The sequence below is a fragment of the Pelodiscus sinensis genome, chromosome 2, assembly GCF_052426305.1.
Source record: "Pelodiscus sinensis isolate ZL-2025 chromosome 2, ASM5242630v1, whole genome shotgun sequence".
In the NCBI taxonomy this organism is placed as follows: Eukaryota; Metazoa; Chordata; order Testudines; family Trionychidae; genus Pelodiscus; species Pelodiscus sinensis.
The window spans coordinates 93,105,238-93,249,416 of record NC_143053.1 but is presented as its reverse complement, the minus strand read 5'-3'; the positions used below and the strand labels follow the sequence as shown (position 1 = coordinate 93,249,416).

At 40.5% G+C, this 144,179-nt stretch overlaps 1 protein-coding gene and 2 long non-coding RNA genes across 3 annotated transcripts; 2 read left to right on the top strand and 1 right to left on the bottom strand.

Moving 5' to 3' along the window:
- Positions 1–56,527: 56,527 nt before the first annotated feature.
- Positions 56,528–115,175, bottom strand: LOC142827130 (uncharacterized). The gene is made up of 3 exons (XR_012901573.2): positions 114,985–115,175; positions 64,418–64,542; positions 56,528–59,311 (listed from the first exon to the last, which is right to left on the bottom strand). It is a non-coding gene; the product is annotated as an uncharacterized LOC142827130 (long non-coding RNA).
- Positions 85,058–102,232, top strand: LOC142827131 (uncharacterized). The gene is made up of 2 exons (XR_012901575.1): positions 85,058–85,187; positions 102,037–102,232. It is a non-coding gene; the product is annotated as an uncharacterized LOC142827131 (long non-coding RNA).
- A 75-nt stretch (positions 115,176–115,250) lies between the features above and the next one.
- DSEL (dermatan sulfate epimerase like) lies at positions 115,251–130,434 on the top strand. Its single transcript, XM_006118124.5, has 2 exons — positions 115,251–115,773; positions 116,807–130,434. Exon 2 carries the CDS (start codon positions 117,768–117,770, stop codon positions 121,404–121,406), a length of 3,639 nt encoding a protein of 1,212 aa, XP_006118186.3. The 5' UTR covers positions 115,251–115,773; positions 116,807–117,767; the 3' UTR covers positions 121,407–130,434.
- Positions 130,435–144,179: the final 13,745 nt, after the last annotated feature.

Below are 144,179 nucleotides of genomic sequence, written 5' to 3'. Positions count from 1 at the left end.
TCATCAATGAATCAGAAAAGAACTCATCAGTATTCCTTCTTCACAGAAATTTTCTGTTTTTGTGAATTATAATTAATGTTCGAAAGTGATACAGAATGGAATTAAGTTGAAACTGTGTTATGTTTTTGAATCTCTCAAACAACTTTTAAATGACTGGAGGATAAGGTATTGTTAAATCTTTAATTTTAATTAGGCGCATGGATAGAAAATGATTTGATATTTTTTAATTTTTCAAGATATGGTAAGTTTTTTGTGAACTAGTGCAAAGGCATGAATTGATTTCATTCCCATGAAAATAAGAATTAAAGACTTAAATGGAAAGGAGAGTTAGTAAAGTCAACCTGATGTTCATTTGGTTTCCATGTGGCAGCTGTTTTGAAGCTTTTTTCTCTCCGTATCTGAATTTCTTCACTAGTGGATTTCTCCTCCCCCCCCCCCCCCGCTCCCAACACACACACCCCACACATGTTATTTATTAAACATTTGTAGAAGTGTGATTTTGATTATTATATAGTGAAGCACTTGCACAGAATAAAGAAGAAGAGAGAAAAATCTTGGGAGTGATTTGAACAAGAGTATGGTGAGGTTGTATGGTGGCAGTATAAGCTTGTATGTTGTTGAATTTCAACAAGGATTTAAATTCAGATAGGCTTGTAGAAGAAGGGTCATTGGAGACCCACACTGACTTGATATGAATTAAATTCAGATATAAGGTTCTGCAAACTGTTCACAACCATTCAGAAGAAATGTCTTCATTCTTTCCCTATGTGGGAAGGTTAGTGCAAAGTTTTATGTAATTCTAATTATGATGAAATCACACATTAGAGTTTGCTAGGTTCATAGTGCATTTCTGCAGTATTTGAAATGCTTTCTTCATTCTGTCATTTCCCTCAGCTTTATTTACAATTGTTGTGAAGATCTGTTTGAGATAACAGATACAGGATTATTTTTATCTTTTGATTGGTTTGCTTGTGTGAATTTACCAACTCTGTCTGCGGGACTTTGGGATATGGAATACAACATTAGGCTGTGATTTTGGTCAGATATCTTCTGCCATAATCAAGGTTCGAAAGACAAGAAAAGCCCTTTGAAAATTGATTCTATATCTTTATGCATAATTGTAAAATAAAACTGAGATGTTTATACATTACTTGCAAAGTGAAAATATAGAGTGAACTTGTTTGTCTAAATGGTTGGACGCCTCAGAAATCTGCTCTTTCCTTTCTTTTAATGTTAATAGCTATGGATAGGGACTGCAGATTAGTTAAATTAATTTAAGCAATTACCTGTTAGGGTCCTTAAACTTTATCTTCCCACTTTCAGGTTTTGTGACACTGGTAATTGAGTGAGAATGCTTTTGTTATTCACACATGTTTAACTCTCCACCCCAAAATGGCAAAAGCTTTGCTGTGGCAAGTACTAGTGTAAACTGTAAACAGGACCAATATCCCACATGAAGACAGATTACAAGCAATTAGAAACACTATCCCAGAGGACACCACTGCCAGTCTGACAGTAGACCTATGTAACTTTGTTCTCACCCACAATTATTTCCAGTTTGAGAACAACTTATACCTCCAGATCAGCGGCACAGCCATGGGTACACGGATGGCCCCACAGTACGCTAACATCTTTATGGCTGACTTAGAACAACGTCCCCATTTACGTTCCTCAGCTCCCGTCCCCATTTACCGCTTCTCTACTTACGCTACATTGATGACATATTTATGATCTGGACGCATGGCCAAGAAACATTGGAGACATTCCACAGAGATTTTAACAACCTACACCCCACCATCAATCTCAGCCTGGACCATTCTACACGAGAGAGCCATTTCCTGGACACCACAGTACAAATCAGCAATGGAAAATTAGACACCACTCTCTGCAGAAAACCCACCGACTCATACAGTTACTACATGCCTCCAGCTCCCATCCAGAAAACACCATACGATCCATCATCTATAGCCAAGCCCTTCGATACAACCTCATCTGCTCTAATCCCACTGACAGAGACCAGAAACTTCAGGATCTCTACCAAGAATTTATAAACCTCAACTACCCACCTGGAGAAATAAAAAAAACAATTGAAAGAGCCAGACGAATACCTAAAAACCATCTACTTCAAGACACACCCAAGAAAACCAACAATAGAACACCACTTGCCATCACCTACAGCCCCCAACTTAAACCTGTCCAACACATTGTCAATAAAGTACAACCTATACTGGAACAGGATACTAAACTCCTAGAGGCTCTGGGAGATGGACCCATAGTCTCCTGTAGACAACCACCTAACCTCAAGATGATTCTTACCAACAACCACAGGACATACCACAAAAACTAATACCAACCCTGGAACCTTCCCTTGCAACAAACCCCATTGCCAGCTTTGTCCACATATTCACTCTGCTGATACCCTCGGTTAGATCCAATAATGGTATGTCTAAACTACGAAGTTAATTCGAACTAACGGACGTTAGTTCGAATTAACTTTGATAGGCGCTACACTAGCGCTCTGCTAGTTCGAATTTAATTCGAACTAGCGGAGCGCTTAGTTCTAACAAGGTAAACCTCATTTTACGAGGACTAAGCCTAGTTCGAACTTACTAGTTCGAATTAAGGGGTGTGTACCCCCTTAATTCGAACTAGTGGGAGGCAAGCCCTCCCCAGCTTTCCCTGGTGGCCACTCTGGCCAACACCAGGGAAACTCTATTGCCCCCCTCCCCGGCCCCGGACCCCTTAAAGGGGCACGGGCTGGCTACGGTCCTGGCAGCTACGGTCCACGGCTCGAGCCAGCCACCCGATGCTCCCCCTCTTCCCGGGACCAGGCTGGCGGCTCCCGGGAGCTTGCCCAGGACCGCAAGAGGTGGGCACCCGCCTGGTCCAGTGCAGACATTGTGGACCTCGTCCACGACCTCCACACTAGGCACAGTAAAGCGGCCGTCTAGGGCAGGAGATCTGCCAGCCTGGCCACCCAGGAGCAGGTTTGCGTGAAAATCAAGGTGGTCCACTGAGACCCCCGATCCTGAGCTTAGAATGACCGTACTGGGTCAGACCAAAGGTCCATCCAGCCCAGTAGCCTGTCTGCCAACAGCGGCCAACCCTAGGGTACCCTGGAGGGGATGGACCGAAGACCGTGACCAAGCCATTTGTCTCGTGCCATCCCTCTCCAGCCTTCCACAAACTTCGGGCAGGGACACAACTCCTACCCCCTGGCTAATACCACTCCATGGACCCAACCTCCATCACTTTATCTCACTTCTCTTTAAACTCTGTTCTAGTTCTAGCCTTCACAGCCTCCTTCAGCAAGGAGTTCCACAGGTTGACTATTTGCTTTGTGAAGAAGAACTTTCTGTTACTAGTTTGAAGCCTGCTACCCATTCCTTTCCTTTGGTGTCCCCTAGTCCTTCTATTGTGGGAACTAATGAAGAACTTTTCTGTATGCACCCTCTCCACCCCACTCATGCTTTTATAGACCTCTATCATATCCCCCCTCCATCTCCTCTTTTCTAAGCTGAAAAGTCCCAATCTAACATGGCTACATTTCTATCACTAGTGTAAACAGTGTTTTTTCAGCAGGAGTACAAACACTTTATAGGGGGTGAAAGGTTTTTTTGTCAGCAAAAGTCTGGACAAACAGTATTTATTCTCCTATTTATTTTGAATTTTCAAATCCCCTACTCATAACTCCGGTCATCTGAGGAAGTGAGCTGTGCCCACGAAAGCTCATGATACCATCTACATATTTTGTTAGTTTATAAAGTGCTACAGACCATTTGTAGTATTTACACTGCCTAACTTTTAGCAACAGTGTTGACAGATCCATATTGCTAAAAACTGTGAAATGTAGACATCCCCAAGTCTGCAGCAGACCAAAAAGAAATAGAATTTGAGGAGCCTCAAGTAGTATAAATTGGCATAGATCCATTGGCTTTAGTGGAGTTATATCAACCCACATCAGTGGAAGATCTCAATTTAAGGTATAGTCTCTAGTGTGGAGAACAGGAGAGTAGGACCTTTTTTTTTTTTTTAGCTGGACTTTTTGGTTTGATTTTTGTTTTTATGTTTTCTCTGCAGTTCTGAAATCTGCTTTTTGGCCCCCTTGAGAGTTGAAAAGGAAGTTCCCATCAGTGTTATTAGTTTAGAAATAACATGTTCTAGGAATACCTTAATATGTGGGAGACTGAAAACTATAGATTTTTGAACAATAGCTTCTCTAGCACTATAAAACCTGGTGGGTAAATTTAATTTACGCTTCTTGTACCAGCAGACACAGACAAATTATTTTTTATCTCACAGTACTGTACCTGTATAATTATGAGAACTTATGAGAGGCACTTGCTGTCAAAAATGATATAATTTCACATGACCAGTTAGGAATAAAATAAAATGCATGTTCAGAAATTAATGGCGGTTAATATATAACTTTAATATGGCTTTTTGAATGTGTTAGATATGGTTTTGATACTTGCTACAGGAGAGCAATTCAGGCCCTCATGTAGTGATAGGACCCAAGCACAGAAAAAAAAATACCTCAGGCCAGTAAGGGGTTGTACCACAACCTCTCCTATCTTAATTTAGTGCTGCAATGGCCCAGATGCCTGATAATAGTAGCCTGCTCACAAGCATGAGGTCTAACCCTGTCTTTCACCAGCCTCTTTACTCCTCGCAGGCTCATCTCAACAGTCCTTCCAGTTTTGAGTCTCCCAAAACCATCATCCCTGAGTTGTTAAATACCTGACAAGATTATTCCCCTCTATTTTTGTTACCCCACAAAGTGTAAAACTCTCCTCTTAGTTAACTGTTCATGCTGGCACACATTTCACCCAGCAGAGACTTGATTGGCATAAAAACAAACAAAAGGTTTATTTGAAAGAAAAGACTCTGAGATCTCATAGTAGGAGAGAGCAAACACATACAAGTTACACAGAAAATAAATACAAAAATGCAATTCCAGTCTTTCCACTTCCATATTAGATCATTCCTTTTGCAATACAAGTTACTTATTGCCTTTGCATGGTTTCTCAGTTCACACCCTGAACTTTAGGGAGGTTCCATTATTCAGTCTCCCACCTTTTGTAAAATAAATTCTGAATGGAATTCACTTCAAAGCCCTCCCATTTTAATACGGTTTGCAGGGTTTTGTTTTGTTTTTCAGTCTCTACAGATGATAGAAGTGGGAGCAAGAAGCTCCCTCCTTTGTCAGTTTAAAAAGATTAAATGTCTTTTTAGTTTCTAGATGTTCCCATTTGTTTTGATGATGCCTCATCATTATTTCCTGGGCTGGACAATGCTGTGATGCTTGAAGAATATCTAGTTTGTGGAGATAGTCCTTTTCCCTGCCTTGAATATATGAAGACATGTTGTGAGGTACTCCTGACTAGTCACTTACATCCCTAGTAAGTGTGAGACTGGCTCTGTTCCCTCAGGCAGAGCAGAATATAGCATCGTGCTTGCTTACTGAATTGTTCTGATTGTTTTTAGTGAATTCCCACTGGAATATAAAAAAGATGAAAACATTTTAAAGCTTCTTTAGATTGCCAGACATGGCCTTCTAAAGGCGTGTGGTGTTTTAGAGATTAGAAGTGGTCTAAATTTTTGGACTAAAAAAATTTTCTATCAAAATGGGCTCCATGTGCACATTTTAGAGATGTTCAGTAGTCAGTATAAATTGTGAGTTTGAGTCCGCAGCCCATACTTGCTCTTCTGTTGCCTATGATGTATATATTTGCATGCATTTGTTGATTAAATCGAGAGTCAATACTAGCTACATTTCTATTACATTCTAGAGGGGTTTACTGATGTCCTCCAATGCTCCCCACTTCCATTCTCCATCCATTGTATTGTAGCTTTATACAAATTACCAAATAATTGCAAACAGTTTATTTATATTGCATTATTTTGGTAAAAATATGCAGAATTTTGCAGAATTTTAAAATAATTTGCACAGAATTTTTAATTTTTGGCACAGAATTCCCTCAGAGTATTTTGTTCTCCCCCTGGGGTGTCTGGATATAGATTGCCACAGTATCTCTATACAGCTGAAATAAAGTGAGCTGCTGGAACAGTACTACTGGGGCTCAAGAGTGCACGTGTAACCCATTGATGAGAGAGTATCTTACAAAATCCATCTCTGTGTGCACTGAAGAGAATGGGAGTATATGTTATGACACCATTTTTGAGTCAGAATGTTTTGGTTTTCAGGCCAAATATTTTGGAGGCTAGTGTGGAAGCAGGAAAAGGGAATAAGGGAATTTGTGTGCAGCCGTCTTGGTCTTGTTAACAAGAGAGCAAGAGTCAGGCTAAGTCTGTGGCCTGACAATGCGAGATCTGTAATTAGACGCTGTCTTTGCCTCTTGCCTCTATACGGAGATAAGGATAGAATGAGGACTCTGGCAGAGACCTTGAGATAAGGAGCATCTGGGTGGAACTAAATAACTGTTAGTCATTGGTGTTTGTAATGGGAAGGAGACTAATTGTTGTTGTTATATCTAATAGACAGTATATAAACTGCTTCATAATTGCTTGTATTCGAAGATCCCCCCCGTCCGAACCAGTTTTTCCCTTGCTGCAGCTCGTAATAAAACTGCCTCTGGCTACTTGTTGCTTACAAACTCAGAGTGAGGACAATGTTTTCTTTGGGTACGTCTAGACTACATGCCTCTGGTGACAGAGGCATGTAGATTAGGCTACCGGACATAGTAAAATGAAGCGGCGATTTAAATAATCGCCGCTTCATTTAAATTTACATGGCTGCCACACTGAGCCGACAAACAGCTGATCAGCTGTTTGTCGGCTCAGTGTGATAGTCTGGACGCTGCCTTCCACATAGGCAGAATGAATATTGTGATGATATATGTAACTCTTCTGTGGAAAATGTATATTTTTCCACAGAAAAAATATTTTGATGGAAAACTGGGTTTTCATTTAAAACCATTCTTGCTACATTATATCCCAGTTCTAGATAAGACAATTCCAATTAATATTAGGACTTATCCACAGCCCATTGGAGATAATGGAAAACTCTAATCAATATTAATAAGGTTTGAACCAGAGTCATAGTCGTCGGAAGAGCAGCTTTTAGATAATAAGGATCTTGTTCAATCACTACCCTGATGCGAAGCATATTTTTAGACAAGCCAGGAATTGAAACCATCAGGTTTGAAGGGCAAGACAGAAGCTTAGCAATCTGTGAGCTTATGACAAGTGCAGACATCTCATTAAACTGTTCTTCAGAAATTGGAAGCAAATAAACAATGTCATAACATGAGAGATAATATAATTATTCTTTATCTATGAAATGTCTAAACATAATTTTATAAAATAAACATCTTAAAATGATCATTAACATTGAGTTGAAGAAAATATGAACATATTTAAGATAGCTGGTGGAAATGTGGGAGTTTTGTTTGTTCATTTTTATTATGGTTTTTCTTTTTCACCCTCTAACAATCATTAAGGTGCAGAATTCCTATGAGGCAAAATTTCAGAGCTAAAACAGTATGGTCAGTAAAGACCTAATTAAAGACCACCCTAGAGAGGAATTCAGTTTGGATGAAAAGAAAATAGGACTTGATAATTGTTTCTTATATTGTTAATATCTCAAATATTTGTATTTACTTTGCCTACAGCACTCTGTGTCTCTTAGCTACTAAAGTTCATCTTCTGCCAACTTGAAGTCAGAACAGTAAAGTCATCTTCTAACAAATATCATAGTAAATGTAAACAGAAGATGCATTCAAATAGTGTGGAAAAATATAAATAGATGCCTGTATTCTGTAATATTGCACTACTGAAATAAATTATCTTTGCTTTGTACTTATATAATTTATTTGCTTATTTAAATGTTCTGTAGAAGATAAAAATGTAAATACAAACTGATAATCAAATGCAGCTAAACACAAGGGGATTCAAACTTACCAGGAGGTGGAGAAATTTACTACAGGTATTTCATCACTCACTATCTAGCCTTTGCCAATAATGCATTGTGAGCCATTCTTAACTGATATAAATAAGAATGGTTCCATATCAGACAAAGGAGCCATGCTGATTTACACTGTCTGAATGTAGCCTATATTTTTGACAACTTTTCTGAGTACCCCACTTCATATGGATTGTGTCAGCCAGTATTTAAGGGGTTGTGTTGTTCTACCAGGACAGGAAGGTTAATATGAACTTGACTACACAGAAAAAACTCAATTAACTAAATACAATATTTGGATTTAAAGTGGATTAGTTAAACTGCATTAAATCCCTGTATGGACATTCTCATTCAGAATTAAAATTGCCTTAATTCAGATTAAGATAAATCAAATCAAGGCCACTGTAATTATAAATGAGAATGTCTACTCAGGAATTTAATACAGTTTATCTAATTCACGTTAAACGGACACCTTTAGTTAATTGGATTAATTTTCCTTAGTGTTTCTATATAGACAAGCCCTGTATTTGTTTATTATAAAGCACATCGGGGGACAGAAGTACATAAACAAACTATGGTGTTAATTATTTTTATTGTTGTTTCTCCTTCAAGTCCCAGCCCTGAAAAAATTAATTTTATTCGTGTCTGAGCATACTTTCTTTGAAATAGTACATTTAGGCACTAGAGACATAGCTTTGTCTATGCCAATGAGACAGATACTATTGACTCTGTTGGATGAATGCAAGAAATAAGCAATTTAAAAGTTTGGAACCTTGCTAAGTCCTTTATACAAAGCATGGATACATTTTTATACCGATGTTATGTGGATTTCTGGTGGGGAGCAGAGAAGCAAAAATTGTTTATATAGCCTCGGGGAATAGAACAGTGAAAAAGAAACAACTGCCAAATGAGTTAGGGTATGTCTACACAGCAAAGTTATTTCACAATAATGACCGCTATTCCAAAATAACTTTGCGAGCATCTACACAGTCAAACCGCTATTTTGAAATTATTTTGAAATAGTGTACAGCTTATTTTGAGTTCTGTAAACCTCATTCTACAAGGAATAGCTATTTCGGAATAGGCGCTGTGTGCACAGGGAATAGGGACTAAATCAAAATAGGGGCCTCCAGCCCTTCCCAGGGTGCCCGGTGGCCGCTCTGGCTACACACTGGAAAATTCTATCCCCTGCCCTCCTCTGGAGCCCTTAAAGCTTCAGCCTCTGCAGGCAGGGTTTGTGGCTCGCAGCAGGCCTGACATTCCTGAGCCACCTGCAACTGTCGCTGACTGCATTTCGGCCTGAGATGAGCCAGACAGATGGTGTTAGCCAGCCCTTCACTGCTCCCTTGGAGCATTCAGCCAGCTCCCAGGAGCCTGCCAGGGGCTGCAAGCAACATGCACCTTCCTGATCTGGTGCAGAGGTCCTGGACTTTATTGAGGTTTGCAGGGATAAGACAAACCTCCAGGATCTCTGCACCAGACACAGGAATGCGGATGTCTATGGCTGCATGGCAGATAGCCTTGGGTGCAAAGGCCACATCCGCACCCAGGAACATGTACAGATTGAGGTCAAGGAGCTCTGCCAGGCTCTGGCCAGGGCCAAGGAAGGCAGCTCCCGATACAAGGCAGAGCCCCGGAGCTGGACCACATCCTAGGGGGTGGGGCAGTCCTTTCCTCCCAGTAGTTATAAACTCTGGAGTGTAGATGCCCACCATTGTCCTCGCCGGGGGCACAGATCACACAGCCACCTGTGCACGTGGGAGCATGTGTCATGCCACTGTCGGGGACTCGAACCCGGACGGCCTCTGTTCGTTGTCTGACTGCAAAGAGACAGGCAACACCAGCAAGATCCAATCACAAGCTCTTTATTGAATGGTGCACACAACAATAGAGAGTGGCCCGTCTCCAAAGAGAACCAGCCCCGATTTCATTAACAGGTAGGCTTATATAGACAGTTCCGTCGCGTCATAGACTATTCGCCCAAGCAACCAACCCCCCTTTATTAGTTAGAAACCTCTAATACCCATGCATACCTGGCCAACTATACATCATGGCCTTAAGCAATTCATAATGCATCAGCAATTTCTTATCAGCCCAAAAGACAGGTACTGGGCAATAAGGAGACAGTTCGTTATGGCCAAAGGAGAACATAAACAGGGAGTTTGGAACAAACGGGGAGAGCAGAAACAGGGAGTCTCCTTATCAGTTCTCAAAACAAACTGTTCCTCATCACAGCAGGTACAAAAATGCAGCTTCTTGCTTATCTCATTTTGCCAACTTGAGCAAGCGTGTAGGGTGCGTCCCTGCTTGAACCTATCTCCAGTTCTGCCCAGGGACTACCCAGAAACCTTTGTTACATTTGCTTTAGCATAACTGCACTAAGCCTATTTTTTTTCTAGGGCCTAACACCACTCATGGGCATGTGGCCATCTTTGTTCTGTACAACCAGACCAGCTGCAAGTGGAGGGCAGCCAGAACATCCTCCCACACCGGAGGCTTCCACAGGCATGCACATCCAGGGGATGAATACCAGTGACAGCACCTAGCGGCACTGCAATCCTTGGATAGTACCATCAACTGCTGGGTGGAGGAGGACTGGCAGCTACAGCGGGAGAGCTCACAGGAGCTGCTTACTCAGGGTTGCTCCCTGTGCAGTGATGTGCACAACCTGCTGCAGAGCGTGCTGCCTCCTCCCACTCTAGCCTCTGCTCCCTCTCCAGCTATTGCTGCTCCTCCCACTTCCTTTCCCTGCTTCTCCGTCACCACACCCCCCCACACCTCTCCATGGATGCCAAGGCCCTTGCACCTTTGGTGGTGGGGTCCAGAGAGGCTAGTGCCACTCCCAGCCCAAGCCCTGAGTCTCTCCTCCCCCCTCCCAGTTTCCTCTTCCCTCCTCTCAGATTCTCCACACACTCTTCTTCTACCTTCTCTCTTCCCCTTTCCCAGGCTCTTTCCCCTCTCTGTCCCCAGTTATATAAAATAAAGAAAGTTAAGTTTTGCCAAAAAAAAGGTGTGTTTATTTTTTCATCAGGAATAGGGGGAAGGGAGGGGAAAGTGGAGGGACAGCAGTGAGGAGTGAAGCACAAGTCCCGACTGTGGCAGACCAGGGAACAGTGTCACTGCTTCTTTGGGGAGAAGCTCTCCCTCAGGGATTCCAAGATGTGCACAGCCCCCTGATGAGCTTGCCGAATGGCATCCATGCACAGCTGCTTGTAGGCACTGCCTAAGCGATCTGTCTCCACCCTCCATTCTGGCAGGAAGGCCTCCCCCTTCCTTTCATACATGTTGTACAAGACACAGCATGCAGCCACCACGTTAGATGTTGTGCTCTCTGAGGTCCAGGCAGGTGAGGAAGCATCTAAAATGTGCCTTCAGGTGGCCAAAGGCACCCTTGGCCAACATGGAAGCTCCGCTCAGCCTGGCATTAAATGCCTTTCATGAGAAGTTGAGGTGGCCGGTGTATGGCTTCATGAGCCATGGCTGCAGGAGATAGGCCGCATCCCTAACCAGGCACACAGGCATGTCCATGTCCCTGACCCTGATGTGACAGTCAGGGAAGAAAGTCCCAACTTGTAGCTTCTGGCAGATACTAGAGTTCCTGAACACATGTGCATCATGTGCTTTCCCTGACCACCCAACATTTATGTCCATAAACTGGCCCCCTTGGTCAGTCACAGGACAATCAAAAAGTATCTCTTGCAGTTAATGTACATTGAGATCCAGTGGTCTGGGGCATGGATAGGGATGTGTGTCCCGTCGATAGCACCCCACCTCCCCCTCAGTTGGGGAAGCCCAGGGTGCCAAACCCCTCGATGATGGCATCCACATCTGCCAGGTGGATGACTCTGTGCATCAGGGTGCTGTTGATCATCCTGACCACCTGCAGAAGGAGACAAACTGAGAATCACAGGGGTGGCAGGGCACCTGAGAGTTCACTCTCCTCCCTCCTTTTAGTCCCCTCCCCTTGACGCACCAGGAACAAACCCCTGCAATCATGGCCATCCCAGGCAGGGCTTTGTGCAGGCAGGACAGAACAACCCCTACCTGTTTACCCCAGGAAGCCCAATCCCTCATTCCACACCTCTCTCCTGGGACAATAGACTGAGAATGCCATATCTGCATTAGCAGGGCCTCAACAGTCGATCTTCCCCATGCCGAACTGGTTCCTCACAGATCAGTAGCTGTCTAGCATGAAGAGTTTCCAGAGGCAATGGTGGCATGCTTCTGGAGGGCAATGGCGGGCCTCATGTGCATGTCATCTCAGGTTAGGGGCAAGCCACTCACACAGCTCGAGGAAGGTGCCCTTCTTAATTTGAAAATTCTGGAATCATTGTTGGTCTCTCCAGCACTCCAGAACGTTGTGGTCCCATCAGTCTGCACTGGTGTCCAGAAGCCAGATGCGGTGGGGCACAGCATCCAGACCATGGCAGGCAGCGTCCAGATCCTGTAGCTGCTCCCCCACATACATGAGGAGGGATTCCAAGAAGCCCTGGGGTTTGGGTTGCTGCAGAGCATGACTTTCAGCAAAAGCTCCAAGAGCTGAAGATTGCCTGGAGGCAGCTTCTGCTCCATAGCAGAGAGTGCTGTGGTGTCCTGAGTCAGGGCAACCAGATCAAGAAGAGAAAATGCTTTGCTGTCCCTCCAAGAGGCAGGCAAGCAAGCAGGAAAACCTGAGAAATAGCTGTCCCAGGGGGGTCCCTTTAAGGGGGATGTGATTCAGCATCCAATTAGCATGGACATGCTATTTCAAAATAGCTAAGTGCTATTTCAAAATGCATTTTATGTATAGACGTGTTATTTTGAAATAAATTATTCCAGAATATCTCTTCCAGAATAGCTTATTCTGAAATAATACTTCTGTGTAAACATAGCATAATGACCACAATGGGAACTTTTTTTGATGAGTTTGGAGTCTGAAGTGCAAGAGTGGGTAGTCAAGTACAGCATGCATAATGTATTTTATTCCTACATGTATAATATGGTTTAGGATATATTTTATATGTTTTGGTTAATTTTTTACAAGTGTTTAAATTATGTCAATGTTTAGCAAGAAGTACAATAACCTGCATGAAATTATATGACATTAAAAAAATAAAGACTCTTTTTTTCTAAATGGTAAGTACATGAGACAAAGAAACTTGTTCACAATTGAAAAAATTACCGACAGATCCAGAATCATCTGGATCATCTCATCTGAAGAGGTAGGTTTTTCCCATGACAGCTCATGATACTATACATATATTTTTGTTAGTCTCTAAGGCCATATGTACACAGGAAAGTATTACAAAATTACTAAATTTGACTTAAAAATTCAAACTAGCAATTTGAAATTAGTCCGAGGCAGGCTTTGTTAATGTGGATATACTACCTTGTACTTAGATCCCTAGGAAACTCTGGGGAGTAATTAGTTCAAATGACTCTGGGGAGTAATTATTTTGAAATAACAGCACAGGAGCATCCACACTACCATTATATCAAAATAACTATTTTGGAATTAGCATTACTACTGATGAAAAGCAGGAGTATGGATTTTAAATTCCACATCCCATTGTTTTGAAATAACGGGCTTGGTAGTGTAGAAACTCTGCTTACAAATTTGACCTTGGCATGGTTATTTTGAAATAAAGTCCTAGTGTAGACCAGGGCTAAAGTGCCACAGTACTACTTGGGTTTTTTTAAGTTGTTTTTAAAGTTACAGACTAACATGGCTACCCCTCTGAGACTTTTCATTATGATTCTATCAACCTAAGTACCAACTTACACTATAAAGTGAAAATGGTATTTTGGATAATATGGGGAATTGTACTGCAGAATGTGTGGAGTTCATCCATCTATAGGCTACAGTAACCATCTTGGACTTAGTGAGCGACCTAGATATGAGCTCTAAAGACTGTGTTTCAAAGCAGTATTTGAATAGCTTTGCTAAGATGAGGGAAATGCACGGTCTCTCTTCTACTTACTAAATCTTTTACATTATTGTAAAGTATAAAATTACATTATCCTTATGTTTAATATTATATTTTAATCCATCAAACTCAAATATTAAATATTCTACTTCAACTAGCTCAACTCAAATCCTAGTTGAAGTCCTTTAGTGATCCTTCTGGGTATAGGTTAGGTCATAAATCACCAGGCTCTTCTATGTTTTCCCCGATGAATCCTGTGAACTTGCTTGAACTGTGAAGAGAAAATTAACTGGTAAGTTTTAGAGCAACAGGTATAATAGTATTAAAATATGTATTATAATTCTGAATGTGCATTGAAATTACTGTTCTATTATACAAATTGGTTTATAACCATTTTATTGGAATGAGATGTGCTTAGAGACAAATTTAATGCTGACAGTAAAATGAAATATGTTCAATGAAGCACATCAAGGACAGTTAACTAGAAGACATACAAGTTTTATTACCACCAGAGGCGATATCTGCCTGACATTTTGATACTTATCCTACTAATTCCCAAGATAATTTTCCCAGAGAAGTTGACTATAGATTATTGTTATGAAGATATGACATACTTATTATTACACTAGCTTAGTTTTTTTAAATAATTGTTTAGATATATTCATTTTCTTTTTTATTGATTTAATGCAGACATTAGCTTTATTGTGTGCATGCATTTCCTTTTCATGATCAACAGTAGAAATGATGATGTCCAAGAAGCATTTAAATATATGTACTTCTATCTTCTGGGTATTGAACATTGAGAGAATTCTGAGGGTGCAACTCATAAATTCAATACCATTGGTCTTAACTAAATGGAAAAATTCATATTATGTTATATGCCATCTTACTGGATGTATATCATAGATCCTTGGTAAAGTTACAAAGAGTATAACCCATAAATGTGCAGGTTGGCTGAACTTATTAGAATGAACATGTAATTTATATGTCTTCCAATATTTATGAGAAAATTAGTCATTAAAAAAGTACTGTAGTTGCCAAATAAATTTAGATTAATCTAAAGAATGGATCTAATGGTGTTTACAGTCTAGCCAGGATCCCTTTTTCTCTTCTACCACTTTCATATTGTGAGTAAGGGCTAGCAAGAAATTCTAAGTATCACATCAAGGCTAAATGGGGCTAAAAGATCAGGTGTAGTGTTCTTATCACACAGGAGGGATTCACATGTGGCTCAGATTAGCAGAATACCCAAAGCTGGCAGTAGCCAGCATCATGTGTTTCTACTGATGGTGCACGTTCACACATGCTCTAGTGAACTGAACAAAATTTATTCTGCATTTAGATGGAAAAAAATTAGATGGTATACTAGTCAGGTCTTGGTCTCCAAAACAGGCCTGAATTTTGCCTGTGAGACTTCAGGTAGGTAACTTAAGTCTCTTTGTATCTCAATGTATTCATTTTCAAAATATATTGAGCACCTCCTATCTCACAGGAGGGTTCTAGGCGTAAACATTAATTTTTGCAAAGCATTATGAAATCTTCAAGTGAAAATTTCTGTTTAAATGCTAAGTATTTTTTTTTAAGTTGTAAAGGAAAGCTACTGTATTGTAACTGGCGTTCTTTGACATGGGTGGGCCCTGTCTGTATTGCAGTCTGAATACACAAGTGTTCCATATGCCTAAGACCAGAGAATCTTTGCAAGTGACATCCTTGTTTGCTTGTGTCCCATCCCTGTTCTCCTCTTGCTTCGCACTAACTAGGATGCAAGGAGTGGGACAGACAGAGGTTCTCTCCAGTTCTTTCTCTACTGTGAATCTAGTCCTGATACAAAGCAGAGGGGAAGTGCGTGGGTGGTAGAGTACAGATAGAGAGTACTCATCTTCAATTGCAATTAGGTGAGCAACTTTTCTTCTTCAAATGCTGGTCCTAATCTGCATTCCATTGTGGGTGCATGGAAATATTCAGAGAGCAAGAGCATGCAACGGTGCAGATGGCTCCAAGACTGGTGGAGTCCTGGACCACGGCATAATGCCTTGTTAAGGTGCATCTGAAGTTCCACATACCTGCACTGCAAATGGGTAACTGAGGTATCTCTTAAAAGTGAGGTTGTTTGGACCCTTGCAAAGTCAGCCCTTTCCCTGTGTAGAGATGGGATCTATGTCAACTGATAGCAGATTAGGATACAGCAACAGATCAACTTAGATACTTGTTTTCTTATGGCAATGGATGGTCTGGATGACATCCTGCTTGGTTTCGTTTTCTTTGGGTGGAGTGCTGAAGTTCACTGATGGTACGTCTACACCCCAGTGCTATTTCAGGATAATGTCTGTTATCCCAAAATAGCATTCTGCATATCTTAATAGCACGCCTGTTATTTTGAAATAAATTCAGACTAATGGGCTTCTTATTCTGGCTTCCTATAAACCTCGTTGCATGCTGGCATAGCGATTTATTTCAAAATTAGTGCTGTGTAGCTGAAATTGTGTAGCTTATTTTGAGATGCATGCTACTATGTAGTTGTACCCTGAGAGAAAAGGGAATGAAATCTTTACTCCTCACTACATGTGTGGGGCTTTGACCAGGTAAGTGAATTGACTGGTTTATATGAAATTAGGAATGACTTTTGGGTGTAGTTGTATAAAGACTTTATCCTTATGGAATATTGTTCATGGTGAATTGACCACAAAGACCTCACATTCATTTATTCATTTGATGGCAAAGAAGAAGGGAAACTTCTATACAAGGAGAAATTACAAAGATTGAGACTGTATAGCTTTAAAAAGAGATAACTAATGGAGGATGTGGAGCACTTAGACCAACAAGGAGTTTGGGGCAAGGTGAACTTTACTTCCATAGCCAGGACAAATTCTCACTTCTCTGCTCCCTTCAGGTATGTTTACACTAGCTCCCTAGTTCGAACTAGGGAGGCTAATGTAGGCATTCGAAGTTGCAAATGAAGCCCGGGATTTAAACTAACTGTCCGCGACTACACACAGCACTCAAACATTAATTCCAACTAAGGACGTGTAGAGATGCAGGTTACTGGTGAGTATCACACAGCCCTTGCCAGATCTAGTTTACTTGAGGTCTAACCAGAGTACTGCACATAAGTTGCAGCATGCTAAGAATCCTGGACACCCTTCAAGGAGGTTTGCAGTTCTTCTGTCACAGTTTGTAACAGCTCCTGGAATTGTTTATGATCATGAAAGATGGAGTATCTGGCATAAGCATCCCATTGAGTTGCAGACTTTCTATTGTAATCAGCAATACTATCTTCCCCTTACTTCATGGACTTAGGTGGTTCAAACTGACCCTTTGGAGGGTAGAGGAAAAAAGCATCCCTGATAAATGAACAGATTTGAGGTAATATGCCTAAAGGCCCCAGTACAGAGAATATGAAGTTGGGGTGTGATGGTCCTCAAGGCGTTGGATGCAACTGGTCCTGATGAGGAAGTTCCTGTCTATGTGGCCAAGGCTATTTCTAGCAGATTCTTGATTCCCTGGTCTGGGCTGAATTCCCTTGCTAAAGGGGAAGCTGGAGTGTTTCATTTTAGGTGCCACTGAAGTTGCTGGTATCAAAGTGTCCTATGAGTCTTTTGAATGTACCCATTAGACTTAGGAGAGCATAAATCTTGTGCTTTAGGGGTAAAGGCTCACCTAACTTGGACTGGTTTGGGGAGGAATCTCTTCTCTTAGAGCAGGCCTAGGCAAAATACCATCCGCGGGCCGAATACAGCCCGTCAAGCCACCGGATCTGGCCCACGGAGGAGGGGAGAGCCCTAGGCAGGCTCCCCAGCTTGCCCCACAGCCCCACATGCCATACAGAAGCATGGCTGCAGGGCTCCATTTCTGTTTTAAAACTGGAGGGGAGGGGAGACGTTTCAGGAGCCGCCCCACCTCCAGCACATTCCCATTGGCCGGGTTCTGGCAGAAATTCTGGCTTGTTGGAGTAAAAGTCCAGCCAAGTAGAATCACACCCCCTCTCTTGGGATCAGTTATTCATTAAGCACATGGCCTGGCAAGCAGGCAGGCAGGCTGGGAAACATTTTAAGCTCTGCAGGCAGGCAGGTTAGTTTGGCAGCTGACAAGTCAGTCTCTTGGCCACAGCCTGCTTCTTGCACCCCAGCCCTTTCCTGCCCCAACCCTCCGTTCTCCCCCCCACACACACACTCAACATACCCAAACTCTCTGTCCTCCTCTTACACCAACATTCCCTCCCAGATTTGGCACCCCAATTTCCTGTCCCAGATCATAATATCCTCCTACCCTACATCACATCCCAAACCCCTGCATGCTAGTCCCCTGCCCTAGGTCACAATCGCCTGCTTCATCCCAATTCCCTCTCAGACTCCAGTCTCCCTCCTGCACCCTAGTCCCTTATCTCAAGTTCCCTTCTGCCCCCAACCTCCATTACAGACCCCTCATCTCCTCCATTAATACCATGGAAGAGTACTGCCCTTGACGACTCCAAAATCTTGGAGTGGCCCCCTGTCAAAAATTATTGCCAACCCCTGTTTTAGAGTGTCCTGCAAGGGATCCATTGATGTTTGTGAGTGTGTCCCCTACTCTCATGATGGGGCCCTCTGCCCCTCTTCACTCCAGAGTCAGACTTCTTCCTGGGGTCACTCTCTTTGCTGACTCTGATCTATGTACAGGAAGGATTCTCCTCTGACTTGGACCTCATTGCCCACTCCATAAGGTGCTTGCAATGCTGAAGCTCTCAAATCTGCCATGTTCTGCTGGGGGGGGATGAAGGGGGAAGCAGTGCCACTGATCTTAGCACAGCCATCAGCCTCTCCAAAGTAGCAGAGGCAGCACTGGAATCATTGCTGACCAAAAAGGAGTCAAGGCAGTTTTTTGAAGCCCATTATCCTGGGCATAATATAAGTCCAAAGACAGGGAGGTTCCCAGTTGTGGGAACCCTAAGATCAACTAATTGAAATGATCAAAACACTCATTAGAAACACAAGGGGGAAAAAAAACTAAAATAATATATACATTGGAATATATTCAGAAAGAAGAGAAAGGATCAGCTCTGACCACAGGTATTTCAGCTCAAGCCATGCAGAGGTAAGAGAGAACTGGAGAAGCAATCAGTCATTCTCCTCCTCTTCCCCATACACACATTTTTGGTATGGCAAAGGAGAAGAGCAGGGTAATTGTACACTACTTGCAAGAATTTCTTCCTCAGGTGCATGGATTGGATTTGTAGCTGCAATGGACTGCACGGAGGGACCAGCACTTGAAGAATTAAAGTTTTTGTGCTTAAGTAATTCTGAAGTGCTATTTTAATATAAATGCACAGATGTGATAACTAGTACTAAACTATTTACTGAATTTCGGTATTAAATAAAGAAGGTAACTGACAATTTGATCTTCCACTGCTTTTTCATTTACAATCCCTGATGGTTCAGTAAGAGTTTCTGGGTACAAAACCAAGATGATTTAGGCCCTAAGTGCTACTCCTGCTTCATTCGTGTCAACAAGAGAGTCTCCATTTTATTAAATGAGAAGAGGATCAAGCCAACATTTAAAAAATTAAAATCATATTATTCTGACATTCCTTTTAAAGGATTCATAGCTCTATTTAAAGACAGGCCCATGGCAGACTAATATACCAGGGCAAACACAAGGAAAGAAGAGGTGTTAAATCAGTGATTTACTCAAGTTGTATGCTGCCTTTTATACCTACCTGCCTGCTTGCCAGAAGCCTTTTGCTGATTAGCTTTTCTATGGATGCTTATTCACTGTATCACTGAGACATTATGTTGTACACCGATTTTAAAAAAACAATATAGTTAAATTCTAAATGTAGCTATCTAAACTTAAACAGAATTTAGTTTTGCTTTTATATAGATTACAGGCAGTCCCCGGGTTACGTACAAGATAGGGACTATAGGTTTGTTCTTAAGTTGAATTTGTATGTAAGTCGGAACTGGCTCCAGATTCAGCCGCTGCTGCTGAAACTGACCAGGAGCTGACTACAGGAAGCTGGAGGCAGAATTGCTCCTGGAATCAGCCACTGATCGGTTTCAACAGCGGCTGAATCTCGAGCCTGGGACAGAACAGCTGGGCTGCCAGGTAGTTCCCTGCAGGACCAACCCAGCAGCACCCCAGCTGCTCTACCCCAGGGTCCACAACAAAAGCCTGGTCTGCTGGGGGGAGGGGGGGCGCAGCTAGTGTGCAAAGCCTCAGAGGTGCGGGACCCGCCGCCGCTGCGGCTTTGCTCCCGGTGCCTCTGGTCTGCTGGGGACCATCTCCAGCACACCGGGGACACCGGGAGCAAAGCCGCAGCAAAGCCTCAGAGGCGTGGGACCCCTCCGCCTCCCCAGCTTTGCTCCAGGTGTCCCTGGTCTGCTGGAGACGGTCTCCAGTAGACCAGGGGCACCCGGAGCAGTTTTTCTCGCCCCAGAGGTCGAGGTGGCGGGACCGCTGCACTCTGGGCAGTCCCGCTGCCTGCGAGCTCTGGGGCGAGAAAGCCCCATTCGTAAGTGTGGATCCAACATAAGTCGGATCCGCGTAACTCGGGGACTGCCTGTACAGTGCCTTAAAGTAAATTTATCCAGTCATAACTATATGCACTTGTAGCAATAATAAAAAGCAGAAATAAAAGTTTAAAAATTAAAAAAACAAGATAATGGTAATCAACATTATTTCCTTCTCATGCTACTTCATTAAATTATAAATCTTTGCCCTTTCTATTGCAAGTCCGTTTGCCCTGGTACCTTTACAGGGGGAAAAAAGGGGGCATTTTCAGTGTCTTATAAAGGATATAATTTTTAATTCTGTTTCAAAATTGAAAATAAGCCTGTCAAATATTCCATGCATACAACATATTCGAGTCATTAATTGTGTGATAGCATATGTACCTTGAAAAGCCATTTACACTGTACAGCCCAAATTACCTCTTAGAAATGATGAGTTTCAACCTTTTGACCATAATAAAAATAGGAATAAAAGCAGCTTTTATGGGTAATTGGCAAGTATATTTGGTTATCTCATTCCTCTGCCACCTATCAGTCTTTTTCTTCTGCAGACCAATTTAGAACAGTTAGGGTGATGGTTTCTTAGCACATCTTTTACTAGTTTCTAAGCCAATTGCAAAACATTTCTCAGAATAAAACTTAGTGTCTACAGTATGTGAAGCATCAAATAAATATAAAAGAAAAATCAAGATAGTCATTTTCTGAAATCTTTTAAGTTACCTATATTCACAAATTCTTATTTATTCCTTCCTAGTGCTTCTTAATGCATTTGTATCTCAGAAGCAACTTATAGTAATACACTTTAAAAATCATTATTTCATGATGTAGACTAATTAAATGCAGTATTTTAACAAAGTTAAAATGGGGAACATATTACAACTTACAATAATTCCTCCCCCTGAAAAACATCAGAATTTTTAAATAAAATAATGGCAAAATAGATCTCACATTTTATGGTCACTAATAGGGAAATACACGTGTGCAAAAGGTGAATACAAGTGTGCTCTACATAAGTCCTCCAAAATCAATCATAAGCAGGACTGAAGATGTATATTTGGGGCTTGTGTTGACCTTGTTCCTGGGGTAAATTTTACCTTAGAATCCTTATGTTCTAGTAGATGCATTTATTAATAAATTGATTAATCAGCTTAATTGATTAATATGTTGATTAATATTTTCAAAAATTTGGAAATTAATTTCAATCAAGTAGCCTGAATGGTTTAGGGGATTTGTACCAGGATGAGTATCTTACTCTGCAAAAGATCATCTCTTTTCTTACTTTTTCCTACTTTCCCTCTTCCCTTTGCTCCTGCATTACCTCCTTCATAACTGTGCCATTTCCTTTCATCTTTTTATATTTATGTGCAAGAATCTTTTTTTCTTCTTGTGCAATAAGTGACCTCCTTCTTTTTCAGATCACTTATTCTTCAAACTTCAACATCGTTCCTTGATGACCTCTTCAAGACTTCTTTCTTATGCTAACTCCTGATGTTGCATACACACGTCTAAACTAGATGGAAAGTTCTCTGGAGAAGGAAGCATAGTGGCTGTTTTATGACTGTTCAGCTTGCACAGACAATACAGTGTTGGAAAAAGTTATGTGGTTCAGGCAGCAGTTAAGAAGTTCACTTGGATAACAGATCACTTAGGACACAAATTTTCTTCATGCAATAGAAGGCAAGTCTGTAATGGTGCATTTGAAGAAATCTTTAATGATTTTCATAAAAAATAAAAGCCATAAAGGGCCTCCTTCTGTGAGTATAATTCCCATTTATATAAATGAGGAATTTCATGCATGGATTAAGGCCAGTATGTGGATCTAAAATGCCTGGTTGATAGTATAACTGGTCACGCAAATTAGTGTAAGCTATTAGTTGAACTTTATTACATATTTTATGCTAGATATATCCTTTGAGGACAGAGCATTCTTTTGTCACACACTGTTGCACATCTGAGATTCACATTAGTCAAGCAAAGTCATCTGCATGTGATCTCCTTAATAACTAGCTCTTACCTTTATATCTCAATTATTCAGTGAAGCTGAGTACAGGCAGTCCCCGGGTTACATGGATCCAACTTACATCGGATCCCTACTTACAAATGGGGTGAGGCAACCCCACACTTGCTGCTTCCCCCCAGCAGACCAGGGAGACATGGAGCGGCTTTTCTCAGCAGACACCTCAGCTTGAGAATAAAGGACTGAGGGAAGTGAGGTATGGGAGAATAAAACTGAGCTCTGGAGAAATGTTTGGCTAGAGTTTCCCCTATAATATGTACCAGTTCCGACTTTCATACAAATTCAACTTAAGAACAAACCTACAGTCCCTATCGTGTACGTAACCTGGGGACTGCCTGTATATATTGAAGAATGGGAGAGATTGAGCTCCATTGAGGAAAAAACTAAAATAGCTTTTGATAATAACAAGAGGTACAGAATTCCGGGTTTTAGCCAATACATATTTTAGGTGCAGTACATACCACACTAATAGGCATTGTGTGCAGAGAATTTAGAGAGATAGCATGTGAGTGTGCATATGTACACACATTAGGAAGTTATATTACAGTAAACTTCCGATAATCCAGCACCTTTAGGATCCGGGGGTGCCAGTTTATCAGATATGCCGGACTATCAGAAGGGGGGGCTATGAGGGGTCTGGGGTGGCGGGAGGGAATGCCATCCCAGACCCCTCATAGCCCCCCTTCCGACAGTCTGGCTCTGCCCCAGGCGTCCCCGATTCAGCCGCTGCTGGTCAGTTTCAGCAGCGGCTGAATCGGGACCCCTGGGCAGAGCAGCTGGGGTGCTGCCAGGTTGGTCCTGTAGTGCTGCTCCTCGGTGCTAAGGGACCAACCTGGCAGCACCCCAGCTGCTCTGTCCCAGGCATCCCCAAGTCAGCCGCTGCTGAAACTGATCAGCAGCTGACTCCAGGAAGCCCAGGGCAGAGCAGCTGGGTTGGTCCCAGGTTGGTCCCGTAGCGCCACCCCTCGGTGCTGCGGGACCAACCCGGCAGCACTCCAGGTGCTCTGCCCTAGGTGTCCCCAAGAGCAGCTGAGGTGCTGCCGGGTTGGTCCCACAGCCCTGAGGGGCAGCGCTACGGTACCAACCCGGTAGCACCCCAGCTTCTCTGCCCCCGGCTTCCCCGATTCAGCTGCTGAATTGGGGAAGCTGGATGCAGAGCAGCTCCAATTGTCTGGCTGCCCGGAGCACTTCTGGGTTCCCGATGGTGCCAGACCATCAGAAGTGCCAAAGCATTGGATGCCAGACCAATGGAGTTTTACTGTGATTGAATGTATTATGCTCTCGCTACATTCCATTCACCCATGTCAAGTATCTCACAATAGAAATTGCGACACCCATCCAAGACAAGACAGGTAAATGATGTACCCTAGTAAAGGTTGGGATGTATCTCTATGCCCAACTCGGTAGTGCCCAAGCAGAGATAAGAAAAATACAGAACAAAACAAGAAGCTATGGAGCTGTTACAAACTGATAGTTGGATTTTAGTAATCTGTAAAACAATATTATAAATACTTCTATCTGACATGCATATCTTCAAAATTCACCTTTCTATGCTAGGTAAATGTGCTGGGATAGGCTACTCAGAAGGGGGAGTTCTCCCTGTCTCTTTTTCTTAGTATACTGTTTTATCTTACAACAATAAATTTGCTTAGTTTATTGGGTCTCTTGAACATTTTTAGGAACAAAAAAGAAGCATAGTCAAACAATTGATTATTTGTTTCAGTCAATATGTGAGACGTACAAAGGAGAAGCATAGTTTCTTTTACAATCTTCTATCTATAGGAATGGGTCTCTGCCACATGATTTCTATATGCTAAGTTTTCTTCTTTGGGCATATTGTCAAACAAAGAACCCTGAACCTATTCTTTTTTTTCCAGTTGTAACTTACCCTCTCTCCCTTAATTTCAAACAAGTAAGATTTTCATAGGCTCTCTCAACACACACATACACACACATACAGGAAGGGAAAATCTGACATTATATATGTATATGAGAATTACAATAGGTGGAGAAACACAGAATAATTTGTTGCGAAAACCAAGGATAGTATTTTCTAATTTCAAAGGCAAAGACTTTTTTTAGTGGGAGATATCTCCTATGAGTCTCAGGAGTATTGCCAGTAATATTTGATGGCTTTGTCTCATGATCAAGGCGCTGAAGTAAGAACTGTGGCTATCTCAGCTGAAGCTGTCATGCTTAGGCATGACGGCCTTGAAAGGATCTACACGTTTCACACCTATGTGTGTACACCAACCCTTTTATCACTGAACAAAATCACTTTTGGGGACAGTATTGCTGGATTTTCATAAATAGAAATGCAGGTCTGGAAGGGACTCTGGGAATTAATCAAATTCAGCCCCCTGGCACTGAGGCGGGACCAAATAGACCTAGGCTATGCATCATAGGTGTATGTCTAGCATGATATTAAAAACTTCCCATGATTGGAATTCCATGCCATCCATTGGTAGCTTATTACAGTAGTTAACTGCCCTTACAGCTAGAATATTTTTCCCTTGTATTTAACCATGGGTGGTTGGTAATGTAGGCAAAGGAAAGCACAGCCTTCCCAAAACTGCTTACATGCCCGACTGCCTAAGCCTGGGGCCATCACCAGGGAAGGCTGGAACCGCGGTGTGGCAGCCCAGCTCCACCCAGTCCCCAGGGAATGCTGGGACCATGGCATGGCAACCCAGCTCTGCCTGGCCCCTGGGAAGGCCCAGCTCAGAAGTTCAGTCACCAGGGGTGTTGGGGCCACAAGGTGGCAGCCTGGCTTTCATCTGCCACTGGTGAGGGCCAGGACAGGGACACATCACACTGTCCTGGCTCTTCACGTGGCCAGGTAGGATCAGGCTGAGAGTGGGTGGGGCTTGACTTCAGGAGTGGGGCCTCCGGTGGAAGATGTGGGACTTGGCCTTCCCTAGCTGGGCTTTCACCTGGTGCCCATGTAGTTAACCTAAAGCTCCCATGCTGCAGATTAAGGCTATTACTGGTTCCCCTACCTTCAGTGTATTGATAACAGCCTATAGCATATTTGAAGGTTGCTTTCAGGTCCATCCTAACCCCAGTCTTTTCTCAAGACCAGTAATTTTAACTTTTCCTCACAGGTCAAGTTTTCTAATTTCTTTAATCCTTTTTCATTCTTCACTCTGGACTCCCTGCAATTTGTCTGCATCTTTCTTCAAATGTGACATACTCCAATTGGCACTGGTGAGGCCTCACCAGGGCCAATTAGAATAAAACTATTATCTTTCATCTCAAACATTCAACTCTTATTAATTATTAGGACATCAGTCTTTTTCACCAGTTCATCATATGATTAATTCATATTCAATTTATGTTCTATGGTAGCACCTATCTTCTATGTGTAAGATGGAATGAGATGATATTTACTCTGAATTTTAGTTGACCTTGGCAGAGGAATTAATAGTCATTAGCGTTATTCCTCCATGGGTCATTGGCTCTCAAATAAATTTCTTTGAACCTCTGCATGACCATTTTACATATAGTCTACAGGTTGATTTTGCAGCAAAACTTTGTATGCTACAGTAGGGCTTGCCAGCTATTGTTGTTAGTGAACAGATTTTTTCCCCCAGCCTGCTTTTATTAGAAAGCAGAGATTCAATAATCCAATACTGAAAAACTGCTATCTGAAACAATTCCCTAGCTGTGGATCACCTTAATAATAGTCATCAGAGACTCTTTCACTGCCAACCTGTCTCTGTCCTTAAAAGTGGGTTATTTTGCCCAACATTCCCAGGCCTTTATAGAAAGCATTTTAAGAGCTGCAGTGTTGAGTAAAGTCATGTTCAATGGTTAGCAGGGATGACTTGAGAAGCATCTCTCAGGTCTGTCCTTTGTAATTTTGACAGCATGCTTTAAATATATTAGGAAGAATTAAGTAAATACAGAAACTGGGGAACAGACAACAGGATTAGAATTATTTCTCAGCTTTTTGGTGACTTTTAGCATGGAAATATGTGGAACTCTGAGCGAGTTTTGCATCTGCAAAGGCTAATGAACATATCTCTTGTTACCACTGACACAGTTTGAGATGCATGTTGTGACCAGCAACGCTTCCTTCCACAGATTTTTTACTAAGATCAGGCATGAGTTATCATATTTTTCATCCTATTTATATTATGGACTGTTTGATGAATTTCTTGCTCTGACAGAACTTCCATATTCTTATACACGAGTTTATTGTGCATTTGAATTGTTTCCCCTATAACTTGCTCTAGAAAGACACTTTAGTATAGTAGTTGGGGAGCTGCTGTCTGCAAGATACCCTAACCTATCCTTCCTGATAAGACTGCTGGGATCTCTAGTATCTAATATCTCAGTCTACCTTTGTCACAGGGGCTGCAAAGACAACAATGCTCACTCATCTGGGAAGCTAATGTAAAACCTTCACAAGGCATGAGGCTAGATTTAATGATGGAGTTTCCTGTGGGAACTCCTAGGAACAGCACTTAAAAAATCAGACTAGAAATTTTTTTTCAGAAGTTTTGTTCTAAAGAAGTTAGAGTAACAGAAAGGATTGACGTTATACCTGTTGTTAATCCACAATTTAGGAAAAGACAATATAGAACTAGTAATCTAAGCCCCAATGAGTCTAAATAGGGAGAAGGCATCAAAATAGATTATTTTTAATGTTTGCTTAGAAATGCCAGTGCTTTCATTAAATAATGTGGCTGAGGCATGTCTTATGGATTTCCCTGCCTCTGCTGCAGTCTCCTCTAAATAAATAAGCAATTTTATTCCTAGAGACCTTTGGAGTTGAACAAGTGCTGTCATTACTCTGGTAAAGACCCTTGGAGCACTGCACACAGTAAATGCCATTCATCTGATAGATATAAAACTCTTCTCTGGGAGAATCTTAAAATTTCTTTTGTGACTTTCTTGCATGGAGACAGAAAGGAAAGGTTTGCATAGATCTGCTTTTTACTAGAAAGATGCTTAAATAGTTTTAGCCTCAAAGACCTATCTTTGCAAAAAATTTTGGACATCAAATTGATGTAGGTATTTTTTATTCATACCACTATTCTGACCATCAGTTGGCATGTGGGTTGCAAACACAGAAGCTTAACCAATAATCATATATGCTTCTATTCATCATCCCTCTTCCAGACCTCAGAGTGAAAGAGGGTTGATTTCCTCCTTTACAACATCAGAGGTTTGCCTATATTTGTGAAGGATAAATTGACAAATACACACTGTCTGGCATATATACATATATTAATAATGTGTATTATCTGTGCTATATATTAATGACAAATTGCAATAACCATAAATATTATAGCAGTTATATAGCCTAAGATAGTCTATGGGTTTTTTTATATAATCCTGCTCACTTATGCTAATTGTCTTATAACTCCTTGCATTCACTGATGGAGCTGTCAAAAACAGCGCAGGTGACTGCATTACCATAGCAGTAAATAAAAAGTTACTCTCATAGGCCAGTAGGAATGACCCATAGAAAAGGACAAGACAGATGATTGTTCTACCCTAATACAAACATAGGAAATGCCTTTGGGGCCTGGAATACATGTGTTTACAACAAGGAGATAAGGGATAGACCATGGTACCAGAAAAACAAATTAGAAAGCTAATTGGTTAAATCTAGTTTCAGATGATGTACACAGTAAAATTCATTTGTAAAGAGGTAGGGCTTCAAAATGCAGCTTTAAAAGGTATAACTCTGGGAGAATATCTTGTATGTAACATGAATTTAAGAATGATACATGAAAGGCTTCCCAGAAAGTAGTATTTTACAGGATCTATTTATTGCTGGCTCAGAGCAATAAACCTGACTGACATTGGTTACTTGGTCTCTTGAATGTATTTTATAATTATCCAGAAGGGTCAAGTAACTGACTATATAAATCAAGAAGAAAGAACCTTTGCATAGGCTTGGAATTGAAATATGCTGTCAATTCCTTCAGCACCTACTTCATGAATGAGGAGGGGTTCATCTTCTCCAGTTCTCTGCTCTTTAGACCAGACCATTAGCTGATATAAAGTACCATCAAATTAACTTCACTGATACACTGATTTACTTTAGCTGTTTATTTCAACATGCATGCTGTTGTCAGGGCCCAATTTGGGAAGGACTGAGAACTTCAGGTTGGAGATAACAGAAGATTAAATGGGGTACATGGGTTTAGATTTGTTAAGCCTTACCTTCATTACAAGATAAGGTCAAATATATTAAGGTTGATTTCTTGTCACCTGATTTTGCAAAGTCGAAGGTCCATGTCCCCACTGTGCACAAGAATTCAATGTCGTCAGAAGTCGCGTGTCCCCATTAAGGAGATTGTTGTCGACTTTGAGAATGATGCACTTTTGGGTATTTAAAAGGAAGGTTGAGGAGTTTACTAACAAGATTAGACCTCAGCGAGCACAACATTTCCTTTATGCTGGCACAAATTTTTTCGGGGCGTCTCCTAATAATCTGGAGAGCAAGTTCTGGTCAGAACAGGGCACTGTGGGATGCCTCTCAGAGGCCAAGAACCTCAACTTTCTCAATACTGGGTCTATATTACCATAAATTCAACTAAGAAAAACTGGATTTTTCATTATTCCCTATGAAAATCTGTAGTACCAAAATCTATTTCAGAGGCTCTTACAGCTGATGGAACAGCCTTGATAGTGTGGACTATTTAGAAAATCGACCTTATATCACTAAATTTGATCTAAACTACTAGTGTAACCCAAACCTTAGATTTGAAGGTAATACCCAAATAAACATACCCCTTCCAACATTCTGAGGTGGTGCACTCTACACTCAATGAACTAAGGTTCCAATCAGTAATATTAGTATATACGAGTTTGGTCTAATACTGTGCTTAAAAAGAGGTTTTTTTAAATTAATCCTGATGTTCTTTATTTTATTGACTTTTCTACCATAAGCTTCCTCACCTCATATAAATATGCTTGTGAATATTTATAGAAATGTATTTCAAAAATGGAATAAGTGGGCATTATTTCCCCAATTAGTACTTCATTGTGTCTTATTCAGCAACATTTTATAGTATTGATTAGGGAGACCACATTGGCAGGAGAAGTCAGAAGCTATTTTTATTAAATAGGAAATGGTGATGTAACTAAACCAGCACTCTATTATTTTTCCATTACACTTCAAGCATCTTTCATTTTCTCTTCTAGTTAGAGGGATCGTATGGCCATACATATGTGTACTTTTTAAAAAAATGCTATTTGAATGATTAAGTAATGAAGATGCAAAGCACTGAAAAATTTTGCTCTATTATACTTATTAAATATTTTTCAAAATCATGAGGCATCTATCCTAATGCAAAATGTTCAGAGCTCTGTAGATTTATTTGTGTGCTTTGATCCATAGAAGAATTTTGGACATGAAACCAACTAAATTCATTTTTCTGTATGCTGACTATCTTCACGAATGCACAAAACAATTGATACAATGAATTCATGGCATTTTTATTTGTAAATTAAAGTTCTATTATCCTATATTTCCTTTATTAAATTAAACTATATGAAAGATAATGTAATAAAAGTTGTTTTTCCTCTTATGTGGCATATTTTCTAAATATTTTTAAATTATTTATTTATGGTAGATTTTATTTTATTTATGGTAGATTTTATATACTCCATGTAATTATCTTAAGGAGTTTCTAATTTAAATGTTTAAAGAGAAAAGTGATAATCAGTTTTTATGAGTGCAGAATTGTTATTGCAGGAAAGATCTAAGTTTTGACATTGATATGTTTAGAAACTTTGCCAAGAAGAGAAAAAAAATGAGTAGTTTTCTACTAGCTACTACATTTGCATATAGATAAGCTTCTCCATTTTTGAATCACGGATATCAATCATTCATGTTCATCAGTATCTCATGAATATTCATTAGGACAAACTGTTGTGTGTGATTAAGCCTGTTATAAAGTGACAATATTGTATTTTGGCTTTGTGTCTGGATCTGTGTACTCAGAGTGCTCTAGGTTGTTTCCATCTGGCGATCTAACAACATTGTCTTGCTGATCTACAAAGAACCAAAGCTCCATTGGTGCTTGCACTGATGTACACTGCAGATCCCAACTATCTAACATGCTTTTAGTGGTTATGCAGGAATACCTGCATTTTTGTTCTGTTTTTTGTCCAGAAAGAGTTTGATAATAGTTGGAGATATGCTCCTTGTAAACACAAATTAATGAAAATTCAGCTGAATTAGTTAAAATTGTTTTGAAAATGAACTTTTTTATACTCTTTTTGGTTTGGTATTTTGTGTCTACCCACATTCGTTTTTAGATTAGGGATTGTAGCTTTGATGTACTAGATACTGTGCCAACATGTAGAAAAAGTCTTTCCCAGAGTTTACATTCTAGGGCTCAGGCCTGAAATTCATTGCAGGCTGTGCAGTAAACACTAATGGAGACCCACTGACCATACAAAGGGTAATCTACATGGCTAGGCCTGTGCATGGGTTAACCTACTTGAGCTAGCTTAAATCTAGCTAATGCTGTTAACCATGGAACCAAAGACAGCACAGCAGAAACTTCAGCACAGACCTAGGACATGTATTCAACTAACGTGCTCTGAAGCCCATGTTGCATTGTTTCACTGCTATTGTTGCTTGAACTAGATAGATTTAGGCTAGCTCAGGTACATTACCCCATGCATTGCTTTAGCTGTGTCAGCATATCCTTTGAGTCTGGAGAGGCATGACAAATAGCAGCACTGAAGATAAATTTCTAAAAAGAGATAGATATGGAATACCATTTGGAGTCAATCCTAAGAAAGTCACTTTCAAATGCAAAACCATGATCAAATCTTTTATTGCTTCTTCGCGAATATACAATTAATAATTTTGCACAAACATGTGCCATGATATTTAATGTTATCTAGTTTTCCTAAGAATATTGCAAACCCTAAAACTCATCAGTATTTGCCAAAACAAAAGTTTTCAACAAATGTATTGCCCAGCTCTAGTATTAACCTGTATTTAAACTTAGATAATAAGATAAAAAGGATGATAATGGTGTGTAAATACGAGTTTCCAATACAGTATTAAATTAGAATTCTCTATTTGTTAGATGGAAAACTATACATTTTAGTCTTCAGTGTTTCAGCTGGAAACATTCCCAAGAGCATACATTTCATCCTTCCTTGGAGCTGTTTAGGGCAAATATTCATGTTGTAAATGGAGGTGAAAACCAATCATTTATTATTTCATTAAAGTGAACAGAGAAAAGAGATGAATGAGATCCAAACTAAAACATGACTGACATTCCTTTGAGAGTTAAATGTACTTTGTGCATTATGCATGCTTATCAAGTAATGTCCATTAATCCTCTACCCAGTTTTCTGAGTGGTGATGGTGAATGCTTTTCCCTGCTTATTATTTTCCCTAGATCAAACGTTAACCTATTATTGTAGCATTAGAAATATAGACCATTACATTTTTCTGAAATTATAATACATGAAATTGACAGAAAACTGCAATGCAGAGAATAAAAATAGTGATAAATATTTAGATCAATTGCTTGACAATATGTGGTAAGTGATGTTCATGAACATTATTAAGAATTGTGGCAACAGTACATACTGTTTGCAGGTATATGTTTTTGGGGTAAAATATATTTAATTACTGTGAAAACATGCACAACAATAGTTAGGTACCTTAAATATCAGTTTAAAATAGTAGTAAAGTGGTACATGTTGTAAGTGCTGTAGAACATGGTTGCGGCTATAGCTGAGTTACTGTTCTTGGAGCTCTGATGTCAGCTTCATTAGCACAAAGTGCAGCATGTTAATGTAGCAGATAACCACAGTGTTACTCATAAGAGAAACCACAGATTCGGTTTGGTGGTCAAGCACTCAACCTGTTTTATTGATGACAAACCACGGTACTAGTGCCTCATCAGAGATACAGACACACTAACACCTGTATGCCCGTGACAATGTTGCCAGCTCAGACAGAACGCCGGGATGCTGTCCTCTCCTCTGGACAAAGATGCCCCTGCTATGACTTCTCCTTGTGTACACTGATACAGACAAGTAACATATTACACTCCAGACGTAATCAGTTACTACCTTTGCCCTTGTAACTGCTAGTTCAAACAAAACATCCCTGGTTATTATCCAGTCATCTCATTCTTTTCTTCAGGTAGCTCTTAAGATGCGTTTATGTAGTTACTTGAGAATTCTGCATTTTTCCTACATCATCCTCTCTAGTCAGTAATGTGCTTACTTGGCCAATTAGGTTAACCAATACCTAATGTGTTTTTATTTTGCTGAGACCAGGCCTACACTGCTTCACAGCCTTTGGTTCACTCTGCTAGTCATGCCTAGTGCTCCAGCAAGACTTACAGTGCAAAAATGTGTATCCGTAACATAATGGGTAGAGAATGAGAATGCTGCAGAGTGGAGAAAAACCATTAACTCCAACAATAACAAACATTAAAATATTAGATGTTGTTTTCCTTAAATCATTAGAGGAATACTATAGCTCCGTGCTTTCTAAGAAACTAGCCAATTAGCCTGTCATAAGACGGGATTTTCAGGTCTCTCTTCCATGTTGGTCTTCTCTCCTGAGCTTCCGGTCTCTCGCTCTCTTTCCTCTGTCTCCGTTGGGTATGCACTCTTGTCCAGGCCCCACGCCCTGGGTGTGTACATCACCTCCCCGCCTCCCTTCGCCTCCTGCCATGGTGCTCGGCTGACTTCTGTGCCGCTCAGCCAGGCTGCCGCGTAAGAGTAAGCAGCGCAAATGGCCTCTCTCTCCTCCTCATACTGCCTTGCCCTCTCTCTCTCTTAGCTCTTGTCCGTCTCCTGCCTCTCTCTCCGTCTCTCTCTCTTTCTCTTCTCCCCTTCCTGCCTCTCACTCTGTGTTTCTCTTCTCCTCTTCCTGTTGTGTCTCTCTCACTCTCTCTCTTTCACTGTCCTTTGCCTCCCCCATTCTCCTCTCTGTCTCCTCCATGTCCTCTGTGTCTGCTCTGCTCTCCTCCTTTTAAATCTGGCGCCCTTTCCTGATGTCAGAGATGCATGCTCATCCAAGCCCCACCCCCTGGATGTTCCCTCTGGGTGGTGCTGTTGCCTCCCTCTGTGGCACTTGGCTGACTTCTGCGCTGCTCAGCTGGGCGGCCACGTGGGAGCAAGCGGCACAAGTGGCCGTTTGGGCCCCGTGCTCCCCATGCAGCACCTCTGTGCTGCATGGGGAGTACAGACCCAAAATGGCTACTTGCTCCCACCTGGCAGCCTGGCTGAGTGGCTCAGAAGTGCATAAATTAGCGTGACAAGTTGCCAGATGAAAAATCTTTTGTCTTGGGCAAGATGTAACATCATGCCAACCCTGGGGATGGCCCTGAAGAAGTAAAGCCCTCCCACAGATCTGAAGGGTTCTCCAAGGACTTTCATCACCTTCATGGCCTGCCTCTGAAGAGCTGTCACCTGGCCAGTGTTCCAGCTACCTGTGAGATTGAAAGCGATCTATGCCTACAGCCTGCCTCTAACCTACCAGAACGAATGCAGTGTGTGTATGAGTGCTGTCTTACTATTAAGAATCTGTACTAACAAACAAAGTTCAGTGCTGCCCGAGTTCACCCTTTGTCTAAATTTATTCATTGGCTAGCCCAAGGGGAGTAACAGACAGTGCTTGGTCCTGCCATGAGGGCAGGGGATTGGACTTGATCTCTTGGGGTCCTTTCCATTTCCAATATTCTATGATTCTATGGACACACTTACCACAACTATTGTGTAGTAGTAGCTACATTAGAATAGCTCCACCACTCCCCCAAGTTTCTGTATGATCCCTTCTATCCAGAAAACCCTAAGGAACTCTTTTACACGTAACCTCTTTTCTTAGACACCAATATTCATCCCTCAGTGATTTTTACTTATTTTGTTGTGGTCCAGTCAAGCATGTTACATTGGGTTACAGCTGACTTGCTCAGAACTTTTCACTATAGCTTCATAGATAAATCATGAACATTGGTTGGCCACCAGGTCCAATGTTGATACATTTTAGTATTGTGCTTTCTCAGTCTTAATTAAAGCTTTAGGACCATGAATATGGGACAAATACTCCTAAGTTTCCTGTGATGATTAATTTATGCTTTGTTTACAGTGAAACAAATAGAGTTCATTGTGAAAGTTCAAGTTGGCTAAATGTTTTGTGGGGATGTAAGAGTCAAGATTGCAAAATATGTGGAGCTCAATGCAGTTTTTCAGTTATACGAAAAACTTAGGTTCTAATCAATTGCAGACATTAATATCCCCATCACACTTTTCATAAGGATACGGACATTAGCCTTGCTAAATGTCAATTGGATGATTACACTTATCCCCATGTTTGTGATATTATTCCTGTCCTAAAGTGATCAGTAATCTGTCCTACTTTCTCTCCTAAATTGCTGTGCAGTGTTGAATATATAGTGTTCAGAAAGTTATGTTTCAATTCAACTGCATTTCATTGATGGATTACCTGAATTCAATGAAAGAAACTACTTAAATGTAATGAGATCCTTTGGGAGGAATTGCACTATTCAAATGCATTATTACTATTTTTTACTTAATTGTTCTATCTCTTTTAATCCTTTGATTTTTTTCTCTAGCTCAAAGCTATAGCATCTGCAGACTTCACACCTCAACATCTATGGAACTTGACTATCTAGCTACTCTTCAGTGTCATATTTTTGAACAAAAGAAAGGAAAAGATCACCAACAAGGTTAACACAATATTACAATAACACTCTTATCCAGACCACACAAAATAAAATAAACCATGGCAACTGTTATGGTCTGCATGCCTATCATATCCCAATTGTCCAAAGGCTATTTCTTTTTGGGGGGTTATTTTGTCAGTGTTATTTTCAGGGATGAAAAAAACCACATTTTCAGCTGGCATGACTTGATTGGAAACTGAGCACAACTAGAGCTTTTCACACTATTTTATTAAAGCAAATAATTATAAACTGAAAACTAGAATTTCACTGTTAGTAAAATTTGGGGAATGATAGAAATGATGATGATGATTGGCAAGAATCAAACTGGCCACATTGAAGGAAATCAGCAGAAATTGCAAAGAAGCAGTAATGAGTGAAAATACAGTTAAACAAGCGTTCATTTTGGTGAATAGTCAAGCTGATCTAAAGTTGAAGGTCCAATGAGAATATGGTCTGGAGTCAAGAGATATTGGCTGCGTCTAGATTGGCATGATTTTCCAGAAATGCTTTTAACAGAAAAGTTTTCCGTTAAAAGCATTTTCGGAACAGAGTGTCTAGATTGGCATGGACGCTTTTCCACAGAAGCACTTTTTGTGGAAAAGCGTCCGTGCCAATCTAGATGCGCTTTTCTGCAAAAAAGCCCCGATCGCCATTTTTGCGATCGGGGCTATTTTGCACAAAACAAATCTGAGCTGTCTACACTGGCCCTTTTGCACAAAAGCTTTGCGCAAAAGGGACTTTTGCCTGAATGGGAGCAGAATAGTATTTCCGCAAGAAGCACTGATTTCTTACAGTAGGAAGTCAGTGCTTTTGCAGAAATTCAAGCGGCCAGTCTAGACAGCTGGCAAGTTTTTCCAGAAAAGCTGGCCAGCCTAGACACAGCCATTATGTATAGGGGAAGTAGAAAATACAGGAAATGTGGATGAATGGAGAAAAGGAGTAGGGGAAAAGAAAGGAGGAATGGTAAATCAAAGACCAGTATTGGCAAAATGGAGCTAGTGCTACTGAATCAGCTGACAAGATACCAGACAGTAGCAAGATTAGGCAGTAATCAATTAATAAGGGGTAGATAAGTAAAGCAATTTACTGAACAGACAATGGAGTGAGGTATAATCAGTTAGATAGGTGGAGAGTCAATTAGATAGTGAAACTCATTATGCAAGCAATGGAATAGAAGTTAGCGGATAAAGTTTAAAGATTAAAAATTAGCTGAGCAAATGAAATCAATAAACAGACAATCAACTGAGTAGTGACTCAATTCAGCAGGACAAATGCTAAGTTGCTAAACAAGTCCACAATGAACTAATAAATTAAATCAGTAGTCATGTGATTGGGCCAAGCATGACAAGCAGGGGGAGTGTGCAGCATGCAGAGAGTGAGAATAGCTAGCAGGACTTCTGGGTCACATCAGTCACTAATCTTAAAAATGGCTTCCTGTTTGAGACATCATATTTTGTGTATAGAAACCTATCTATACACATCAGAACCTGTTTTTTCAGTGACTAGCACTCGGGGAGTGGTTCTCAATACAGGGCACACAGGCGTCTGGGGCACCATGAGCAGGTTTCATGGAGTCTGCTGAAATAAGCTGAGCATCAGCCCCAGGCAGCAAGGCTCAGGCTTTGGCTTCAGGCCCACATGAGCTGACCAGATGTATCGGTTTTATAGGGGCAATCATAAAATTCGGGGATTTGTTCTTATGTAGATAACTTATGTCTCATCCCCATCCCAATTATTCACATTTGTGATCTATTCATCTTAGCCCAGCAACAAGTTTCACACTGAGGGTGTGTCTACACAGCTAAGTTATTTTGGAATAACGGCCTTTATTCCGAAATAATTATGCGAGCATCTACACAGCCATTCCGTTATTTTGAAATATTTTAGAAATAACAGATGGCTTTTTCCAAATTCCGTAAATCTCATTTTATGAAGAACACCTACTCCAAAATAGCTATTTCTAAATAAGGTGTGGAGATGCTCCACTACTTCTATTTTGAAATAGCCCGTCATCAAAGCCATTCTAAGTTGTTCCTCTAAATCGAGATAGCATGTCTACATTAGGGAAGCCTGCCTCAGACTAATTTTGAGGTTTCCCTGCAGTGTAGACGTGCTATTTTGAAATAAGCTATTTCGGAAGAACTGTTCTTGAATAGATTATTCCAAATAACTGTGCAGTATAGATGTAGCCTGAGATAGAAAAACTATAATATTCTGGCTATTCTTTTTAATTTTTGGTACATATAGTATCCTTTTCTTTTTTCTATATTATGTGTGAGTTTAAATGAATATCACAAAAAGTTGTGATACAATTGTGGGCGGTAGAGTTTCTATAGAATTTTGGAAGGGCCTCTAAAGAAAAGGGTATAAAACCCCTAACCTGGGCTATGGCATGGTCATATATTATATTTCAGTATGCACACATGATCATGAAATTACAGCATGGAGGTCCTGTTTAATAAATACAAACCATTAATGCTTTGTATTGCCTCCAAAATGTGGGCTAATATTACACCTGGAAGTTTATTAAAAACTCTACAACTCTAATTTTCCCCACACTATTATCTTCATAATCAGGGAATATGTTGATAAATGGCTGTTGATAGAAATATGTTATCAACATCCCCAATTAAGTTAAGACCTTAGGCACGGTCAGTCAGTTGTCCACATCAATTGTAAATTGGTTAAATCCTTAATGGCTTGAGTTGCTGAGGTGGCCATGGTTAGCATCTTTTTAAGCTAACTTTTTTTTTTTTAAATCAACACTACCCAAGCTATTGAGGCAAGATTTAAAAAAGATTTAAAAAAAATCCGTAAGTGAATGTTAGTGCTTATGATGGACCTAAATAGCACTAGCCTCACACAGCCTTAATGTGAGCAAATGTTGTATAAGCTTCCTCATACCGCTCTTCCAATGCACTTCCTGCCTTGACCTTCAGTACCCCCATCTTTCCAGTCTTGAGCAAAATCTGAAAAATGTACTGATGTGGATGGAGCATATTGTGATTTAATAACATACATAAAGCAGTGACTAGGATGAGACCATACAACTAATTTTCTCCTGGGAAATGGTTTAGGACTGACACTCCGATCTCCTGTGAGGAAAGGCTAGTATTTTAGTCTGTATTCTCACCTGTTTTTTTACATGCCTTTCTATATTTAAAAAAACCCAAACAACTAAAAATATCCCAATTTATTAAGCCAGAAGTGAAGTGAAGATCATAAATTAAGTGTAAAGAGTATTACAAGACTTCTCTAATTATCTCCAAAGCAATTATAAATCCAGGTAATTTAGAATTGAGGTTGAATTTAAAAGTTAGCCAAACACTTTAAAATATGAAAATGCATAGTGATAGGTAACAACATTAATTCTGCCCTAAGGTGGTGCTGTGAGAGGGGGGCAAAAATCTTTAAAATTTCATTAAATATATGAAACTGCAAACACTAAAATGCTTTAATCATTATGTATATATGATTTTTGTATGACCTCATTATAAAACTATCACAACTGTTAATTGGGCATCATAGAACAACCAGAATTCTAATGTGACTAGAGCTGGGTGAAATCTCTTCAGAAAAAAAAAAGTAAAATACTATTTGTTGAAAAATGCTGTTTTAGTGAATCCATACTTGTTTGTGAATTTGAATTGGGTTTGCCAAATAATTCCAAACAGAAAATTGAAATATTTTTCAATTAAATGAACCAGTTTCTTTCTACATTGGCAAAATATTTCTATTTGAGTGGGACTGAAATCACGGAACAGACAGAGGACGGATAGTGTTGCCATCTGATGACTTTTTGCTCAGTGGTTAGGGCACTCGGGGAATGAAAGATCTGGTTTCTATCTGAAGGGATTTCAATTTAGGCCTCCTATGTTTCAGGAGAATCCCCTGCGCATTCTGGTGTGAGGCTCTTTCAATCTTGACTACTGAAACTGTTTCATCTTTTAAGAAATTAAATAGTAATTGGAGCAAGGACTTGAACTTGGGTTTGCCAAACCCAGGTGAATACCCAACCTAAAGGACTACAAATCTTACATACCTCCTACAGATATTTTGTAAATCCAGTGCTTCTTTGTGTGTGTTGTAATTCCTGTAATCAAAACAAACAAAGAAACAAAAGAGAATTGTGTCAGATGAAATGTTACATTTAACCTGGCCTGAATTTTTTCATTTTGTTGTTGTTGTTTTAGGCTGTTTGCTTCAGTCCTAAAGACTTATATATTTTTAAAATTGTCAATAAACTAAACAATACATTTTTCATTCAGCTCTAAACCTCCCAAATTGTGAAGTGATGTAACAAATGTTGGACACGTTCCTTTGGAAAAGACGCTGAAATATAAACTCTCAAATCGTTGGTTGCTTTTCTCAATCTTGCTAGCACTGCATCAGTTAAATTTAGACATCTAGCCATCATTCAAGCGCCATTATCATCTGCAGATTCAGTGATTCAATCTATTGCGCCAGCCACATCAAATGTGGTGCAGAATTGATTAGCATCTATATATTATTGCAGAGGTTGATGATTGCACTATAGTTGGGAAAAGGAAGATCTATATGCAGAGGGTTCCCTTTTCATGGTGAATCTAAATAGTCCTGTGATGGACAGTCACCATGTGCTGGCCAGCGTTCCTCGGGTGTGTCTAGACTACAGTTTTTTTTTAAAAAAGTGGCCTTTTTTCAAAAAACTTCCCCTGCATCTAGACTGTTGCTGTGTTCTTTCAAAAGTAAATCAACTGCCTGGGTGCTCTCTTTCGAAAAAGCAGCTTGCTTTTTAGAAAGTTCTGATTGTCGTCTAGACCCTCTTTCGAAAGAGGCTTGCCATCTAGATGCAGCCCTCTTAAGGGGCTAAACTCATGTAATTAGCAAGGGTGTTAGCAGGTGGCCAGAAGAACCAACGAGGATTCAGTGTTGAAATCTGAATTGTATTTAGATACCTTGCTTACTCTCTTTGAAGGAGATCCTAAATTAAAGGCTGGAGGGAGCAGATGCAGTAATCAAAATTACCATGCCTACAAGAAATACTGGACATGGGAGTGTACTGGGTCTTGAAGTACAGATCGTCATGGATCATGAGTACAGGGAAAACTGTATCTAGTCGCAATGGGCAAATTTCTCTTTATTTTGGTTGTTTCATTTAAACTTCTCAGTGAGGATGTATCTGTACAGCAAAGCTATTTCGGAATAGCAGCTGTTATTCTGAAATACCTATGCGAGCATCTACACAGCCATTCCGTTATTTTGAACTAATTTCTAAATAATGGACAGCTTATTCTGACTTCTGTAAATGTCATTCTACAACGAATAATGCCTATTCCGAAATAGCTATTTTGAAATAAGGCATGTGTAGAAGCTCCACTTCTGCTATTTTGAAATAGCCCCTCACCAGGGTCATTCTAAGTTATACCTCCTGGGGCTCTAAATTGAGATAGTATGTATACATTAGGGAAACTTGCCTTGGACTCATTTTGAGGCTTCCCTGTAGTGTAGATGTGCTATTTCAAAATAAGCTATTTTGGATTAACTATTCTGGAATAGCTTATACTGAAATAATTGTGAAGTATAGATGCACCTTGTGAATCCATGCCTTTCTCCTCCCATTCATTATCAGAGGGTATGTCTAAACTACAGAATTTTGTCAGAAAAATGGTTGTTTTTCCAACAAAACCTGAGTTATGTCCACACTGCAGTCGTGTTCTTCTGAAAGTAAATCGAAAGAACAGAAGGTTTTTTTCTCAGAGCCAGTGAATCTGTGATTCTGGGGAGTTTTGTACGCAGAGTCTATAGAGGCAAGGTATTTAAAGTCTCTTGCAGGCCCCCATCTTCTGCACTTGGAGTGCCAGAGTGGGGAGCAGCCCTGACAAGTCCTAAATAGGATTATCTCTGGATCTCTTGGTTTTGGAATGACTCTTGTTCATCCTTGCAACGTTGTCTGGTGCTTATAGTAGAATGTATAGATATTTCCCTCACATAGGGAAATTCCATGGTTCTAATTAAGAACTCATAGAAATGCAGCCAAGATTTCCTACAAATTCTTATTGTTTTTATAACTTAATTAGCAGTCTACAGTATCTCTTACGTATGATGCACTCAAATTAAAGTAAATAAATCACTATGCATAGATCCAAATTAATCCTTAATTTTTCTTCTCCAGATAACTGGAAGCATGGATTGCTTGGTGGAGGGTGAGGGAGGGAAGCGGGAGTGAAGAAGGAATTATGGGGAGCAGAAGATGCTCCATATGGGTATCATAAGTCTGAATTGAATTAAATGCGTCTTTTTTCCCTCTTCTCCTCGATCCTTGTGAATCATTGCATTGTTTCTGTCAGACAGTTAATAGAATCTTCCAAATGATGTTTTAAACTTTCTCTCAAAATTTACAATGAATTGTTTTGTTTGTTTTGATTTCATTTATACTGTTTACACATATTCTGAAAGAGTGTTGGAAGCCGTTTTAAACAGAACCTCAAGAACATGCTGGGTAAGTACGCTTACTGGATCGCCTGTGGTAAATATTATTTTCATTGTTAGTATTGTTTGACTCTTCATTTTCATGATGAGACACATTTTCAAAATGTAGTCAGAGTCTCTGCTGTATCTTTTATGAACTTTACAGTCAACCCAGCCTTTTATTTCTCTCACCTTTTTAAGACCATTATCTTAATCCTCTGTCCTAGAAGCCAGGACCTGCTGTGTACACATGTCTAAAACTGCAGGATCATTTATTAAGAAAAAATTACAGGATTTTTTGTCTTAAAATGATGATTTCTTAGTAACAAAAAAAAGCATACTTGGTGAAGTATTATTCAGTTGCTAGGTGTTACAGAGCAACTGAAAAAATAAAGATTAAAATACAGATAATTGCTTCCCTGGGATCCAGTTTGGAAAGTTACGGTGTATCAGGGTAGTTCCATGTGCTCATTACAGAAAAGTCCAACAAACCCCAAAATAAAGAAAATAACCTGATTACACATAACTTAAAAAATTCCTGTTCTACTCACATATCTGTTGTTCCAAGGTTTAGTCCTCCTCTAGGCATGGATGTTGCTGGATCCTCCATGCCCTGATCCTTGGTTCAATTAATTATCTTCCAGTTCTCCTCTGGTTGCACAAGGACTAGCACAGGAAGATCACTGCTTCAAGTTCAAAACCCATACTCTCTTTTTATTGGCTCTCCCAGTTTCCTGCCAACTCACTTCCTAACCCCCTAGCATTACTAAAGACTCTCTATGTCCCACTGTTTATGGTTTTAACCCTTACAGGCAATTTAGTTAACTGAATGGCTGAAATATCCAGAAAAAGGTATTATCCATCACATTTATCACAGCTCTTTGTCAAATTCTTTTAATATTATTAAAAGAAAATTATCTAGTCTTGTGAATTTAAAACTATTTAAGTTTAATACATCCTATTTATCCTCCCTAGTTATTAATAGAATCAAAACTATTTTATTATTGCTGTAAAATATGAATATGCCACTCCGTTTCTTTCTGAAAACAGAACAGAAATATGTATTGAATATTTTTTTTCTGAATCATGATTGATAATTTTACCAGACCTACATAGCATTGCATTTCTACCTTTGCTAGGATTTTGTTTGTACCTGATATATTTTTTTAAATCCTTCTTATTTTCTTAACCCAACCGGCCAAAGATGCTTTTCACTATAACCTTTAATGTCTCCCATCAATTGTCTATATCTGTCCTAAATGCTAATTTGTACTCTTTGATATTTGCTTGACCTTTTTCATTTGTGTGTGTGTTGTGTAATATTTATATTTTATATTTTTTCATCTTCTTCTTTAACCAGGATTTTTAAGCAAAGAAGCCTTCTTTTGAGACTACAAAATTGTGTATATGCTTCTGAAATTTTGAGTTATTATGCATGTGTATATGTTTAAATATTTCCTCCCACTCAATTTTGCTCAGTTGTTCTAAGTTTTTGTCTATGTACGTGAAAAGGAAGAGTAAGTAATGGACCTAACAGTATAATATAGCATAGATCTAATTGTTTGTTAGGATTGTTGGTATCATAATATTTTCTCTCTTCCTCTGGCATCCCTTCATCTATATTACATATTACAATAGTAAGTGTTAACTAGTAAGTGGTGAAAGGGACATTTTGCATTAAGATTATCTATCTATCTATCTATCTATCTATCTATCTATCTATCTATCTATCTATCTATCTATCTATCTATCTATCTATCTATCTATCTGTAAAACTCATTTATCTCTAGTATTTTGGTCTTAATTCAGGACCAAACAAATTACATTCATGGAGGAGAAATCTGATTTATAATGCACTATCCACCAGCATTTTTGTGATTTATTTACTCTTTGAAACTATTCCTCAGAATTGACATTTTTTGCAACTTTGTTTTTAACAAAACCAGCATTTTCATCAGGGAAGTTTCAGCAAAACAATTCTGACCAGCTCAATCCTGAACTCCGTGTGTTAACTGCTATTTCCCTTTGCTCAGTGAGACTTAGAGCTTTACTTCTCTTTATAGTTTTGCTCTAATGAAGTCTCATAATATCACTACAGTGGAGATCTGCACTGGTGCTCAGGTAGGACTTCTTTAATGTAAATAAAAGAGAGCTGTTGGCAGGACATCCTTTTTCCAGGGCCCTTATTTTGAGAGCTCAGTGTCCCCCACTGAGCCAGAATTTGTTCCTCAACAGTCCTAGATGAGAGGAAGTAGATATATTTGTAGGAAACTCTTTGTTTACTCAGAGGAGGAGCAGCCTAGCACTTAAAATTGTATTTCAGAAATGTAGAGAATAAAATGAATGCACACAGGAATAAACTGAGATGTCTGAGAGCTGCAGGAGCAGTACTACATATAAGAACAATGGAGGAAGGCAGGATGCTTCCTGGGTATTTGAGGAGTTTGAGAGGGAAGACTGGTGAGTTTTAGAAAAGTGAAGATATTGTCATAACTATGTCCATGTCCCTCTCATTATGTACTTCGTCTGAGGCATGGGCTGCTGCCCACATAGCTGATTGTCCTTGACTCCCTTTGAATTCTTCAGATCCGCGTTGACTAATGGAAAGTACGACCTGGGGTTTGTTCCCCCTAACATACCTGCAGAGCAGACTTAATTTGGGCCATAGTTTATAAGGAACTTCAATGCCCAATGCAGTCACTATACAGTTATGTTGTGATATCAAACTAGACACCAAAAAAATGTTGTAGAGCTTATTGAAGTAGTTTGCATTCCAAGCCATGTAACTACCCCTGCTTTTAATTAATGAGGCTCCCCTTCAGAATTCTGAGAGAAACTTAGTAGATGGCCACTTAATTTATGACTGAGCAGTTATACTTTGTGCCTTTTCCAGCTTTGTTGGGCCCAAGATAATTTTTAATCTTTTACTGGGTACTGCATAATGCTATTTAATCAGGTCCCTTTTTTCCCCTCTTCTTGATCAAGGAGACTGATGTGCAGTTATAATTACTGCATCTTAATTATGAGGAAAAAGAGTTTTCACACTCAACTGTCTTTATTTTATATTGTAGTCCAGTGATTTGGACTCTGTCACAAAAGCCTCTTGTCTGAAATGGGCTACTGGACTGAATATTCTATTAACTCTGGATCGTCTGCTAATGTTGTAGTTATTGATTTGCAGGAGGCACTGTTGTGGAAAATCATTACATTACATTACACAACTTGGGGGGAATTAGTTAAAGTATCAGTGCTCAGAAATGTCATGGGTAGTAACACCAGAATTAATCATATCAACCCACATTAGTCTCTGTGAAGAACCACTTTTTTTTTGTGGCTGGTTGCAAAATAAAGAATTCTAAGGAATAAGTAAATAAAACCACAGTGCTAAAAATAGCATATTTAGGACCAGACTGTCATCTTCAGTGATTGATCCTCATTGAGAGTGATACTGGGCTGCAGAACTTGTGAAGATTCAGGAGGGATCAAACTCACGGACAAACAACTGCTTCCTGAGTAGTAGTAGATACTATAGACCAGACCTGTCGTCAGGGGGAGGCAAAAGAGGCAACTGCTCCAGGGCCCGATTAGTCTAAAAGACCCGGGGCTCCCAACTGCTGCCATTGCTACAGAAGTGGCTGGAGCTCCAGGCCCTTTAAATCACCACTTGAAAGCTTCACAGTATGCTCTGGTCAGCAAAAAGGACTGGGGTGTGGCATGGTGCACTACAGGCAGCACTGCCCCTTCCACTTGAGGACCTTCCCCTTGTGGGAGTGTGGAGACTCTAACCCCACTTACACTCATCTCAGGGGCCAAGCATGGCTGTTGGCTCCCCTACTATAGACTACCATGGTGGTAGAGAATTCCTATTTCCACCTCCTTCCAAGCAACATACAGTAAAACTCCAATAGTCCGGGATCCAATAGTCCGGCACTCCTGATAGTCCGGCATCAAAATGTCAAGAGCCTAGTGAGTGAGCTTCGGCAAAAAATGAGTCACAAGGTAACAGCAGCAAAAAGGGTAAAAAAGGCTTGAATTGCGCAAAAAGGGTAAAAAAGGTTTAAAAAAACGAAAACATTACAGTATACTGTATACAGTATGTACAATAAAAAGGGCTACTAACACTTTATATACAGTATATAATGTATACAGTATATATATATAACCAGTTTATAGTACCTCCTGATAGTCCGGCATATCTGATAATCCAGCACCATCTAGGTCCCATAGCTTCCGGATTATCAGAAGTCTACTGTAATTTCCATATTTCTTCTATGTGCAATTTTTTTTGTAAAAGCGGAGATCTATTACCTGATCACTCATATGGGTAAGTGCTGAGTCAAATAGCTGTCTGCTTGTGTAATTAACCATTGCACATGTGTGAATATACACACTTTTTTGTAGTTAGATTTATATTTTTGACAGTTTTTCATTTTGTCAGGGAAAACTTTTGGTTTTGCATCTGAAATCAGTAAAGGTAAGACAGTAATGAAAATATTAACCAGGAAAGAAAAGAGGAGAAAGCCGCAACAGGCAGTTGGGTATTTAGGCCCAATGTATGTTTCTTGGTGGGTTTTTTTAAGCAGTAAGCAAGACAACTACCATTAAAGTAATGGAAAATCATGCAGATGAAAGAACCCACACTGCTTTGAAAACACAGTTGCATGGGTTTTAATTGTGTAGATTGTGAAAATTCTGAGAGGCTAAGGAAGTGAAAGTATAAGAGGCTTATATCACCTCTTCTATTATTGTGGAATTGCCAAGGTCCACAGGGAACCGTGCCGTTAAAGAAAAGCATCTTAAAAAACAACATAATACAAGTGCTAAAAATCAGCCTGGAGAAGAGAATTCTACTGCTGAAAAATATCACCATCAATAATGCCCCATTATTATAGTACTACTCCTCCACCTTACTCATCTACTGAAAAGTTTGAGATAAAAAATTAAGAATTTGCAACAAGTACTACGACCTGTCCTCATTATATTTCAGTCTGGATAATGAATGTCTTGTGGAGAAGGACAAAGAATCATATACAATAGCAATTCAAAGCCAGCTGCAAAAAATGAAACTATTATTACTTTTCTTATGGCTATCTATGAAAGATTAATATTAGTAAGGTTGAAAAATAGAGTATTTATAGAACAAGACAAATTCTATATATATATATATATATATATATATATATATATATATATATATATTCTACTACAAGACTTACCTGGCATTGCCTGGGTCTTTCAGGGCAAGGAACTGAGGATGCAGGATTCAGGGCAGGTTTTTGGGGCTCAGGACAGGGGGTAGAGGAGTTAGGGGTTCAGGAATCAGAGTAAGGGGTTGAGGAGGGGCTCAGGACTGGGGACATGGAGGGAGGGTGCAAGAGTAAAAATTGGGGGAGGTGAGGAAGGCCCAAGGCAGCAGGTTCTTCCCTGGGGCAGAGCTAAAGTGGAGGAATCTCACGGTGGGGGGGGGGGCACACAGACTGGCTCTGGTGGCACTCTTCAGGCCTGGCTTGGAGAGTGAAGGAGGTGGGGGCTGTGCAGATCATCTCTGGAGGTGCTCTCTGGGCTCGACCTGGGGGAAAGTGGTGCGGCACGCAGGCCAGCTGGGAGAAAGGTACTCAGGGTGGCCCAACAGTATGGGGGAAAATGGGATGTGGCTACTCTGGGGGGTGGCGGAGATATTGGCCAGTAATGTTTTCTCTTCCCTCCCGCTCCAGTGCCGCAGCTATGGTGCAGCTATGGGTCGGAGGGAGGGGGATTGGGACTAGGGGACTACTTACTTGGTCTGGTGGCCAGCAAGATGCCAATCTCTGGCCCCAGCTGGCCACTTTCTTGGTGGTGTGGTTGCCCTAAGTAGTCACTTTGCAGTATAGCTCTCCTCAGCACCTTCTGCCACAGTGGTTACTCTGCAGTATCGCTGTCCCTCCAATCAGTCCCCTCCCTTTCCATGTTATGGAAAACAATTCCATTCCAGGCAGATCCTATTTTCCTGGCACAACCAAACCCCAACCTTGCTTTAAGTTAGGAGAAGAAGAAACTGCATACCTAATTTGATGAGCTGACTTCTTACCATTTAGGAGGAGTTCTTGAAGAAATGAACTCATAGGCAGAAAGATGGACAGACAGACAGATGCACATTTCTAAAATATATAGATAGATCTTGCACCAGATAAGTTCAAAACTTGGAATGTCAGTGAATCTTAACATCAAAGGTCTGATAGATACAAGTATATAATTTAAATATCCAGCAGCACTAAACTCAAATAAATATGTCTGATGATACAATTCTTGATATGTCACATACCAGTTTCTCTGCTTAGGGTGGCAGATGTGGGTAGGGAAGTAAGAGTAGACCTACTAAGAGATTTTTTTTGAAAAAATCTAAGCACTTTTTGGATACTTCTTCCAAGAAGTCATCACTGTTGATTCAACATAGTTTTTTTTAATATAAATGTCTATATCTCATGCATTCTGCAAGAAATTAATTCTGTTCCTGTCAAGAGCTTTATTTAATGGGCCCCTCTCATCAATCACAAAGTCTTGTATTGAATGTGAGATTTTTTTCCTCAATAGGGATTTCATTATCTGGTCCTATATTTATCATAAGTTTAATTTAAAAAGTTTGATATTACGTTTGAAATTACGTAAGAAAATGTATATAAACTATTACTAAAATGATCAAATGTCCTGGTTTTTCATGTGTTGTCCACCTTTTTTAGAACTTTTTCTTAGAATATCTGAAATGTCTTGGATGTTTATTTAATCAATCAGAATATTAGATTTGAGTTCCTTTAGAACTGTACAATGTTTACGTAAGGAAAACTAGTATGTCATGTAAAATTCACTCTGTATTTAATAGATTCTGGTGAAACAAGCATTCAGAATGATGAGCAGTGTTTGTGGTAGAGAGAGATGTAGTAAGTGGAGAGACTATCAAAGTTTTTTAATCAGTGTAAATATGTGTTAGTGCTTAAAGATAAACTTATTCAAACAGTTCAGTTAGAGGAGGAAAAATGCTTCAAGACAATGAAACACATTGTTGAGTCAGGAGTTTGGGCACAAGCTCCAAAATGTTAAGTGGGCTTTTGTCATTTATAAGACAACTTCACAAGTGTAAAAATGTCATCACACAGTATCCTAACTTTGACATTGGAGGTCGGGAGAAGTCACTCAAAAGATATAAATCTAATTACAAAATTTAAAATATAACAATAACTTTTTAAAAATATGCTATTGTATCAAAGCAGATATGTACTCAGTCCTAACAGAAGTCTTGCTCTGAAAATAATTGGCAATAAAGGAACCAGAGAGACCATTCCCTGCTCTGTCAGCCACGGAACATTAGCAGAGATTCCTGAAATAGCCAGACAACCTGCCATGAATTTAAACCAGTTACAGATACAGTGTGATAAATACAAGATGTATACATCCCTGTATGTGTACTTTCAGGGCTAAACTGTAATTAGTCCCACTACAGTTGCACATAGAGGAAGGAGAAGGTACCCATCCTTCCTCAATTTATTAAGCTCCCTATGGAGAGATCAACACTACAAGAAATCCTTGGAGTTTCTACCTGAAAAGGCAATCTCCCACTACTGCTAGCAACCCAGGGATGCCAGGCACATCTCTACTGGAGGAGGCAGAGTCATGCCCCTCTATTCCCTGCCTCAGCTTCCAGTAGAGATGTCATGCTGCCAATACAAAAATACACTCAACATTGCTAAATGTAATAATTACAATTTTCTAATTCAAGCACATTGCATACAATATGGAGGAATTTTATAGCTGACCTCATCTTGAATGTAAAGATCACAAAAAGAAATGTTCATTGTAACTTAGGTTCCAGTGATCATGTCTTGATCATATTTATAATGTACAAACATAATATAGTCCAAACCAATAATACTTGATCCTTTCAAAGGACCAATTTAACCAATCTAAAAACAGTTATGAGTCAGATCTGGGAGGAAGAACTGAATCAGAAAAATTAGTCATAATTCAATGGGACTTGTTTAAGATAATTTTACTAGCTACCCAAATAGTCCCATTTCATAATCAAGGAAGACGGCTGTACTTTTAAAAAAGACCCCAGGTTTAGAGGGTAAGTGAATGTAGCTTTACATGTGTGCCACATATATAAAGACAAGGCTCTAATTCTATTTAGAACAAAGAATGTAGGCCATGCTATAGAATGGGGGACTGCATCCAAGGAAGCCATGATTCTGAGAAACACTTGGAGTATGTCTAAATTACATGGCTCCATCGACAGAGCCATGTAGATGAGGCAGGATGACAAAGGGAAATGAAGCCGCGCTGCGCCGATCAACTGTTTGTCGGCACAGCACAGCAGCCTAGATGGGGATCTGCCAACCCCAGAACCCTTTGTCTGTAGATCCTGTAAGCCTCGTTTCATGAGGCATAAAGGATCTGCCAACAAAGGGTTCTGGGGTCGGCAGATCTCTGTCTAGACTGCCGCACTGTGCCGACAAACAGCTGATTGGCGCAGTGTGGTGGCCATTTTGATTTAAATGAAGCAGCAATTATTTAAATTGCTGTTTCATTTCCCTCTGTCGTCCTGCCTCATCTACATGGCTCCATCGACGGAACCATGTAGTTTAGACACATCCTTGGAGCTCACATGAACTCCTGGAACATCACTGTGGCCAAAAAGGCTACAATCATAAACAGAAAAATCTCAAGAAGGAGTAGAGAGAGTATTTACCTCTGGTCTGACTGCCGCTGGAATACTGCATCTAGTTTTAATGTCAAAAATCAGAAAGGATGTTAACAAAATCTGCAATGGTTCAAAGAAGATCCATAAAGAATTATTGCAGGTTTGGAAAATATGCCTTGCACTTATAGTCAAGGAGCCCAATTTAGTTAGCTTAACAAAGAGATGATTAAGAGATGACTTAGTTATCCTCTGAAACTGCCTATATGGGGAACAAATATTTGATAATGGTCTATTCAATCTAACAGAGAGAACAAGATCTTGTAACTGAAAGTTGAAGCTAAGCACATTCAGACAGTAGATAAGATATTTTTAATAGAAAGAGTAACCTTAACCATTGGATAATTTACAGGGAACATGGGGAATTCTCCATAACTGACAACTTTTAAATCTTCAGAGGGGTAGTCAAGTTAGTCTGTACAGGATAAACTTAAAAAACAACAAAAAGTATGGTAGATCTTTAAAGACTAAAAAACATGTAGATGATACCATCAGCTTTCTTGGGCACAGCCCACTTCTTCAGATGACTTGTCTTGTTTTTAAGTTTAACTTTTAAATCATGAGTGATTGTTTTCCTAAACCAGTAGCTCTTAATCAGAAGCACACATAACCTTGAGAGTACACAGAGTCTTCCAGGGGGTAGTTGTGACATTTCTATTTTTATGTATGATTTTTATAAGCAGGTAGGTTTTCAGTGGAAGTTAACATGGGGGCATGCAAGGCAAATGAGACTCCGGAAAGGTGTACAGTAGTTTGGATAGGTTGAGAACCACAGTTCTAAAAGATCTGCTCAGCAACTACTCTGGGGAAATTCTATGTGTTATGCAGGAAGTGAGATGGCGTGACCAGAAGTGAGATGGCGTGACTCCCTTCTCGCCTTGGAGTCTGGAAATTTATTAATAATTTTTTTAGCAGGGTGAGATAATAGGAGGGATGCCAATGCATCCTGAGGAATTGCAAGTTCAATTCAGCATTCCCAAGATCCTCTGGGGTGGGGCAGCTTCATGTTAGGTGTCTCAACCTCTTACCATTATCTTAATGGGCCTATTGACCTTAAATAACCTTATTTTATTTTAAGATCCCAGCTAAAAGAAGTAGAATCCCGCACAGATAGAAATGTCCACCTGTGGATGCAGATATCCATAGACAGACTTTGGGATCCACAGAGCTCTACTCCCAAGAGCCACTGCAACCAACAGAGAGGAGCTAGAGACAGCAGGAGGAGCTGCCAGCAATGGGTGCTGGCTCCCAGGAGCAATGGGACTAGGCTCCTCTCCGTTGGCCACAGTGGCTCTTGGAATTAGAGCTCTGTGGATCCCAATGTCTATCTGCAGATATCCGCACCATGGGTAGACATTTCTATCCACACAGGCTTCTGAAAAGAAGGTTAAATGCCTAATGTGAGAGTACACATATTTCACCCTACAAAATAGTTTCCCCCAGTTGACAGCAGTCACTTATTCCAACTAGGCATTGTTGATTATTTGGGTTTTACAACAGAAACAACTTACCTAGTCCTTTTCTCCTACTATATAACTCAATTGATTCAAAAACAAATGTTTTTTTCTGGAGCTTTAACACAGTATAATTTTCTTCACACTTTGAGGAGCATTATATTGTATTCATGTCATAAACACCTATGAAATGAAAACAAAAAACTTTTACTCCAAGCTGACACCTTACATCTCTGTTGTTCAGGCAGATGTAGCACATTCTTTCTCCAAACAACACCAACCCCCATACAAACTCTCATTCCTTTTATTCCTATAACGTTATAACAATTAATGTTTCCACTTAGGACATTTTAAACCTTTTAAAACCTTATTTCTCTGCTGAATCACTTAAATCCACCAAAGCATCTTTTTAGTTGGGTAGCTCACGTAATTTACATTGTATCTCCCTCCACAATTACACCATTTAAATTAAAATCATAGTTGCATTCACTGACAGCAGCCTCACATCTAATTCTAGATATCTGTTTCTTTCAGAGATTGTAATATATCTAGCTAATTAGCAACCAAAACACATTAAAGTCTGATAGACTTAATTATAAAGGTTACAAGTCCAGGTGTTAAAGCACAGGACAGAAAGAAAGTAAGAAAGAAAAATTAATATAATGAACAGGAATTTGGTTGCTGTACTTGCTAATATTACGATTTTTTTTAAACTTAAAGAACACAAACTTTTCCAACCTTTCAGATTTCCTTGCTTCATGTTGCAAGGACATTATGTCAGGGAAGAGGCCCTCAGCTGTTCCTGTTCAGTACATCTGATGTCCAAATGAGTCAGCTAGGCTGCCTGATGGACCACCCTGTCTGATTAGTTGAGGAAACCAGCAGGCTTTTTCTTAAACCAAGCAGCAGGAGTAAGAGCAAACTGTCTGCTTAATGCATATGCTCACAGGTGCTTTGCACCCCATGCTTGTCTTTCCAAGCCCTTCTTCTGAGTTGTTCTTCCACAGCTCCAGCCCACATCCTACCCTGCTTCCAGCCTTGCTCCCATCATCTTCCAGCTTGGCTCTGGTTTGTCCAGATAATTTTGAATTATGATCCTATCCTCCAAAGCAGTTGCAACCCCCCCAGCTTGGTATCATCTGCAAACTTGATAAGTGTACCCTCTAAACCAATATCTAAATCATTGATGAAGATATTGAACAGAACTGGTCCCAAAACAGACCCTAGTGGAGCCCCATTTGTTATGCCCTACCAGCATGATTGTGAACTGTTAATAACTAAAGCAAAATACAGGACTATGTAGCACTTTAAAGACTAACAAGATGGTTTATTAGATGATGAGCTTTCGTGGGCCAGACCCACTTCCTCAGATCAAATAGTGGAAGAAAATAGTCACAACCATATATACCAAAGGATACAATTAAAAAAAAAAGAACACATATGAAAAGGACAAATCAAATTTCAGAACAGAAGGGGGATGCGGGGGGGGGGGGGGGGAGAGAGGAAGGTAAATGTCTGTGAGCTAATGATATTAGAGGTGATAATTGGGGAAGCTATCTTTGTAATGGGTAAGATAACTAGAGTCTTTGTTGAGACCCCCGTGCAAAGTGTCGAATTTTAGCATGAATAACAGTTCAGAGGATTCCTTTTCAAGTGCAGTTTTAAAAGGCTTTTGAAGCAGGATGCAGGAAATTAAGTCGTTGAGACAATGTCCTTTCTGGTTGAAATTGCAAGAAACTATTTTTTCTTTGTGAAACTGTCTGATGTCTGTTTTGTGTGCATTAATTCTTTGGCGAAGTGTCTGAGACGTTTGTCCAATGTACATAGCAGACGGACACTTTCGGCACATGATTGCATAAATTATATTTCTGGATGCGCAGGAATATGTGTTCTTGATCTTATAACTCACTTGGTTAGGTCCAATAATGGTATCAGCAGAGTGAATATGTGGACAAAGCTGGCAACGGGGTTTGTTTCAAGGGAAGGTACCAGGGTTGGTATTAGTGTGGTATGTCCTATGATTGATGGTAAGAATCATCTTGAGGTTCGGTAGTTGTCTATAGGAGACTATGGGTCTGTCTCCCAGAGCCTCTTGGAGTTTGGTATCCTGTTCCAGTATAGGCTGTAGTTTATTGATAATGTGTGGGACAGGTTTAAGTTGGGGGTTGTAGGTGATGACAAGTGGTGTTCTATTGTTGGTTTTCTTGCCCACAAAACAGATATTAGACAGGATCACAAAGAAAAAACAGTTTCTTGCCATTTCAACCAGAAAGGACATTGTCTCAATGACTTAATTACCTGCATCCTGCTTCAAAAGCCTTTTAAAACTGCACTTGAAAAGGAATCCTCTGAACTGTTATTCATGCTAAAATTCAACACTTTGCGCGGGGGTCTCAACAAAGACTCTAGTTATCTTACCCATTACAAAGATATCTTCCCCAATTATCACCTCTAATATCATTAGCTCACAGACATTTACCTTCCTCTCCCCCCACTCTCCCCCCGCACATCCCCTTCTGTTCTGAAATTTGATTTGTCCTTTTAATATGTGGGGTTTTTTTTTTAATTGTATCTTTTGGTATATATGATTGTGACTATTTTCTTCCACTATATGATCTGAAGAAGTGCGTCTGGCCCACGAAAGCTCATCATCTAATAAACCATCTTGTTAGTCTTTAAAGTGCTACATAGTCCTGTATTTTGCTTCAGCTACACCAGACTAACACGGCTACTTTTCTAGCACTGTTAATAACTACTCTCTGAGAATGGTTATCCAGCCAGTTATGCACCCACTTTATAGTGGCCCCATCTAATTTGTATTTGCTTAGTTTATTGATAAGAAGATTGTGTGAGACTGTATCAAATGCCTTACTAAAGTTTAGGCATACCATGTCTACTGCTTCTTCCTTTTCCACAAGACACATTATCTTATCAAAGAAGGATATCAGATTGGTTTGACATGATTTGTTCTTTACAAATCCATGCTGGCTGTTACCTCTCCCCTTATTTTCTTCCAGATGTTTGCAGATGAATCCCTCAATTACTTGTTCCGTTATCTTTCCTGGTACAGAAGTTAAACTGACTGATCTGTAGTTTCCTCGGTTGTTCTTATATCCCTTTTTATAGAGGTGCACTGTATTTGCCCTATTCCAGTCTTCTGGAATCTCTCCCAACTTCAATGATTTTTCAAAGATGATAGTTAAAGGTCCAGATACCTCCTCTATCAGCTTGAGTATTCTAGGATGCATTTCATTAGGCCCTGGGGACTTGCAGACATCTAACTTTTGCTTCGTGGGTTTATGGACATTAAATGGAAATTGATTCACATTCCCAACGAGGAGGTGTTGAGATACTCCAAAAATATTGTGTGTGTGTGTGTGTGTGTGTGTATTGGCAGCAGGTGGGGGGAGGAGTAGTTGCTTAGTGTTTGTATTTTGCAGTCAGTGATAATTGTATTGCTGCCATTTATGAGAAGCACCATCAGGCCATTAAGGGGGCATCTACACTGTGCCTGTAGCGCAAAATAAGCTATGCAATTTGAGCTACCCAAATTGTGTAGCTTATTTTGAGTATATTTTGAAATAGCTTGTTTCAAAAGTTGGTGCTGTCTACATAGCACTAAATTTCAAAATAGACTGATATTCCGACAAGTCCCTGAATCTTCATGGAACGAGGTTTACCAGAACATTGGAATAGCAAACCAGTTATTTTAATTGCATTTTGAATAAAGGGCATGCTGTTAAGATGTGGAAAATACTATTTCGGGATACAGGATGTATCCCGAAATAGCGCCGCTGTCTAGATCTACTCTAGGATATCCTGCTGGGATCATTTTGAGTATATATGAGATTCATGGGAAACTATTTTTCCTTTTTTAACTGAAACTGTTTTATGAAACAAACAAAAATGTGTGTATCATATTACATAGCCATGGTCAGTTATCCTTATCCACTGTAGCTGAAATGGTTTTCTATCATGGGGATAAGATGGTAGGAAAAAGTGGTTAGTCTCATAGCTCTTCTCCAAAACAAATGACAAGCATGTTGAAACAGTATCCCCCAACATGGTGGTTTTCACAGGGAAGATAAACTTGGTCTTCATGCTTTCTCAGTGAGCACAGAGATGGCTGCAGTAATGATTCAGCTTCCACCTAGCAGAAGGTTTTATCATTCAGAGCACAGTGCGTGCTGTTTGTCATTGTATTTGAATCTGTACAGCACCTTCTCTATCCAATTTACTGATTAGAAAGGTACAATGGCAAGGGGAGTTTTCTTATAGCTGTGATATTCTTTTTATTAAAAGTTCTCTTAAACCTGCAGAGGAGGGATGCAGGGAAGGGCCAAATTCTGCTTTCATTTTTCTCAGCTGATGATGGTCAAATGAAGACCCTACTATTAAATGGAGGGTGTCAAACATTAAGGCTATGTCTAGACTTCCCCCTCTTATGCAAGAGAATATGCAAATGAGGCAAAGTGGTGAATATCACCATGCCTCATTTGCATAGTTAATGAGCCACCATTTTTTGTGCAAGAGGCTTTTGCACAAAAAGGAGCTATCTACACGGCTCCTTTTTCTGCAAAACCCCTCTTGCGCAATAGCCGTTCTGCCGCTTTTTTTCAGGAAGAACAACTCTTGCACCAGAGGGGTGTTTTGCACAAAAAGGAGCCGTGTAGATGGCTCCTTTTTGCGCAAAAGCCCGTTGCCAAAAATGGCAGCTAATTAAGTATGCAAACAAAGTGTGGCAATATTCACCTTTTTGCCTCATTTGCATATTCTCTTGCATATGTCTATACATAGCCTAAGTGGCCACTGAGAATAAAAGATTAAAACATCTTCCTTTATACAAGCTCTTTTACTTAAATTATGTATTGGCTATATTAATTGTGAAACTCTGGTTTTTAGTTAGGTTTTAATTTATAGCTGTAATACAATACAGTGCTGAAAATGAGATACATATGTTAGAATGTCATGTCTATCATGGTTTTTGTGATACAGTGAAGAAAATGATTTTGTCAAGAGTATAATGCATAGAATGTGTCCCCCGCCCCCCAGGGTGGAGACACATTGCTGACAGCCTTTGTCAGCAATGCATCATTTTCCTGGACTAGATGACAGATGAGTACATAGAAATACATTCTCTCTCTCACACACAATGATATAATCCCATTGACCTCAATGATTTGACTGGGAGTGCAATTTGATGTACTGTTCTTTTTTCTGGTTACCCCATTCAGTATCTCAGATCTGTTTTTTCACACCCTTAAGAAAGAAATAACATGAAACTCCTGATGTAAAGAGTATCTATCTCAAAACTCTAGGACCTAATGAAGTGGGGAGAGGAGATGGACGCTTGACTCAAGCGTGAATTGGTACTTGACTAAAGGATTTTCTATTGCAATCTGAATTGAGGAAAAAGAGCTTCATTATGACCAGTTAGAATAAGTAGATGTTGTCTACAAGTTGAACCTCCGGTCTTGCAACATCCATGGTCTGGTAGGACCAGAGAGTCCTGATGGCTGGGAGTCCAGTAGCTGTGAGGGGGTTGGGGGAACAGTTGAGAGCGGGTCTGGGGTGGCAGTGGTTGTCAGGGGAGCCAGGAGCTTGGGGCTAGCAGTGGAGCCGGCCTAGGACAGGGAGTCCTGCAGCCAGGCTGGACTGGCAGCAGAGCCCAGCAGCCTGGAAACAGGGTATCTGGCAGGAGAAACCAGTTGAGGGCCTGTAGCCTGGTGGTCAGGGCTGGGGCTGACAGTGGAACCCAGCCTAGTGCATGGAGCCCAACAGCTGGGACTGTCAGTGGAACCTGGCAAGTCACTGGGCCAGGTTTAGGAGACAGGTGGCTGGAGACAATGAGCCAGGGCCAGCAACAGAACCCAGACAAAGGCCAGGAGTGGAGACAGACCAGCAGTAGAACTGAGCAAAAGGCATGGAGTCCAGAGAGAAGCCCAGCCCGATCTGCCGATGGACCCCAAAAAAGCCCGGAGTCTGTCAGCAGAGGAGCCAGAATTGAACTCCCCTGGTCCAGAAAACTCCTTAATTTGAGACTGGTTAGGTCCTGAAAGTGCCAGTCCAGGGAGGTCCAACTTACATTTTGTTTGAGCCTTCATAATTGTTAGGTTGAGTCAATACAGTTTCTTCAAATCAGCTAACACACTATTGAAGAGTGTCAGAAATATAGTATTATCCTTTCTTAGAAATCCAAACTCTTTATTAATCATTAAAAGTTCTTAACACACTATGTAATTAATCTTCAAAACAGCCTCAAAGATTTTAAATATATTATCAAAATACACACAAGGAGCAAGAGGGAGAAAAGCATACTTAACTTACCCAAGTCTACAATGGGTGTTTTTTTCAAGACTTGCAAATTCAGACTTCTGTGACTAATCCTCCGTGTCACAGCTCTCTAAGGGTACGTCTAGACTGCAGCACTATTTTGGGATACTGGAGGTAACTCAAAATAGCTATTCCATGTCTTTTGAACTAGCTCATTATTTTGAAATAGATTTCAGAATAACGGACTCGCTATTCTGACATCCCTGTAACCCTCATTAAACGATGGCTAAGGAATGTTTTAGAATAGCGTTTTTTTTGAAAATTTGGTGCTGTTAGACCAAGCTATTTCAAAATTAGCTCGCACTGATTGAATTTGCATAGCTCAAATTGTTTATTTTGAGCTAGCTCCACTGTGTAGATGCACCCTCACTTTCCCTCCACTTCCACTGTCAAATTATTAGCAGTGAAAATATAGGTTGAACCTCTGTGGTCCCAGACACTGATTCATCAACATCTGTGGTCCAGTAGGACCACAGATGTTGATGGATCAAAAAGCCCCAGCAGCAGACATTGGCAGCAGTTGGGAGTGGAGCTCACCAACTGGCAGACAGCAGAGCCCATGCAGCAGCAAAGCTGGCAGGGCTGCCAGAGCCAGTGGGGCCGCAGACTCCACAAAGCAGCAAAGCTGGAGCCCATGGGGCAGTGAACAGGGAAGCTAGTGGAGCTGTTGGAGGACTACCACACTCAGCAGGGAAACAGAGCCCACAGAGCCAGAGCTGATGGGGCAGCAGAGCCCAGAGGCTAGGGAGAGGAGCCCAGCCATAAGGCTGTTTCCCACCCACACACACACCTCCCCTGATCCAGCAAACACCCTTGTCTGAGATGGGTCAATTCCTGAGGGTACCCCAGGGAGGTCCAACCTGTAGCAGAATATCTTAGAAACTTAATCAAGTCTAGTCTGTTTTTCTAAATGTCTTTAAATTATCCTGAAAAAAAATCTCTACACAGAAAAATTAAAGGCTACTCAACACACGGCCCATGGGCCACATGCGGCCCGTGGCCCATTTCTTTGCAGCCCGCAGTGCAGTTTGGGTTCACATGGAACTCAACACATAGCCCACGGGTGGGAGAAAAAACAAAAAAAATAGTCAATATGCTGGTCTTCTTTGGTGATGTCCCCATGGGTGCTCCACTTGAAGTGTTGGTCTCGTCCTGGCGCCACAGGTCAGAGAGTCGTCAGCTGTGGTCCAGCTGGACCACGCATGCGTGGGGCGTGTGCTGCTCGCGCTGATTGTTAGCTTGCTTTGAGTCCGGCTTCCCGCCATTTCCTCCTTACTGTTCAACAGTCGCAGGTGGAGCAACTCCCTTCTCCTCAACTGCTAAAACAAGAATTCTGTAAATAGTTAGTCAGCCATTAGTAATTAGGTATTAAGTTAGTTAGTTACAGTTCTCTGAATAGTTTCCCATTTAAAAAAAAACAACCAAAAAATCGCTTATCTTCAGTTTCAAAATGCCAGCTTCCTCTGCCTTCAAGAAATGCTCTGAGTGCCATGACTCCATGCCAGCATCTAATGGACACTCACTTTGTGTCAAATGCCTGGGTCATGTACCTCACAAATGCCCACATTGCTAAAAACTGACTGGCAGAGCCAGACGGGACCGCGAAATGCGGCTGAAGCTGCTCCTCTGCACCAGCGCGCTTCAGCCGCAGGATGGACAATCTCAATGAATTAAACCGGCCACCCCGACTGTCTCTTCTAAGAGCAGGGACCAGAAATCATCCGGGCACCACCATCAGGGACAGCGGCATGCAAAGAGCTGCAGTATTTCCGAGCCCAGCCCCACCTCTAGCAGGGGGACGGATTGGGCAACGATGGTGCCTCTGAGATCTGAATCGGCATCAGAACCTTCATGCTCCCTCGGCACCGAGTACTTCAGCCCAAGCGGTCCTGACATCGGCGCCAGCAGCAGTGGCACCGACTATCTCAATGTTGGCTCCTAGCACTTCCTAGTGGCTTCATCCACTTCCATGCTGGCTAATGTGGCACCGTCCATCCCGGTTCCAGAGACTATGGCACCAGTCACCTCGAGGCTGGCTGCTACGGTGCCAAGCATAGCACCGACGGTTTTGGGGCAGGCTCGGTACCCCTTCACTCCAGCACTGTCACCAGTGCTGAGTGCCTTCTCAGCAAGCTCTTCGCCGGTGCCGGCTCCAGTGCCTGAAACTGACAAGTGCCAGAACACTAGTGTCTCAACCCCTAGGGCTGTACTGTGCCGGCTCCCAGAGTACTCATGGGCACTGCAGCAACAGGGCTTCCCCCACAGCTCACATCAATTAGTGCTGCATGCAGACGCTGATCATTCAGCAGGCACAGGGTTTCAGTTTCCACCAAGCCCTGAGCAGTTAGTTCCTCATCCACAAAGATCACCTTCTTCTGCCTTCTCTGAGCCACACAGGCATGAGACTCATGAAGTTAATACCTCGAGAAGATGCTACCAACGATACTCACCATCACTGCATCACTACCACAGACATTCTGGATCACCTTCGTACACCAGATGCAGATCTCGTTCACCTAGGTCACCCACACGCTCATCTTCACCTCGATACCATCATGAGTTCAGACGAAGATGCTCACCTGCATATTCATCTTCTCGTTATCATCGTGATCATCATCGTCACCATAGAGATTACCATAAGGAGCGAGGGTACTCTTCTGGGCATTCTTCTTCCCGATCCCCACAACGTTATCGGTATCATTTCCACAACAGCTCCAGGGTTCCTACTCCATCAGCTGCTTCCACTCGATCCTCGACGCCGGCTGGAAATGTGCCTCGCCCTCAAGTGCACTTAGTCAGCACAACTAGTAACACCGGAACAGCATCAGCAGGAACAATCCCCAATGGACCATTCTGCTACTTCATCCTCTTCAGATGATGTGGTGTTCCCTAGAAATTCTTCTCCAGTAGATGACAATCACCAGTTTCAAGACTCTTTAAAAAGGTAGCAGAATCACAGGACCTGCATGTAGCAGAAGTCCAACAGAAACAACACAAGTTGTTGAAGAATCTTCAAAAATCCAAAAAGGCATTAGTCTTTGACGATGCGATCCTAGAAATTGCCAATGACATATGGCAGGCACCGGCGTCTGCTCAGCCCACTCATAAGAGGACGGACAAGAAATATTTCGTTCCCACGGAAGAGATGGAATTTCTCTTCATGCATCCTCAATCAAACTCATTTGTTGTGGACGCACCCCAGCAAAAATCTAAGACATCACAACATATGAATGCTGTGGCTGATAAGGAATCTAAACGCTTAGATCTTTTTGGACAGAAAGTTTATTCTTCAGCCGCACTTATACTGAGAATGGCAAACTATATGGCCGATCTCTCTAACCATACCTTCAATAATTATTCAAAGATGGTAGCAGTTTTAGAGAACTTGCCTGACGAGAAACAGCAGTGCTTAAAATCAGTTGTTCAGGAAGGCTATACGGCCTCAACAATGGCCTTACAAATTTCCCTGGATATTGCCGATGCAGCGGCACGTGCCATGGCAACATCAGTAGTTATGATACTCTCTTCGTGGCTACAAATGGCCTCCGTACCTAAAGACTTGCAATCTAAGGTAGAAGACCTGCCTTTTGAAAGGCAAAGTCTATTCGCAGAGAAAACAGACCAAGTTCTGCATTTGGGCAAGGACTCTAGGACTACCCTGAAAACGTTAGGGATGTATACACCTCCATATCGTCGCAGACGATATACTCCCTACTTCGGACAGAGACACTTCTCGTATGAAGTACCGAGGTTCGGACAACAACAGCAACAACAATGCTCCAGACCACGTCAACAAAAGCGAAGACTGCAAACCGGACGAAACCCTAATTCCCAGAACAACATACAGCAAGTTTGATGGTGTGATTGAGGGACTGAGAACCATTCCTTTAACGTACGACCCGGAAACACAGAAGTTATTCCATCATCGACTGAGACCGTACCAGCACAGATGGTTTATCATCACCACAGACCGTTGGGGCTGAGAGAGAGTAACATCAGGATATTCCAACCCTTTTCTTTCCCATCCCCCCAACATCCCTCCAACTCCATCCCTTTTCAGGGACCCATTTCACGTGAATCTCCTAATGCAGGAGGTTTTCTGTCTCATAGAGATTGGTGCGGTGGAGGCAGTATCCGATCAGTTTTGGGGCAGGGGATTCTACTCCCGCTATTTTCTCACCGAGAAGAAATTGGGAGGATGGAGACGGATACTGGACCTGCACAATCTCAATCGGTACTTCAGGAAGCAGAAATTCAGGATGGTGACTCTAACTTCTATATTTCCAACCCTGAACAAAGATGATTGGTTCACGTCCCTCATTCTACAAGATGTGTATTTCCATGTGACAATACACACAGCACACAGATGTTTTCTGAGGTTCATCGTGGGCACGCAACACTTTCAGTACAAAGTCCTCTCGTTTGGCCTTTTCTCCACACCCAGAGTGTTTTCAAAGACACTTGCGGTGGTGGCAGCATACCTTCATCGTCAAGGCATCATGATCTTCCCATACCTGGACGACTGCCTGATCGAGGCTCACTTGTTTGAGAGTGCACTTTCGGCCACTCAGGTTTCACAACACTTATTCACAGATCTGGGCCTTGTATTGAAAGTCTTCTCTCATACCACAAAAATCCCTCGTGTTCATTGGGGCACGATTAGCCTCTACGACCGCCAGGGCCTATCTTCCTACAGAAAGGTTTCACAATATTCAAAACCTCACAAAGTCACTGTCCATCAGCCCAAGAGTGTCAATACTTACTTGTCTCCAACTCTTGGGACACATGGCAGTGACAATATATGTAGTGCAATGCCAAACTACGCCTCAGGTGTCTGTAACATTGGCTGCTGTCCATATATCGTCTGGGCAATTGCAACATACACAGGCTAGTAACACTGTCACTGACAGTGAAATGATCCCTCGCGAGCTGGAATTCTCCGACCAACATGCTCTTGGGGGTTCCCTTCCACCATCTGCATCCCACTGTCTAAGTTACTTCAGACACCTCTCTCCTAGGATGGGGAGCCCACTGCGAGGGTGAATTCACTCAAGGCCAATGGAATGCTCAAGAAGCCCTGCAGCACATCAATCTTCTGGAACTCAGGGAGGTATTCAATGAATGCAAGATATTCTTTCCCAATATCTGTGGTCAGAGTGTCCAGGTCTTCTCCAACAACACCACCCCAGTGTACTACATCAATTGACAAGGAGGGGCCCGATCAAGGTCCTTGTGTGCAGAAACCAAGAAGTTATGGAACAGGTGTATCAACCACAAGATCACTCTCATGGCATCATACCTACCTGGCAAAGACAATTCCATTGCAGATGCCTTGAACAGTCACCTGTTTCTTCAACATGAGTGGTAACTCAATCACGAAGTGGTCCTTTCCATATTCCAGCGCTGGGGGTACCTCAGTATAGATTTGTTTGCCACACATCACAACACCAAATGTCCCAGATACTGTTCCAGAGCCAGTCTGAGCCCCGAATCTCTGGGGGATGCGTTCCTGATCAGCTGGGCTCACCACTATCTTCTTAATGCCTTCCCTCCTATTCCACTTCTCCCCAGTGTGCTGGAGAAGATAATCAACGACAGGGCCACGGTGATACTAATAGCGCCCTTCTGGCTCAGACAGACCTGGCTCCCTCTTCTTCTGCAAATGTCTCGCTGACCACCTTATCCGCTACCCAAATGGCCAGATCTGCTCATGCAACCAGGGATGTTCATCGACCAAATGCATCTCACGGCATAGTTCCTACTTGGTTCCATAGCGCAGAGGCACTTTGTTCACAAGAGGTGAAACATATATTATTTCACAGCAGGCGTGACTCCACATGAAAGACTTACCTTTATAAATGGCATCGGTTCCATTCCTGGTGTACAGACAACGGGTTCGATGCGATGTCCACCCCACTCCACTGCATTCTGGACTATGCCCTCCAACTGCACCTGTCTAAACTGGGTCTTTAATCCATTAAAGTCCATCTTTCAGCGATTTCCGCATTCAGACAATCAGTTGAAGGGTTTTCAATTATGTCTTACCCTATGACTAAACGTTTCCTGAAGGGATTAATGAACTTACAACCTCCACACAGAAAACCTTCTATTCTCTGGAATCTTGAGTTCGTTTTGGACACTCTCACGTATCCACCCTTCGAGTCTCTAGCCACATGTGACATTCAGACTCTCACCATGAAGGTGATATTCCTTCTAGCCATAACATTGGCCAGATGAGTCGGAGAATTGGCAGCTCTTTCAGCTGATCCTCCGTACATTCTCTTCACCAACCAAGGGATAATACTACGCTCGCACCCAAAATTTCTACCGAAGGTGAATTCACAATTTCATATTAATGAACCTATAATACTCTCGATTTTTTACCCCAAACCACATGCAACGATTCACGAAGCCCGTCTACATACCTTAGACGTCTGCAGGGCGCTCGCCTTTTATCTGGATCAGACTCGCCCCTTTCAACAATCCCAACAGCTCCTCCTGTGTGTCGATGGGAAATCCAAGGGCCAACAGTTGTCTTCACAGCAGATATCTAAAATAATTGTGAAATGTGCTATACTTTATGGAACAAGTCCATATCAACGCCTATTACGGCTCGTTCCACTAGAGCAATGTCTACTTCTCTACCTTTTCTCAAAGGAGTCCCAATCCAAGACATTTGCCGTATGGCAACATGGTCTTCAGACATGACATTTGCTAAGCACTATGCCATCAATAGAGTTGCTCGAGAATCAGCACTGTCCTCTGCGGTGCTGTCCACAGCAGACAGATCTTAATTCCGATCCCCCCTCCTCAGACGAGGCTACTGCTCTGTACTCACCTCAAGTGGCGCACCCACGGGGACATCACCAAAGAAGAAGACGAAGTTACTCATCCTGTACAGTAATGATGTTTCTTCGAGGTGTATGTCCCCATGGGTGCTCCACGACCCACCCTCCTCCCCTCATAGGAGTTTATGTTTTTCAGGAGTGATCAAGTTCGGAGGAACTGGCAGGAAGCCGGACTCGGCGCAAGCTAACAATCAGCGCGAGCAGCACGCGCTCCACACTTGCGCGGTCCAGCTGGACCATGGCTGACAACTCTCCAACCTGCAGCACCAGGACGAGCCCGACACCTCAAGTGGAGCACCCACGGGGACATACACCTCGAAGAAACATCGTTACTGCACAAGATAACTTCGTCTTCTGTTGATATGCGCTTTAGTAGTTAAATTCCTGGACTAGCATTGCTCATTAAAAGTGCTGTCATATGGATAGGATTTGGGTAAATATTGCACTGTATTAGTATCAGAGGACTGACTTAAATGGGACCTGTGTGTTGTGTAGTCTTGCCTTAATCTTTGTATTCATGTCTGTCAGTATGAAATAAGCTATTTGCATATATTTTCATGTATATGCAACCACACCTAAGTTGTGGCCCTCAGCATGTGCTGTGAGCTGGTATTGTGGCCTCTGGGGCTTCCAAAGTTGAATAGCCCTAATTTAAAGTATGCATAAAACAAAAATACATCTGCCACATATGGAGATAAAACAAAAAAAGCAGTCATGTAGCACTTTAAAGACTAACAAGATGTTTTATTAGGTGATGAGATTTCATGGGGCAGACCCACTTCTTCAGATCATATTCTGAAAGTGAATTGGCATGACCATTATATAAAAGAGGGATACAATCAAAAAAGTAAACAATTTACAAACTAACAAATCAGCTACATAGAACAGAAGGTGGGGGCGGAGGGACAAGGAGATATATTGCAATATATGGAGACATATTGCAGTCAGTCATAGACTTGAATTTTTAAGGTGTGTTTGTCATTCTAAAATTTCTTTTAATTCAAGGCCTGCAGCTTATCCGTTTTGACATGCAGGGACTCCAGTAGATCTCTAACAGATTCTCCATTAAACCTTTACCACTCTGGGCACTCAGAATGATGATGTTTGGCATAATATCTCTTAAACAGGAGGAATGGGCTCAAAGAAGTTATATTGCTATGACTAGCATGTCAAAAGAAACTCTCTGTCCTGTCAGTTATTGAAGCATTTTAAAAGATTTTCAAGTAGCATATGTGTCCAACAGTAAGAAAATAATAAATAATGCATTCTCCCAGAGATACTGTCCACTATCTTTGTCAACTGACAAGTCTCTTCCTCAGTGTCAGTTAATGCCCCGTGTCCTGAATGCTGATCTCCTTCTTTCTGTGCCCAGATGTTGAGGGGAGGGTAAAGCTATTTCCAGTACTACCCCCAATTCCCAAGACCCCACAAATCACTCTCTGTGATTCGCAACAAGGAGGTGGCTGAAATTTGGCAGGTTAGGTGCACACTGGTTGGCAGTAGAGAAATAAGTCATTTGTAACTGGAATTATTCCCCTTCGCACAACTACAGCTCACTCTGCATCTAAATACCAAAGTTCCTCAGTCTTGCATTGGTTGTGCTACCAATCATGCTTGATAGCTTAAACGTTCCCTGGGGTTAACCTTGAGGGAGCCTGAATCAAATCGGATTCAGTCATGTTGCTGCCCATTAGCATAGAGAAAACAAACAAAGCAATTAATCCTCCTAAGGAGGCTGTTCCACAATACATCAATCACTGAGAAAGTGTCATCTCTTACCTCCTGTCTAACCTCCATTACCCAAGGATCAAATATACTCTAAGCCGCCTACCTGCACAAAGAGCCTAGTGCACGCACCCATACACAGCTGGTCCCAATTCATTAGCCACTTTTAAATCAAGACTAATATGCATGAATGAGAAAACTGCCTGATGGATTAAGGAAAGAAGTACTCTCCCCTTCCCCCACCCCTTTGTAGCTCTTATTTATTTATTTATTTCCTTTGGCAGGTTTCAGAATTCAACAAAGAGGGAACAAAGCCTGGTGGGCTCAAAGCCCATTCTCCATTTTTTTCAAATAAGTTTTCCATTAGCTCTGTGTGTATGTGTGTGCGCGCGTGATTTTTTCATTTCACTTCATACTATTGTTTCTGTTACTTCTTTTGTTCAGTGGAGTTTCAGGCCATACAAATGCACAGGATTTCTTATTAGGGCAGAGCTTCTAGGCACTACCATTGTTAGAGCCCTAGCAGTGTTTCCATTCAAACATTCAAAGCTTAGACGTTTTAATTCTCACTGAAATAAAACTTGGCCTATGAGTTCAAAGCCCAGAGGTGGTTTTGGTTTCCAAATAATATTTCATTGACTTTGATTAAGCTGGTTTATTCTTTTTCTTTTTTCTATTTTCATCTGCAAAAGCCAAAACAAATATACATTATACCAGGATGGGCTCTGTATAGTGACAGGGAACATTGTAAGGAATATAGGAAAGAATTAGAAAGAAAGAGGATGTATAACTATGCTATTGAGCTATGGAAAAAATAGTGAAGAAATTTTGTGGTCATGTAAAAGGCAGTAAATTATACAGAGGAAGTTACATACTTTATTATTTACACCGATGTTTGTGGAGGGTTTTAACCAGTAGGCCTATTTTTTTCACTTTTATCAAGGAAAGTCCAGAATATCTCCAAGTATTCAGCTTCTCAGCTACACAGGTCTGATCACATGGAGTGACAGACATAAAAAAATATCCCTTCGTCTTAAATTGTGCACACAGATCTGCTTTTAAAGTCTCAACTTCTCATTCTGTGTTACAGCACATACAGTTACAAAATGCTGCTAATTACACTAATTTATGCAGAATCCTGGATGGATTTGCACCCCAAATATATAATTTTAATTATCCATGGAAGATTGGATCTTTTATATCAAAGCTGCAGATTGAAATCTAAGTAACAATAACATAGCAACTATAATATTTTCTAAGTAGCCAAGTTACCTATCTCTGTGTCAGTGAGATATCCTAGTGATAAAGATTGGGCTAGGCACTCAAATTCATGATTCTTGGTTATTTGAAGGAAGCTTTCAAGGAAAGGTCTTCAGTTTTGGAATGTGCTTCACTTCCCTGTGATCTTTCCCTGTGATTTTACAGCATTTTAATCTGTTGAACTTCAGAACAAATTGCAAGGTCCCATCTACTTTTGCAAACTTTGCCTCAGGCTCTTATGTCAGTGTTAAAAGAAGCAGACTGATCATTTGGATGAGGATGGTGGTGTAATAAGGGTTCTTATAGAATCATAGAACACTAGAACCGGAAGGGACCACAAGATGTCATCGAGTCCAGTCCCCTGCCCTCACGACAAGACCCAATAGTGTTTAGAACATCTCTGATAGATGTTGATCTAACCTGCTCTTAAATATCTCCAGAGGTGGAGATTCCATAACCTCCCTAGGCAATTTATTCCAGTGTTTAACCACCTTGACAGTTAGAAAGTTTTTCCTAATGTCCAACTTAATCCTCCCTTGCTGCAGTTTAAGCCCATTATTTCCTGTCCTATCCTTAGAGCCCAAGGAGAACAATTTTTCTCCCTCCTCATTGTGACACCATTTTAGATACCTGAAAACTGCAATCATGTCCCCTCTCATTCTTCTCTTTTCTAAACTAAATAATCCCAATTCTTCCTTCATAGGTCATGTTCTCTAGAGCTTTAATCATTCTTGTTGCTCTTCTCTGCACCTTCTCCAATTCTATAGGTCAACATGAATGAAATCTCAAATTTCTGTGGTATAAAGCATGTGCATGTTCATAAGGGATAAGTGTTGTTTAGCAAACTGGTGGAAAATAAATAAATAAATGTTAATGACATGTCTAAGGAAACACCAAAGGAAAAAATCAACAAAAAAACCAAGCCCAAATAATAAACAACAACCTTGCCCCCAGATATTAAAACTGTAGGCTGAAAACACATAGGCTGCGTCTAGACTGGCATGATTTTCCTCAAATGCTTTTAACGGAAAAGTTTTTCCATTAAAAGCATTTGCGGAAAAGAGTGTCTAGATTGGCATGGATGCTTTTGTGGAAAAAGTGCTTTTGCGCAAAAGCATCCATGCTAATCTAGACGCGGTTTTGTGCAAGAAAGCTCCGGTGGCCATTTTCGCCATCGGGCTTTTTTGCGCAAAACAGTTTTTACCTGTCTACACTGGCCCTCTTGTACAAAACCATTTGCACAAGAGGGCTTTTTCCCAAGCGGGAGCGTCAGTGTATTTGCGCAAGAACACTGACAATCATACATTAGATTGTCAGCATTCTTGTGGAAATTCAAGTGACCAGTGTAGACAGCTAGCAAGTTTTTGCGCAAAAGCGGCCGCTTTTGTGCATTAACTTGCCAGTCTAAGCGCACCCACAGTAAATACCTGCTTACCTCATAATCTTAAAATATATCAGAAATACCTTTCCTGTTCTCCGTTTTAGCCAGCTCAATAATGTATTTTTATGTACTCTTTTGTATTTGCTGTAACAAGACAGAACAAAGGAGAATAACACACACAACATGAACGGTTTCTAAATGTTTCCAAGCTTCACAAATTCAAGCTGTCAAAGCTGAGTATAAACATCATGGCTGTTTATGAACTTACCCCTGCCTGCTCAAAAAGCTTTCAAATGAAAACACTGCATTGATTTTGTGACTTTTTTTCAGTACTGGGAAAACATTGCTTTATAAAAAACTTGCTCTTTTCCTGCTTATAACAAAGTCGTCTTGTATCTGGATCACAATGTATCATTGGAAAAATACATATTTTAAATAACTGTTAAGTTAGGACGTTAGTTAAAAGACAACAAAACTTGTAAGCATATTTTACTTCCTTTGGGGACTATTCAACTGAATTATTTTGTGAAACCTATAAGGAATTTAAGAAACCATAAGAATAAGCCAGCACATGACAGACATCAACAAAGTCTTAGCCTGTCCTAACTAGAGCACTTCTATACACGTCACAGAATACTGGAGAAGCAACAAAAGCAATCATAAAAATGAAAAATCCATTTCAAGTAAGAGATAAAAGAATATCTTTCACATATACAGAGCATAAAATATATCAAAGTGCATTAAATGCCACCAGCACAATGTTTTCAGATAGTTCATACAGTGGCCTAACATCTCCCCTAAAACAGCATGGTCATTGCAAGCCAAAGTAAAGCTAAATAAATAAATAAAAATTATTCCATAAAAAGGATTATTCTCCAACCTACTTGAACAAACAAAGACCTCAAAAAAAAAAAAATAGAAACAGTGGCCCAGTAAGCCCTGGGGCAAAAGGGAACAACATCAAGAAAGAGCATGCTTGGGTTTAGGGAAAAGATTGCAACAAATAATTCTGTTTTATCACCTTTACTTGCTCTAAGCCCTGGCACCCCTATCAAGCTGATTCCTTGGCTATTCTTTGTTTTCTTCTCTCCTGACTCTCACTTAGCTTTTTTTTCTGAACTGAGAAGTCATTAGCAGAATAGTGAAAGTCAATAAGGAGAGATATTGGTGAGCTCTTCCTCCATAGTCACAGGAATAAGACTTACAGGTGGCAGATCAAAAGTGCAGGGCAAAAATATTTTCCCTTCCCCATCTTCTCAGTTCCTGAGAGAGACTTTTCTACCTTACTTTTTGTGAGAAAGGTTGGGAAACACTGCTGGTAAGTAGACTAAGGAAACTGAGAGGCAAAAAAAACCCACCACACACAACAATGAACAGCATATAAGGGCTCCACCACCTATTACAGTGCACTTATTTTAAAATTATGCAAACTTCTGCATTCATAATCACCATTCCATCCAATAATAATGGAAAACAAAATGTGAAATAAACATCATGGAACATGTTGACCCAATTTACCATCACTATGTTTCAGAGTTAACGCTAGATAAACAGAGTAGACTTTGCCCTTCAGGAATATCAGCCTAGCTGTAACACACATTTCCCAGAGAACAACTCTGCCTCAAGAGTTGACTTGTATCAGGGTATGTCTATACTACAGTTTTGTTGGAAAACGGCCTTTTTTCCAACAAAAGCTTAGTTACATCCACATTGCAATCATAGTCTTCCAAAAGTAAATCAAAAGAACAGAGGGTTTTTTCCAGCATTGGTAATCCTCTTTCTATGAGGAAGAAGCCTTTTCCCAAAAGAGCTCTTTCAGAAAAGGCATGAGTGGACGGGGAAGAGGGAGTTCTTTCGAAAGAAGAGGAAAAAGCATAGGTGCCCTGGTGGCCACTCCATCCATAGTAATCACAGCTTAAATGCGAGATAGAGTCCATTCAGTGCGGACGCTATCTTTTGAAAAAGCAGATCACGTTTTCGTTGCACTTTTGTGTGTGGACACTGTCTTTCAGAAGACTTTTTTGGACGATCTCTTCTGAGAAAAGGTTCTTCCAAAAGAAGCCTACAGTCTAGACATAGCCTCAGAGATCAGAGCAGAAAGAGGGAAACTTTCAGCTCATACAGCTGCCTCTCAAAAGAACACTAAGTTTTAATAAACTAAACGACCAACACAGAACGTCTTTTCAAGACTAAACATTTGTTTTCACATTAAAAATAATTTAAGAGAATATGTTACAGCATCACCTGGTAACAAATTGACAATTAATCCTAAAATCTAATACTTTTCACATTGTGAAAGAATTCAAGGTACAGATTAGAACTTGTATTCCTCAGAACAGAAACGAGGGCAGTTTAGACAATGACAGCATTTAATTAAAATAGTAATTAGCCATAGGAATAAGTTTGAAATAGTTAAATTATGGGAGGAACAATAATTTAGGTAATTTGGGCTAAACATAAATTCACAAAAAATGTTATAGATGGATTGTTTGTTCAATGTAAGGAAGGGGTTCCAAAGTACCTTGAAACCAGACTTGTGGGCACTTTGGGACCAAATAATATATAATTAGGACAGCAAACCTTCCAAACGGGAGCATCTGCCTGTTTCACAAGTACAAACCTTTTCTATTCTTCCCTGACTAGGTTTACATTACAGTAGAACCTCAACGATATGGACACCAGAGTTATGGACTGATCGGTCAACCAGATATCATGTCAGGCCAGAAGTAACCAGAGCAAAAAAAAAAAAAAAAAAAAAAAAAGCAAATCCTGTACTATATTGCATCTTAAAGATAGGCACATCTGAGCAGCCTGTCCCATCCTCGTCTTCCATGAATATGGAAACCATATACAAGAAGTTTAAAATGGAATGAAGAAGGAAATTCCAGCTAAAGCCCCCCAAATCCACAGTCATTCAACCATTGTCCTTTTAATTTGTGCATCCATAAATTTGCCATTCCTTTGCAAGCTCCTTTGTGACCACACTTTTACATTCTTATCTACTTAAGTAAAGATTAATATCTACCTCTTCAAATTTAGAGCATGCCCTGCTGTCTTGTCAGCCCTCTCATTTCCAATTATTCTCATATGTATAGGAATACATTCTATTGTTGTATGGTGTATGCTCAGAAATAATACTATTCTCCATATTCATGATACAAAAATCAACATAGCCTATTTTTATAGTGTTAGCAGGACATAGTGCTGTAAATTATAAGTAAATAAAGATGGGTGGTATAATGTTTGTAGACACCCCCCCCCCCCCCAAAAAAAAGAAAAACTTGTTGATCATGTTCCCTGGTGCTCTGGGCAATAGTGCAAAAGAAGCCTTCCTGTGTTTCCTTAAGGATACTAAAATGAAGTGTTATATATATATATATATTGAAAATAGAATGAAGAAGGTTATTACAGTTAGAATACTGAAAATCCACAGAGATCTGCTTTATATCTATGGGAATCCACCTTTGTAATATGAATGCTAATATCAGCAGTTCATCTTTGCAGATACAGATGCAGATACACATTTTGTATCTGGAACACTGCATATTTGCAGATACCTGCTTTATCTACATGGCTATCCACATCCACAGATGTGGATATGGATATCCACAGATCATTTTTGCAGATGCAGATACACATTTTGTATTTGGGTAGGGCTTTAATTATAGACTGGTGTCAATTATGTCCTGCTGTACCAAAAAAAAACAACAACAAAGGAGGAGGCTTCAGGGAGGAGCTTTTGAAACACCCCTTATAACCATGGCCCCTGTTTGAACCACAGAAACCATGGAGCCAGGGCTGGGGCCAGGGCTATGATGGTTGGGGTGAACAGTTGACAGAACAAGAGGTCCAAGGCGGGGGCCAAAGCTGAGGGAAGGATAGAGCTGGGACCCAACTCACAGCTGGGCCACGGTGGTGGCTGGTATCCAGTCCTCTGGCCAAGTGTGGAGCTGCACTGAGGCTGGGAGTGGAGCCAGATGTGGGGCCAGAAGCCAGGACCATAGCTGGAGGCAGAACTAGACTAGGGTTATGACTGGAACACTTGGTTGAAAAAGCACCCTGGGCAGTTAAAAGTTTGCTTAGCAGTGCTGAGGGGCTAAAGTTGGCTAGTTCCTACTTGTACTGAATCTGTGCAGTAGCCCAGAAACAGCTAGCAGGTTCCAGGCAATGGGGTCAGGGAATCTACACATTGCTCCTACTCTGAGCGCTAGTTCTGATCTCCCATTGGCCAGGAACTGTGGCCAATGGAAGATATGGAGGCAGTGCCTGCTAGTAAATTCAGTGCACAGAACTCCCTTGTCCCCCTCATTCTAGGCGATGGACCAGCTGGCCACTTCCAGGGCATGGTGCAGAGACAGAACAGTCAAGGAGCCTGCCTTAGTCCTGCACTGCTGACTGGGAGCTTCCTAAAGTAAGCCCATATCCCAGCCCTGAGTCTTCCCCCCAATCCACAGCTCCCTTTTACACTCCAAACCCTTCCTCCAAGCCACCCCCCCCTCAGAGTCTGCATCCCAGTTTGAATCCTGATCCCTTGCCTTGGCCTGAATCCCTGTCCTATACCCTGTCCAAATTAGTGAGGGTATGGTGGAGTGATCCACTGAGGGAGTGAACGTGGGTCCTCTGTGAGGGTGGAGCAGAAGGTGGGACCTCAGGGAAAGATCAGGGCTAAGGTGTTGATTTCCATGCATGCAGAAAGTTGACAACCCTAGGCCAGAGCAGAGCTGGGGTTGGTGCAGAGGTGGACAGCACTCCATAGGGGTTGATGCAGGCCTGATGTACCCCCCAATATTCTGGGGAGCACACCTCACCATTTGGGGGCCTCTGCACTAGAGCAAAATGGAGGTGGCTAGGGATGAGGAGAAGTTCTAGTAGTGCTGGACTCTTTCCCTGGGTAGAGTCAGGTGAGAAATCAAGAGGGGTGAAATTGCATCTGGGGTCAATTAAGTTTGGCCAAGAGTTGGGGCAGGTGTTAGATAAGTGAGGTAGGAAGTAGCCCAGGGAAACAAAAATAGGGTCCAAAATTGAATAGACTCTGGCTTCCAGTCCTGGGCTGGAATCCTGAGTAGTGGGCAGGGCCAGGTTCCCTTATCAGTCATTGGGGAAATGACACTGGACTGGTCTTCGACATGGCATATGGACAGCTTGTGCAATAGGATTTTGATACCTCTGAAGCAGAGGACTAAACTGTGACTTGAGTGGAAGACCCAGTCACAAAGAGGGAGCACCTCAAGTCCCAAACAAAGACAGATCATAGTGCAAGCTGCTGCCTGGTAGAAGAGCCACACTGTGTGAGAGCTAAAGTTTTTATTTTTATTTTTGGATTAATAATGTAGCAATGTAAGGTAACATATTATCATTTAATATTTTATTAAATTAAGCCCGTTAGTAAGATATAGATATATTCCTTTGTTTTAAAATTTAGTGAGTTTAGTAAGTGAAGAAATACAGTTTTGGTATTGTGTCTGTTAACAAGACTAGAGAAATGTTGAAGGTTGAAACCTTAATTGTTTGATTTACAAGGCCTTTTTGCTTTGCCCATGTGGGATACTCTTGTATTATGCTTTTCTTTGAAAGTCCTTGTAAAAGATTGTTTGTGTGTGAAAGTGGTATGTATGTGTCGAGATAAAGGTGCGAACCAGATGTCCAGAGGAAGGAGGGACAAAGCGTGGGTGAAAACAGACTGATCAGCATCAGAGAAACCATCAGTAACCACCAGTGTGAACACATGGTCAAAGAGTGATCGGATTGGCAGATTGACGGTTTTAAAGTGAAGCAAGCACCCCTAAAAGATGATTGATTACAGGATGAGCTTTGGAGATGTTTTGGGAATGATTGACATCAACAAGATAACACACCAGACACAGACTTACACAGCAGAATCCATAGACTTCAACAGAGAAACGGATTATAAAAGCACGGTGCTTTGCTTAGGAACTTTGGGTTCGTCTTGCCACCAATTCCATATGAGAATCGGATCGTGACCGAAAGTCCCTGCTTTCCCTCAGTGATTGATATAACTGGCCACTAGATTGATACAGACTCTGGACTAGTAACTATAACATCGTCTGGTGGGACTGTATGTGTGTATGGTGTTTGTGTGTGAGTGATTGAAAAGCATATGCAACTGTTGTATTCTCAATAAATGTGGCGTACTGCCTTTTCCCCTATAAAAGATCTTGTGTGCTTCGTTTAAGCACAACATTTATTGAGAATACAATCCCAACACTAATGCCCACAGATGATTTAAAGGGTCAATGGTGGTAGGTGATTTTACTTTTGCTTGAGGGTTGTATAAATCTATTCTTATGTGAAAAACACCAATTACGGACTATTGCAAAATTTCATTTTTAAGGGGAATTTGACTCTTAGAACTAGTCACAAAAGAATCTATAATTATCAACTTCTATAATTAAAAATGGCCAGCCAATCTTAATTCTAATTAAAAATAATGTAACTCAGGATGAGATATTTAAATAGTTCATTGTATCAGGCAATTCACACAATGTTAAAATGAAATCGACAGGCATGATGGTCTTCAGATTAGTGTTCTACACTGGGCATTAGCCAATATGGATTCAATGCTCTTGTAGCTTCCCTGTGTAAGAATATGGAGAAGTCACTTAATTTTGTGTGTCAATTCCTCATCTATAAAATGGAATAATAATTAGAGCCAGTCAGGAAATCATGTTAGTTCCCTCAAAAATTGGGTAACATTATTTTTCAAATGTATTGGGTCATTGATCGAAACAATAAAAACTCTAAATCCAGTTCACTTCCCTCCCCCTTCTTGGCAAATGAAAAGCTTTTCTGGTGAGCTTTTATTCATTCACAGTTCATTAATTAAAAAGTTGCACTATTCCATGCACTCTTATTGTATCTGCTAAAAATATTTGTAAGCCTTTTTATTAGAGCCACCCAGGCTTTGAGTTTGAGTGACAATTCATTTGGTAGCCTTCCTGTGCTCGATATCAAGCCTTTGTTTATAGAAATTAGTTGTGTGTTGTGCTTCTGTTTTGACAAACAAAATTGTATGTGCTTCAAAACCTCTTCCCTCAATGATAAGATTCCTGTAATAGATGAGGCAGTGAAAACTATTCCCCTCACTCTGTCATCATTGCAACATTTGGCCAGTCATTTCTGAAGATTAAAAAAAGAAAAGAATAAACATGAACGCGCATACACACACGCACACACACAGGAAATTTAGTACTGAAGGAATTTTCCATATTAAAAAAGCTGTAGGGAGAAAAATAGTACAACAATTTCATTTTAAATCCACATTTTCCTTCTCATTATACAATGGCGTAGAGGTGGATTTATGCTTGATTTGTTTAGACAAATCACAAGCAGCCTGATCGATGTTAGTTAAACTCTGTTTTAAAAGTTAGTGAATGAAGGGCAAGTATACACATCCAGACTTCAAAATCATATAGTTTTTAAATTTTAAATTATGAGAAAGCTAAAATAGGGATATGGAAGAAAAAAATGTAATGTCAGCCTTAATTAAAGCATTTCTGCTCATTACACTGAAGTTTGTCCCTTAATCCACACAATCCAGGTAAATGGGCTTCCTGGGACATCATATACATTTTCGTTGTTGTTATTTTTCACCTGAGTAGTTTCGCTCCTTCCCCCTTTAATTAATTCTCATTTTGAAGTAAGAATCAACTTTAAACAGCCTTTTAGTTTGTTTTCCTCCATTCTGCATGCATGGCAATACAGTGCTTATCATGGGGACTGCGGTCCTAGTGTTTTAGCTGTTCACAGACATGACCCTTCTGTATATTGTTCCTAGTCCAACAAAATATCAAACTTTCAGTTTGTGCAAGAGCAGTGTTTCCTGCAGTCCTTTGTCTAGCATTCTTAAAAGCTAGCCTTTTTAAAATGCCAAGAAAAAGAGCTAGCATTAGAACTGATCTCTACTGTTGCCATGCTAGAGCCACGTGTGGTCCTAAATGAGAAAATGATGGCAACCTCCGCTCTGTGAACACTATTCAGTTATGTGCACACACAGCCTAAAACTGTCTGTGGAGCTGTGGAGCCTGTAGTGCTCTTCCCCCCCCCCCCCCCCCCCCCGCTGTGCCTCATGCTCATGAGTCATAGATGATAAAAGACATTTAGTATTTTTGACTGCCAGTCCTAGAGTTGAATATTGATAAAAGAAAATAGTTCCATTCCTGGCACAGTTCACTCTGTTAAAAATACATTATGGCACTGAAACAAGTGACCATTAACTTTTGACTGCAGCAGTCAACAATTATAAGGAGATATTTTTATACTTTTAAAATATACGAAATATGAATTGATAGGCTGATAATAGTATAGGGGAAAGTGAAATCTCTTCTTATATAATCAAAGCTTAGGCTAAGCAATAGCAGATCAAGACTTGACTTTGGGCTTCTCATGGGAAACAAAACATTTCCAGAGAAAGAGGGCAGCTGTCCCAGGCACTAAATGAAAGGTGTACTTAGCAGCAAGTCAATGCACCATAAAACCCCAGTACAAGAAAACATTTTTCAAGGTTCCCTGGATGTGAGGTACTTTGAAACAAAGTGTAAATATTTATTTCTTTTCTCCCGTATTACTAGCTTTCCTTAGTCTCCTTTTTTTCTGTCACATTTTTACTTATTTCTACCTGCCTTTTCTTTTCCCAGCTGTTTTCTCCTCACTGCTCTTAACCTATAGTCAGAATATTATGGGCTAAATTGTTTCCTTGTTGGAGGGAAGTAGAAGAATCAGTTTGGATCTGTGGCCATTATTTTTCAGGGAGTTGCATCCAAAAACCACACATGAAAAATATGATAAATTACATGAGATTCACACAGTCTTTCATATTGCACCATTACCGGTCATGGCATATTTGATTTTGGTCGTCACAGGATCAGGGTCCTCACCCACTAGTGTAATCTAGTGTTTCTTAGTGCTTAACATCAGATATGGGCCCTCATATTAAGTTTGTACTAAGTCCAAGCTTGAAAGATGTTGGAAATGTCAGCTTCTTATTGCTAGTAGAAGGTAAGAGACCCCTTTCCTCTTAAAAAGCTCATCGCTCATTAGAGGAAGCATTCGCTAGTGGGGGCTTCTGAATTCTTTGTAAGTTGCAGTTGTAGATTGTAGATCATTTTTTGTAGTGAAAAATATGCACTGAGTTTTGTAGCATTTAGCAGAGGTCTTTTCTTACAGGATTTTGCTTTATTTGTTGGGGCAGGCTTCAAGCAGAGCCTGATTTGACTATTTCTTACCACAGAAGAAATGGACAATGTTCAGTTTCAGTTGGATTAAAGCAATTACCCTTTTATAATTAAACTCAGTGTTAGAGACATTTTTTCTGTACTTTCCTTTGCACTGGATATATTGCAAAGGAAATAAATTGTTATGGTGTTTCCAGAGTTGCTAGCATTCCTTCTTGTGGTAACTAAGATATTTTTCCATTGGTATTTCCTCTTCAACAAACCACAAAAATGTTGATGTGTTTTTTAAGGGAGGGATAGTAATAAGACACAGTGTGAAAAGACAGACACACACTACCTAGTAAAATGGGTTTGCATTCCTACCATTCAGACCTTTGGCTTTAAGGGAACTCTGCTTTATGTCTTGGGTTTGAGCCCATTGCTTTGTTCAAACTCGTTGTATTGAAAATACCATTTTGTTTAATAATTTCCATTTTATAACAGAGGAGATGTATTTTATTCCTTGTGAGGTTTCCCTGAAATCAAATTACTGCTGATTCTAGCTTATTCAACCACAACTGGAGCTGTTTGAGAACCAGATTCCAAGGCTTATGTATGGGAGGAAAGAGAGCAGCAGTCTGGATTCTGGAATGCGTGGTCTATGGCCAAGTCTTTGGAATTAATACCAATTTTTTTTCAGTGTCCTAGATCACTACTTATGTACACCCTCACCTGAATTCTCTCCTTCCACCCCCACACTTCTCCACACCAAACTCTCTGCCATTTCACTGAAAATTAACCATTGCAGCTGAAAAGGAATTCTTCTCAATTTCCAAACATTCAACTTGAATTTTAGATGGAAGCAGGCTTTTTTCTTTGTTCTTGCCTCTCTTTCCTCCTAGTACAAAAGAGTTCTAGTAGGCAGATCACCCTGAGATCAGCATAGCTTTTTAGTATTTCTATTTTCTTTCAATTATAGTCATATATTGTAAGAATAAAAAGTTACAAAGGATGAGAAGCCTCTTAATATTACACTGTTCACATATTTCCAAAGAAAGGTTAGATTAGTGCTGACACACTAAGATTTTCCATTATACTAATCTATTATAACTTTCTCAGCTATGTTTAACATTTCATTAATCTTAGCCAATTATTTTTTTTTACTTCATCTGGATTTCATTTTCACTTTCTATTGGTAAGGGAGATCTTTCCAGCAGACACAAATGACTGAATAAAATTTAATTAGACTTCTCCAAGCAAGACTCATTCTACAACCATAGCTAAAGACGACTATCTTCTTTCATCCTACAGTGGTTTGGTAAGGGTCTAATGAAGCTTTTGTGAGTTGTGGCGTGGGAGGAGGAGGTGGAAGAGGAAGAGAGAATGAATCCAAATATTATCTTGAAATTGATCAGCTATCTTGCTCATTTTTTAGCACTGAAGCATGAGTCACACTTAACATTTTAGAAAGTCTGTTTAGAGTCAACAGACCAACTTCAGACATTCAGCGAATGGATGTGTTATGTTGTGATATATTCACCCATCCAAGGAGTTATTTCAGACTTGGTTCAGGAATAGCTTGTTGCTCTGAGGAAAATAGGAGAAGGGAAAAGTAGCAAGGATTTCTACTGTAGCATCACTCTCTAGAGAATCTCTGTCTCATAATTTAAACATAATTGGTAGGACCCATCTGGCAAGCTTTGAGGATCAGCTGGTTCTTTTGAACTGTGTTCTATATGGAAAAAGGGGTATTTTTTTCAAACCTGTATTTCTTATTTCATTGTGTATTTGTTTTTTTTTAATCTTAATAATACAGCCATTTGAAATGTACTTTCATATTAGTCTTTGACTAGGAAGGATCAAAAGCCAAAGCAGTGACAAAAAAGATTCCTTTTGATGTATGATTTATGTTTCAGGAAAGAATGTGAAGCGGAATAGATTACTTACTGAACAGTGCTAATCTCTGATAGACTGTCCTCTTCAATAATGGTCAGGCAACCAGTTTAACACAAAAGATGATTCACAAAGAGTTTTGCTGTCGTAATATGCCATCCAAATGCCAATAGACATCGTTAACAGGCTCTGAACAAATGCCAGTTGGCAGTATTTTGCAAACTGGTTTTTAAATATTGAATGTAGATAGCCTAAGGCACCTGGAATTCCTGTTGTTGTTTTTTAAAAAAATCACAAAACAGATGAATATTTTTTCAAAAAAGAACAAGAAAATTGAAGCGTATGTGGAACATTCTAACAGCAGCAATGGGTACTCCATGGAATGCTTTTTTTAAAACTTTAGTTTGGAATCAGCCAAACCAATATACTTGATTTTTCTCTTCCTATTCAGTCTCTGGTTTTTCTATCTTTTCTTTCACCCTTTCAAGTAAATAAATAGGCATAGAACAGATTTCCAAAACTGCATATAGTGGAATTCCCCCAACATGAAGAGAAATAAAAATTTAACCAAACAGATTTAGTGAATTTTTAGAAAATATACTCAAATACCAGATGGCTATAGCTGTGATGTGAGAGACACAGTAGAGGAGACTGGAAGAGCCTCTGCCTATTCTCTTTTGACTTGTGTACTGCATGAACATTACCTTTTGGAATTAATGTTTACATATGCATTTGGTACATTCACTCTCACCTGTCACAGCATGCACTGTCCTCCTACATTTCATTTGAAACTAAATATGGTCAGCTGTTGATTGCAAGAACAAAATAGATTTCATTTTTCTATTTGACAGTCTCAGTCTAGTTCTTATTGAGGCGGTATCTGAATAACAAAAAGACTGCGACATTAGCTGGTTTGTGTGTAGTGTTGGTAAGTTTCTTATCAGGAAGGCCAAGGACTGAACAAATATGAAAACAGAACTACCAGGAGGAAATAAACTACAGCACAGTGTGCCTCAAAAGAAAGGAATGAACTGGCATGGTGTTTGGGTCCTCATCATACAAAGTCTTAACCACCCAAGGTGATACTTTTAGAAGAGTTCAGCTCCTATTTAGGCACCTAACTGAAATGGATAGATTTTCAGGAGATTTTTAGCTCCCATTGTTCTTGGTGATTGCTGCTGAATATTGAACCCTTCTCAAAATCTGGCCACATATTTAAGCCTGTCTATAAACACTTATGAACTCAGTAGACTACATAGATGCTTAAGGTTATCCCTGGGAGGGGAGAATGTAGGATTGAAGGTCTCTGTGACAGGGCACCCACCCTGCACTGGCCCTTTAAGGTCAAAACTCAGGCTCAGAGCAGGGGCTGAAAGTAAAGACTCAGCTGAGGCCATTAGGGCTAATGAGAGCCCAGCTGGGGGCTATATAAAGAAGAACAGTTGGGTTGGGGGAGGGGAGGGAAGGGTGGAGAGCAGTGAAGAGCTGGCAGCGGAGGAAGCAGGAGGCTCCCAGGAGGGAGAACAGTAATGGGGTGGCCAGGAAGGGCTAGCGGAGTGCTGGCTAAGGTGCTCCTTGGCTGTAGGGCCTGAGGCAAGGCTTGGAGGGTGGTAGCAATGCAGCCCATGTAAGTGGGGCAGCAGAGATACACCCAGTGCTGGTGATGAGCAGCCTGTACAGACTGCAGCTTGTCCTGAGATGGGCTAGATGAAGGCAATCGGTGGGTAACTGAGGCAAAGTGGGGAGTACACACCCTAACAGTCTCCAATGCTTAAGAATAGTATCTAGCTGTTATAATGATTTTTCATCAATAGACTGTAAAGCACTTTACAACTACTGTTGTCCCCAGTTTACAGATTACAAAGCTGAGTTATAGAGAGGGGAGGGGACTTGCCCAAGGTCTCCCACCATGCCAAAGGCAGAGCTGGGAATCAAACTCATATCTCCTCAGCTGCAGTCTAGTGCTCTATTTACATCATACTGCCTCCCCCACCTCCAATAAAATGAAAGTTGATCTCTTTGGCCAATGGGGGAAATGTTACTTAGGCACATAAGTATCTATAAGATCAGGACACCAGTCTGGTGATATTTGAATGTCTATTTTCTGTGCTTTCACTTTTCTGTTGTAAACTCCCTTATTTAGAAGAATTATGGCCAGAGCTATCAAATGTTCATTTGCAATAATGAGTTCAAATTATTTTTTAAAGCATACAAGCACAAGGTGACTTTAATCAGAAGCTTCTCCTGAACATATGTTGTAATTCATTTTTAGAGAATCCTTCTGCTTATATGTAATACAGCAATTACACAAATTTGGTATGATACAATGATATTTTTTCTAAATACACCAAGGCTGCGTCTAGATTGGCATGATTTTCCGGAAATGCTTTTAATGGAAAAGTTTTCCGGTAAAAGCATTTTCGGAACAGAGCGTCTAGATTGGCATGGACGTTTTTCCGCAAAAGCACTTTTTGCAGAAAAGCTTCTGTGCCAATCTAGATGCGCTTTTCCGCAAAAAAGCCCCGATCGCCATTTTCGCGATCGGGGCTTTTTTGCGGAAAACAAATCTGAGCTGTTTACACTGGCCCTTTTGCGCAAAAGCTTTGCGCAAAAGGGACTTTTGCCTGAATGGAAGCAGAATAGTATTTCCGCAAGAAGCACTGATTTCTTATAGTAGGAAGTCAGTGCTTTTGCGGAAATTCAAGTGGCCAGTATAGACAGCTGGTAAGTTTTTCCGGAAAAGCGGCTGATTTTCCAGAAAAACTGGCCAGTCTAGACACAGCCCAACTCTTTTGCTTCACTCAGACCTACTTGGAAAATTAGTTTAAATAGTCAAATTGGAAGAGGAAAGTTGTCATTGTCGCATGCTTTCCTACAAAGATTAAAGAGAGAAAAAATCAGTCTTGACTGAAATATTTTAATTTGCTTATTTTCTTTGTTTCTGTTAACAAAGGACTGTATTATGGGTTTCAATAAAAATAGAATGAACACTTTGACAATGTTATCTATGTGATGAAAATGCTTATTTACTTTAAATGTTTCCTTTCTTTTAAAATACACATAGGCCATAGTCTGACCTTCGTACAATGTCATGCCCACTGGGTGCCAGTCAATGGTCCCAAGGGTTCATGTAGGAGGATCCACTGGTAAAAATTGGGTGATAACCTGTATAATTACACACATAGTATGTACCTAGCATATGGGAAGCAGATTGTGCTCTATTGCTCAAGCCATTCCCCACATTGAAACTTCTGTAGAGTGGTCATTGGCTGAAGTACAACTTTTAGCCATTTGACACTGCAGTTCCTTTTTTTACGGAGTGTGCTACATCGTGTAATATATGCTGTTTTAATACTTTACAGTATGGTTGTGCAAATTCCATGGAGCCCTACAAAGCAGTCAGTGTAGAAGAGCATCACCCCTGGAGGAGAACCAAGAGAAAGGGTTCTCCAGAAACTATGATTTCTCATGGTTTTTTGCTGCATATGGAGTGTATTCTGTGTGTGCCCTTCATTAGAATGGTACAAACTTTTATCATGGTATGTTGTCTGGGTCTAGATGGAGGGGAGAGGATAATGGCTATGCTTTCTCTTTAACCCCGTAGCCCTGATCTTATTTCGAAAGGGGAATCCATACTACCAAGCCTGTTATTTCAGAATAATAACTCCTGCTTTCCATGAGGAATAAAGCTTATTTGAAAATTATTTCAAAATAGTATGAGTGTGGATGCTCAGCTGCTTCTATTTCAAAATAATTGGCCTCCTGTGGCCACTTTGGCCACATCTGATATCTCCACTGCTCCCCTTCTTCTGCGGAGCCTTTAAAGCAACCGGCTGAAGGAAAAAGGCATATGGCACACACTGCCAGCCCCGTGCTACACCACAAAATACCAGGAGTCATGGCCAACCCCAGTGCTCCTTCTGAGCCCCTCACAGCTGCCAGCACTCCTGCAGTACCCTTGGCTGCCCCCTGGCCAGGGATGCAGAAGAACATTGGCTTGGACTGGTGCAGAGATCCTGGATCTCATCAATGTCTGGGGTGAAAAGACCAGTCTCCAGGGTCTTCGTACCAGAAGGTACAATGCAAATGTCTACAGCCAGATGGCTGCCAACCTGGCTGAGAAGGGACACACACAGACCCTCAACCAGGTCTACATGAAAATTAAAGAGCTGCCCTCCCCAAAGTGCTTTCGGAAGCTTTAAATCTGAGGCAGGGTCCAATCAGTGTGGACACGCTATTTCGAAATAATTCTGAGCTATTTCAATGCTGCATTGTAGCATGGACACACTGTTTCAATTTTGTTATTTTGGGAGTTATTTCGATTTTACTTATTTTGAAATGATTTCCTTGTGTAGATATGCCCTTAGAAGCCATTCTAGCTATAGGTAAACTAGACAGCCACCAGATTTCTAGATGCTAGATTTCTGGGGATGACTAGGCCAAATCTGAGCAAGCGGTGTTGCAAGCTAGTACACTCAAGGGCAGTGTGTGTGTTTGTAGTGGAGAAGGCAGGGCAGTACACTGAAGTTTTACCTAAGACAGAATATTAAGTGGCCTTGGCTAACCTTCCCCATCCTTTTTGTAACAGTTTGTTCACCAATGAGTACACGTATTAATCAGTCTCTTCTCAAGTAGAGCTCAAGTATGCCCCCTTTCTCATGGCCTATATATAAAGGTTTATGATTTAGATTTAAAGATCCCATGGTCAATTCCCACAAATGACTCTTTTGCCCTTATATGGGCTTTGTGTGGTTGATCACATCTTTCCCTAATGTTTCTCCTGCGTGCAGATATGTGGAAGACAGGATCCTTCAGCAGTGACACACATATACGGAAACTGAAGTTGTTGTGTGGAAAGAAAAGATTCTATGGGAGTTCCATGATGGTGGTAGTTCTGACTGTGTTGCCAGGAACTATGGTAATAACTTCAATATCCTTATACTATGCCACCACGCTTAACTAGAAAAGATAGGGTGAAAGAGAAAACTAAAACTTGAGAAAATAACTAGGCTAAGTTTAGTTGGTCTATATAATAGGCAGGGCTATGTATTGTATTTAAATGTATTTCTGCAGCTACAACAAAAATTGGAAATTAAACAAAAATTTATAAATAAGTGCCTAGCTTGTGATGTTTCATTGCTTAAAACACATGTGAGGACAGACACAAGCTATATTTCAGTATGGATGCCATTAGGCTCCTAAATCTATATAAAGATGCCTATATAAATGGCCTGATTTTAAAAAGTGTAGGACATCCACAGATTCTATTGAAGTTGATGGCAATTCTGTTCTGGGGAAAAAGAAAAAAAAGTCCCAGTTTTGTGTATACAGCACAGCATCTCTGTATTCTAAATAGTACTATGTTGCCTGTTGAGAAGCATATGTTCAACATGGTACAGATCTTTCATTAGTGCACTACGAATGTCAGCGATTTGGCCGTTTACCAGAAAAAACACATGGCTTTGTCTGGAGTCTGTATATTTAATATAGCATCTCTGCACTCTATGATTTTAAGTGATTAGAGTGAGGAAGCTGCCACAAATCTTTTCCCCCAGCCTCTCAACAATTAGGAAAAATCAGCTATTGTGCACATCTGGTACAAGCGTGTTTATTCTTTTAAACAGACTACTGTGGAGTATGGAATTGTGAAGTTAAATTGCAAGCTCAGATTCCCAAGTGTTGGCAGTCAGGTGATTTGTGTTCTGTTACTGCTACCTACAGCCACATGCATGTGTGTGTATGTAGATTTCATTATCTCATCCACCCCTCCCCCTTTGTTTAATAGTATGTTGCTACAACTGTGGTTTCTAATATATTTGGAGTCTATATTCCCCCCCTCCCAATATTAAAACATTAGCTAAACATAGGAGAGACATTATGTCTGTCTCTTTTGACATGTGCTCCTCATTTTATTTATATATGTCAAATCATTTTCTGTTTCTTCTTTTATGCATAGCTAAGTAATGCTGTCATATATGGACTTTCGCCTAATTACTCTCAAGAGCTTATGCAAGAAATATTCTGATTCTCAACTACTTTTCCAAGCCAGCAACCATAAGCTTCATAGAGATGAAGTATGTTTTTCTCAGCTTCCTAATGAGGGGCTCTGACCCTGGTTGCAATGTTTATGAATATTCACTGACAGTAAACTGTAGACTAAGATAAACATAATACTTTTGACCTCATTTTTTGTCAGTCATTTTGGCTGTTAAAGTATCGCTTTGGAGCCCTTATTCTTATGCATCAAAAACCCAGCCCCAGTGAGTTGTCTCATAGTAGCAATAACATCTATTTTAACTGGAACTAGCTTTCATTTTAATAAAATATACCATTTTACAATTATAGGCTGATCGAGGGGTAGGAAATAACTTTTGATAGAGGGCCACTCCAAGAATGTGATAAATGATCAAGGGCTGCATTCTTCCATTATATTAATGGAGGATATGTGGGGGTTTGGGAAGGTGGCTGAGTGCAAAAGGGAGCTTGGGGTAAGGGATTGGAGTGTGGGATCTGGGAGGGAGTTTGAGTGAAGGAAGGGATTGTGATTTGGGGTAAGGAGAGGGTACAGGGTCTGGGAGGGAAGTATAACCTGAGATATGGATGCATGAGTTTGGATTGTGACCTGGGACAGGGGATTGGGGTGCAGGGTCTGGGAGGGGGCTGGATGCAGGAGAGGATTCTGGCCTGGGGGAAGGGGAGAAGGAGGAGGGAATGCAGGGCTGGGAGTGGGGCAGAAGAGCAGGAGGGGGTGCAGGAATTTGGGTTATGCCAGGGACAGCAGAATGGAGTGCAAGGTCTGAGAGAGGGTTGTGACCTGAAGAAGGGTGTAGGAGGGGATGCAGTCTCTAAGAAGGTGTATGGGGGCTGGGACAGGGGTACAGAAGATTTAGGTTACATGGGGCAAGGGGCAGAGGTTTGGGGGAGGGAGAGGCTTGGGTGCCAGAGACGGGCTCTGGCTGAGAGACCTTACCTGGGTGGCTCCTAGCCAGCAGCCAGCAGGTTCCTTAGCCAGGGTTCCTGCCTTCCTCACCCCTTTACTGCTCAGGGGAGCTGCAGGAGCTATTTTTACTGCTCTAAATTGAATATTGTAAGATGGAGGATGAAGTGGGAGGGGCAAACAGGCAGCTACTATTGGCTGAAAACCCCTCTCCCCTTCCTCCAGGCTCTCAACATTCAGAAACACAAACGTGGTACTGCAGCCGACTTTGCTGAGTGCTGAGCAGGGGCAGGGCATGCAGGGAGCCAGTTGAGGCTCTTGCAGGCCAGATCCAACCCACAGATCATATCTTGCCCAGTACTGGGCTAATAGATTAATATAATTATATATAGTGGCAACAGCACAAGGCAAACATGAAAACAATGTATTTGCTTCAATGTGCTTACTATTTAAACATTAGGGGGAACGAACAGTACCCTCTGTATGAAGGTTGTCTAACACTTCCCTATATAAAAGATTATTTTAAAAACTTTTTTTTTCTGAGAAGCTAGATACAGCTCTTGTTTACAATAAGCTCTTGAGATGCAGTGGGAAGAAACTCTTTGGGTTAGCAAAGGGATTTTTCTTTGTCCCATGAAATTCTGTTCAGGTTTTGCTGAGAGAGAAACTGCCACATCCCTTCTCGCTTCCCAAAATTTCACGAAATGCAAATTGAAAAGTGCCTGCACGTACATGTTCTAAGGCCAGGATCACACTGCAATTAGAATATCATTAATACTCACTACAATGCAGACATCTGGAAATTCCTGTGTCGGAGGGCCAGACTGGGCTTTCCTGGACCCCGCAGATGGCTCGCAGCCTTATTCTGATGGCAGTTAATGTGGTTAGTCCTATTGTTTATATGGCAAAGATCTGTGTTGAAAGTTCAAGATTCAAAACCTACCAATGATTTATAATGGAATTCAAAACCTACTCATGATTTATGATTGTTCTAGTTTGGAACCGCAATACAAAATATAGGAAATTACTTTTTAAACTCCACGTTAAAAGATCAGGATTTAGGTTGTAAAGTCAAAAAATTAGAAAATATCAGATTTAAGGTTGCAACTAAGAACTTAATTCCACCTTCTTGATACATATGCACTAGGATACAGTCATCTTATATATTATTTTTCTACAGTCCCCTGCATCTTTGTGCCCAAAGTGGATGCATAAAGAGGCACAAATAAAATTGTACTGGCAATCTAGACTCTAGAGTATCATGACTTTTGATGGTTTACCTTTTCAAATTAAATTATGTTTTTACCTAATTTATAAATATCCTCAGTAGATGAAGGCTGGAAGAAGAGATGCAAAAAGTTGTCATAGGGAAATTAAGTGTATGTTCTCTTAGGTACATAATTTGTGTCTAATATTTTTATGAGAGATTTTTTCAGCAGTGCATTTTGCTTTTTTATATTTTTAAGGGAGATTGAGCAGCTGAAGATTTGGGGGGAAAGTGAGGTTTAATGAGGGACTTTAAGCAAGAGGGAGTCGATGGAGTACTTGTAAGGAAGAATGAGTTCAAATCCTTAAATAAGACCTGATATGGTAATGGGGGATGGGAAGAAAATATATATTATGGTATTTTTAGCTTACTTCAGAATATCCTGAGTGAGGGAGAAGGGACATGAAAACAAGGGCTACATCTATACTACAAGCTAGGGTAGAGATACCCATCTCACACACTCGTACTCATGCAAGCTCGATGAGAGGTAGCATGATTATACACTGTAGCAATGTGAGCTAGCACAAGTATCAATAGTAATGTTGTTGTGGTAGCGGTGGCAGCATGAGCAGCAGCAGCAGCAAGACTTAGATGTGCTGAGTGCTTATCCCTGGGATGCGTGAAGGTCTGTATTCAGAACAGCTCCGCTATGCTGCTGCTCCTGCTACCACAACAACATTACTATTGACACTTGTGCTAGCTCACATTGAGCGAGTGCGAATAAGTGTACATAAGCTGGCAATCTTGCCCCTAGTTTATACTGTTGATGTATGTCACTTCCTATGAAGGCTGGATGTGGGAATGGGATCTAGCTACCTCCCTATAAAGAGATCTAGGGTGCATCTTCACTGCACCATTATTTCGAGATAACTAGTGTTATTTTGAATCATTGAATCATAGAACACTAGAACTGGAAGGGACCTTAAGAGGTCATCGAGTCCAGTCCCCTGCCCTCAGAGCAGGACACAGTACCATCTAGACCAGGGGTGGCCAACCCATGACTCTTCTTCCTCAAAAATGCAGCTGGTGAAGCCACTTCTGCACCCCACCAAATGGCCCCTGCCCCTGGCTCCCCTATGCTCACTGAGGTGGCTATTCAAAATGGTGTCCAAGATGGTGGCTGTTGATGGAAGCCTGATATGGCCAAAAAGCCTAAGCTTGTTTGGTAAAAGGGCAGCCTCCTTTTTTTTTTTTATTGACAATCCTGGTGTGGCTCTTAGCATTTTTTCCACTGCTGTTATGGCTCTCTTTGTTAAATGGATTGGCCACCCCTGGTCTAGACTATTCCTGATAGATGTCAATCTAACCTGTTGCTAAATATCTCCAGAGTTGGAGATTCCACAACCTTCCAAGACAACTTATTCCAGTGTTTAACTACCCTGACAGTTAGGAAGTTTTTCCTGATGTCTAACCTAAACCTCCGTTGCTGCTGTTTAAGCCCATTGCTTCTTGTCCTATCCTCAGAGGCCAAGGTGAACAATTTTTTTCTCTCCTCCTTTTGACGCCCTTTTAGATACCTGAAAACCACTATCATGTCCCTCCTCAATCTTCTCTTTTCCAAACTAAACAATCCCAGTTCTTTCAGTCTTCCTTCATAGGTCATATTCTCTAGACCTTTAATCATTCATGTTGCTTTTCTCTGGACCTTCTCCAATTTCTCCACAACTTTCTTGAAATATGGTGCTCAGAGCTGGACACACTACTCCAGTTGAGACCTGGTCAGCGCAGAGTAGAGCGGAAGAATGATTTCTCGTGTCTTGCTCACAACACTCCTGTTAATGCATCCCAAAATCATGTTTGTTTTTTTTGCAACAGCGTCACACTGTTGACTCATATTTAGCTTGTGGTCCACTATGACCCGTACATCTCTTTCTGCATTACTCCTTCCTAGACAGTCGCTTTCCATTCTGTATGTATGAAATTTATTGTTCCTTCCTAAGTGGAATACTTTGCATTTGTCCTTATTAAACTTCATCCTATTTGAATTATTACCCTATCTCCCAAAGCCGTTGCAACCCCTCCTAGTTTGGTATAATCTGCAAACGTACTCTCTATGGGTATGTCTACACTACCCCGCTAGTTCGAACTAGCAGGGGTAATGTAGTCATCCGCAGTTGCAAATGAAGCCCGGGATTTGAATTTCCCGGGCTTCATTTGCATGAAGCTGGCCGGCGCCATTTTTAAATGCCGGCTAGTTCGAACCCCGTGTCGCACGGCTACACGCGGCATGGAGTAGCTAGTTCGGATTAGGCTTCCACGAGGAGTACAGCTAGTTCGGATTAGAAGCCTAATCCGAACTAGCTACTCCGTGCCGCGTGTAGCCGCGCGGCATGGGGTTCGAACTAACCGGCATTTAAAAATGGCGCCGGCCGGCTTCATGCAAATGAAGCCCGGGAAATTCAAATCCCGGGCTTCATTTGCAACTACGGATGACTACATTACCCCCGCTAGTTCGAACTAGGGGGGTAGTGTAGACATACCCTATGACAATATCTAAATCATTGGAATAACAGTACAAGCATCTACACAGCCATTCTATTATTTTGAAATAATTTCAAAATAACAGATGACTTATTCTGAAATCTGTAAACCCCATTCTACTAATGCCTATTCTGAAATAGCTATTTTGACATAAGGTATGTATAGACACTCCACTTCTCCTATTTTGAAATAACCTTCACCAGGCCATTCTAAGTTTTTTTTCTCCCCAGTGCCTCCTGGAGCTCTACATCGAGATAGCATGTCTGCAATAGGGAAACCTGCCTCGGACTAATTTTTAGGCTTACCCACAGTGTTAGATGTGCTATTTGAAATAAGCTATTTCACAATAACTATTCCAGAATAGCTTATTTTGAAAATAGCATGCAGTTTAGACATATTCCTAGAGAGCAAAAGGAAGTGCCTTTCATCTCATGAAAGGAAAAAGTGAGGCCTTTGTCCCATCACCTACACAGATGATCTGTGGATGGGCCTTCAAAGCGCTAACAGGGAGGACTGAGTGCAACTGTCCCACCTCATCAGACCTTGAAATTACTGAAGTGAGAAATTTGTCTTCTGGGTCAAAAGGACAGCTGGCATAGAATTAGACCACATTCACAAAAAGACAGTATCAGTTCACGGGGATGAGGTATTTACTTAAGGACAAGAACTGAGTGATGATGGGAGTTCTTAGGAAGCCCTTCTAAAAATTCTGAAAAGCTCAAAAGACGCATACTAGCTTTCAGATTTTTGACTGCACTTAATCATAACTTGAATGTTTGGAATTTCACCCAGTGCTGGTTTCCTTCAGCACATTGTTATAACCACAAAAATAAATTAAAATTAAATTTTGATGTATTTTTCACTTTAGCCTGAGGGAGGAAGGAGGGAAACATTCTGGAGATAGTTTAAAGTACCCTAAGAACTGGCCCAGAAGAAGACAAAGAGTGGAGAAACAGATCTGTGTTTATAGTGCTAAGTAGGAAATACATCTGTAGGCTTTTTCTGAAATTCTGGTTTTAAAAATTCCTCTAGAATATGTACTGAGCACTGACAAAATGCAGGAAGGAAACTGTAATGATTTGTTTGCACCTAAAAGATTATTTGTTTAGATCTCGACAGCTTCTCTCAGCTTATCAGTGTATAACAGGAATATATAGAAATGTGACCTTTCCTCCAAAGAGACTTTGAATCATGAGGTGGTAAACTCACATAGAAAGCAGAAGTGAAGAGAGAATCAGCAAATCTGTGAAACCCTTAAGCCTCAATGCTATTGCTATTTTAATTTAGCTTCTGACTTCAAAGAGCCTTGACTTGCTTATTAGAAGTAACTTTTGGAAGCCAGACCAATTCTATCTTAGTGGAAGCTTTTACAAAATCTTAATATGCTCTTGTTCTTTCTTTTTAGCTGTAGATTTTAAGGAAGCTATGGAAGCACAAAAAGAAAATTAACCCTATTTATCTCTAAAAGACATATAAGTAGGTATAAAACAAGGTAACTTTACTACAGTGCTTTACCAGAGTGCCTCAGTATTGACCTCAAGTGATCACTTTGGTAGGTGAAAGGAATAATTCAGTCTTTTTTACTTTTATGTCTCAGCCCCTTGGCTGAGAATATCCACTAGCTGATCAATTTCCTGATATGGAAAATGAATCTAAACTTTAGTTTCTCGTAAAAATTACCATTTGATTATTGAATATAACCAGTAATATGAAAGTCAAAAGATCTCCTTACCAGGCAGGTTCCCAAAAATACAGGAAAAGGGAGAATGTGTCAAAGGTAGCTGGGACTGAAACCACATGGAACTATAGACTAAAACTAACTATTCTCTCCCACAAATGAAATACAAAGCAAAACAGTCCCTGTAGAAAAGTTAAACTTCCTGGCTCACAAATCATTACCAGCTTTAAGACTTCTGCAGCTGGAATTTTGCTAATGTAGGATGTGAAAGGCAAACATGAGGAACTATTTAATAACAGATGTAATTCTTGCATAAGCACTTTTCTAACTCTTAAAATATTGTCTGTCACACCAACAGTATTGTTTACAGATCATGTTGTGCTCCTGAAAAAGCATAACAAGGTGGGGTTTATTATTATTATTTATTTTTGTTCAAGTGGGCTATGAATGACCTTGGCTCAGGAAGATTTCCTAGTGAATTAATAACCAGCTGGGGTAAATGGCACTTGGAAAAGCCTTAGGCCATCAACTCTCCCAGCTGGTCATTAATCCCTAAGAAATGCCATGGGTCTTGATCATTATTGCTTAATTAATGTGCTCATATGATGTGCAAATGCTAAACTGCATTCACTTGTATGTATTATCAACCTTTGCAGCAAGCTTTAGGAATGTAATGTCAGAGAGATGCAGCTTTGTTTGTTTCATTTAGATTAAACAAAACAATATAATAAACCATGGAAAGCATTTCATGTATTTGCACATTTCAAATATTTGAGAGCTGTTGATTGTACATGAAGGGCAGTGCCATGAATACAATTGAATTATCATAGAAATACTCATTGAATAAAGGTGCAATAGACAAAATGCTGTGCTATGTGTGAATACAGGATAGCACTCAAATGCTGGAGTGATATGGGACATGCAATTAACATAATCAGATGTTTGCCAGACTTCGATATGCATAGTAGTCTACTTAACACTTAAAGGTGGTCAAGAGCTGGCCATTCACGTAAAGCTATCTAACCTCCTTGTTTCTTGATGCTAATTTGTATTAAAATTCATCATCAATATGTTAAAATATTTTGTAATATTATCCCATGGAAGTAGCTGCTGTGATGCTACTGAATTATGTGTTTGTGAATGGGATGGGAATACATCTGTATTTTAGGCCAGACTCAATGAGCTAATTGTCACTGCTGGCCTTAAAATTCATGTACCATGAATGGTCAGATATCTGCAAGATAATGGATGTGGTGATCATGAAAAAAAGTTTGTTAGAACCTTGACTTAGATTAAACAGGTAAATTATTTATCTATCTAACAGATGGTAACAACTTTTGCATTCTAAGTGTAACCCACACACCTAGTGTGGTTCCTGAGTAATGCAAGTGGCACCTAGACCACTGCAACAGTTAAGATCAAGAGACCTCTACAGCATGGGCTAGGATCCAGCTGGCTTTTAGGTACTAGGTTCAAATCCGCCTTGGTGGTGATTACATAAGGACTTGTAAAGGTTGAACCTCTCTAGTCCAGCATCCTCAGGACCTGATCCATGCCAAACCACAGGAGGTCAATATTGTCTAGAAGCATTATCAACACTTCCACTGCTTACTGGACTCTTAGAAGACATTTAGGGATAAATTAGAGCAAAATAACCACACAGAACACTGAGAGCCAGGAGTAGTGGCTATAAACAAACTTTGTGGCACTGTAGGAAACTTGGCCACATTCATGAAAAGTGGACATCTGGGTACCTAAAATCATGCTGGACCACAGAAATTGCCAGACCAGAGAGTACCAAACTAGAGAGGTTCAGCTTGTGCATTTAGATAAATTGAGGGTGAAAATTGCACCAGTCACTGATAATAGATTCTTTAGTCAGCAGATATGTAACATTATTACAGTTACACTGATGAATCAACAATAAGAACTTGACAGCTTTACTTAAAATCCAAATCCAAGTCTATTTATGGAAAAACAGATTTATATACGAAAACACCTGTCTATTTATTTATTTATATGTTACCTGCCCCAATGTTAACGTATTTCCAACCCTATGCATATTTACAACCTCGTGGAGACTGGTAACAGCAAAGATGGAAAAGAGGGTAATTAGAGAGCAGCATGGAGAAGGCTTGTTTGTACTCAGATTTCTGCCATATGGTGGTCTCTGATGTCCCAACTAGGAGTTGATATGACCATCTTTTATACCCTTTAAGTTTCTGTCCCCTGTCCATATTTGTCATTCCAGGGCACCATAATTAAAGGTTCCAATTGCTACATTGTACAATGGCTTCACTATGCAAATGCAATTATGTTTCCAGTTATGCCAAAAATTCCCTACAAATCCATTATTTCAAATTTAAACTTCTCCTTTTGTGGTTTATTTCTTTAACTCTAGATGCCTATTGTTAAACCTGGGCCAGGCACCTTAGACTTTCTGTTAATTCAGCAGGCTATATGCTAGGCGGTTAAGTCCCATACTTATTGCAACACTTATTTAAAAATGCTTTATTTTTATTTCCCCCATTAGCATCATTACAGCTTTAACTGCATAGATTACCACTTTCAAAACCACTGTAGCATGCTTTAGAATATATAGTTAATCTTGCATAACAATCTACCTTATCATCTACATGGGGGTCACAGGTCAACAGACATCTTCACTACGGGGAGTTATGTTAAATCAAGCCAAGTTAAATATGTATTTGTAGTCAGTGTTGCTAACATATTTAACATATCAGATGATCATGTATGGTTAACTTTATTGAAAGTACAAGGTTAGTCAGAGATTTTTAAAGGTGACTAAAGGATTCAGCCATACAACTTTTAATGAGGTATGTGGCTAAATCCCTTAACGGGTTTTGGAAAATTTCTTCCTTAGGCTTGATTTAACCCATCAACTTAGAGGTGAACAGGTTCGACTTTTTATTTAATCAGTCTGTGAGCTAGTACATCTGTTATGAAATCAGTATTCTTAATCTACCCTTCCCACCTCCCCAAATAACTTAACGGTCTAAAGTTTTAAACTGAATAATGGGTCTACAGTTAGAACATCTATCTACCTGTCAATATGTAAACACATACCTTCAAAAATTGATGTGATATTTCACTTAAATATAGAATAATCTACACCATATCATATTAATATTAACTAAGAGCCTCCTTTTCATAAAGAATTAATGACTTTACCTCGCTGGGCATAAATTCTGTGCCCTAGCTCATTCTATTCATATCAAGTACAAAACTACAAGATAATTCCCAAATATGCTAGGGGGAAAAGCTTTGGAGTATACTGAGCATGACTAGGAGTTCAATTCATACTCCTTTTCCTTCCTTTCTCTTTTATCATTTTAGGCCTCTTTTTGAAGGAGATTGGGGGTGGGTGAGAGGAAATACTTAAAAGTGCTATTTTGGCAGAGATTTATTTACTTATAGAATCATAGAACTGGAAGGGACCTTGAGAGGTCATCAAGTCCAGTCCCCTACCCTCACACCAGGGCCAAGCATGATCTGGATTATCCCTGACAGGTGTGTGAGGATAAAACCTTGGTATAGCAGAATATCAGCACGACACTAGTACACCAGGGGTTAACCCTTTTCTGTTAGGTAAGGGTTCCCCCCAGGGAAACTTTGTGGGGAAATGGTGCTAGAAATTGGAAAAGGCTTGGCATGTTTCAGCCAGATCACTATAGAACTGGTTGGATCCTGATTGAGGGTAATGCCAGTCACTTTTTATTTATTCTTGTTTCTATTATTGTAATTTGTATATCACCATGTGTCCAGGCCTCAGAGTGTACTGTTTAGGCTTAGCGATAACCTAACTAGTGGTGGGACAATGGCAGACAAGAATTTAAAAAATGTTGCATCTACTTTGTATAATTCAGAATGTGGGGCTAGGAGCAGGATCCAGGAGGTATGAGTTGGAACAGGACTGGAGAGAGGTAGAAGGGGCAGGAATCATGAAGGTAGGACTGGGAAGGATAAAAGCAGAAGGTCCCAGCAGCAGGAGCCAAAGAAGGGGGATTGCAGGAAAGAGAGGAACAGGGGTAAGAGCTTAATAGCCTTTCCAACAGTGAAAGTTCTGTGAGACTGATGCCATGAAGCTGAAAAGCAGTTAAGGTTTTCATCACTGATACCTGGCTGCTAATCAGACCTGGATCTATGTCCTATTCTTATGGCATGAAGGAATGCTTTATAGGCATTTTTGGGGGGGACAGGGAAGGAGATTAGGTAGGTAAATAGGATGCCTGATGACTACATTGACTATGAGGTCATCACTGGTGATGTTGAAATGCCAGCAATGATTCTGGTGAATCCAATCTATTCCTGGCTCATGAAGCTTTATACTGGTCACTGCAACATTACCAAGGAAAGATTCAACAGGCAACTCACCAGGTCCAGAATGACAGTCAAATGCGCTTTGGGTCAATTGAAGGGATGCAGACAGTGTTTACTCACTAGCTGGGATCTTAGGAGGGAAAAAAAAAGTCCCAAGGGTTGTAGCTGCTTGTTGTTTCTTGCATAAATGTCTGTCAGGAAGAGGAGTTAAAAGCTGCTGCCAGAGAGGAGGAGGAATGGCTGTCTACTGATATTGAACAGCCAGACACAGGGCTATTAGAAGAACCCAGTGTGGAGCTATGTGCTTGAAGGAGGCTTGGTAAGGGTACATTTCTGCATATGGCTTGGTGTTATCCTGAAGTCATGATTTGTATGCTGCTTGGTATGCATTGTAAGTATTCTTTGTTTTCTTGGGTACACTGTGACACTATACTTTGTGCCTTATTTGTTGTGAAATAATAAAGACAACTTGAGTCTCCACAGACAGAATGCTCTTGAGTGTGTGTGTGGGTGGAGGGGAGAACCTGCAGAAAATCAATATGCAAAAAATCCTCCACATATAACATTAACATAGTTAAAGGAGTGAAAATATAAAAATGAAGTAAACATCTAGGTCTATTTGTGTAAACACATCAGTTGTGGCTACACACATACCATTTATGGTTCTTAAAAATATATGAAGCAATGAATTTCCTTGATGTCCCCAAGCATGGAGCAGCAATGCCAGGATATGGCATGTTGTGTTCAGAGCAGTGACTGTGGAGTTCTCTGTGGATTGCAAAGGGACTTCAAGGATAGCAAAGGATGAAGTTACCTCTAGGTCCACCAGAGTCTGCAGAATTTGGATTTGCTGCCTGTGAAGATCCATTATGCATTTTCTACCCCTTGTCCTGCTGGGACCACCTCCCAGACCTCTTCCTTGGACGTTTTCCATGCTACTTGTCATATTAGCCCTCAAAACCCTTTGGTTATAGTCTGATGCATGGAGAGATTTCAGGACCTCACAAAATGTGTCCTCCCAACCCTCTACTTTCTCCTTTTCATCAAGGTCAGGCATTCTGCATGAGTGGATAGTGAACCCCACAAGCTCACCATGAAAGAAGCTGCGATAAGAAACAGACAGCTATACCATTAGATTTACAGTCATGAGGGTTCCTTCTCTTATTTCCACAAATATTTTTATTAAGAAATACTTGACATTCAGCCATGTGGTGCCCAGCATATCAACAATTCCAGATCCTCCAGCTCTGGTGACAGACTGGATAGGGAAAGCATTTTTTTATGTTTTTGTTCTTTAATTGTATTAGATGGCAACCTGTGAATGAATTCTGAAAGAGGTAAAGAAATATAAAGAGCATGTACATTTCAGTAACTTTGCAGTTGGCAGAGTAAAGATGTTTTTGTACACAGGCCACACTGGGGCATTAGTAAAAGAGGGAAGAGTAAAGCTTGCATGGGAAGCCTTAACTTTGTATTTCCTGGTTTTCAGACATTTGAATTTTACTTAACTCAATTTTCTGCAAGGAGACGACATAACATCAAACAATCTTAGCTTTGAGTTATCTTAACTCAGGTTTTTTCCACATCAACCCACTAGCCTTGTATGTTTATCACTTACCTAGATCCCTGGCTTTCCTTACCTACTCTCAAAAATCCAAATCAAACAAAAAAAAATTGCAAACACCACACACTTTCCATGGGCTTTGAATCTAAATGCATAATATTTTAAAATGAAGCATTTTAGTTAACTCTCTGCTACTTTTTTTTCCTTTTTGCTTGTTAATGCCATTGTTTGTTCTTATGTTTGTTTTTGTTTGAGTGCAGTACTTAATTGGTATATTCACTGAGGTGCTTTCTCCCAAGGGTTTAGTATTATGGAGAACTGTTCACTGTATCTCTAATCAAATGTCTTTTAAAGAAAGGTTGAACAAAGAGCTTGGCATCTTTGAAATAGATTGGGAAATTTCTACTCAAGTGCATAATATTAAAGGGGTGGGGGTAGAGAATCAGACTGAAAGCTATCTGCAAAAATAAAAATACACAAATCCTCTTTGCAGTGTTTTATATTTTCTGATCCTAGAGTGTTCCAATATTTCGTTAACTGCATTTCTACAATTGTTTGTTCCACGGTGTTGTTTGTTTATTTATTCATTTATTTAATTTTTTTTATCCCCCCCTCTATATTTAAAATATTTGAGGTGTCTTAAAAAGTTTTAAAACACAATATTTTAAAACTGCTCTGGAGGATAGGGTCATAATTCAAAATGATCTGGACAAATTGGAGAAATGGTCTGAGGTAAACAGGATGAAGTTTAATAAAGACAAATGCAAAGAGCTCAACGTAGGAAGGAACAATCAGTTTCACACATACAGAATGGGAAGCGACTGTCTGGGAAGGAGTACGACAGAAAGGGATCTAGGGGTTATAGTGGACCACGAGCTGAATATGAGTCAGCAGTGTGATGCTGTTGTAAAGAAAGCAAACATGATTCTAGGATGCATTAACAGGTGTGTTGTGAGCAAGACACGAGAAGTCATTCTTCCGCTCTACTCTGCGCTGGTTAGGCCTTAATTGGAGTATAGTGTCCAGTTCTGGGCACCACATTTCAAGAAAAATGTGGAGATATTGGAGAGGGTCCAGAGAAGAGCTACAAGAATGATTAAAGGTCTAGAGAACATGACCTATGAAGGAAGGCTGAAAGAATTGGGTTTGTTTATTTTAGAAAAGAGAAGATTGAGGGGAGACATGATAGCAATTTTCAGGTATCTAAAAGGATGTCATAAGGAGGAGGGAGAAAACTTGTTCATCTTGGCCTCTGAGGATAGAACAAGAAGCAATGGGCTTAAACTGCAGCAGGGGAGATTTAGGTTGGACATTAGGAAAAAGTTCCTAACTGTCAGGGTAGTTAAACACTGGAATAAATTGCACAGGGAGGTTGTGGAATCCCTACCTCTGGAGATATTTAAGAGTAGGTTAGATAAATATCTATCAGGGATGGTTTAGGCAGTATTTGGTCCTGCCATGAGGGCAGGGGACTGGACTTGATGACCTCTCGAGGTCCCTTCCAGTCCTATGCTTCTATGCTTCTATGATATTTAAAAATGTAGAATAAAAGACCCTAAGAGAGGTAGTTGCATTTTAAAACCAGTGCTGTGTCTGACCCCAGAGCAACAGGGCACATTTTGGGGAGGAAGGGGAGGGATAAAAGAAAGAGGACATGTGAGAATTTCTGAGGACTGGAACCTCTTATGGAAAGATATTCAGTACTGAATATTCCCCAATGTTCTCTGTTACTGTTTTTGACAGTGAATGTAGTGAAGTATTATAGCACAAGGAAATAAGTAGCTAAAGCAGGAATGGGGAACCTTTTTAAGGTCAGGGGCTACTGACCCACAGAAAAATCAGTTGGGGACTCCAAACAAGTGAGAAACCAATAAACCCACCCCTCACCAGTTTGGGCTCGCCAATGCTGGGGGGAGCCCAGGCCTCCGGGGCTGGATCCAGGCAAGCCAGAGGCTGCATCTGGCCCCTGGGCTTTAGGTTTCCCACCCATGAGCTAAAGCATAAAAAACATGCTTTCACTTAGTGTCATAGCCAATATTTCCACTGCTTGCTGGGTTCTTAGAAGACACTTAAGAATAATTAAAGCTACATAACAGTGCAGGACACTGAGGCTGTGTCTACATTGGTGCGATGTTGCGCAAAAGCAATTGATTTTGTGCCAAAACTTGCTACCTGGCTACACTGGCGGGGAGCTCTTGCGCAAGAACACTGACGTTCTAATGTATGAAATCAGTGCTTCTTGCGCAAGAACTATGATGCTCCCACTCAGGAATAAGCCATCTTGCGCAACTGTTCTTGCGCAAGAGGCCAGTGTAGACAGGCCACATGAATTTATTGCACACGAATGCCCTATGGTTAAGATGGCCATCAGAGCTTTCTTGTGCAAGAGAGTGTCTACACTGCCATGGATGCTCTTGTGCAAAAGCACATCTCTTGCGCAAAGGCATATGCCAGTGTAGACACTCTCTTCTGGAAGAGTTTTTGCACAAGAACTCTTCCGCAAAAGAGTTCTTGCGCAAAATCATGCCAGTGTAAACGTAGCCTGAGAGCCAGAACTGGCAACTGTAAACAAACTTTATGGTACCACAGAAAACTGTGTCACATCCATGATAATCGGACATTCAGCTAACTAACATTATGGATGTTGGATGTTGCCGGACCAGGGAGTGTCAGACTACATGGGTTCAACCTTTACTTTACTATAAATAGCTGAATAACCAAGTATATGAGCTGGTTTAGGAGAGTGTAAAATTTTCACATCTAATATGCAGATATTTTTAAAGTGTATATAGTATTTGTATAAAATTATGGTAGTATTAGTGAAATTACTTTAATTATATGTCTATTAATTTTAATTACATGTGTGTTGTTGTTTCACTAAAAAAGGATGTGATCCATTGTCCTCTAAAGTTAATGGAAAGATTCCTAATTACTTCAATTGATACTGGATTAGGCTCAAAAGATCCAGATCTATAAATAGGAATATAGGCTAAGTTGTGCATATAAGCAATTCCATAGTATATCCAAGGTTAAAAAATATAACAAGCATTGTGTTCTTGCTGCCCAACAGCAGCTCCTGGGTTTTATCTTTTCTTCAGGAGTCCCTAAATTCTTTGTGGACTGCTGCATCTGAAAGCATCATTTTGGGCACTGGCTTCTTCCCCAAGTTGTTGTGAATCATTACAGCTGAGTGAAATTCAAAATTCCTATTCCATGGGAAATTCTGAAATAATATCAATAAGTTTTGATTTACATCAAAAATTATAAATGTCAAATTTCTTGGACAGTATTCTTTAAAAAAAACCACCAAAATTTGGAAATGGTTTGTGCTTTCAACATGAAACGTTTCAAATTTGATCTTTTAATTAAAAACTAATGTTTTTTAAAATGTTATATTCTGCTTGTATTTTTTTCAATTTCATTTTTATTTTTAAAATAATTTAAAACAGCTTCTATTTAGCACTGAGTGAGCATCCTGTCTCATTTCCTTGTTCTCCAGGCTGCTGAGGAGCTGTGTGTGTGTCTACTGGGCCAATTGCTGAAACTGGAAACCTGGAGCTTGGCTCTATGGCAAACTGCTTAGGCCAGGCTGATGCCAGTGCCTGAGAGCCCGGTTCCTCTGGAATCCTGTGAGGTGGACTGCTGCAGAGTAAGGAAGCTGGAAGTCATGGGAATCTGAAAGGCACATATGTATGGTGTGTTTGATCCTCTCAAATGTGTGTTCACTGATGGAAAATTGTTTTGTTGAAAAAATTGTGACCACATAATTTCCTGTAGTAGCAATGAAATATTTGATACAACTGCAGTAAGCACTGATCTGAAATAGCTTGGTGGTGGTGCTCTTCCTCTTATGTTGCAAAAGCCCCACAATGCTCTGAGAGAAAACTGACGAAGAGTTCCTGAAGGGCTACAAAGAGGTGATGTTGTTGCCATATTGGCTGGCTGAGTTAATTGATTATTGATTATTATTTTATTACTGATGTGTAACCATCATTTTTATTGTAAGTGTAACTCTGAAGGGGTCCATATGTGGCAGGTTTGCCCTAGAGTGCCACCTAAAGCTGGGGTATCACTGAGACCTCTGACCCACCAGTCTCAGCTCCCTCTTACACTGTGCTGCTGTGACAAGCGGCAGATCTGCTCCCTGGCCTGCACTTCCACCAGCAGTCACACAGCTGGGGCACACCTGCCTGCAGTTACCTGAACCAACGGTAACTATAGCTAAAATAATCACGGGCTTCCTAGTCTAGGTCCTCAGAGCTATACAGTCTTGCCCTGGTCAAAATCTTGAACAGTTTGAATTTATTATCCAGTTTGACTCCCCCTCAATGTGGAGAGGAAATATTACAGCCTTTACCCCTTGAGCAAAATTTCATTTCAGACTTATTGGTTTTGATTAAAACATAAAATAGGCATATTAATGGTAAAAGATAGGTGTTAAGCCATTATAAGGGAGAGCAAACAAATTAACGCAGATTACCTAGCAAATAAACACAGAAGCAAACTAGCCATAACTTACTACTGTAGATACATTGGACTTAAATGTGCAGTCTCACACACTAATTGATGATGATAAAAGCAAGCTTTCAGATTTTTAAGGAGAAAGCTGCATTTGTGTGCAACTTGGAATCCCCGCCTGCACTCCAAGTCCTTTTCTTTAGGACCTTCTCTGAGGTGTTCAGTTGTGGAAGGAGTGAGGAACAATAGAGGATGTCACTCCCTGCCTTATGCAGATTTAGTATATGGCATGAACCCTTTGTTTTAAACTTGGTTCCTAGACCAGTTTGTTAGGAAACAACTGACATTCCAAAATGGAGTCCTGAGTCATGTGGCCTGGTCACATGCCCTTGCATACATTGCTGAGCCATTACTTACAGATGAGGAATAAAGTCCTACTAAGTCCTATTGTTTTTTCCTAATGGTCCATTACCTCGAGTAGGCCCTTCTCAGTTATCTATCTAGACTGTCAGCATCTTGCCTACTGGGTGTTGCCCTGCTGTAATTACATTTGAATACAAATACTTGGTCAATATGCATAACTTCTCATACCAAAATGAACATGAATACAAATAAAAGGGCCATATTCAGCAAGTTATAACTTTTCCAATGACAATTTAAGTGCCCCATCTTATACATAATGCAGAGTAATTATGCCATAATCATATCATAATAACATTAGTAGGAAGAATATAGTTTGCAGTGTCACACATACCTATGGGGAAATTGTTTTTATTGTTGAAAATGAGTAAAATTATGGGTATTTCAAACTGATAGTACATGCCTGTTGCTTAGTGAGGCCTATAAATGATTGTTTGAAAATGGGCAAACTCTAAGAATTATTTGAAGCACTCATGATGGCATCTGCTAATCCTAGGCATTTCTCACCAATAGAATAATACCATCCCATACTAGGCATGCATAGCATCCCTCCTACTTCTGTTTTTGAATTCTGTTGGTTAGAGCACACATTTGAATGACTGTAACATTTCATCTCTATGACTAGAAATATAATGTTTACAGCATCTGAAGCTATTCCACTATAGTATTTATCCTGTGAACATATGACTAACTTTAAAAGCCTTCAAAAAGAAAACAAAGCCTTTTGTTTCATTCATGTATTGCTGGCATAATCACTGAACTGCTGCAGCATGGACTGTTACAGGTGGCCTTGTCATAGGATAGCACAGGTAGGAATCGGGATTACTGCCTTAAAGGAATGATTAATAATTGATGCAGTTATATTAGTATCAAGGATTACAGTATCAATTACCATGAACAAAACAAAAAACCCGGTTTACATACCTTTATAAACAGCTATTGCATTTTCCCAGGTTTCAAAACAAATGAATGCCATGAAAGGATTGCTACTTTAATAAAAAATTAGATCTTAAGGTCCTTGAATTTCTCCCATTATTTCCTTCATTTAGGACAATAATTTATAGAAGAACTAGAGCATATATTTTAGGAAGACATTCAATTAAAAAGCACTCTGTTGAGAGATGTTTGTGATACAATCTTCTGATACAGTAGTTAATTGCTCTTATTATTAAAAATTTACACCTTATATCAAGTTTGAATTGTTTTAGCTTCAACTTGGTCCTGTTATACCTTTCCTTTCTTGCTTAAAGACCAAGCTAAAATCAGTTATGTTCTCTTTGTAGGTACTTACACACTGATCAAGTTGCCTCCTAACTTTCTCTTTCACCTATATATATTTTAGAGTGCATCTGTAGGCCAGTTTGTTTAAGAGCCCCTCCTAAATGGTAAGAAGTAGGGCCACCAAATTTGGTATGTAGTTTCCTCTTACTCTTACATAAAGCAAGGTCAGGATTTGGTTGTTCCAGAAAACAGGAAGTGCGGGAATGGGACTGTTTCCAGAACATGGAAAGGGAGAGGACTGCTATTCAGAGGAACATGATACGGCAGAGTGACCACTCGGGGCAGCTTCTCAACCAAAACAGTGGAAAGTTGGGGCTGGAACTTGCTATCTTGCCTGCCACCAGACTGGGTAAGTAGCCCTCCTGCCCCAAACCCTTCCCCCACCTTGGCCTTTGGCTGCAGTGCCAGAGGGAGAGGGGGGAGAAAGCAGGAGGGAAAGAAGAGGTCCCTGCTGATTGGGAAGAAATTGGGGGTGGAGGGGGGGCACAGACATGGGGAAGGGGTAAAGAAAAGGTCCCTGCTGTCCTAGAGGGGATGAGGGAAAAGAAAAGGCCCCTGCCAGCCCAGGGGGACTGAGGAGAGAAATCCCTGCTGGACGGGACCACCCCCCCGGTCCCTCCCTCATCCCCAAACCTCACTTTCACATGCCCCCAGACGCCTGTCCTGCCCTCTCAAACATCCCCAAACCCTAACTCCTGCACACACACACATCATCAGCCCACTGCCCTGAAGAACCCAAGCAACACTAGGTATGTTCTGTAGTAACCTAAATAGATCAATCACCTTCAGTCGCCCATTGCAAGACATGTTTTTAAGAGCGCAAGTCCTTCATTTTTAAATATTAATCACTGTAAACAAAACAAACAGATGGTAAGAATTCTCTGGCAGTATTTGAAAGGCAAAGGAGACAGAAGTTGCTAGTACCCTTCTGCAGGACAGAGTACAAACAGAGAAGATTCCCGAATAGATATTAAATGCAATCTGCAGTTCTAAACATTCCAGAAAACCTTATAAACTCTTAGTCTTTTTAAATCAAACAGAAAAGGCAGACTATTTGTTAAAAATAGGATTGTCACCGGCTCCAGTCTGTTTTCTACTGAACAGCTTGACTGTATCCAAATTCTGATTTGTTCATAAACTGGTTATTTTAATGCTTGGAGTTGACCTGAAGTCTCTTGACAAAATCATGCATCTAAATCAAGTAGAGACTAATCAATACAATGATTCATTGAAGGCCATGTTTTCAAAAGAGCTGTATTTTGTCTGTATACCAACACACATTGGCAGAGAGACATCAGATTGTTAGAACTTCAATAATAAAATTTATAGACACAGATATGAGTTTTGCATACCACAGTTTGAGGAACCTCAAAAACATAAACTTCAGCGTAATGCAGAGATGACTGGAGATTACTTTTGTGGTTTATAAGCCATGTAAGCCCCCCCCCCCCCTTGATTTTCAACAGATTAGCATGTCACAGCTAGCCACTATTTACATTTTGGGCAGGGACAACAGTAAGTTTCTAGTTGTCTTCCTGGCAAAGAGAGCCTTGAAATCATAAAGGAATCATTATTTTTAAAATGTACCACCAGTTTTCCCTAGAGAGTACTGGTGATGCATGGTTTCTTCCCTCTAACATGGGGATGTTTTGGGGGATCTGTGATACATAATCACAAGTAATTCAGTTTGTAGGATGAACCCAGAGAAATGTGTCACTACAAGGGCTGTGTAGATTAAACTCTTGGGGTGTGTCTAAACTACATCCCTCTGTCGACAGAGGGGTGTAGTTTAGACACACCCTTGATGTTGACCCAAGGCCACCAAAACTCCTGGCAGCCAGCCACAATGAGCCCACAAGACTAAAGAGCAGTTGTCATAACCAGGAGAGCTGACCAGCACCTGGGGACTAAGGAGTTAATTAATGTCTTCAGCATTAGTTGAGGTATCGGGTGGTCAGCCAATAACAATGCAGGTAGGAATTTCAAACTGGGACAGAGGAGATTTGTTATCTTCCCTTCCATTGTCTGAAAAGCAGAGCAGTTTCTTCCAGGTATTAATGGACTTCTTACAAGTTTAGCTAGTCCATCCCCAAATTGTCCTAGGAGTGTCTTTGGGTGAAATCTTTGTGAAATGAAAGAATTAGAATTCTTCTTCTCTAGCTTGTTTGTATTTCAGTTAAGTTCAATTAAATTAATCTAGTATTAATAAAATCGTTGGAGTTATTTAGTTGGTCTTTGGTAGTAAAAAGAATTAAAAGAAGGCATCAGATTTTCTGCTCTGTTCTACATATTCCACAGTAATTACACTTTTCCTTCTTTTCCTTGGGCCATACTTTTCCTTGGTACTTGACACTAGAAAAAAATCTATCTCTGACATCAATGTTCTATATTCTGCATATTTTTCTTTCTTTCTTTTTTTTTGTTAAACACTAGAGAGAGCTGGAATTTATCAGCAATACTGATAATTAATTGACCAAAAAAAAAAGCCATATCATGGTTAATAGGGTAATTCTTTTCTTTCTTTTACACGTTGTTCTTCTATTGCCCCTATAGAAATCAGAAAATGTCTGATTGCTTTGTTTGTCTTCCATACCCATGTACGAAGCATGTAGCATATATGAAGTCAATACTTTTTCATAATTTATGAACATATTTTTAAATCTGTCTTTGACAATGGCAAAAACATTGTTGCCAGCTGATTCTTAGCCTCCTCTTCACTTCCACATGTTAGCATTTGGCCTTTACTAGTGCAGGATAACACCATTAGCAGACTGAAGATTTTTCAGTGGTTGATTTTGGTATCAGTGCTGTGCACTATCTATAATGGTCACCCATTATTTCTTATGTTAAAACACTAAAATGATGGCAAGGGCAATCTTCTGTTTCAGTCAAATCTCATTTTCTCAGGAGATACATTGTGTTTTACAAACTATTTCCTGCTGGCAGCCATAAAGCAGCTCACTTTTTAGCCTGTACCAAGTCATGAGGAATATTTAAAATGCCACAGTACAACACAATTCATTGACAGTTCCAGCCTTCTTCTTTAAATAGGTCTCAGAAAGGAAGATTGTTAATAATTATTGATTCTGAAAATGACCTGTACTTTTACTGACCCAACTAAGAGCAACAGAGTGGCTTCACCGTTATTAAGATTGTTTAAGGACTAGTTTGGTGAATTCTTTAATCTGACTCCTCTGAAATTTGATTCGCCGCCAATATATTTGACCCTCCCTCCCCCCATTAATATAAATGGGAAACTATTAATGTGAAAGTAACCTGATGCCAATTCTTCATTTATTATGATGTTTCAGAACAGATAGTTTTTAAAGTTCTTCCTCTTAAATATATATTTCACCAAGTGGTCACCACTTTCTGGAAATTCTTCACTCAACTTTATTCATGAGCTGTCAAAGAGCCTGATTAGACTCTCAAGAACAATAATGTTTCCATTTATTTCAGTGAAAGCTGGACTAACCTTCAGACATATACTTAGATTGTTATATCTACACCTAATTTGAAACCTGACCAGCTTACACGAGTGTACCTGGTGAGAAAGTTCAAGAACCTTGCTTGTCTGTTTGGCTAGTCCTGGTAATCAGGGACATAAAGCAGCTCTTCTCATATGGGATCCAAACATCTCAAAAGTGGTGGGGATACTGATCTGGAGTGTAGCCAATGAAGTGTCATGTGGCACTAGGCATGTGGAATGAGGTGCTTGAGGAATTCAGTCTTCACTACTGGGACAATAGTTTCCAGTGCAAAATCCTCAATTAGATAGCTAGATAGATCCTCCAGTAGTGCAGCTTTGTAACAACTTCAAGATATGCTATGTTTAAAAAGAAAAAATGAGCTCTTGATGACCATGTTTGGCCAGTCAACAATGTCTTTTAAGAAATCACGCTTCTGAACACACCTCATGTTGCATAGTTCAATGTGTATGTAATCAGCAGGCCACAAATCCCCTTGAACCTACTGTATGTAACAGGGAGGGGAATTTGGGCCATTGATCCCCTCAACTTTTGTCCTACTGCAAGTTCACTCCCCTCCTCAGCCCCCAGTGTGCTCATACTTCTGCAAGATTTCTCTTTTTGGATATCAAGGCGCTTAGCTGGTTGTTAGAAGGGGATGGTGCGCGTGTGAAGCTGGTGCAAAGACATTCCTTATAGCATCATTCTAATGCAGACAGGGACTCCCCTGTATAAAATCACACTGGCCCAATTGTCATTAACTAATGGAAGCTGCACTTCTCTGACTTGAAAATCCTGTTGAATGAGAGCAGAGGTATAATAGGGAAGAAGGTGGGTACAGCTATGCTTATATGGGAATAGTGGATATGGGGAATATTCCAATGGGTTTTGACTTCAATTTACAAGATCAAGCTTGCAAGAAAGCTCTACATTCTGTGGGATTTCCCTGTAGCACTGAAGACATCTGCTGGATTGGAGGACTAGGGTTCATGCCTGCTTCCTATGGAGCCAAAGCCTGACCCTACTTATGTTCCTCCAATAGTACATTCTAAAATATCGAAGTTACATAACTTTCAGCCTATCTGTGCCCATTGTGTAGATGTTTCTGAGAAGAAGACACAATCCAACCCTTAATCAGATTGCTTGTCTTTTAAAGCCATGTCAAGACAGTGTCCCCTGGAGAATTGGCTGACTCCAGATCATGGCATGAAAAGCGCATTTTTTGAGTTTTAGGTTGATGTCCACATTGGGATTTTGGGGGGCTCTCTTTCGATATATATACTGTAATTAGTAATGTATATTCAATACATTGCTCATTATAGCTAAGGAAAAATGTCTTTCTAAAGTTCCCAGTGTGTTTTAATGTTGATCCAAATTGCACAAGAACCTTTACCATGTGCCGGTAGGGTCTACACCAGGGAGGGGGGGAACCTAAGACCCTGGCTTGCCTGATTCTGGCCCCTGAGGCTCAGGGTGCCCCCCAGCATTGGGCAGCCTGTGCTGGTGCTCCAGTACTTCTGCTTCTCACTTGTATGTGGCCCCTGACTGATTTTTCTGCAGGTCAGTGTCCCCCCAACCCAAAAAAGGTTCCCCACCCCAGTCTACACAGACCAAACAATGTACAACACATTAGAGCTCTTTGGAGATCACCCCATCATAGTCCACATTACTGATTTATGTAGACAAGCCCTTCGCTATAAGTAACCAATTTCAGTTTTGAGTGGATACTTTCTCCTTCTCCCCACCCCCCAAAAAAACCGGCACTTTTATCTGTGTACATTGGTTAAAACCAGAAAACAGAAGCCTTAAAATAGTGTACTTCATTTCATGTTCTCTCCAGAATGCAGGCCAAGTAACATTATCTATTCATCTATTCTACTCAAGATTAGATGGTTATGCAATTAAGTGCCCTTTGTTTTAAAATGTAATGCTTGAGAAATATTCATGCATAAAACTGCATTGACTAAAATACCAAGGGGTAATAGAAAAGTGAAGGAGGAATTAGGCTATGCCTGGGACAAGGTGGTGACTCATGTGCTCAATTTGATTAAAATACTCACCCTCTGAGATACAGTGTATGAATATAGTGATTAGTAACATTTCAAAAAAATCTCACTCCTCTTAATTTCCTGTTAAGCACTTAAAATCAAAGGGAGAGCTTTTTATTAATCTATGCAATTATAAATATGCACGTTAGTGTTCTAACTTAACCAAACCTTATGTGAGACCTTATGTGCAAACATTTTGTGGGACCTGATTATAATTCTGTTACTGCCCAATGGACCACAGTACTTTACTGGGAGTCAGAATGTCTCTTTCAGACATTAATAGGCTCAGGCTGGGCACACAGAAATATCCATTACCTCTAATGTATGAGAGACCATGAATGAATTGCAGAGCAGACACTTTCCACTTCAGCATGTAAGAATATAAGAACACACATACTCGGTCAGACCAATGGTCTATGAGTCCCGTATTCTGTCTTCTGAACGGAATAGGCATTCATCAAGTGATCCACCCCTGTTGCCCACTCCTAGCATCTAGCAAACAGAGTCTAGGGACATCATTCATGTCCATCCTGGCTAATAGCCAGTGGTGGACCTACCCTCCATGAATGTATCTAACTCTCTTTTGAATCCCATTTTAGTCTTGGCCTTCACAACAGCCTCTGGAAAGTTGTTCCACAGATTGGCTGTACATTGTGTGAAGAAGTGTTTCCTTTTTAAAAACCTGCTACATATTAATTTCATTTGGTGACCCCTAATTCTTGTGCTATGGATTTATACAGAGATAATAAGATATTGTTTGTCTTATTTTCTATCCCTTTCTGCATGATTCCCAACTAGGGATGTGAGTAACTAGTTGGCTACCCGATAAGCATTTGCTTATCAGGTAGTCAAGTAGGAATTTGACTAGTCACTTCTCCCCGCCCCTGTTTGCTGCCTCTATCAGAGAGAGGCAGCAAGGGTAGGGGAGCACGAGCCGGTGCTGGGGAGAGTCAGCTTAAAAGACAGTCCCTCTACATCTCCACAGGGAATAGGGGAGACAGAGGAAAACAGAGAAATGGCATGAGCAGTCCCCTCGCACTGGTCCCACTGCTGCTCCTCTCCTTTTGAAATGTGCAAGAGCCGCACAGGAAGAGGCACAGAGGGGAACCCATGCCAGTGGGGACTGCTTTGGTCCCAGCTGGCATGGGTTGCCGCTACCTCTCTTCTTTTGAAATATACAGGAGCTACCCCTTGTGCATTTCAAAGGGAGAGAGGCAGAGGGAACCCACTGTTTCTCTCCATTTGAAATATACAGGAGCTGCAAGCGGCTCCTGTACATTTCAAAGGGAGAGAGACAGAGAGAACATTTCAAAGGGAGTGGCACAGCAGGACAGTGAGCACCTCCCTTACCAACTAATTGTGTATTTGTTGGAAATTCCATTGACTATGCAATTAGCTGATTAATCTAAATTTAACCTCCCTAATCAAAATGCTGTTTGCTTCTTTGACTGCTGCTGCACTTTGAGGCTACGTCTAGACTGACATGATTTTCCGCAAATGCTTTGAACGGAAAAGCTTTTCCGTTAAAAGTATTCGCGGAAAAGAGCATCTAGATTGGCACGGATGCTTTTGCACAAAAGCGCTTTTGTGCAAAAGCATCTGTGGCCAATCTAGATGCACTTTTGTGCAAAAAAGCCCCGATCACCATTTTCGCTATTGGGGCTTTTTTGCGCAAAACAAATCTGAGCTGTCTACACTGGCCCTTTTGCGCAAAAGCTTTTGCGCAAAAGGACTTCTGCCCGAACGGGAACAGCATAGTATTTCCGCAAGAAGCACTGATTTCTTACATGAGATCATCAGTGGTCTTGCGGAAATTCAAGCGGCCAGTGTAAACAGCTGGCAAGTTTTTCGGCAAAAGCAGCTGCCCGTGTTTTTTTTTAGGGAACTATCAACAATGACTCCAAGATCTCTCTCTTGAGAGGTAACAGCTAATTTCTGTCCCATCATATTATTTGTATCGTTGGGATTATGATTTCATCAATATGCATTACTTTGCATTTATGAACATTGAATTTCATCTGCTATTTTCTTGCCCTTTTGAAGCTCTTCACAGTTTGCTTTGAACTTAACTATCTTGAGGAGATTTGTGTCATCTGCAAATATTGCACCTCTCTGTTTACCCTTTTTCCAGATCATTTAACAATACGTTGAATAGTTCTGGTCCCAGCATGGGCCCCTTGGGGACATGACTAGTTACCTTTCGCCATTCTGAAAACTGATCATTTATTCCTAGACTTTGTTTCTTACATTTTCACTAGTTGCCATTCCCACTAGAGGACCTTCCTTCTTAGCCCATGACAGTAAGACACTCAAGAACAAGACCCTAGAGCTCAAGCTGATCAGAAGCCATTCCATTACATCATAGAAACAAGAGGGGTTGGACTAGTCCAGTACTTAGTGGTGTGCTGGTACTTTTCTGTATCCCTTAGTTTCTGCAGCATATAACCTTGTATGTATTTTTTAAGTTGACAAAATTTCTAGATCTTTTTGGCTGTGAAAAAGCATTTTTTTTGTGGAAAGCATAGTTAACGATACTAAAATGAGGGCATCAAATTAAAAGTTAACTGACTATACTTATCATTGTTGATACATAATGTGCAACACTGGTATAAAAGATAAGATACTATGAAAATATTACCTATTTTAAGTTAAGAATTAAAACACAAGCGCATATATAACCAATAAGAAAATAAGATTATTTATAAAACAATAGAGTATGGTGGTGAACAGGCAGACTGTATACAGGCTGTATGTAACATGCTAGTTTATGTTTATTTCTGTCCTGCATTGAAATGGCATGCTGTAATGTGTCATTTTGTAATTACATTGCCCTCTGTTGACTAGCTGGAAAACATAAATTCTTTTATTTCTGAGAGAGAGATTCCTCTTTCATTCCTGGGGGGCAGAGTTAGGGAGGGAAATCAGTGATTTTTGGAGCACAAGGTGACAATATTCCTGAATATTTGCTGATGACTCTTAGCTTTTTTGCATGTTCACTGATAAATATAAAGAGGTAAATTTGTTCTATCATTTCCTTGTACTCTTCTGCCTGTACCCTACTCTTCTTATCTCTTGTCTTATACTTTGCAGACTCTTTGGGGCAAGGACCACTCTGTTGTACTGTGTTTGTGCAGAATCTAAAACAATAAGGTCCTGGCCTCTGTACTAAACTAATACAAATAATAACAATAACCTGAATTGGTGGGAACTTGCCTTCCTGAGGTGCAAACAAGGCACACTGGTTTAAAGACATGGAATGTTCCCCAATCTTCTCCTTAGAGCGTTGACTCTGAGGATAATGTAAAACAATGCAGTTTTCTTTGTTGTTTACTATTCACTCTGCTTTTATTTTGGAACTTGCAAGCAGCTCTTATGGACTTTCAATGCAGTTTGAGACTGTGATCTGAAAATTACTGGGGGTGGCATGAGGAAGCCTTGTGTGTACCTCCAAAGGTATGTCTACAGTGCAGAATTTTTCTGGAAAAATGGAAAATTGGACATAAAAACTCTCTCAGCACACAATTACTGAAAAATTGCTTTCTTTCTAATTTTTACCATATAATTATTTTAAAAAGGGACTATAGTGTAGATACATTTCAGAGTGTAGAATATAGACCAATATAAACAAGTAATTATTTGCATGACATTTTAGTTTATACTCACTTTGCTAATGCTTTTTTACGTAGCCTGTTGTAAAACTAGGCAAATAGCTAGATGAATTGATGAACCTGCTAGGAGACCTCCGTGTACCCCTGGAGATATGCACACCCCTGGATCAGAACCACAGACCTAGGCACAAAACTCCTTAAATACTGTCCATAGGTGCTTCTCATAATGATTAAGACAAGTGGGCTACTACTGGCTCTGATCAGAGCCTTCATATGTTATCAGTTAGAATTATTAGGCGGGTCTCTAAGGCTATGTCTACACTCGCGGCTTCTTGCGCGAGTAATATGCAAATGAGGCTGTGTGGAATATCACCGACCCTCATTTGCATACCTAATGAGCCACCATTTTTTCAGAAGAGGCTCTTGCTGCAAAAAGGAGCATCTACACTGCCCCTTCTTGCACAAGAAAAATCCTCTTGTGCAATGCTGTTACACCTATTACTTGACAGGAGGAACGGCATTGTGCAAGAGGGTTTTTCTTGCGCAAGAAGGGGCAGCATCGATGCTCCTTCTTGAGCAAGAGCCTCTTCTGAAAAAAATGGTGGCTCATTGGGTATGCAAATGAGGCTCGGTGATATTCCACCCTTAGCCTCATTTGCATATTACTCGCCCAAGAAGCCACAAGTATAGACATAGCCTAAGTCAGTGGGGCTACCTAAGGCTCCATCAGCAGTGAAAGTAACTTAAAATGTCTTACAGGTACTGTCCTATGGCAACCTGGGTCCTTGCTAGCTCCTTAAATAGCTCCCTGCTTGCTTTTTGCCACCTCTCAACCAGATCTTGCTGGAGCTGAGCACCAGAGAGCACCCCCTTACTTTCACTCTTGGGCTCCATTCACCCCAGTCCCCTCTGCCGGTCTGGCACCAGGGCGTCTCTAGGCGGGAGTTAAATCCTAGCTTCACTGCAGAGTACTGTCATTGATCGAAGGAGTTAGATAGCGAGACGGAAAACCTCTGGTCTTATTGCAGGTAGCCAGGAGGCTGCAAGTCGCAGAGAGGCTCCTTTCAAGCTGTAAGTAACAGCTATTTATGTGCCGCCTGGATCCCTTAGTGTCACCCATTCCTCCTTCCTCCAGGCCCCTGGCTCCTGTCCACCAGCCACTCACCATCGTCATCTGCCCCTCCACCCACTCATCTCCGTCTTGCGCTCCTGCATCCCCATCTCGCCTCTCCCACGCCCCGAGCAGCGGCTGGCCTGGGGCTCTCAGGGCCAGGCAGGAGCGCTCCACGCACCCCTCGCACATGCTCCTTAGGGCCGCTGGCGGAGTTGGAGAAGCACCGCAAGGACAGGACGGGCTGGTTGCCGGCTTAGCCCCGCCCGCTTCAGCAATGCTGCCACCGCTGCGCTCCCTCCTCCCCACCCCTCTCTCTCCGTAGCTGCCTCTCGCCTCCCAGCCCCAGCTGCGCGGCCGGGCGATCGGCGCTGGAGACAGAAGAGGCGGCTCCGCTCTGAACGCAGCCCCAGGCAAGTAGCAGCCTGCCGGCTGTTTGGCCAACTCTGTTGGGTGTTCTCCCGCCCGGATCTTTCCTCCCCCCGGCGGTTTTGTGTGTGTGTCGTTTTGGCTTCCCCCAGCCCCTCCTCGCTTGGTCCTTCTGGGAAGCAGCTTGAACAGTGCTGGAGAGAGAGCGAGACAGAGAGAGCTGCCTGCACTTGTGGAGATAATTAAAAACAAAGTGCCGCTTGACTGTATTACGGGGCACAGCCTTGTGACAAATAGCGAAAGTCCAACTGATCCTGTCTCAAGTGGAGATCGAAAGGAGACGCGCCAAGGGAGCCGGAGAGCGAGCGAGCTGCGCTGCAGCCAGCTGTTTTCTTTTCCACACTTTTCTCAGTTCTTCTGCCGCAAGCTTTGGTGCTCTGTCCGCATGACTCGGGACACGCACGAGAGAGTAAGGTAAGCTGATTGCTTTACAATTAAAACATTCATAAGTCCCAAAAGGGGAGAGCTGGGGAGGGTTTTGTTACGGAAGTAGCAGGAGAGGCCAAAGGAGACTAGCGCTGATTAGTTTAACATATGTACAGTTTGCAACCGAAACTTGTTAAGTTTTCCAATCCCAGCATAAGCAAAGGAAGAAATTCTCCTGTGCACTGATTGGTTCATAGCGCCCTCTGATGGCTTCGGTCAAATATACACTGGGTGATCACAGGTAAGGATACACATGGAGTAATACCAAACTTTTAATAAATGTTTCTTTAAGGAGAAGAGCCCTAGGAAAGATAAGCTTTATCCTAATAAGCAGGGCATCCATTATATTTGCTTGCATGATTTAGGTTTTGTAAGGAAGGATTGAGAAATTTGGACACATTTTAATATCTTATTTTAATGTTTTAAAAATATCTCAGAGGGATAGTTTGAAAACAAGGAGAAGTCCTGTGGCAATTTAGAGACTAACAAAACTATATAGGATCATGAGCTTTTGTGGCTAAAACCCACTTCATCATATAAGTTGGAGTGGAAATGAACTCCAGTCATCTGATAAAGCAGGTTTTACCCACAAAAGCTCATGATCCTATGCATTTTTGTTAGTCTCTAAAGTGCCACACGAGAACTCATTCGAAAAATGATTAGGAAAATACCGTATACAAATACTGTTGTTTAGAAGGGAAGCCTATTCTTTACTTCTGAGTATTACAGTTGCATTAGTTTAAGTGAATTGTGATAAGATAAAATAATTTCTGAGACCTTACAATTTCAGGCAACTTGGAAAAAAGTAAACATAAAACAAACTAGAAGCTCGGGTAATGAGTTAATTCTATTTTGATTATGAGCAAACGTTGACAAGGTGGTTCTTTAACTGATTTTTATAGCCACAGAATTTACTTTTGATGGAAGCCTGGAAATTCTTTGTAATGCATTTTAAAAGTTTGTAGAATATATTTTGAGATCTATACAGCATTGGAGATTTTTTTTGCTTGTGTTTCCACAGAAATGATCAACATGCAAAGCCAACAGAATACTGAAAAAAAACCCAATCTTTTGGTGGAAAAATATTAGCTTTGTGCCCCTTTCATTCATGAAGGGAAGAGCAGAATTATCTAAACCATTGAGGCAGAGGCTGGGTTTCACTAGTTAAAGATGAAATGACGATAGTAGAAGATAACATGACAGCATATTGTGTATTTTACAAGTATTCATTCAAACAAATTTTCCACAAATAGACATGACCAGGAATTAGAAATACTATATTTTTCTCCAGAGAGGCCAATGGAGAAATTGTGTTGTTTCTCTCCACCACTCTCACTCTCTCAAGCCTAAGCCGAAGAAAAAAATGTAAACAGAGAGAACAAAAAGTCTAGGAGAATAAATTCAAATCTGAATCTATTGTAGTAAGGACTGAGATTCCTAATTCAGCAACAACAAAATGTTATTCTGAGTAAATAATATGATTTCATCATCAGTGCAATTTTTTCCTATACTAGGAATGGCATTTTGTCAGACTGTTAGGGGAAGAGATTTTTTTTTAATCAAATGTGTTAATTCACTTACTTTAAATACAAATTTTGAGGTCTTTTTCCAATGCTTTTCAGCTCAAAAGATATTAAGTTTTCTAGTCCCTTGACTTGGATAGTCAGCCTGCATTTCACATAGAAAACAAAGAGACGCTCCCTTGCCTTAGTTTTACGTGCTACGCTTTACCATTGTAACTGTGCAAAGTATGGACAGACAAAGACCTGTGGTTCAACTTTTCAGAAATCCTAGATTTTGTTTTTAGTCCTGTACCTCAGATTGCAAATAAGCTAACAAGTAAGTCTATTTTTTTTTCTTTTCTTGTTAAGCAAAAATGCCTTATGTGTACACCGTTACACTAACTGGATCAACATTTGACATCTGAACAACGCTGTTTGGTAAAGATGTATGCTTGAAGGGAAGGAACTGTCTAATGGATCATGGCTCTTATGTTTACACTCCTAGTGTTAGCAATGTTTGCGCTCTCCACTTTTGAAGAATCTGTAAGCAATTATTCTGACTGGGTGACTTTTGCAGAAAATGTGGTTCAATATGAGAAACAGAAATTACAAGATTTCAGTGCTGATCAGAAGCTGAAAAAAGTCGTTCTTCATCCAAGCTTATATTTTGATGCTGAAGATGTCCAAACACTGAGGCAGAAGTCTCGTACAAGCCATTTACATCTCTTTAGAGCTATCAGAGGTGCAGTGACAGTTATGCTGTCCAACCCATCATACTACCTACCTCCACCCAAGCATGCTGATTTTGCTGCAAAGTGGAATGAGATTTATGGTAACAATCTGCCTCCCTTAGCTTTTTATTGTTTGCTGTGCCCGGAAGATAAAGCTGCCTTTGATTTTGTTCTAGAGTACATGGACAGAATGAGTGGCTACAAAGACTGGCTGGTTGAGAATGCTCCAGGAGATGAAGTGCCACTTGGCCACTCCTTAACAGGTTTTGCCACTGCTTTTGACTTCTTATATAGTTCACTGGATAATATCAGAAGACAAAAATATCTAAAGAAGATATGGGCGGTGAGTGAGGAAATGTATGAATATTCAAAAGTCCGCTCATGGGGAAAGCAACTTCTCCATAACCACCAAGCCACCAATATGCTAGCACTGCTCACGGGGGCCCTGGTTACTGGTGTGGACAAAGAATCTCAGACAAATGTCTGGAAGCATGCTGTCGTCGATATGATGGAAAAAACCATGTTTCTCCTCAACCACATTGTAGATGGCTCTTTGGATGAAGGAGTCGCATATGGCAGTTACACAGCTAAGTCAGTAACCCAATATGTTTTTCTGGCCCAGCGCCATTTTGGTATTAATAACCTAGAAAACAATTGGTTGAAAATGCACTTTTGGTTTTATTATGCCACACTTTTACCCGGCTATCAGAGGACTGTGGGCATAGCAGATTCTAATTATAACTGGTTTTATGGCCCTGAAAGCCAGCTGGTTTTCCTGGATAAGTTTGTCCTGAAGAATGGAGCTGGCAACTGGTTGGCACAACAGATTAGAAAGCACAGGCCCAAAGATGGCCCAATGGTACCATCCACTGCACAAAGGTGGAGCACGCTTCACACGGAGTACATATGGTATGCTGCAGAACTAACTCCTCAGCCTCCCCTGGACTATGGCACTGCTCAGATGCACGTGTTTCCTAACTGGGGGGTTGTTACTTATGGGGCTGGGTTGCCGAATACTCAGACCAATACCTTTCTGTCTTTTAAATCTGGAAAGCTTGGCGGGCGTGCAGTCTATGACATTGTTCACTTTCAGCCATATTCCTGGATTGATGGGTGGAGGAGTTTCAATCCAGGGCATGAACATCCAGATCAGAACTCCTTTACTTTTGCTCCCAATGGACAGGTGTTTGTATCTGAGGCCCTATATGGACCCAAGTTCAGCCACTTGAATAACGTACTGGTGTTTGCTCCATCTCCTACAAGTCAGTGTAATCAGCCTTGGGAGGGACAGCTTGGGGAGTGCGCACAGTGGCTTAAGTGGACTGGTGATGAGGTTGGAGACTCAGCTGGGGAGATAATAACAGCATCTCAATATGGGGAGATGATGTTTGTAAGCGGTGAGGCAGCTTCTGCCTATTCTTCTGCAATGAAATTAAAAAGTGTGTATCGTACTTTGCTACTCCTAAATGCTCAGACACTGCTAGTAGTAGACCATATTGAGAAGGAGAAAGACTCTCCCCTCAGCTCTGTCAGTGCCTTCTTTCATAACCTTGACATTGATTTTAAATATATACCCTATATGTTTATGAACAAATATAACGGAGCCATGATGGATGTGTGGGATGCTCACTATAAGATGTTTTGGTTTGATCATCACGGGAGTAGTCCTGTTGCCAGGATACAAGAGGCAGAGCAAGCAGCAGAGTTCAAAAAGCGGTGGACTCAGTTCATAAACGTTACCTTTCCTATGAAAACCACTGTAACAAGAATTGCGTATGTGTTCCATGGACCATATGTTAATGTTTCTAACTGCAGGTTCATAGATGATTCCAAATACGGATTTCAGATTTTTCTAAATGTCAACAACACTGAAAATATTGTGTCTGTTGTGACTGAATATCACAGTCTGAGGACAAGGTTCAATTATTTGGGATTTGGTGGCTTTGCAAAGGTAGCTGACCAAAACAAAGTTATCAAATTTGGTCTAGGCACTGAAACTGTACAAAGACAGACAACAAATAATAGTATCGTTTTCCCATTTGGATTTAAAGTGAATATAATAGTAGGATTAGTTTTGAGCATTAGTTTGGTAATACTGGCTTTTCAGTGGCGGTTTTACATTTCCTTCAGCAAATTGTTGCGCTGGATACTAATATTGGTTATCACACTGTGGTTTATTGAATTGATGGATGTTTGGAGCACTTGCACTCAGCCTATCTGTGCAAAATGGAACAGTGACATCATAAACGTAGACCCTGATGCAGGCAATAAAGCTAAACAGTCAGAAGGAAACCCTGTTGTTTTGCCAGATGTTGTGATTACCTCACTTCCCAGTTCTGGAGCAGAAATTTTAAAGCAGCTTTTTTTTAACAGCAGTGATTTCATATACATCAGGATCCCTACAACTTACCTTGATATCCCTGAAACTGAATTTGAAATAGACTCATTTGTAGATGCGTGTGAATGGAAGGCGTCTGATGTCCAGAGTGGCCATTTCCATGTACTTCGAGGCTGGCTCCAGTCTCTAGTCCAAGACACAAAACTTCATTTACAAAATATTCATTTACATGAAGGCAGCAGAAGCAAAGTTGCTCAGCATTCTATTGTAAATAAGGACAAAAAAAGAAGAGCCAGAAAGAGAGAATCTTTGTCCGAACAAAGAAGCAGAGCAAGAGGAAAATTAGACAAAGATGCTGAATATGTTAGGGAACTGAGGAGACACCTTGCCTATTATCCAAATGCACGTCCTGTGCTTAGTTTAAGTAGTGGGAGCTGGACATTAAAGCTTCCCTTTTTTCAAGAAATCATAGGGCCTTCAATGAGGGCATTGTATGTAGTAAGGGACCCTAGGGCATGGATCTACTCAATGTTGCATAAGAGTAAGCCAAGCCTTTACTCCTTGAAAAACGTTCCACAGCACTTAGCAATGATGTTTAAAGTGGAAGACGGGAAAGAAAAATGCAGTTTAAATTCAGGCTATGCCTTTGAATATGAAGCACTAAGGGAAGAACTCATGGATTCCAGGTCAAATGCAGTTTCTGTGCTGTCCCATTTGTGGCTAGCAAACACAGCAGCAGCACTGCGAGTAAATGGGTATCTACTGCAGACAAATTATCAGCTGGTCAAGTTTGAAGATATCGTGAGCTCTCCCCAGAAGACAGCCGAAAGAATTTATGCTTTTCTTGGTATTCCTCTGTCTCCTGCTAGCTTAAACCAAATATTGTTTGCCACCTCCACCAATCTTTTCTATCTTCCTTATGAGGGTGAAATATCACCCATTAGTATTCAAGCCTGGGAACAAGACATGCCTGTTGAAGATATTAGACTGATTGAGGACATCTGCTGTACTGTGATGGGCCACTTAGGATACCCAAAGTTTACAGTTTAAATGCTGCAGGTCAGCAATAGTTTGCACTATGATCCCTTACTCCTCTGTGAATAAGAATTCAAGAAGTTTGTTTATTCTTGTAAAATGTATGTACAGTCTTACATGCAAAGAGAGATTTATTTAAAAATAGGTATTTGTTCTATCAGGATTTTTAAAGACAAAAACTACTTTTGCTGCCTTTCAAATACAGCTGTGTGAACCTTTACAAGTCTACCAGCTGGGGACTGGATAGATCGAGGGATTGGTATAAACTATGGAGTCTCGCACTTCGAGTTTAACAGTTTGAGTTCCAACCAGGTACCCAGAGTTGTTACCATCTGATAGCTGTTTGCTGGCCTATATAAAAAAAATTGGTGGTGTCAGCCTAGTTCATAATGGCAGTGATTAGCATGCTCGGGATCAGTTTGGCAGATATATTCTAGGCACTTGCTACTCTAATGGGAAAAGTAGCCATAAACTCAGTTAAACTGGGAAGGGGAGTGTTAAATCTGTTATTTATAACCTGAGTGATGTATTAGTAAACCTGACTCCTTATTAGCAATCACAGCAGACAGACCAAGGACTGACTAGGCACAGAAACTCAAGGACGTTATGTGGTATGGTTCATCCACATCAAAACTGAGGCACCTTGGTTGGGTTTTATGAGGATGAGTTCATGCTCTAACTATTCTGTGGATAAAGAGAAGATTTCGGTCTCAGATCTATCAATCTGGCATCTCCTATGAGTACTAAATTAACTTTGGGAGTGGGGAGGGAAGGGGAAACATCACAAGAAATCCACAAAGCTCCATAAATCTATCAATTAAATATTAGCTGGTAGAGTTCTAAAGGATTCCATGAAATTCTGATACTGTTCCACCATACTAGTATGTCCCTCAATTTTTAAAGCTGCTAATGCCCTCACTACTGATGCTGCTGCTCTATGCAGCTCCTCTTGTCTAAGAGAAGCTGAATGAACTTCCTCTTCCTTAATAAGACTCCTCCATTCTTCTTTGTTTATTGCAACATATTGTGGAGTCTCTACTCTGTTTGGCTGACCGTTGTCTGTAACTCTCACAAATGCAAGTGGCAAAGGTGTAGGAGTTCCTGTGAGTGCAAGCATTTTGATGTCATCATCAGTAGTAATATCTTAATATCTGGTTCAGGTGGGATTGTATAGATTAGATGAGCCCAAATAAATCTCCAGACCTGTGTTTCATTGAGGAGGATTAGCTTTTTCTGTATACTAGATCTGCCAGCAACAGCTTTTGGCAGGACAAGTTTGCTCTTTGTGTTGGGCCACTTCAAAGAGGTTTCTCTCATTTTCTCCAGGATGACAATCTCATTATTTTATAATATGACCCTTCTTTCTTTAAATCTGCACTGAAATGCCACATTGATTTGGAAATAAACACCTTTTAAATGGTGGGTATTTGCTTTTGGTAATATCTTCCTGTTGCTGCTCTTGGGTTTTTTCCCCTTGAGTCATATTTCTTTTTTCCCCCTCCTTTTCACAACGTTCGTTACAAAAAGAGAGAATATTGAATGTCTAATTTATCTTACTCAACATTCTTTTGAAATGCATACACACTGTAAATGTCTGCAGATGTGTAAATCAAGCCATAGATGATGTCAGAAACATCTGTTTTCTTTGCCATCTGTTTTTTTTAACTATTATTACTAATGAAGTTGTCATGAAATGTGTTTAGATTTGTTTGTAGGAGCTGGAATCAGAGATTTGTGCTATTATATTGAAATATGACAGTGGAGTAATTACCATGTATTTGGGTGACAAACATTAGGCAATGTCAGGATGTAATGGGTTTCTCTCCGCAGATTGCAATCCTCTTACTGATATTTAATACTAACATCTTGCATATGTACTCCCTTTTTTTCTTCCTGTTCCCCCCTCCACATACATATTTTCTGCACCCTTTGCACCATTTTGTGATCTCTTCTTCTGACCTAGATAAAAGTGGCTTTTTCTCAGCCATTCATTATTATGTCAAAATGTGCCTCTAGCATGATAAAGCTGTTGATATGTTGCAGTCTCACTAACTGTAACTTGGCTGTCACTTTCCTTTGATTATTATAGGAAGTAGCATCTGCTTTTTCCCTTCTTTCCCAGATTTTACCTCTGGCTAGGTAGAATGTCATGTTAAGAGAAATATTAAAGTGTGTTAATGTACACTAACATGTCAGTGAAATTTTGGATTTTGATGATCATTCTCTGAATTCAGTTTCTCTCACTACTGTTATCAGTCATATGTAAATGTGTTGCATTATTGCCAACACTATAGCTTTTAGCTGACAAATATAGTACGAGCATTTGCTTACTGTTCCCAGGATTAATGATCTTGAATCAGAACAACAAGAAAGGCTTTCTCCTGGCATCTGTTTTAGGACTGCTCAAAATAAGACTTTGGATTGGCTATGTGTTGGGGGAAGTAAGAAAGAATCTCTAAATTCCTCATTGTACTAAATGAAAGGCTGCAAATCTATTTTAAACCAGCTCTTTTTGTGGGGCTGAGGTGAAAAGGAAATCTCAGACCTGTAGGATGTCTCTGTGGCTTTCAGCCTACATGGGTATTTTATGCCTTTTGGAAGATAATACATGTCAATACTACCGTCTGTTCTGGCATGTACAAGATTTAGGGCCTAATTATACACTGTCTTGCACTTCTGGAGTTAAAGCAAATAGAATGTGCTACTGTTCAGGTTTGGTTATATTTTATAAACTTTTGTACAGATGTAATTGACTCCACTAGGTGTAAGACTGGGGAGAATTATATTCTTTGTTCCCAGATTTTTTTGAAAGAGTTTTATCGAAAGCACAAAACTAAAAGAATAAAGAAAAAGAAAAAGGGGAAAAAAGCATGAATGCAGAGAAGGTAATTGAAAGTCATAGTCATAGAGTTTCAAAATTCTAATTGTATGCATTATGGGTACTTAAAATAACACTATATTGTTATATATTCTAAGAAAAACTAAGCACATGGTGCTTTTGCTTCAAAAATGCTAACAAAGAACCCTATGATACAGAACACTTCTACTTGCTGGGAAGAAAAGAGCATATGTCAAATAAACCCACAGAGGACTAAAGTAGCTTATGGGACTGGGTTAAGCTCACAAAAGAAGGCAAATCAGAGCAAATGAGGCTCTTTAGAAATGCGAGGTTCTAATTTCTAAAGTACACTTTAAAGCAAGAATCCAGAAATCCCAGGACAGCAGATTTGAATTTTTATATTTTTTTAGTCTGTATAAAATTAAAATATTACTAAAAAAAAGTAGTGTCCCAGAACTTCATACTGATCCTGTTCAAACTTACTTTTTCATGTATCAGGTATCCATAGTCTAGTGGATTCACCAATTCTGCTGGCTGCCATAAAATAAATACCCATTAACTTCAAATGGAGCAGTCTGTGAATGAAAAGACTGCAGGGACAAAAGTGTAATCAAATCTATAAATTGCTACTATGTCACCTACATACCTTTATTGATTTTTGGTAGCATTTTAGAAACTGATACACGTATAATTAGAGCTGGTTGGGGTGGGGGTCAGGTGGAGACAGTTTTGGTTTAACTGAAAATAGCTCTTCAATACAATGGAAATGTTCATGCAAAAATGTCTGTTTTCATCACATAAATAAGTTTTTAATAAAAAAAACGAAAGTTGTCTACGCACACATTTTTGTCTAAATTTGGACAAAAAGAGGGAGAAAAGTTCCAGCACCCATAAGTCTCCCTACAATTCCAATGTACATTCATTTGGCTCTCAGACTCTTCTGTTGCCTCTCTGTAACTCTGCTGAAACATAGTCACGTTGCATTGGCGTAAGTGAAAGCAGAAGTTGGCCCACTGTTTGAGCAAATGTTCCAAAATTAGACTTCCAAGCTTTGATGGCGGCTCTATCTTTTAATCAGTCTGTTGTGCCCAGGGACAGATGAGAAGATGGAAAAATAATAGGGTACATCAATCTATTGTTTTAAGTTGAAGAAATCAATACTTTGAAAATTATCTTTTAATTAACAGCTAGTTATAAGTAAAATAAGCTGTGGGAGGCCTGAAATCTGATGGCATGGCAACGCTCCAGCTACTTTTAATTTAAAATAGATGAACTGTTAAATTTTAAATGATTTGTGAGCTAAGTTACATGAGTACATGACCACAGTAAGTACTTGTCAAAGGGTATGTCTGTGCAGTTGCTGGGAGTGTGCCTCCTAGACCAGTTAGGAAAAGACACTTACCTTAGCTCAAGCTAGTGTGCTAAAAATAGCAATATGGTGATGGCTTACCGTCTGTTTGCTAGCTCAGGTGGCTAGCCGAAGCTGACAAGCTTACTACAGTATCCATGCTGGGTTTTTTGGCACGCTAGCTGAAGCAGAGTTGGTATGTATTAGTTTAGCTGGGCTTGGAGGTTTTCTCCCAGCTGCAGCATAGCCATACCAAGAGGGTCTCCCAATTAAGTGAATGGTAAAATTTTAGGCTAAAACTGTTAGGCTATGTCTACACAGCAGGCTTTTGCTGGCAGAGAGTATGCTAATGAAGAGCTCATTAGCATGTGTGGTGCTGTCATTTGCATATTCTCTGATGGTTTTTGCGCAAAACCAAGCAGAGTAGATGGGTCCATTTTGTGCAAGATCCTTATACCTCCTTTTTTGAGGCATAAGGATCTTGCACAAAACGGGGTTTTTTTGTGCGAGACAGGCCCGTCTGCACTGCTTGTTCTTGTGCAAAAACCTCTTGCACAAAAAGCATCAGCAGAGAATATGCAAATAACAGCACCACAAATGCTAATGAGTGCTTCATTAGCATACTCTCTGCCAGCAAAAGCCTACAGTGTAGACATAGCCTGAATGTATAAAAATCTAAGCCTAGGGTGGGAAAACTGGCACGCGAGCCACATGCAGTTTGTCAGTTTTAGACACTTGGTGGGCCACTAAATAGTTTATTTACTTGAGCATCTGTAGTCACGGAGCCCCGCAGCTCCCACCATGGTTCATCATTTCTGGCCAATGGGAGCTGCAGGAAGTGGCACGGGCCTGGGCCACCACTTCCCACAGCTCCCATTGGCTATGAATGGCAAACTGTGGCTACCAAGGCTCCATGCCTGAAGACTAGTTAGGAGAATGCCCACTACAAACCCATATCTGAGATCTGTGTGTTTGTTTTATTTTGTAGCTAATAGGCGATATTAGCGAAAGCAGAAATAGGATATCCAGGAGATTGGTAATAGATAGGAACCTTTTGCTGGTCTGTCACTGGTTTGACATTATAGATCTAAAATCATTACCATATCCACCAAATCCCGTTGACTTGCCAATACAAGTGTACCATTGACTTCCGTGGAATTACAGGGATGAGGAATGGGATTTACACAGACTGTAATAGGATTCAAGGCCAAAAATATAACAGGGTTCAAAAAGAGTCAGATAAATTCATGGAGGATAGGTCCATCAAAGGCTATTAGCCATGATGGACAAGGATGGTCTCCCTAGCCTCTGTTTGTCTGAAGCTGGGAATTGGTGAAAGGGGATGACTTGTTGATTACCTGTTCTGTTTATTCCCTCTGAGGCATCTGATGTTTGACACTGTCGGAAGTCAAAATACTGTGCTAGATCTATGTTTTTGAAAGTGGTCCATGAAACCATTTTGAGAAACCTTTTAACTGGACGTGCCGGTTTGTTTACTTACGGGCACCACAGGCACAGAACCTCACGGCTCCTATGGGCTCTGTTTCGCCGTTTTGAGAAACACTGGACTATATGGATCTTTGACCCAGTACAGCCATTCTGATGTCTGTATGTTGTTGAATGAGTTGGTGGATTCACTATTGTTACTGACAGTATGTGATCACATTACAAAAACCACCATAATAACTGACACCATTCTTAATAGCCTCATTTTTCCACGAATTGATCATGGATACAAGATTTCAATGTATCCTGCTATCGTTCTGGCATCTCTCACACGTACTAAGATTCAAATGCTCATCCAAACTAACCTCAATCCTTTAAGAAGCCATGTTTCCAGCAAATAATAGATTTTTACAAATTTAACCTGGGTAAAATGTCAATATTTCCATGCATAAATGTTTGCAGCTTTCAGATTCATAAAGAATTTTGCCACAAAAATGATTTTTTTTTACTCACTATAAACAGTCTTTTACTGTCACTCATGAACAGACCACCTTTAAAAAAAAAAAAAGGTAAGATGAATGCTTTTATCTAGATAACATCAATATGGATATGAGATTTCACATAATATAATGATAACTTATTTGCATGGTTCTATTCATGAATCAGATTGAATTTTCATTTAAAACATGACATGAATATTTCACTGTTTATTGCCTTGAGATGATATTACAAATGACATCCAGGAGAGAACTTGTTCCCCAGGGGACTATAGGTTATTTCTAATGTAATGATCTTGTTGCTACCATTTCACCTTTTGAAATTCTGCAGTATCTGTGCTCAAAACATTTGCCCTAGGCAATTCATGATCAAGGTAAAAGTATGGTCTCTATATATTTGGCAAACAAGTAGAGAGCATCTGTGTAAGTGACCTGTTTGTTGTTACATATGAAAATAAACTTAAAGTATTTTTGTAATTTGAATTTGTGACATTTATTTTTTAAGAAACTTTGAAAGAAGTTCACAGAAATTAGCTTTTCCAATTACACGTAAAACGTGTTCACCAAGAAGTGTACATAACTAATCAAAATGGGCACATTATTTTTCATCATAATCTTGGCATCATTCCCTTTCTCCCAAGCTTGTTTTGGCCTCATTTCAGAACATCACTTAAACATGTATTTGCATATGTTCATAAGGGGAGATTCAAGGCCTTGTATTGTAAAGTGTTTGGAAGAGGGACTGAGTTAAAATCCTAGCTCAATGAGGACAAAATTTCATGAAATGTTTTCTGTCTAGAAAGGGCTATGCAAAATTATGGCACTAATAATACCTAGCTCTTATAAAATGTTTTTTCCATCAGTAGATTTCAAAACATTACACAAAAGTAAGAACCTCTATCGGAGAGAAAGGGGAAACTGAATCTCATGAAGGTAAAGTGACTTGCTAAAGATCACCTAGCAGGCTATTGGCTGTGCTGGTAATAGAACTCAATACTCGTAAATCCTTGTCAATTATTTTATTCATTAGACAACATTACCAGTTCTACATAAATGATAATGAATAAGTGCTTTGAACTGACTGGCAGGGCTAGTGGGGCAGCAGAGCCCACAGACGGTGGAGCAGAGAAGCCTGCAGAGCCATTGTGACTACCTGAACCCATGAGGCCAGAAATCTGGCAGGCTGCCAGAGCTCACAGGGCCATGGAGCTAGCAGGACTTCTGGGACTGCCAGAGCTCGCAAGCCAGCACAGCTAGCAAATGCAGGGTGGCAAAGCTGACAGGGCCACTTGAGCCTGTGAAGTAACAGAGCCCACAGATGACAGGGCAGCAAAGCTGGTGGGACTGCTGGAATGGGTGGGACAGCGGAGCCCGGTGTGTGGGTTGAGGAGGCCAGGAATGAGGCTGCCTGCTCCTCTTCCCCTTCTCCCCCCTTGGTTCCTCTGGTCCAGCAAACTCCCTTGTCCAGGATGGGTCACGTCCCAAGGGTGCATGATCAAGGAGGTCCAATCTGTATTTATTTAACAATACGTTCCACACTAATTATCCTTGTTAAAATTGGTTGATCCTATAGCATTTCATAAAATGTTATGATTTACAATGAGTCTTACAATCAATGACAAATGAGATTCACTTTTTTTTTAGTTGTATTAAATATAATTATTGCTGCTTCTGTTTGCACATGTAACTATTTGGGGGAAGCCTGGCAAGGGGAATTCTGCCCTCAGATGCATACGGTGCATTTAATAATAATAGACTTAGGGACATATCTGAGGTCAGAATTTGTTCCTAAATTTATATTTCTATGCACTGAAGGATCACTCTCAGCTTGAGTACACAAAAAGAGATGAAGACCCTTTATTATAAATGGAGAAAAGGTGTGATGCTTGAGATCTAATCTATAGAACAAATACCAGGGGTAGGTGGAGCGAGGAAAACCTTTTTTAGTCACCTAAAATGCTATAGGATCACAAGTGCTAGGCAGCAGTGATAGTGCTATATTACTTTTAGATAAATCCTAAGCCTTTCTAGCTAATAGGGAACCAATAATTTGTTTACATGCAGACAAACAGCACAGGACACCAGGCTCTTAGAACTGGATTAGGATCAGGACCAGGCCTGCCAAAAGCCAGGGAGGGGAAAGGTAAAGGGGGAAACTTAAAATTTAAAATTGTAAAGTTGCAGGATATTATTGGGAGAGTCAGGCAATAATGAGAGTAGAAATTCAGATTGAAAAAAAATAAAGCTTTATAACCTTTAAAACACAAATTGTTTTCACCACTTATCAAAATATACCAAGTAGAGATCTTTAAATCAAACTCTAAGTTCCCAATAAACATTTTTTCTTACTTGGCAAATCTTTACATTTTGATCATTATAAAGGGATACTTTTTGGGGGGTGCTTTGTATCTCTAGAGTGACATTTATAATGGCGTGACTGATGTATACTAATAAAAATCAAAGCCCAATTACAGTGCTGTTTAGACACATTTGCAACAATAAGAATAATTATTGTTGAATGTTGGTTGTTTTTACCAGAAATTAAATTTCAGAATGTAATAGCTTGGAAATGAGTTTTAGCTTTCTTTCTTTCTTTATTTTTTCATCACCAATTTCCATTATAAAATATGCACCTCTATGAACTGTTGAAAGGTAATATAACGGTTGTGGGGAGGGGACGAAGGGCAGCTTTGCTGGCTTCAGGCAATTCAAATGATATGCTTTAAAATTGGAATGAGATAGATGAGATCTTTTTTGGACCAACTTCTGTTGAAAAGAGAAAGAAAAAGAGCTTTTTTTTTTTCTAACGTTCAGAGAGCTCTGTAAACTCAAAGGTTTCTCTCTCTCATCAATAAAAATTGGTCCAATTAAAAGCTATTACCTCACCAACCTGGAGTCTCTGTCCTGAACCAACACAGCTACAAGAAATTGTTTAAAACTGGAATGTCATTTTGTGAAATTTTACTTCTCTTGTCTAGGTGCTATGAAATAAAGTTGCAGCACAATAATATTACATGACAAATCCTTCACTGTTACCACTTGTATTTTCCACTTTATTTTTTATATAACCTAGGACAGAGTTATTTTTTACAATTAAATTCTGAGCAGCTATGTCATACCTTTTTATTATTCATATTAATATATTATCAATGTTACCAGTCTACTCAACGTTGTATGAGAAATGGAGGATAATGTGGCTGGTGAACTTGCAGTATAGAAAACAAAGATCCGATCCAAAAAAACCGCCTAAAATTTCCAAAGGATGATGCAAATTTAAGAACTGATCTGGCATGGGAATAGTTATATTAAATGATCCTTGCAAATGCAAGATGTCCCATTAACTTCATGGGGGTATTTGCATTACCAAGGATTCACATGAGTGAACTTTTTTAGGATGGATCCCAAAGCACGACTATCCATTATTTAAAATGTCTTCCTGTAAGTGTAATTTTGTTGTTGTTATTTTGAAGTCAGGAAATACATTTTTAGTAATTCCATTTTGTGGATTTTTCGAAAAGGCAATAACTAAATAACAATTAGCAGTGGAATTTTTTTGAGGAGGTAATTAAAAGTACGACGAGAAGATGCGTGGAATATAGCAGAAAGGAGGCTTTTCTTCTAGAAAAGTAATAAATTTGCTCCTCCCACCCTCTTGATAAAGATGGCAGGTGCGGGGGAGGAGAGGGAGGACTCACTCAAACAAGCAGATGGAACATTTTGTGAGAGTCTGACTCTCTGCTGCTGTGAATTAGCATAATGTCATTGAAGACAAGGGAGCTATGTCAATAATCAGCAGTCAAGATCTGGGCCTCAGTTTTCAAGAGAAATGTCAGTATGAAACAGACTTCAGCTTAAAAATTGGCTGATGTCATGTCCAGGAGGTGAGCCAGAGACAGGGCTAAAGTAGAACTTTATATGCAGATGTCAGCCGACGGTCAGTGCAGTGAGTGGTGTGTGTGTTATACACCTGAGACTTTAACTGCTGAGACTGGGGTCCCTTGCAGTGGGCAACCTGGAGGAGGTTGACGGCGCCCCAATAAGTTTACAGGGAGAGCTTATAACACCTCAGATTTTAGCTGCTAGAATCCAAGATTCCTTCGCAGCAGGCAGCCTTAGGGAAAGACTGAGAGATGCCCCAATGGATCTGTCACCTGGGAGTGACACAAATCCAAACGCCCAAGCTCTTCCTATACCTGTCCCTTTTTGACCGGCTGAAGTTCTTTTGTTTGTGTTCGGTTCGGGTACAGCAGCACGGGTTCAAGTCAGAAGCTTGACATGCACTGGCTTATTTATAGGAGAAAGAAAGAGAAATAAAATAAAGAAACTTGGTTCAGTGTGTGTGTGTGTGTATATTTAATTAATTGATTATTTATAAGTGAATGAGGGCACCCCACTTATTCCCAAAGTTTATAGCTAAATCACCTTACCAAAGGAAGTTTACAATAGAAATGAAGCAGTTTGCCTTAAGAAACTATAATAAAGTAACTAAACTTATAACAGAGTGACAATTAAAGTGTACACATAAAAAAACACATTGCAGGTACAATTCTCACCCCTGCGTTCCAGACTTGGCATGGCCAGCGTCTTTCTCCCAATCCTTCGGGAAGAAGTAGGGCGAGGTTGGGCGTCCCACGGACCTCAGGAGACAATCAATACCTGCCAGCAGGTGTAGGTGATTGGAGCTCAAATGGGGTGGGCAACTAAACTCCTCTTTATACCCCTTGGGTCACATAGGCTTCTTCCTGGTCTCAAGTGGCCAATTAGGAAAAATGGCTTTGAACACCAAGTTTCCCACAAAGGGTGCAAAGCATAATTCACACCTGGGAAAATGCAGACAATGGGCACCTCTGGTATGTTATGGGCGAAGATTCCTCTTCTGAGACAGTGCAGGCGTGTCAATTACTGATACTAGCCATCAGAGTGACGGAAGGCCTCCCAGTCATCAGCTAGCCCATTTACTGTCTGGTTTCTGTTTATGTTAGAGTCAGGGACAGGCACCACACCTGCGTTCCCAGGGCATCAAAGGCTGACTGCCTTTCTCTTGTTCTCTGGGGGTGGGGGCGGATGACAAGATGGGGTTCGTGTCTGGCTACAGCAGAATACCTGACATTCTTTTTTTTCCTTGTTATAGTGAAAGAAGGAAACAGTCTACATCCCAGGTCCATAGGGAAAAGTGATGTCTTTGAAGATCCAGCTTCTTCCATTTTCTCTTTGTACACTTAAAAAAAATCTTATTGGCTTTATTTAATCGGCACACAGAAGTATAAGAGAAAATATTGGCTGGCACTCTTGAAGGACACTATTACTGTTTTCTTACAAGGAGAATAAACCAGCGGATATGTGATAACTTTTGTGCTGGTCACAGGCCAACATATATTCATTCACTTCCTATACAATCTGTGCCAAAGAATGACTTCTGTGTTCCATATAGACAGACAAAATGATAAGCTATCTATTGATAATAGATTATCTCACAGAGCAAAAGCCTGAAAGTAAATCCAGGTTTCTTGAAAAGCTAGTTATGCATCACAGTAATCTCAGGAAAACTGGTCTCAGTTTTTATGATCCTAAGCTATGGAGGGCAAATTTACGTTATTTGGGTGGAAATAAGGTAAGGCAAACAGGCTTTACCTACAATGGAAAATTGTTGGGTTTATTACGGAAAAATGCAAGGTCTTGCCTATGCAAACATTTAGCTTGCAGCAGGTTGGGGTGTGAATGTAACTTGCATTAACCTGTCATGACATGCATAGATATCCACACAGACCCAGTTCACTGGTGAACTTTGCTGTATCCTAGTTTGAAATGGGAGTAGATTAAAGCACACTACCAAACTTGTCAATGCTGTGTGTTAAGTCTTGTTTAATATTATGTTCATTAATCTTGAGACAGGTCAGAACTAGACTAATAGAATCATAGAACCATAGAGCTGGAAGAGACCTCAGAAGGTCATCAAGTCCAGCCCCCTGCTCTAGGCAGGACCAATCCCAACTAAATCAACTTGGCCAAGGATTTTTCAAGCCAAGACTTAAACACTTCTAGGGATGGAGACTCCACTACTTCCTTAGGTAACCCATTCCAGTGCTTCACCACCCTCATAGTGAAATAGTTTTTCCTAATATCCAACCTGAACCTCTCTCACCACAACTTGAGACCATTGCTCTTTGTTCTGCCATCTGTCACTTCTGAGAACAGCCTTTCTCCATCCTCTTTGGAAGCTCCCTTCAGGAAGTTGAAGGCTGCTATCAAATCCCCCCTCACTCTTCGCTTCTGCAGACTAAACAGACCCAATTCCCTCAGCCTTTCCTCATAAGTCATAAGCTCCAGCCCCCTAATCATTTTGGTTGCCCTCCGCTGGACCCTCTCCAATGTGTCCACATCCTTTTTGTAGTGAGGGGCTCAGCACTGGACACAATACTCCAGATGTGGCCTCACCAGAGCCGAATAAAGGAGAATAATGACATCTCTGGATCTGCTGGCAATGCTCCTCTTAATGCAACCTAATATGCCATTAGCCTTCTTGGCTACAAGGGCACACTGTTGACTCCTGAGACCTAACTGGGTACTCCTGGAACGGACCACAGAGAAGGGGCTACATGGATGTAATTCAGTAAGGACAAATGCAAAGTACTCCATTTAGGGAGGAACAATCTGTTGCAAAATGGGAAGCGACTGTGTCAGCCGATGGTCAGGGCAATGTGTGTGTATGTGTGTGTTACTGGGAAAAGGTTTAACGTCTGTGACTTTACCACTAGGACCGGGGTCCCGTCGCGGAGGGCAGTCAACAGGCTGACAGATGCCCCAGAGTTTATAGGAAGAGCTTATTACATCTCAGATTTCAGCTGCTAGGATACAGGATCCCTTCGCAGCGGGCAGTCTATGGAAGACTGAGAGATACCCCAATGGATCTGTCACCTGGGAGTGACACGATCCAAAACACCCAAGCTCTTTCTATACCTATCCCTTATGACCGGCTGAAGTTCTTTTAAATTGTTCTTGGTTCTGTTACAGCAACTGAAGGAGTCAGGTTAAAGCTTAAACAGTTACTATATTATTGATACAGAGTAAACTTAGCTGTTAAATGCTACTACTGTGTTACAGATAACACAGCCACTACAAAGGACAGGACAGAAATTACACTAAGAAGTTACTTACAGATACCATGAAACCCTTTTGGTTCTCTGAGCTCTTATTAAATGCATGCAAAATAGACACCTAGCAGGTATATGTTCTCACCCCTGCATTCCAGACTTGGCATGGCCAGCATCTTTCTCCCAATCCCTCGGGAAGAAGTAGGATGAGTTTGGGCATCCCACAGACCTTGGGAGACAATCAATACCTGCCAGCAGGTGTAGATGATTGGAGCTCAAATGGGGTGGGCTACTAAACCCCTCTTTATACCCCTTGGGTCATGTAGGCGTCTTCCTGGTTGCAAGTGGCCAATTAGGAAAAATGGCTTTGAACGCCAAGTTTCCCACGAAGGGTGCAAAGCATAATTCACACCTGGGAAAATGCAGACAATGGGCACCTCTGGTATGTGATGGGTGAAGATTCCTCTCCTGAGACAGTGCAGGCGTGTCAATTACTGGTACTAGCCATCAGGGCGGCAGGAGGCCCCGGGTCATCAGCTAGCCCATTTATTGTCTGGTTTCTGTTTATGGTAGAGTCAGGGACAGGCAGCACACCTGCGTTCCCAGAGCATCAAAGACTGACTGCCTTTCTCTTGCTCTCTGGCGGGGAGGGGGAGGAAACAAGATGGGGTTCATGTCTGGCTACAAACTGTCTAGGAAGAAGTACTGCAGAAAAGAATACAGTGTGATACCTTTGCAAAAAAAGGAAACATCATTCTGGGATGAATTAACAGGGGTAATGTAAGCAAGACACGAGAAGTAATTCTTCTGCTCTACTCTGCTCTAATAAAGTCTCAGTTGGAGTATTGCATCCAGTTCTGGGAACCACGGTTCAGGAAAGATGTGGAGAAATTGGAAAGGTCCAGAGAAAGAAATAACCAATGAGGGAAGACTGAAATAATTGGAAAAGAGAAGATTGAAGAGGAACATGATAACAATTTTCAAGTTCCTTAAGTGGTGTTACAAGAAGTGAGAAAAATTGTTCTCCTTAACATCTTAAGAGGACAAAAAGCAATGGACTTAAGCAAGCAAGGTTTAGGTTGGCCAAAATTTCCTAACTGTTAAGATGGTTAAGCACTGGAATAAATTGTCCAGGGAGAGATATTTAAGAGGAAGCTACACAAACACCTGTCGGGGTGATCTAGATCAGTGTTCCCCAACGTGGTGCCTGCAGGTGCCATGGTGCCCACCAGGCCATTTATGTGCACCCGCTGAACAATTTGGGCCAGCCCCGCCCCGGGCTGGGCCAGCCCTGGGTGCATGGCGCATGGGCGGCCCCTGTCCTGGGGTCGCGGCACAAGCCGGTGTTGGCCCCTGGCGTGCGCTGCATGTGCAGCCCCGCCCCTGGGTGCGTGGCACATGCGTGGCCCTGCCCCTGAGTGAGCGGCCCCGCCTCTGGGCCCCGGCAGCCCCAAAAGGACCACTGATCTAGATGATGCTTGGTGCTGTTGTTAGTGCAGGGGACAGGACTTGATGACCTCTAAAGGTTCATTCCAGTTCTGATACTTTATTATTTTATGTACAATTCCCTTGAAACTATGGGGGTGTAAAGTGGTGTGCCTGTTCAAGTTCACAGTACTACAAATTTGAAATCCTTTAGTAAAGGGATTCCTCAGAATGATACAGGACCCAGGATAACAGTTTCTCTTGGTAAAATTGTCCTGTCCTGTTTCTTGTGCTTGCTTGACTGCTGCAGACTGGTGACTCTTCCCCTAACTGGATCTATTAACTTAAAAGCCTTCAGCTTGCCAGACCTATTAGTATAACATTGAACCTGTGAATGAGTCATTAAGTGGTAATGAAACCATTTAACAGGCATATGCCAACCTTCAATTTACCACGATGTGTTACTAGGTCTACAGGGCCTTAGTTTAAATGTTGCTTTAAATATTTCATTAGTTTGACTGAAGATTATAAAATCCCATATCTAAAGAATCCATGCATAGATATTTAGATGCACAATCTGAGTATTCATCTTTAGTCTTAAATGCTTGGATCTTCAGACATATAGTTTGTATGTTTGTTTCAGTGAGTTTAAATATATAGTAATCTGGAATGATTACATTATGAAGGCTCAAGAGTATAAAATCAGCTTTGAAGTACTGATGAAGAAAACTGTAAACCAGAGAAGGGCTGCGTCATGTATTCCATAATATTTACTGTTGTACTCAGCAGGAAAACTGACCTCCCCTGACTACAAAGTTTTTGCAAATAAATCTCTGACACACTTCAGAGTATATCAAAAAACCTAAGACTGACTTGTTTCTATTCCCAAATATAGTGCATTTAGTTAAGTATGTTCTGCATATCCAGTCTTCACCATCTGGCATGCAGTGGAAACCATGCTCCATATTCTTTTGAAAGAAATTTTAGAAGACGGTTTCCCCCCCCCCCCAAAAAATGTCATTTGCTATATTTGGGTTCAAGGATTTGGCTAGAATGGGTGAGCAGAAAGAAGAGGGAGACAGTGGGGAGGGGACAGGGCCTGGGCAGAGCAAGGATGGAGTATAGGAGGAGCCACAGGCTGGGGATCTTGCCTCCTCAAGCAGCAGCTTCACCCACCCCTCATCACTGAGGGCTTTCTAATCTGACTTTAGTTAGTAGGAAAAGCCCATTGCCTCAGACATCTGCTCTGTCTCTGCCACTTTCTGAGATGAAAATGTTTCTCTTTAATTTTGACAGAACTATTAATATAGCTGAATTTGAATTTACAGTTGCAGGACTTCTCCGAGTATTCTGCTCCCCACAGAGGGAAGGTTACTCAGGGACAAAATGTAGTCTGAAATAATCACTCATCATTGGCAAGGGCGGAGGGAAGTGTCTTACTACTTTCTCCTGCCCTGGCTTCCTCCCTGCAGCCCTATTACCCTTCAGGCCCCTATATCAGGACTGAAGCCTGGTAGCTGGGTCAGGCTAGAGCTCCCGAGGTTCTTTTCTGAAGAACTGCTGCTTAGCCAGTCAGTCCCCAGCCTGCAGCAGTGCATGGCATTTTTCTGTCCTTGTTGATTCTTTAGTGTCCTTGTTAAATCTCATCACATTCCTTTTGGCCTAAACCTCCAATGTGTCTAGGTCATTCTGAACCCTATTCCTACTGTGTAGTTTATCTACTTCTCCCCCAAGCTTAGTGTCATTCACTAACTTGCTAAGGGTGCAATACATCCCATTATTCAGATAATTAATGAAGATGTGGAAGAAAATTGGTCCCAGGACTGACCCTGGGGCACTCCACTTGATACCAGCTGCCAATTAGACATTAATCCATTGATCACTACCTACGGAGCCTGACAACCTAGCCAGTTGTCTATCTACCTTATAATCCATGCATCCAATTCATACTACTTTAACTTGCTGGCAAGAATATGGTTGGAGATGTTTCAAAAGCTTTGCTAATGTTAACAAGGAAAATAAGTCTGCTGATCTGCTTTTGCTTAATTGAGTTGGGATTATAATTAGTTCAATTTTGATCCCTAGACTGCATTTGTAATGAACTTTTTCATTGTGTTAAGTCTGTCTTTGCTTTTCTGGCTTTCTCATAACCTCACTAAGCAACAGATTTACTTTTTGTATTTGTTTATCCTAATGGATTGGTTTATAAGAAACATAAAGATTCTAAAATTTGGTAGGAAAAGCAGTTATTTGTAGCTTCCTTAAGCAATGAACAGTTGAAAGAGAAAGATATTTGTAGCATTAAGAAGTTTTAAATTGAATATAACTATTTACACACAGAGGGGAAAGTATCAAAATGTGATTAAATCATATTCAATTCGAGATAGGGAAAGAGAGGATTTATAAAGAACTTGTGAGGGAAGAATAGGGGGAAATCCTAAAGAGCTAAAAAACTGAAGTGGAATATAAAAGTGGTTGATAGATTAAAAAATATATGATAAAGGTGGTAAAATTCACTATAGGAATAGTTGCCAAAACTTGATTGACTTTCCTCTAACAACATTGACTAATGGATCCAAATGACTTCTATGGACTTGTGCCCAATCACTGGAGGGCTAAATTTGGCCCTATGGATTGTACTTTAGAGAACAGATATGCACTACAGTGACGCACAACGGATATAGACATAGTAGCTGACCTTATAAGCAAAAAATTATGAGGAATTGTTGTAGTCAACAATTTCACAAAAAAAGGACAAGAATAATAGATCAGTGATTTATGTATAGATGGCTCATATTATGACTATTATGTGGGAGGTAAATGGATTTATTCAGAATGCTAGAGAGATGCCTTTTGTGGAAATATACTGGAAATGAGTGAACAAATATGAAGTGCAGTTCTCACCCCAAATAGAAAACCAAACTGAACCTGAGCTTCTAAATCTTTTAGAATACAAAATTAGGCAATATAAACAAGATTTTAAAAGGAATAAAACTTTCAAGTTTCAGGACATATACAAGTCTGTCTATAAGGCTACGTCTAGACTGCAAGCCTCTTTTGAAAAAGAGTGTCTAGACTGCAAGCAGTATTTTGAAAAAGCAAGCTGATTTTTCAAAAGAGAGCACCCAGGCAGTCTGGATGCTCTCTTTCGAAAAAGCACAGTTTGCATTCAAGAACGCCTTTTTTCGAAAGAGCATTTTCAAAAAAAGGCGTTATTCCTCGTGAAATGAGGAGTACCACCGTCGAAAGAAAAGCCACGTTCTTTCGATTTAATTTCGAAAGAAAGCAGCTGTAGTCTAGACGCAGGTGAAGTTTTTTCAAAAAAAGGCTACTTTTTTCAAAAAAAACCTGCAGTCTAGACACAGCCTAAAGGATTAAGAATGGGCAGCCTTTATGAGGCCAATTACTTTCTTCAAACCTTATGTGCTGTGAACATTTTTGGGGAGGTCAGAAGAAAACAACTCCCTGTGTGGAACCATTTAGTCTAGGAAACCCCTGGTGAAAGCCTAAGACAATGATTGGTCCTAATGCCTTCTGAGATATCATAATGCAGAGAATGAGATGTGAAAGAGAACCTCTCTGGGATTATGGTGATTCAGGGGTTAGAGGGTCAGGAATTGATATGTCTACACTACAGAGAAGATCGAAGTGGCCACTGTAAATCCTCTAAGGTCTGAATTAGCAGATTTAGTGAAGTGCTAAATTGAACTGAGAGGTACATGCTGGTCAATGCCGGTAGTTCTGCTTCCACAATGAGTAAGGTAAGTCAAGGAGAATGCTTTCACCTTGACTTGCTGCAGTGTGGACAGCCCCAAAAGTTGAGTTAAGATACATCGACTTCAACTACATAATTAACGTAGTGGAAGTTGCATATCTTATTTCGACCTTATCGCGTAGTGTATCTATTCCCTGAATGATAAGGAACTAGAAAGATAGACCAGGGAAGGAAGAAAGATTTAGCTGAGATGGTGAGTGGAAGGGGATAATGACTTGGAAAGGACAGGCTTTATGGTCAAGAGAACAAGGAAAGCTAACAGAATTTGTTGAGTATCAAAACACTTTTAATCTTATCTGAAACTTTTTAAGATATATATCTCAATGCATTATATGTAGATAATAATTACATAAAAAAGGGGATCTAAGCACTATGGGCAGTTCATTAGGAAAGGGCTGTGATGTGGGGGAACAATATTAGAAATGCAGTATCTTTAGTTATTTTCTCTGTCCTTTGAATAAATGAAAATTGTGCATCCTAATAGACAGATGGTCAGGTCTATCCTTGTTGTAATGCCACAGCCTTTACTGAAGCTACACCCCTTATGAAATTAGCATATTACTCTTAATTAGACAAATTACTCAGTTTTCTAGTAATTAAAAATACATTGGAACATAAACAGTGCAAGAAGTGCCAACTACAAAAACATAATGGGATTAAAATAAAAGAGATTCAGATATATCAGTATGTTTTAAATGCTTTTCTTTCATCATTCAATATGTAAATACAATGGGCAATTACAGGAAGTGCACCATTGAATTCAGCAAGCACACAAATAAAAATGAAAAGCTTTCAAAATCATTGTCAACTCAACATGCTTTAATCATTCCTTTTTATACAACTGTACTATAACAAATCATTCTGACAAAAGTGCTACCCTTATTTTTTATTATGTCTAAACACAGCTCTTGGTACATGGAATTTAATTTTATCAATTATCCCTACAAACTCAATTTTTTAGGTTATTGATTGTTTCCTGTATCTCCTTTAAACAATTATCTATCAATAACTTTCACAGATCATTAGTGTTGCTGTATTTTTTTATCCAAACTTCCCTTGAATTTGCAAGCATGTCCAGAGCTTGCATCAGTCAATCAACTTCATATTAATACACAGACCATCCTTTTTACAGCTTTATCTCAGAGTGGTTGCCACACCATTTAAAGTCACTGAAAAAATGTTAAACACCATTTGTCATGTAGGATCAGCATTCCATACTTATTTCTCTTGTTAATTCATTATATTTCTGTTTCAGTTGTTCCTCTGTTTGTGTAAGTATGTGTGTTTTAATCTGCCCCTTTGATTTGGTAAAAAGATTTGGATCATCTTAAAATATATGGAAGTCATTGCATATCATGAACATAAGACCTCATAGCTCTGTTCCTTTTTGAAGATGATGTAATGAATACTTGGTGACTTTGAAATCATTAAGTGCTTTATGAAAGATCTATCAAATGACATTTTCATCATCTTCATAGCTCTGATGTATTATGTTCATCATACATGTAGTTTAAACAGAATCCAAAGGGATAATCTGAGGCTCCAAGGACTCAATAGAGCTATGCAGATTTAAACCAGCAGAAGATCTAAAACATATGTGTATTATAAAGTCTTGTGTGAAGTCCCAATCCTGTTGAAGTCATTAGACAAAATTCCCATTGGCTTCAGTTGTCAAAATGTCACTCTCGGATTTCTTCTTGGAATCAGAATAGTCACCTGTTATAGTGCTGCATGGCCACGTGTTAACACTAACTTATTTAACATGTGGTTGCTTTTAAAAAAAATTACTAACCGATTTGCCCACCATTACAAAATAGAGCACCACTCCAGATTTCTCAATTTACTTTTTTTTCTGTAAGGTTTACTAAGAAGCAGTTCTATTCCAGGTTCATTCTCTTTTTGGCTCATCTTGGTTCAATCTCTTTCAACATTTTCTCAGTTATGTCAGTTGTGAGGACTGTACTTGCTTTGGTGATCCTGTCTCTTCTCTGTTGGCTTTTATGTGAAGCAATCCCATTTCGGGCACATCCCATATTCCTGACACAGCTAAACCTTTACATTGATTTAAATTATGATCGGAGGAAGCTGTATACTGAATTTGGTGATCCTAACTCTTACCGTTTAGGAGCAGTTCTTGATCAAGTAGACAGACAAACTCTCTAAAACATATAGTAGATCAGGAAGTGCCTTTCTCCTCATCTGCCTGCTTGATGTCATGGCTCAGGGTGCCAAAACACTTTGGATATTAGCTATACCAGGCCTGCCAATGGAAAAGGGGAGTGCAAAAGGAGAAGTTCCCACAGTGACTGGTGATTCAAAATGGCCCTGGTTGCCATCACTGCTAATGCAGCAAAGGTGGCAGCCCAAGCCCTTTAAATTGCTGCTGGAGTGCAACATCCCACGCTCCAACTGGAGCGGAGGGCTGGTGGCAGGGAGGGGCTGTGGCAACCTCCAGATGCACTGAGGACTGGCTCCCCCAGCTGTGCCCCTTGTGCCTGAGGCCCTGCCCTTTCAGAAGCATGGAGACGAGCTGCCCCCTCCCTCACCTCGACCAGGGATCCCTGGAGGCTTTCGTCACTCCTGAACTGAACTAGGATGACTGTTTCTCGTAAGTAAAATCCATATTAGTTATTGTCAACTTCACATTCTCTTATTATTTAATTTTAGAAATTAACACAAATAAACCCATGTGGGTATGTCAAACATAATTTGTTCTTTGAAAAGTTGGCAATACAATAGCTCAACTGTGAGGGAATGAAGTCGAATAAAAGATCCATTTTGTTATTCTAGCCAGCAAATCTTTCCAAGAGCCATCTTCATTATTCATGAGCAATATCCTAAGCTGAAGTTTTCTCAAAGTAGCGTTAACATTTGATGAGAGAAAATGAAGGCCAATAAGCAGGATGGTGTATGTGGCTGTGTAAAAAGAATGGGCCTTTGGGGAGCAGAAGAGCTGAAATTTCAGTTGTAACAATTATATTTTTATGGCTCAAGACAGAAATAAAATGCTGAAATGGGAAATTAATGCAGAGGCTTAGTTGGAATGCTATGAAAAACATAGAAGCTGGGCATATAAAATGATTCTCATATATCAGTGTGTCTGTTTATGAATGATCAATTACACAGGACCTAAGAATTATAAATTATAAACACTACATTTTTCTTCACAGCAAAATGCTGGGAAACCCTTCATTAAAAATCTGCCTTGCATGAGTTTTAGTTACTATAAACTGTATGGCTATGTCTACACAGGCATAATTTCAGAATAACATAGTCCAGGTATACACAGCAAGCCATTATTTTGACATAATGTGAAAATAATGCTGAGCTGGAGGACTTCTTACTCTGACTTCTGTAACTCTCATTTCATGAGGAGTAAGTAGGAGGAAGAGTGCTGTTTTTTGGACTTCCTGCTGTGTAGGCAGCGCCAAACACCAAAATAAGCGGTTTCGACTTAAGCTACGCAATTGACATAGCTCAAGTTGCGTAGCCTATTTTGGCTTTAGCCTTGCTGTGTAGATACACCTTCTAAGAGCTTCCTGTAAGTGCTGAACTCTTTCTGAGTTGTAGGTTACTGTCTCTGACTTTTGTCTTGGTGATGTCTCAGTCATAATGTGTACGCAAAGGAACATTAATGAGCTACAATGAGCTTCAAAGTAAATTGTCATATAGTAATACGCTGCACAAAGTGTCATTTCTATGTCTAAAAATACACAGGCTGGCAAAGCTGGGAGGTGTCAGGGGCAGACAATCAAATAACACAATGTCCTGTAGAAATTAATTATAATAGGCAACTCTACCCTTCCATGCTGTAATAGCACTTGAAAATTAATTTATGTATCCAAATCTCTCTGGTGGCTAGTCAGAATACAGTACACTTTGCTTTTGTTTTCAATTTGTTATGCTGCTGTGCATCTAGGCTAAAAGAGGTCTATAATTGCTGGCAGCAACAGTTAGCTAAAGCTTGGGATGCACTACAGTGTGTAGCTTTTAATGTCCTAAACCTTATTTACAAATCCTACATATCCCACTGAGCAGAGAAGTTAAATGTCATCTTTGATTTAGCTCATCTGATTAGGAAAGTTTAACACCAAATACTTAGGCTCACATTTCTACACATGCAATCACAGGGTGGTACTTTGTTCTTTTACTGCCTCATGTGAACATCCCCAGGTTGCATGCACAATAGCAAATGGTGGTGTCTAAGTGGATTACTTCCTGGACAGGAAGCCTGGGGGAGGGAAGCTTTAGAAGCCTATGTTCTGGTATGTCAAAGCCATTGAAACTGAATTCCTGAATAGAGAATCTCCTTCAAGTGCTTTGGGCACAGAGGAATTTACTGAAAACCACCACAGGCAAGAGATTTG

Bases quoted from the DNA above. Each gene is read 5' to 3' on its own strand.
- DSEL (XM_006118124.5), top strand. From the start codon at position 117,768: ATGGCTCTTATGTTTACACTCCTAGTGTTAGCAATGTTTGCGCTCTCC.